This window comes from Halichoeres trimaculatus, unplaced genomic scaffold, assembly GCF_033239565.1.
Source record: "Halichoeres trimaculatus isolate MK-OKI-2021-1 unplaced genomic scaffold, fHalTri1.1 fHalTri1_scaffold_14, whole genome shotgun sequence".
In the NCBI taxonomy this organism is placed as follows: Eukaryota; Metazoa; Chordata; class Actinopteri; order Labriformes; family Labridae; genus Halichoeres; species Halichoeres trimaculatus.
The window spans coordinates 4,776,616-4,912,708 of NW_027437192.1; the positions used below are offsets into that span (position 1 = coordinate 4,776,616).

At 39.7% G+C, this 136,093-nt stretch overlaps 7 protein-coding genes across 15 annotated transcripts; 5 read left to right on the forward strand and 2 right to left on the reverse strand.

Annotated features, from left to right (window-relative positions):
- Positions 1–15,478: 15,478 nt before the first annotated feature.
- On the reverse strand, positions 15,479–26,223 carry slc39a7 (solute carrier family 39 member 7). The gene is made up of 8 exons (XM_074687638.1): positions 26,058–26,223; positions 24,261–24,766; positions 22,258–22,426; positions 20,611–20,688; positions 20,377–20,523; positions 20,163–20,270; positions 17,332–17,528; positions 15,479–17,241 (listed from the first exon to the last, which is right to left on the reverse strand). The coding sequence occupies exons 2-8, from the start codon at positions 24,756–24,758 to the stop codon at positions 16,987–16,989; spliced, it is 1,452 nt and encodes a 483-aa protein (XP_074543739.1). The 5' UTR covers positions 24,759–24,766; positions 26,058–26,223; the 3' UTR covers positions 15,479–16,986.
- Positions 26,224–28,222: 1,999 nt separating this feature from the next.
- On the forward strand, positions 28,223–33,468 carry LOC141803296 (major histocompatibility complex class I-related gene protein-like). The gene is made up of 7 exons (XM_074687257.1): positions 28,223–28,256; positions 28,456–28,722; positions 31,699–31,977; positions 32,132–32,434; positions 33,022–33,123; positions 33,318–33,335; positions 33,431–33,468. Exons 1-7 carry the CDS (start codon positions 28,223–28,225, stop codon positions 33,466–33,468), a joined length of 1,041 nt encoding a protein of 346 aa, XP_074543358.1.
- A 1,923-nt stretch (positions 33,469–35,391) lies between these two features.
- Positions 35,392–41,715, forward strand: LOC141802712 (major histocompatibility complex class I-related protein 1-like). The gene is made up of 7 exons (XM_074686351.1): positions 35,392–35,516; positions 35,968–36,234; positions 38,522–38,800; positions 38,902–39,198; positions 40,537–40,644; positions 40,830–40,847; positions 40,943–41,715. The coding sequence occupies exons 1-7, from the start codon at positions 35,468–35,470 to the stop codon at positions 40,981–40,983; spliced, it is 1,059 nt and encodes a 352-aa protein (XP_074542452.1). The 5' UTR covers positions 35,392–35,467; the 3' UTR covers positions 40,984–41,715.
- Positions 41,716–44,365: 2,650 nt separating this feature from the next.
- LOC141803297 (major histocompatibility complex class I-related protein 1-like) lies at positions 44,366–51,473 on the forward strand. Its single transcript, XM_074687258.1, has 6 exons — positions 44,366–44,414; positions 45,048–45,314; positions 45,424–45,696; positions 45,792–46,088; positions 47,847–47,954; positions 51,427–51,473. The coding sequence occupies exons 1-6, from the start codon at positions 44,366–44,368 to the stop codon at positions 51,471–51,473; spliced, it is 1,041 nt and encodes a 346-aa protein (XP_074543359.1).
- iffo1a (intermediate filament family orphan 1a) lies at positions 51,164–73,052 on the forward strand. Of its 5 annotated transcripts, none has more exons than XM_074687556.1 (9): positions 51,164–52,660; positions 64,155–64,215; positions 65,390–65,485; positions 66,070–66,210; positions 66,277–66,455; positions 66,562–66,679; positions 69,329–69,430; positions 69,534–69,664; positions 71,315–73,052. In XM_074687556.1, the coding sequence occupies exons 1-9, from the start codon at positions 51,708–51,710 to the stop codon at positions 71,466–71,468; spliced, it is 1,935 nt and encodes a 644-aa protein (XP_074543657.1). In that variant the 5' UTR covers positions 51,164–51,707; the 3' UTR covers positions 71,469–73,052. The 5 variants fall into 5 exon arrangements, with proteins under 5 accessions (XP_074543657.1, XP_074543655.1, XP_074543653.1 ...); XM_074687554.1 differs by having other exon boundaries at positions 51,164–51,301; positions 51,539–52,660; positions 66,070–66,455; XM_074687552.1 differs by having other exon boundaries at positions 51,165–51,301; positions 51,427–52,660; positions 66,070–66,455.
- A 5,598-nt stretch (positions 73,053–78,650) lies between these two features.
- LOC141803030 (vesicle-associated membrane protein 1-like) lies at positions 78,651–86,889 on the forward strand. Its single transcript, XM_074686893.1, has 5 exons — positions 78,651–78,798; positions 81,662–81,782; positions 81,941–82,099; positions 84,766–84,817; positions 84,961–86,889. Coding segments are annotated over exons 1-5 (351 nt in total). The 5' UTR covers positions 78,651–78,796; the 3' UTR covers positions 84,978–86,889.
- Positions 86,890–87,128: 239 nt separating this feature from the next.
- chd4a (chromodomain helicase DNA binding protein 4a) lies at positions 87,129–121,152 on the reverse strand. 5 transcript variants are annotated; one of them, XM_074686257.1, is made up of 40 exons: positions 120,853–121,152; positions 120,245–120,452; positions 117,927–118,036; positions 116,397–116,636; positions 112,885–113,003; positions 112,184–112,446; positions 111,874–112,004; positions 111,612–111,750; positions 110,750–110,919; positions 108,001–108,234; positions 107,716–107,919; positions 107,418–107,626; positions 107,169–107,300; positions 105,003–105,102; positions 104,689–104,880; positions 102,188–102,388; positions 101,963–102,100; positions 99,324–99,445; positions 99,012–99,185; positions 98,782–98,923; positions 98,500–98,631; positions 98,259–98,376; positions 98,050–98,174; positions 96,173–96,265; positions 95,950–96,088; positions 95,695–95,864; positions 95,409–95,598; positions 94,975–95,064; positions 93,045–93,136; positions 92,830–92,963; positions 92,486–92,630; positions 91,228–91,491; positions 90,747–91,011; positions 90,600–90,665; positions 90,324–90,509; positions 90,133–90,241; positions 89,890–90,022; positions 89,289–89,484; positions 87,513–87,688; positions 87,129–87,418 (listed from the first exon to the last, which is right to left on the reverse strand). In XM_074686257.1, the coding sequence occupies exons 2-40, from the start codon at positions 120,303–120,305 to the stop codon at positions 87,404–87,406; spliced, it is 5,919 nt and encodes a 1,972-aa protein (XP_074542358.1). In that variant the 5' UTR covers positions 120,306–120,452; positions 120,853–121,152; the 3' UTR covers positions 87,129–87,403. The 5 variants fall into 5 exon arrangements, with proteins under 5 accessions (XP_074542358.1, XP_074542357.1, XP_074542360.1 ...); XM_074686256.1 differs by having other exon boundaries at positions 87,130–87,418; positions 90,324–90,512; positions 120,245–120,401; XM_074686259.1 differs by having other exon boundaries at positions 87,130–87,418; positions 95,421–95,598.
- Between the last annotated feature and the right edge of the window lie 14,941 nt (positions 121,153–136,093).

Consider the following 136,093-nt stretch of genomic DNA (forward strand, 5'->3'; position numbering starts at 1 on the left):
CACCAGGCATCCAACCAATCACCCACACTCTATGCAACTGACCCACTGTGACAAGTTGGATCACACAACAAAGTAACTAACAACTCAGTGAATGAACTGAGACGGCAACCCCGAGTGTTTAGTAAAAATGACTTTACAAAACCTTACAAAACCTAAAAGGATGGGAAGTCAACTCAAAAGCTCAATTTAACTTAGAGAGCCAAGGGAAAAACGTGTGTTAATGTGTAAGAAAGCAATAGATAAAATAGTTTTTAAAGGGGCTGTGATGTCTCCTTTCTGACCATAATTCACACTTTAAAATGAGATTATCAGCACCGATATTACTGGTTACAGGTTATTTTAAAATGCTACTTCTTAGCTTCCTGAACCGGTTGTCCAGGACCAGATTTATTTAGGTCTCTATGACAACACCACGCCGGCTGATTTAGTTGTGTTGTGAGAAGAGATAAAACATAGAGATCTGTCTTTTGCTCTGCTGAAAACTATTTCTGTGATTAATTTTGTAGTGATGGTGGACACAGGAGCCTAACTTGACGTCATGTTTCAAACCGTAGCGCTATGTAACTGTACTGATAAATACCTTACCTCCATGTGTTGTATCCAGTAAAAAGTTGTCTTGAACAAAGAAAATTTGTTTAGATTCGATCTCCATTTAATTCCAAAACAAACACATGCCTCACTAAAAGCAATTTATGACAGTGGGCGAAGACTCCGGGCCACAAGGTGGCAAGGGAGTGCAGTCAAAGCAGGTCCTCCTCATAGCATCTTTAAATATCTAAATATTGTGGTGAGCTGCGAGACGTTAACTAGCTTTGCATGGGCTTTCTCTAACTTGACACACTACTGTGTGCCATAGCCATGAGCTCACACACAGCCTAAAGCACCCACTGCATATGCATAAGAAGCAGCAACCTCCAGTCTAAGAATATGAGGCAATATCTTCGTAATGAATTTCTAAGATACTCAAGCGGCAACCTCCGGTCTCAGAATGAGCCAATGCTGAAGTGCTAAAATCTGCTGTTCATTGAGTGTCAGCTTGAGGCTGGCTCCAGAAGTACCGGAGGTCACATTCACACCAAGCCAAAAAAAGACATTTTCAAAGCAGAAATTAAACTATTTACAGCCTGGTTCAAAAAATGTCTCCTGTCTGAGTCTCTAATTTCACTAATGGCACACACTGTACAGGGGGTGAATTCACCTGTGTAGGACTCCTAATGCTAACTTTTCAAACAAGCCTGCTCAATAACACAATGCATTAGGTTAGTTGCTAGGTTAAGATAGGTGTTGCAGTCAATGTTTGAAATAATGGTGGAATTTTTGTCAGAACTTAACAGTTTTAGCAAAAAATGTTTTTCACATCAGACCCAAATCTCAACCACTTGGCAGCTGTTTTCAGGCCACATGTGGCCCACAGGCTGCTAATTGAATAGAGCTGCACTAAGGTGTACTCTCTGTATGCATGACATACCTTTATTACTTTCTTCTTCCTGCATCTTATTAGCAAGGATGTGGATGTTGTTTCTTTTTCACATCATAAACTGCAAAAATGTCTAAATCTGACATGAATTGTTCCATGATGGCTTATTCCAACATACAGTTACATTTTAAGCAACTGGAAGGGAGAGCATCAGCAAATATTGAACATGCCTTCAACTCTGACTGCTGTCAGTCTGTCACTGTCATCACCCCAGGACAAAGGAGTAAAGGGTGAGGCCATTTCTCCAGAAGTCAGGTAGGCTTGTAGCAGAGTTGAGTGTTGCCTCACCTTGAAAAAGCTGCACCTGTGCAATTAGTCGTCAGAAATCAGACTTAGGTGTAGAGGTTATTTTCATTGAACAAACACAGCCTAAACTTCTCTAGCATCATCTTTATTTGAAAACTCTCTTCTGGCTTTAACATCCTGGCATTTCAGGAACGTGCAGTAGCCCTTTGCTGCTGCCTTTGAGAGATAGTTTTCCTTTTTGTTGCAGCATTATCAGAAAAAGTCATCTGTTAGATTTCCATCTCAGAGCGGAGCATTTGATTACTTTGTTACTTTATTTTTGGAGCAAGGCGAGTCAAAGTGCTTTGAAAGACTTTAAAACAAAAAATTGCGCTGTCAGGGGATTAAACAATAACCTAATTAATCACAGGATTTGTAATTAATTAATCTAATTAATCACATTTTAATCTCATATCTGCTTAAGGTCCCCAAAAAAAGAATCTGAATTCTAGAACACAATTTAAATAATACATGGAGAAGGGAACATTTTTAAGTCCACATTTTTTTCAACTGACCGATTATAAAAAGTCTGTGTTCGCTGACATCGACGTCTATAAACGTCAGTTCAGTTGCAACTAATAACTGTGTCTATAGAGGTAAATGATGTTTTTTTAGCATGGGGAGGCGGGATCTAGTAGAGCTTGTCCATCAAAATCCTGCTCGTAAACTACTGTGGGTGAGAGCGTTTCACTCTTTGGATGAGAGCTCAGCATGGATATGAGGAGAAGATGTGAGATGACAGAGACATAGAGAGACGCTGCAAGTCAGAAAAGTTCAGGCAGCTCATGCTCCAAGTAAGGATGCTCTGAAATTGGCAGCCAATAAGTTAATTTTTATAACATGTTTGTTTGCAATGTAATTAATTAATCTAATTAATGCATTGAATCGACAGCCCTGTCAAAGATTCGAGCCTACCTAACTATCCTACCGACTTCTTCATGTCCATTTGTGAGGCCTTTTCCCACTGTTTATCCACTCACACAACTTCCTGCCTACCTTACCTCCTTGTCTTTATTCCTCGTTACCTTTCCCATCTACCTACTGATTTTCTACCTTCTGATCTAACAGTGACAAATAAGGGTTGGTTTCAAAAATGCTAAATAAAAGTGGAAGAGCTCAACAGATGGGCATAAAAAAAGCCAGATCAACTACCTTAACTTCAGACACAAAGAAAAACAATAATAAGTGTTACTCATTGTTGACTTTTTGCGGAAAAATAGGCCAATTAAACCTCACGAAGGACTTCACAAAAGAACACAATTCACAGATATTACACATCATGTATGTACGCATTGCTCACATTCCTCGGGGAAGGTAAAACACCTGCAGGACAAAAGCTCAGGCCCCAGAGGATGTGCTTAAACAGAACATTTAATTATGCTTGTTAAATGAAGGGAGGCCTAAAGGATATAGTGTATGTATGAACTGATTTAATGAACATTTGTTTGGGCTGTAAACACTGTCCACTCCCTCTCTGTTTGTCGGCGCGTCATCAGGCTCTGAAAAGAAAAGGTGGACCCAGTTTCTCTGACTGGCGTCTGAGAGAGATCAGACGTAATGATCCAACAGAGGGAGTGACTCACTGTTTCAGACGTGTTTCTGCTGTAACATGTTTTCTTAAAGAGTAAATAAACACTTTTTAAAGCAGAAATAGAGGTTTAAAAAAAAAACATCTCCTGCAGTGTGGACCTGGTTTCTGTGGTGGTAAGGATCTGGGGGTTCAGTTGTTTCTCATGCATCAGGTTTTGTTCTGCAACAGCAGTCAAATTACTCATGATGGGGTTTCTATTTTAGGTTATAATGTATTTAAGCCTGTTGTAATTATCAAATTGTAAAAGGCCAACATGTCCTCACACCCTTAAGTATTGTGTATAAACCCAAACATTAAATACGGTATGGCAATGGTTCAAAAGATAATATTCAAACACTGATGTGTTGTAAATTTCCTGAATAAACCAAGTTTATACACAAAAAAAATACAATTTTAACTTTGTTTTCCTTAAGTATCTTTACTATAGAATTTGAAGCAGCTTTTTGTAGCGTGGCAGAGGCTCTGAGGTAGGGTGGTGGAGAAGATTAACTGGATCTGCAACAGCTTGAATGATCTTCATTCAGAAAAAGGTACTCTAGCTCTGTGGACACATGCAAAGCTCTAAAACAAATGAGACACACTGCGAATGAGAACTAATGCTGCAAGAAATCAAAATCCCCATTTCAGGCAAGAAGTTAAAGGGCGCTGAATGTAAAATTTCAGTGACTTAAAGGTCCCATATCATGCCAAAATCACTTTATTAAGTCTTTTAGTGAAATTTGTGGGTCTTTGTATTTCCTCCCAGCCCACAAAATGTGATATTTAATGACAAAACCTGTACTTAGTAGTGCTTGTGAATGTAAAATCCTGACCTAAAACGAGCTGTTTGGATTTTAGGGGATTTGCGGACGTCAGCGATTCCCTTTTTTAACCAATCAGGTGCAAGTCTGATCTGATTGGTCCACCGGAGCAGATACCCCTGAACCCTCCCCGCTGCTGGAGAGATTTCCAGCAGCGGGGAGGAGAATGCCGAAGTTGAAGAGCCATCACTGCTCTGTTTTTGGCTGTAAACAGCCACATAGTTCCATGCTGTGCTGTGGAGCAGATGTTAGAGCTCTTCCTCTGTGTCCCCCCTGTCTCTTTGTTAGCTTCGGGATGCTAACTTTAGCTGCGGTTAGCCCGTTGTTTAAGCTTGTAAAACCGCAGTCGGTGGTGTGGGCGGGGCTGCATGATTCGAGGCAACACTAGAGGGTGTTGAAGACAGGCACTGACCTGACAACTTTTTATAATTTCTGAACATTAACCCTTACACTTAGTGAGTGATTTAAATTTACATTTACATTTAGATTAAACTAGACTTGCACGATCGATCAATGCCAATGTCCTTATTTTTTGGGGAATCGGTGATCAGTGATGGGCTCATCCTTACATATGAAACTGATCTTATATACCTTGGGAAGGTCTGACAACCAGCCATTGTTGCTTTTTGCTCTGAGACCTAAAACTCAGGACACTTTATCAGTTTACGTTAAAACATAAAGATTTTATTGTTTGACAGGTATTATTCAAAGATTTTCAATAAAGTAAGATCAGAACAATGAAGGTATATGCTGTCAGTTATAAAAAATAAAAATTTGTATCCTCCCAAATCAGTATCAGCCGGCCAGATTTTTTAAAGATCGGTGATCAGCCAGAAAATTGTGATGGGTGCACCCCTATATTAAACATTCAGATTTAGTATTTAAATTTGGATTTAACGTTGCAATTTAGATTTAAATTTATTTTTCATGTGTACATTTTAAACAAGTATATGGAACTTTCTGTTATGCATGAATTTCAGTCTCAGATGAAAGAAAAACAAGCTAAATGTGAGAAAAGTGAACTTGATCTTCACAAAATGCTACCTATTTAACAGTGACGGAAATTTTATATTTGGCGCCTCGAGAAAAGGATGCCAATAAATTTGAGGCAAATCAAGAAAATGTACTGAAACGACTGTGAATTAAGCTTTGGCAGCTGATGCTCCAGGTTTATAGGAGGCACTCTGTTGATTCGTAGCCAACTTTAGCCCCACTATCTGTCGTTGCATGTTTCCGTACATGCAATCAAATTGTGAAGTCTACTTTCTATGTTTATGCTTTTGTTTCTGTATTTGCAGAGCATCTGTCTGTCACTTGCAGCTGTGTTTGTTTCTGACCGACACATGTTTCTGAATAAGTGTTTGCTGCCAGAACATCTGAATGTTTCCGCTGACTCAGGCCACACATCTTGGCACAAGTTGCAAAGCTGTCACACGTAGCACTGAGATGTTTTTAAGGTCGCGGTCTCAAAGCTACAGGAGAATGCTGAAGAACCATTTTGTGCCAGTTGAGGACAATCGGTTTACCAGAATAAGAGGAGGAAGAGCACATCTGGCACTGACTTGGGGAGGATTTTTGTTTTTTTTTCAGGAGATTAAAATTTTCTGTGAGGGTGTGGCGGAGCTGGGGGAACTTTAACTCATCACTGTCCCAGATTTTCCAGACGTGCAGCTCTGTGAACGTCTGTGGAGGACAGTTTAATTTAGAGTACAAAGACATCTGATAATTATCAACAACAAGCAGCGAAAGAGATTTAACAGGAATGAGAACTTGTTGTTTACTAGATAAAGAACAAAGAGACAACAGAGATGCCGACAGCAGCGCTAAGATTAACTGTAAATGATCACATTAAGCTATCAAGACATCAACGCAGCAGCCAAACAGTTTACTCTGCATCACGTTTACAAGATGGAGAAGAAATGACCTGTGAGAGCTGAAACACAATCATGTGCTCTCTCAGTATGTCTGTTACTAATCTGACATAATCTGCTACAGTTTGATGAGGTTTGATCATCTGGTAAATTCAGAGTTATTTTCATTTCATATCTGCTTTAAACCTGACTTATAAAAGCAACAAAGTCAAGTTGGGTCGACAGAATCAGCACTCAGAAGGGGATCTCCTCCTCATGGCCTGGATTCTTTACTGCTGAATGAAGACTGTAGAATCTGTTGGTCTCAGTTCAACCGTTTATTGGAAACGTGCAAAAATCTGCACTGGTCTCTGACTGAAACTCACCTCCCTGCCTTCAGATCTGCCTTAATCCTTGGTGGCGTAGATTCAACAAGGTCCTGTTGAAACATTCCTCAGAGAGTTTGGTCCATATTGACATGATAGCATCACACAGTTGCTGCAGATTTGTCGTCTGAACATCCATGATGAGAATCTCCCGTCCCACCACATCCCAAAGGTGCTCTATTGGATTGAGATCTGGGGACTGTGGAGGACATTTGAGTACAGGGAACTCATTGTCATGTTGAAGAAAGCAGTCTGAGATGATTCCAGCTTTATGACATGGAGCGTTATCCTGCTGGAAGTAGCCATCAGAAGATGGGTACACTGTGCTCATAAAGGGATGGACATGGTCAGCAACAATACTCAGGTAGGCTGTGGACTTTAAACCATGCTCAGTTGGTACTAAGGGGTCCAAAGTGAGCCAAGAAAATATCCCCCACACCATTACACCAGCAGCAGCAGCCTGAACCGTTGATACAAGGCAGGATGGATCCATGCTTTCATGTTGTTGAGGCCAAATTCTGACCCTACCATCTGAATGTGGAGCAGAAATCCAGACTCATCAGACCAGGCAACGTTTTTCCAATCTTCTATTGTCCAGTTTTGGTGTTGCTGTGTGAATTGTAGCCTCAGTTTCCTGTTCTTAGCTGACAGGAGGGTCACCCGGTGTGGTCTTCTGCTGCTGTAGCCCATCTGCCTCAAGGTTGGACGTGTTGTGTGTTCAGAGATGCTCTTCTGCAGACCTCGGTTGTAACCAGTGGTTATTTGAGTTACTGTTGCCTTTCTATCAGCTCCAACCAGTCTGTCCATTCTCCTCTGACCTCTGGCATCAACAAGGCATTTTGTCCCACAGAACTGCTGCTCACTGGATATTTTCTCTTTTTGGGACCATTCTCTGTAAACCCTAGAGATGGTTGTGGGTTAAAATCCCAGTAGATCAGCAGTTTCTGAAATACTCAGACCAACAACCATACCACATTCAAAGTCCCTTAAATCACCTTTCTTCTCCATTCTGATGCTCTGATGAACCAGGCTGTCGTTCTCTTGATCAGTAGAGTGACCTTGCCGCGGCGCAGTGGAAAAATCTACGCTCAAACTTGTGAAACAAACTATGTAAATATAAACATGACACAAAAACATACTGTATACAAAAATTATAATACAACAGAACTGACCCAGGATTTTGTGGTTTGGTGCCAGAGGAACCGGCTCCTCCTTCTATACTGTCACTGGCTACGTTTACATACAGTCAAAATTTGGGTTAAGGTCATGATCCAGTTTTTGAAACATTCAGAATAACCCATTTACATGCGTGAGCTAACAGGGTTATTCCTTTTTACGTGGTATCCTGATCAAAACAGCAACGCACGGAGAACATCACGGTCCAACGTGTGTTATTTCCGCTTCTCCTTACTGTAACCATAGTAACAGCAGCACGGCGGACTTCCGTGATTATTATGTGAAATTCTTGAAACAAAAAAAAAACCCATCACGCCGAGCTCACATTGGCTCCAGAACGGTTGCAGTCCAGATACCGTGCAGATTTTCCACAGGCTGCCACTCACATCAGCTTCAAATAGAGGCTGCGGCTGGCTCTGGTGCGGGGTACGGAAAGGGCACTCACGAGAGAAGAAGCTCACATGGGTTCACATTCTTGTCTGGACTTGCCCGAGAGCTCTATTCCTCTAATTTTTATTATTTTTAATAATGTAACTTTTTTCTTTTCTTGAATTATCCTTGTGATAGTACGGGATGTGTCATATAAAATGGGATGACTTTCCACTTCAAGGATGAGTCTCTCGTCGTCACTTGTTGTCAAAATCGACCTCGTGTCACAGGGTGTGATGTAATGTTTATATTTACTACTAGCGCGACTGTGCTGTCAAAGAAAAATCAAGTTACATTTGTTTGTACACTGATTTTATTTTAAAAAACAACGGATCTTCATGCCACCCGGGAATTCACTTCCTGTATAGCTCGTCATATTTCATTCAGCTTGACGCAGACCCTCTCCGGCGTCCGGAAAAGATAGACTTCTTGCAGATTCCGTAGTGCCATACGGCTCCTGCAACCAGACTCGCACCGTGCGGGGCTAATGTGAGCCTACAACACTGATTTTAATGATACGGATTACATGTGGAAGCCGCACTGGACCCGCACCGGATTCAGTGTGAGCCTGGGGTCACGTTCTTCGTTCTCTCTAGTTATCGTCCTCTATCATCTTCTCTCAGTTCAAAGCTCCTGATCTTATGACTCTGCATGTTGTCTGGAAACAGTCACTAAATTTAGTCCATCACTCTGTCACACACCCTTATCACAAGTCAGCGCTCGCCATCCACCCTCATTTCAAAGAATCAGATATTTTAATGAGGGTGCTTTCCACCTCAAACATGTTTTCATTTTTATTAAAGCTAAAGCCTTTATTGTTTACCGCTGTCAGATTAAACCAGATTCTTTAAAGGTCACCAAAGTAGCCAGCAGTGCCGGAGCCGCCTTGATTGAATACCTTTAAAGGTCTTTTGATGTACCTGATCTTCTTTATGTAATACTTGACCTGCCTGAAAACTACGTAACAACTTTATTTTCTCTTTATTGATATTTTTATTACACAAAATGTCTTAAATGTTACTGCTTTGTACAAATCAAAACATTCAAAATTCGCTTAATAATGGATTCAAATTGCACAATAGGGATAGGAGTCACATCTTTGCGACAATGGGTAATGGGGCCCATCTTAGAGAAACACAGTAAACTCTGTTCACAAGTGTCACTGCAATCATCACCAAACGGACAGGAAAATCTACACATGGAGAAAAGTGAGGATCATTCTGGGCACATGGAGACAGGAGCCCTAAAACAATCACACCATTGGTGCAAACTGATGACTGCATTCAAACAGGCACCTTCATATCAGGCAAGAGGCCACAGGTTGAGTTCAGAGTGAAGTTATTTTTAGAAACCAAAGAGAGCAAAACGTTTATATAATCATGTGAATGAGGTAACAGTCAGATAACATAAACTCAGGTCAAGAAGAGGCACCTGAGCAGGTTTTATGCATACTGTACATACAGGTGGTATTTAAACATTGCTCTTTCCCGGCAGAGGCAGCACCTTAAAATACCCTAAAGACAAAAACATCCTCTTCATCCTTTTTTAACCTTCTGGTTTAGTGCTCCTTACTACAAACATATGATATACGAGCAGACAGACGCTCTGTCTGCGTGCTGTACCTCACTGAACGACATTTAAGAGATGGTTTGAATCCACTGTTTGCTTCCTGTAAAAACTGATGACAGCAGAGACGGCTTTAAAAAAAAGAAGAACGGAGGTGAAGTCAGCAGGTTTAAAGTGAAATGATGATGATAATGTCTACAGACTTTATCAGGAGCCATATTTTCCCATAAAATGCACATAACGAGTCAGAGAGAAACATTTCACCCTCTGCTGGAGACAGAGCCGGACCTAACCAATTTGGTGCCCTGGGCAAGATTTCATCTGGTGCCCCTTGTATTTCAGCACCCGTAACAATTTTTACATACTTGAATAAAACTAACATGCTGCGCCACATTTTAATGACTTTATTTTTATAAAAGAAAAACCTGCAAATAAACACTTAAATCAAATTTTAATAAATAAAAAAAAGCAATAAAATATGTGGAACTGAAATACAAAGATCTATAAATACAAATTGAGGATTTGAAAATATGTAGTTCTCAAGAGCCCAAAACAAAAATACAATAAATAAGAAATTAAGTTAGTCACATATATCAGTCAAGTTAGAAGTAGTGAATATCTATCGATAAAAAAGCAAATGTATTTTTTGTCTACATCAGAGCAGCAGGGCAAGTGTGCTTCAAACTATTTTTTACAATATTTGTATTTGAAATTAGCCGAATGTTAGCTTATTAAGTGTACAACGATGTTAATAAGAAGCAGGACTCTAACGATACCTGCCTCACAAAAGAAAAACTGTAATTCTATACCCACTCGTATAAAAAAATGTTTGTTTACCTGATTAAAAAGCAGTAAAAATCACTGACGTTGACTTTATTAAAAGTTAGGACTTACACAGTCAAACGTGACTACCAACCGATAACAAGCTAGCATAACTGCAAGTAAAACTTCTAAATAACATAACGCACATACCTCTGTACTTTTAACGTTTCTCCTCCTCCGCTCTTCTTCTCTTTCGCCCCTGGTCTCCTGAAGGCTTTAGCTTTTTTGACGTGATACCTGTTATTTACTGTACTGTCTGTCCATCTCCTCAAATGACCAGGTGAGGAGGAGCGGTGTTGATGTTGTGATCATGCGCCCTTCAGGGTCAAGCCGAGTGCAGGAAAAAAAGAGCCTTTTTTAGGTTATTTACATGTTTTGCAGGATTCTTTTGTAACATTACTGAATTTAAGTCTGGAAATTCTTTTACACAAAAAAGATGGCCGGGCTGGCGCCCCAATGATTGACAGCACCCCTAGCATTTGCCTATATAGCCTATGCCACAGGCCGGCCCTGGCTGGAGGTTAGTGATAACTATTTTCCAATCCAGTTTATGAACAAAGACTGAAATGAAAAATTTGTCTTTGACAAAGAATCCCGATTTTGATTTTGCCAAAACCCCAATGTATTGATTTTTGATTTTTTTCTCCTACCCCTACCAAACACTTTTAGACAAAAGCTTGAAGATATGTGGATGAAATATTTAAAGATGCTATGAAGAGAATCTGTTTTAATTAGGCTGCCTTGCCACCTTCAGGCCCAGAGTCTCATGCACCCTGTCGGAAGTTACTTTTAGCAAGCTTGCTAAAAGCCATGTGTTTGTTGTGGAATCAAATGGAGATCGGGTCAAAACAATTTATTTTTCCAAGACAATTTTTTACTGGATACAATGTGTTGGGTCAAGGTATTAAGGAATTTTTCCGCCTTCTTTGGCTCCTTCACAGTTCAGCTACAGAGGGTTGAAGCGCGTGTGCCTGAGTAAGGCTGAGGGTGCGCCCCTCGACATTTGTGCAAGTCTTTAAGTTTTTGTCTGTTGTTATCATGTGTTTATAAGCTGAGGTGTTTTTTCTTTTCCTCAAACTACGCCCTCTTTTGGATAATAGTCTGGAATTGACTTTTGTTTTCCCCTCTCTTCTCCCAATGTTGTTGTTTCATAACTATTGCAAAGGGGCACTGGGTAGCTGGCTGCTCCTAGGTTCATCTCAAATCCTGTTTGTTTTCCCATGTCTGAGTTTGTCTTCTTATATGTCTTGGAAGGGATGTAACTGAAATGAAATTTCCCCTCAGGGATCAATAAAGTATTCTGATTCTGATTATCAGTACAGTCACATAGCGCTACGTTTTGAAATGTGACATAAGAAAACGTTGTATTAGCCGGCTATATGTAGCGCTATCGGCAGCCCGGTGCTCTGGCATATCTGTGGGCTGACGCAACAACAAGTAAACACTGTCAGTTTGTAAGTAGTTTAGTAGCTGTTTATATTTAGCGCTACTGTCACCCCGACACTCTAAGCTGAGCAGTAAGCTTATGGTTATGTCTTAGCTAAGACATGTCCGTTAGCACTTTCATTATCACAAACAGCTTGGCTCCTGCGTTAGCCTTTAGCTTGGGCTGTATAACTCTCCTGTTTGTCTTTCTTCTGCTCCTCTGTTACTTTTTCTGTCTGACAGTTAGGCTCCAGTGTCCACCATCACTACAAAATTAATCACAGAAATTGTTTTCGGCAGAGAAAAACACAAATCTCTGTGTTTTATCTCTTCCCTCTACTAAACTTCATCACCCGATGTTGTCATGGAGACCTAGACGTGCCGTAAAGCAAAGCTAGACTGATCAGGACACTAGGAAGTAGCAGTTTAAAATAACCTGTAATATTGTCTCTGATAATCTCATTTTAAAGTGTGGATTACGGTCAGGAAGGAAAACTTTTTAAAAATCGCTCAGAAACTCCTCACAGCCACTTTTAAGAAGCTGATGAGATCAACTTGACATGTAAGAGTCACAGTCAACAACCTTTAACAGAATCAAGTGGGTAAATCTTTTTATCAAACGTTTCTGTGGAGTGTTCGGGTGCTTTTTTTAATGATGGTTACACACAGAAACTTTCAGCTATCTCTGTCCCCTCATCTCTGATCTCAACGAGCAGCCATCAGGCAAAAGATTAAATGAGTCTTTCCACGTGTCATCTTTGGGTGGACAAGGAAGTCAACCATATTAAAGAGAACTCAACACACACACACACACACACACACAGAGTGCAGCATTTTATCACCTGTTCCATCTGTACCTGAACATACCTCACCTGTCAGGAGTGACTGATGGTCTGGCAGTGAAGACTTCATCAATAAAACAGTTATGGGGGAAAAAACAAGCAAGGAAAAACTTCAGCCCATCATTTGTTTGATTACTCTTTAGTATGGTTAAATAAGTAAAGGGTTCGTCATGTTCTGTAGGGTTGAAAAGGGATTATTAAACTTTCTTAAATTTTGCTTTACCTTGTAATTTGGCTCCTCCCAGATCTTTATAGCTTTGATCAAATTTAAAAAATGAAAAGCTCTATAGAAAGATGTAATTATGTTTTATTATCTTGCAGATGGGAGTGTTTCTTAATTTGCACGTACCGATGATGCTGCTTTAAAGTTTTATGACCCCCCACGAACGAGCTCCCGGTTTTGGATAATTAACAGTTTTGTTTGAACGTTCAGCACATTTAGTCCAGAGATTTTCATTCCTCTAAGTCCATCCTCCTTTAGAGAAAACAAACACATGAACACAGCAGTTTTATGGGAACGTCGAGAGTCTCTCTGGGTCCGGCTCAAAGTTATGTAAGAGAAAAGGAGGTGTTAAAATAACAGTTTGGGTTTTCTTAGGAAGAGCCAGTAGTTATTTTTTTATTTCTATTTTTTATTCATTTTTATTGTTGGTCAAGAGGTTTCAAAATTATTTTACATCAAAATGTTTTTGTGATCTGTGTTTTTTCCTGTTTCAAATGTTTGAAAAAGCATTTTGATTCTGCTATAAAATGTGGTTGTTAATGAGTCTTTGGGGTTAAATCCAAAGTAAGAGAACTTTTAAAGTGGCTCCAACTGAGCCAATCAGCAGCTCATGTCTCTCAGATGAGTTTGATAACATAAAGGTTCAAAGGTGAAAACTTAAAACAGTCATGTCTTAAGTTTGCTCCTATTTATATTTGTGTAACTGCTTGTTTTGTTACGTCACACACATTTTTTTATGGTTTTAAAGTGGGTTGAAGACATTTTTTTTAAATATGTTTGAATATTTTGAGTAAAACTCTGCTTTATATATTATTTTAATTTAATTTACTTTTTCTCTATTTTGCTTTGTTGCTAAAAATATCCTCATTTTACTCTGTTAGTGATAAAAATTTTAGTCTTTGTTTTTTATGTTCTTTCTGATCACATTTATAAAAGCGCCTCTGAGTCTGGACTTAAGTTCCGTAACCGTGGCAACACAGGAGCCAATCAGCAGCTTGGGTTTTCTGAGGTGTACTCACTTATGAAGAACTCATTAACAATCAGTCAAATATTTTAACCTTTTTTCTTTTTCTTATTCTTTATATTTTTGTTTTTTATCATTTAGAATGTACAGTTCACAGGCAAAGTTTGCAGCCTTTTTTTGTTAAGATTTAAAAAAAATAATAAAATAAAAGTTTCCTCTGGATCACATTTTAAGCTTTTTTGATTGTGGCCAAAAGTTACACAACAGAGAGGATGATCTGCTGCGTTGATGGCCTCCTGTTTAGTTCACAAGCTGCAAACACCTGAAATCAACCCTCATTTCTTAAAACTTTAAAATCAATGTTGAAGATGGTTTTCGTTAAATAAGCATCTTTTTAAAGACTGTTTTTAGTTTCTTTTTTTTTTCCACTTGTCCTCATCTCTGGTTTGCCTTTCAAGCTTTTTGTTTCTTAAAATCAGTCTTCTGGTTTTAATGAGTGGTTTCACAGCTTTTATGTTTACTGTACTACACTTTGTAACTTGAAAAACATCTTTCACTTGATTTTTCTGCTTTTCTTTTTCCGCTCATCCTGCTGACTTCGGTCCAAGTTAAACAAACATTAATTTGTTTATTCTATTTTTTTAAGTTCTGATTTCTGCTGTAAAGATCCATCAATGAAACCACTTTGTAAAATCTGCTCTAAAAGTTTCCAACGATCCCGTCTTATCATAGCACTTCTGTGCCTGACCAAAAGTTACATAACAGAGGAATCACAGGAGCCAATCAGGTTTTCACTCTTTTATATTTTTGTTTGTTTGTTTTTTCGTTTTTTGGATTTTTTTTGTTTTTTTTTATCACCCCTCCATTCTTTAACTGAACATCCTCTGAACTCATTTATCCTACTTTGTTTTTAATTTGAATTTTGTGTTTTATTTTGAAATGTTTTAAGTTTCTATGGCCCCACTATATTGTGTTGATATTTTGATGCTTTTTTAAAATATGTGGAGGAAATAAATTCATATTTTAATCATTAATGTTTTGTCTTCTCTTGACTTCTTGCCTCCTGAGTCTTTCATTTTTTATTTTTTATTAAACTGAATTTCTTTTTGTTTTAGTTTTGTCACGACTTTCTGTTGAGATGCTCTCCAAACATCTTCCCGATACTTTGAGTGTAAACCCTGATGATAAACTTCCAATAAACTGACAACACATTTCCCCTCCTCATACCGTTTCTCATTCCTCTCCTCTGATTGGTTCAGAAAGTATTTAGATGCCTGCGGTGAGAGTGGACAGTAGCATTAATAAAACCATGGGTGTGTTTTTTTTTGTCGTCAGAGCAGGTATCAGGTGTCATTCTTCTGCCATGTTGATGCAATCCACCTGTAATGTAATTCAGCAGGAACAGTTGAAGACTGTGTTCTCTAGCTCCCTCGTGTGGCCAGGTGTGGTAACAGCAGCTTAAATCATGCTTTTTTTTAATATGTTAACCGGACATTTACAGAAAGCTTTATCTCAGCTGTACTTTTTCACCCGTTCGTCTGTAAATAAATTCATGGAGTGTGCCTTTTTTTTTTGTTTGTTTGTTTTTTTAGGAAAAATAAGAAAATTAATTGTAAATGAAAATAAAGACAAAGCAGGAAAGTATTTTTTATTCCTTTTTTATTAGAATTTTTTCAATACTCTGAGATTAAAGTCAGATTCTGAGAAAAAGTTTAAAGTCTGACTTTAATCTCAAATTTCTATTTTCTCTGAATACAGCTTTACAGAATCTAAGTTTTGATGTTTTCCTCTTTCCTAACCTCAAAGATATATTTTTATTGGTCTTCTCCTCTTCTGCTTCGTACAGATTCACTATATGACAGGAAACATCATGCCATTCTCGACACGCTTGAAGAGACTATGTTTATTTTGTAGATGGGAAAAAAAAGTCTGACATTCATAAGATCTCCAAAAGAAACAGACATTAAAGAAGAAACCTGGTCCTGTTTGTTATTTTTACTGGCGTCTAAATGTGGTTAAAGTCAAAAACTTGTTGCTGCAGCTCAGGAATCATGGCTCATGATGTTTGATAAATTTTCTTTCCTTGCTAACTTGCTCAGTTTGTGTTTGAAAGCGTCACAGAGGAGATTCCCTTTCTTTGAGACAGAAAAGCTGCAACTCCAGACTTCGTCCACAAAAACAATCACTTCAGAGGGTTAAGTTGTCAGTTGCTGCCTCGATCAGATGATGTGTCGCTGTGTTTTGGTCCAGCTCAATATTTGAATAACAGAAAATCACACAAACACAACACAACTCGATCGAGGAAGAAGTGGAACAGCAGCTGTCCTGCTCGGTTAACTTCCTGTTTCATGGACGAAGTCTGGAGCCAGTTTTTGGATTTCTCGACAAGGATTCTTTATGAAAAATTACTGTCAGTTAAAAAATATCAAGACCGGAAGAAATAAAGTCATGCACTTTGATCCTGCACAAGTTGCTGCAGCCAGCGCCTGATTCGCTGCTGCAGGCTGAAGCTTTGCATCAAACTTAAAAACGAAACACGAGGTTTGAACTATCCAAGTTTCACTTGAAACAGCTCGAGCTGAGCGAGGAGGAGAGGAGAGGAGGAGAAAACCTGAAGCGTTTCCTCTGCTCCTCACACGACTCCACTCTGAAATGTATCCTTAAACAGCCAGCAGCAGAAAAGCGACTGAAACTATGATGTGATGGTGAAATGAATCAACCTTAAGCCACTTTTTGGAGCGGACAGGCTCTGGAGTTGAAGCTGTAGTGAAACCAGTTGAATGATATAAGAAAAAGTGAATTTCAGGAGCAGAAGAGTCAAAGATTTCTTCTCCCCTCCTGGAGCCGTCATTAAAAACGTTTCCCACAGGTTGTTTCTTTTCAGTCTCTCCTGCAGTCGTTTTTTGGAGCCGATAAAGAAACAAAAACAAACAAAGGGTGTGAACTGCTAAAAAAACACAAGACAACAAAAACATCCATTTGGCCTCTCGTAGTTGGTGCTTTTCCCAAAACACAATCAATAAAAAAATAACAACCCTGAACATTTCCAGCTGAACTCAACTCCTAACCGCCATTCTTCCAACCGTTTGACCTTTAACCTTCTCCCTTCTGTCTGGTTTTATGAGCAGCTTCTTCACGCTCGGCTGCGTCTCACTCATACTCGGCGATCAGCACCATCATACCGACACCGAACAGCAGAGCCAGGATCTCCAGGAGAGACTGGCCGAAACTGGAGCGGCCTGCCAGCAGTTCTGGGAGCACGGTAACCGTGGCGATGTAAACGAACCCACCAGCTGTGAATGGCAGGATCCAGGCGGTCGCTGCAGCGCCAACGCCCTCAGCCAATAAGGAGCAAGCTGTGCCGGCGAGAGCCCCTATGGCTGTCAGCAGCTGCAGACACATGGCCTGATGGGAAAGAGGATGAGATCAGGATCAAAGAGGATATTCCATCTGATCATGCCTCTGATTGGTTAAAGTAGGAGAGGTCTCAGCTACCTTCTTTTTGGTGCAGCCAGACTGAACCAGGATGGCAAAGTCCCCGATCTCGTGCGGGACCTCGTGCAGCAGGATGGTAAGAGTGGTGATGGTGCCAACAGCTGGACTAACCAGGAACGACGCTCCGATGGCGAGGCCGTCGGTAAAGTTGTGTGTGAAGTCAGCTGCCAGGTTCAGGTAACCCGACACCTTGATGTCTGAGTCAGAGGAGAAACAGAGGAAACATGAGGCTTTAAACCCTACACTGCTACATCTCCTCCATAGACATTTGTTTGATTATGACCATTTACTGCGTCTATAGAAGTAAATGATGTTTGTCAGCTGGGGGAGGCGGGGTCTGGTGGAGCTTATCGATCAAAATCCTGCTCGTCAACTACTGTGGGTGAGAGCGGTGCGCTCTTTGGATGAGAGCTCAGCATGGATATGAGGAGAAGATGTGAGATGACAGAGACACAAAGAGACGCTGCAAGTCAGAAAAGTTCAGGCAGCTCATGCTTCAACTGAGGATGTGTCGCGGTAGTTCGGAGAGAAAGAGCGGCGCCATTGTGAGAAAAGACGACGGAGATCATGGAGAGGATCGAAGGATGGAGCGCCTGATCAGAAAAAGTACGTCTGCTCTGTTTTTTGGATCAAAACCAGAACGAGAGAGGCAGTTTTGGTGTTTACATAGTCAAAGAAAACTATATTGTTTTGGTCTTGAAAGATCGTTAGCCTATCAGTTAATCACGTTTATTTTTATAATGCATTAATTTTCTGTGTAATTAATTAATCTAATTAACACATTTAAGTGACAGCCCTAAATGGATCAAAATTACATTTTTAAAGTTTCAGATGCCCTTTCCTTGATTAAATAACCCCATAAAGAGCTACAGGTACTGGTTTCCTGCTCCATTCACAGTCCAACCCCTCTGAATAAAGGCTTGAAAATAAATAAATAAAACAATTAAAGAATAATAATAATGATGATATTGAAATTTTTTTCACTGTATAATCTGTAAACCAACTCTCATGCAGATCGGATGTGATTCTCTGATGAAAACCTGCAGAGAGCTGGGAGGACTGTGGGTTTAGAGCTCCCTCTACTGGACTAACTATGCTATGACACCATTTTCAAATTGCTTCCTTCATAAAATTTCCATAAAAAAAGCTTAAATATAGACACAATATATTAATTGTTTCATACAGAAGGAAGAAAAAAAAAACTTTTTTACTATAAATGATAATAATGGTTAACAATAAGTGGAAAATTAAAAAATTAAAACTAGGGCTGAACGATTTTGGAAAATAATCTAATTGCGTTTTTTATTTTTTTACCAATATTGCGATTGCAATTGAGCATGCGATTTTTGGGGGGTTATGTTTATCTTCTACAATATTCACTAGACACAAGCAATAAACCGTTCTATAGTATGACCAAAACAACAAAGGAGAGTGTAACATACAACTATTTCCTGTTTGCCAGGCCTACATGTCATGTTTACACATAACATATACCTTTAATCAACTATTACTGTCACAGTAGAATATTGACTGATTGATTTAACTTTAGGCCTTATAGACCTGTAATAAAATTATCATTAATTATCTTAAATACAATCAGAGAAAGGAACAAAGCACTGCAGAACAACAGGTCTATTATGAACAACAAAATAAAAAATAACTATAAATCCTCTTGTCAATGGATCTCACATAAGACACAGAGCAGAATTGTAAATAAGACCAAATTTACGGCTCAACCACTGAAATATGTCAACATGTGGAATGCACTTTTTTATAAAATGAAAAAGAAATACTGTGTGAACATGAATTTAAATACTAATTGTATAGAAATCATACTGATCTTTCATCAGTAATAAAACACAAACTTAAATAAATGCACTTTAATTTATTTTTTTGTTTTGTTTTTTAAAATGCAACCTTTGCGATTTGAAAATTGCATTCTATTACATTGCGATGTCGGTTTAAATTCGATTAATTGTTCAGCCCTAATTAAAACCAGAGCAGAAAGATTAAAAAAGGAAAACTGAAGTCGGAAAGCAGCCAGAGGAGCATGATATGTGAAAAAAAAAGTCCAGAAACAAACTAAAAAATCAAACTGTTCCTCCAATCTTTATTTAGGATGCTGGGTTAGGCAGCAGGCTGCTCTCTTAAAGGATTAGAGGTTTCTGTTTGAGGACACATACGTCACCCTGATCCTTAAGACTTCAGCAGCACATACCTGAGCTGACACGAGCGACTGAAGCGAAGCCAAAAAAACAACAGCTGCTACAACTCTCTCTCTGATGCAGCTGACGTGTTCACAAAGAATGAGATCAGAAGGCCGGCCCTCCATTAGCTGCAGAGCTACTGACAGATCTGTGTCATCCATCAGCAGCACTGACGGCTCACTTAGTTCTGACTTTAGGTGATCTGATGACAAGTAGCTGGAACTCAGAGGGATGAAGCCAATGTTGGCGTAATTTTGCCACAGAAAATGAAATAATTTAAGTATCAACTTCCTTTTTAAATCAAAAAGCCATAACCTCATCCGTATCCAAACACTGGATCCACTGTGTTTGATGCACTAACACTCCAAGCACCAGGCTTTTCTATTTCCACAATGCAAAAATGAAATTTTATCAAGTGTTTTTGTCTTATTTTAAGTAAAAATTGTCTTGTTATACTTAATATGAGCCACATTTGCTAGAAATAAAACCATTTTCTGGACTGTTCAGGTGAAGTGGCTTATATTAAATCTAAAAAGACATTTTCTATTGAAAAGTCAAATTTAGCACTGCAATTCAGTAACCAACCAGCAGAGGGAGCTGTGAGTCCATGATGAAAAAACTCACCTGTGCTCTGCTTCTCCTCCTTCTTTGGCTCCTTCTCATCTTTGCTTTCTTTCTTCACCTCCTCCTTCTCCTCCTCCTCTGCATCGCTGTCCTTCGCTTTGGGAGCATCTGAGTTTGAAATTCGGGTTTTTATGAATCAGAGACAAAATAATAGATTCAGCAAAAGTGCGATTTCTCGTTGTACTGGCTGAGGATAATATTTCCACCTGCTTACCATGCGAGTGGCCATGCGAGTGTCCATGTGAGTGCCCGTGTCCGTGTCCTCCCTTCAGCAGACGCACAAATTTCTCAACCACCAGGAAGGCGATGATCCCACCGAGCACCCACAGACCCACTGACATCATGTGATCGTGGGCGGCACCTGTGGAGGTGACAGGGCGAACCTGATTAACAGATTAAACATGTAAACTCGTGACATGTTCAGAGAGAAAAGGCAGTCATTGTGTACCATGGGAGTGTCCGTGGTCATGTGACTCTTCACGAGCGTGTGAGTGTCCATGGTCCCCTTCGTGGTGAGAGTGTGGCTCTATGGACAACAAACACAGGAGGACTCTCAAACACAGACTGAACATCCTGCTGTATCAGCTTAAAGTGAGGGGGGATTCTGTGGGTGCTGATGCTCAGGTATCAAAACAAGCATTGGCAGGTCTGTGAGCAAGGGCTCTTTGACTCCTTTGCATTGGCTCCGTTTAGCTAAAAAAACCTTAACCCTACAAAATAAAGAATTTGTATTTTTCTTACAGAGGATATTGCTGATTTAAGACATTGATACTGAATAAAATCATGCATTAACATTTTGATGAACTAAATCTTCATCCCATCTGTCAATAAATCCTGCCACCGCTCTACTTCACCTCCTACAACATCAGCAGCCCACCAACTTTCCACGGACCTGTGGCTAACCTCAAGTTTTACAGCCCTGGGAAGATAACTACATCTAGAAAAAGACTAATCTGGAAGAAAATACAGATTTTAACTCTGTGTGGATGGATTTTGCCAACTTTATATGATATGTAGCAGGAAATAAGCAAACAATAAAAGGTTAAGCAAAATAACCATTAACTGTTACCTGATTTAGGTAATCTTAGAAAATGTCTTCTTTTTTTTTGCAAACGTTACATTATTTATTTATTTATTTATTTATTTTAATTTTATTTTTTTGAAATTTTAAAATTTTAGAAAATTTTCAAAAATAAAAAAAAAATACATTTTTGCAAAGTTTTAAAATTTCTAAAACATTTTTGTCAATTTTGAGATTTCAAAGTTTTGTGAAATTTTTGCAATTTTTTTATGTTTAAAAAAATTGATTTGGACAAAATTTTGAAATTTAATGTTTTTCTGCAAATTTACATTTTTTTTTAAATTTCTGCAAATGTTTGAAATATATATTGCATTTTTGTAAAATTTTGCAATTAGTTCAATTTTTTGATTTTTTTTTTAGCAAATTTACTTAAAAGAAAAAACTACGACATCTCATGTAAAATTTTATGAATTTGAACAACTTCTCTTCTGGAAAATTATGCATTAGATTTTCCCTATGTAAAGAATTTTACACACTTTATTGGCTTATTGTGAAGATAAAGTTGATTTGTGGCTCTTGAGTGACTTTAATCCAGCCTTAGAGCTCTGGACATGAGGAACAATGAACAGGTTCATCTTGTTGCTCCATTAAAGCTGAATTCAGACTTAAACTCTTACAGTTAATGTGAATGTTTTTCTGTATTTGCTCTTTGAGATGTTGGTTAAAGGTCAAACTACCTGATTGCTTATACTGGATGGGAAGTATCAGACTCACAGATTCCTGTTTTCTGTTTGTTTTCACGGACAGAAGCAGTTGTGTTTTCGTGATCAGGCGTCAGTTTGGCGTCACGACCAGGTCACATTCAGTTCAGCAGAAAAAAAACACGCTCAGATGGTTCTGATTTGACTGAGATACTCGTGTGCTGGGGGAATTCCCACAAGTCTGTTTGCTTCATATCTAATGAGGGGGGAGTTTCCAACCTCTGTGTTTGTAGTGGCGGCTGTAGTGTAGTGACCACACAAGGTCCCTCTGGGAGAACACAAAAACATGGATCTTTATGGATCGACCACCTACCCAGAGCGTGAGGTATGAGGTGCAGGAAGGCGTCGCCCAGCAGTCCACCTGAGGCGAAGCTGAGCAGCACCTTGAGCAGGTTCTGGTGCTGGTCGCTGTTGGACTGAACGGGGATCAGAAACAAGATGAGGAAAGGAGCCGCGCTGATGAGCAGGGTGGCTCCGATTGCCTGCAGACAGGATGGAGAGAATTTCACAGATGAAACAACAAATCAGACGATCATCCAGCAGGAATCTGGCATGTTTATCCTCAAAAGAGTCCAAAATAGAAAGGAGAAAAAGATATATCTTACACTCCCTCCCACATTTCATTGAAACAATTTGTCTCTCCCCTGTGGAACTTGAATAAATCTCCTTAAACTGAGTGAAAATACATTGTTGCACAACAGCTTTTAAGAAATTTCAATATTTTTATCCCAAACCAAGCAGCAACCTCCAGGCTCAAAATAAGAAGCCAGTGCACAAGTGTTAGAAACTGCAGTTCCTTGAGTGTCCACTAGAGGCTGGCTGCAGAAGCGCCACAAACCACATAAATGCCATGTTTAAAAAAAAAAGCAAGAAGCTCTTTTTCTAACTGCACACAATGTAAAAGAGTTAGATTTATTTTCCTTTCTCAACTCTTGAGTGTTTCAAGTTATTACAATTATCAGTTTTGCCAAATTCAAGCCATGGCTGACCTAGCAAGGAAGCAAAAGATATGCCTCAGCTTCAGCTCCATCTTCTTGTCTCTTGTGAGGTTGACTGAAGTTAGGATGAGTCAGCATTTCCAACATGGTCAAAACAGAATTCAAAACCCAAAGCATGACATCTTTAAAATATGTCTATGTATTGTCCAGTCAAAATTTGATACGTTCAATCATTTCCACATTAAATAAAATACAACAGATTTTAAAGATGCTATGAGAAGGATCTGTTTTAATTGGACAGTCTCGCCACCTTCTGGCCCGGAGTCTCACGCACACTGTCATAACGACTTTAAGCTAGGTATGTGTGTGTTTGTTTTGGACTTAAATGGAGATCAGACCGAGACAAATTTTCTTTGTTGCCGAGGTAAGGTATTTATCAGTACAGTTACTTAGCTCTATTGTTGGAAATGTGACATCAAGCAAACGTTGTAGTAGTTGGCTATATGTAGTGCTATCGGCAGCCCTGTGCTTCGATGTATCTGCAGGCTAACGTGACAAGATGCAAACATTGTCAGTTTGTATGTAGTTTAGTAGCTGTCTATATTTAGCACAACTGACAGCCTGGTGCTCTGAGACATGTCTGTAATGTGTAACGTTAGTAAATCCTGGTTATGTCCTGCCAGTCATCTACCAATCAGAGCTAATGTAACCTCACTCCTCATTTTATTGATAGACTCTCAAGTTTGAACAGACGACTTCAGAATAACTGCTGACTGTGGGCTGGAATAAACATTAGCACAGGCAGTTTAGCCCCTGTGTTAGCCTTTAGCTCGTGCTCTATCACTCTCCTGTTTAGCTTTCTTCTGCTCTTCTGTCCTTTTTCTGTCTGACAGTTAGTGTCCAGTGTCCACCATCACTACAAAATCAATCACAGAAATGGACCAGGATCCGGACAGTATCTACTCTGTATTTCTATTTCCGTCTTCTCATGTTGTTAATGACGGGATCCAGAGATGTTGATCAGAGTTTGCAATAATGCATCACGAGATGACAATCTGTGAGATAAACAATCAGATTCTTTTGCTTTCTGAATGTAAACAAAGACTCAACAAAGAGTACTTCCTTATTTCACTGATAGAGCTGAAAGGAACTTCAGGCTTGAAAAACATTTCTCTGCCCCCTGGTATGTTGTTAGTCTGCATAACTGTCATCATCATCTTTTAGTGTTGTTTTAAGCTCTGATGAAAGTGAATGGAGCTCTGTGCTCATTTGCATAAAAAGCAGCGAGGTGAGTGTATCACAAGAGGTCACTTGAGATGCATTTGGAGATGTAAGATGATGCAAAGAATAAAACACGTGTTACCAACAGTGACCTCACCTGCATCCACAGCTCCATCATGTCCTTCTTCTCCCCGACTCTCTTCACCTTCTCTTCTCCATGCGAGTGTCCGTGCCCACTGTCCTCTTTGTGCACGCGGACTACATCTTCATGATGAGCATGTCCATGATCGTGAGAGTGTGCGTGTCCATGATCATGAGAGTGTGCGTGCCCATGATCGTGTGAGTGTGCGTGTCCATGATCATGGGAGTGTGCATGCCCATGATCGTGAGAGTGTGCGTGTCCATGATGCAGCTCTTCCTCCTCCTCTGGTGGTAGGTTAGCCTGGGCGCTCCACTTGCTCGCACCGTGAAACATCCTCACGTTATCCTCCTCGCCGTGGGAGTGACCGTGATGATGATGGCCTTGGTGGTGGCCGTGGGAATGGGCGTGTCCGTGGTCACCATGGGAATGACTGTGACCACTTGTTAGATGGGAGGCTGACAGGAGCAGTGCAGATGTGACCACAGTCAGTGCCAGCAGACGTAAACAGCCCATGTTATCCCCTGTGATTAAGAAGAGTAGAAACACTGATTCAGGACAACTTTAAGATAGAAATGTTTGTTTATTTTGGTGCAAAACACAGAAAAGAAGTGATAGTGTATTATTTTCTCACATTTAAAACTGATACTTCCTCTTTTACCCCATGTTTTATCAACCCTGTCATGTGTCCAACTTATTTTACTTAAGGGAAGAAATCTGCAATAGTTCAAAGTAAAAAATCCCAGTTGTTTGTCTCGGCACATGCTGCCTACATCAGGAACTTGAAGTTTCCAGAAGTCTGGTGCATGTGTATGAGAACAGCTTTGGGCGCTCTATTCTGATCAAACATCTGAATGAATAACTTGAGGACTGTGTAAATAAGCAGTGGAGTGAGTTTGCTGTTTGTGAGACAAAGTGAGATGAGGATTTTATGACGTTTAGAGAGATTGAGAGGATCTCCTTTAAAGTGCAAATCTGTGGTGCAATTCACTATTTTAAAGCTGCAGCCCTTTCACAGCAAGCCAACATCTGAGCTCCATCTGAGGTTGTTTAACTCAAGGATGACTCAGCAGCAATCCCAAACATGTTAGTCATAAGATCTGCAGAAAATGGTCTGTTACATCATTTGTATAACATGCAAATCCATTCACTTTTCATTTGTTCGTCTCATCAAAAAGAAACTAGCTTTATAAAGGTTTGCAATAAGGAACAGATAAGAAACAGAATCATTATAAGAACCAATATCCATCCCTGGTATTATTTAAATGTTTTGCATGACAGGAGCTGGGTTTGCTTTAGAGTTGTGACAGCTTTAGGCTATCCAGATCAAATATTAAAACAGGATGTGTTGCTTTAAAGCACATTTAAGCTGCATTAAAATCATGCTAATCAAGCGGTGTTTGCTTACTTAACTATCTAGCTTTGAAGACTAAATGTTTACATGAGCACATTTTGTACAGTACACCCAGTTAGTCAAGTCTTTATCCAGTTTAACGTTTAAAATACATGTAAACTTTCCTTATTGGCTAACTACATTCACACCAGTTTAACCTAGCTTCGTCTTCTGTTTGTGTTTATTCCTGCAGTTTCACACATCGGGAATTAAAACCCGAAGTAGATAATCTCCTAACATCTGAAAGTGTCGTCTTTAATCTCCGAGCACACAGTTTAGGACCCTCTCATCAAACAAAAACAGAGATCACAATGAAACCTTCCAGCCTGCTAGTTAGCATACACAGCATGCTAACGTGTTGCTGCAGCAGGAGATCATCATTAACACAGTTTTTAAATGAAAAACTAAATAAAGACTCTTACCGGAATGTGTCAGGTATCTCTGCCTGTCTGCACGCCAAATAACTCCTCGTCCTGTAAATGATGTGTCAGTTAAACTGGTGATATTTCAGTCTTCGTAGCTGCTGCTGGTAAGACGTGGCATTTACTCAAGTTAACTCATCGAAATCTCGCGAGATCGCATTTCGCTCACAGCGAGTGTCTCCTTATTCGCTCCCTTTTCTTTACTTAAAGAAATGAAACTACATCTTAATATGTGAAAAATGAGAAATAATGGAGTGGATAATCCTTATAGGATGTATAGGAAAGTTTGAAAGCACGTACACGCTACAATCAAATTTTGTGATTGTGTAAAGTGGACGAAAAAGGAATGATCAGCAGTTTGAAGAAATATCGCGAGAATAACTTTGACTAAACACTTCAGGCAGTTTGGAAGAGAAGCATCCTGGAGGAGAGCAGGATATTGGTCTGTCTTTGTCAGCAAAAAAAAGGAGAACAATTGGGTGTTGATTGTTTAACTGTTAGAAGGAGGAACCGAGGCTTCTAATTTTTATAGCAGTACATAAGGAAAAAAGAAAGTTCTCAAAAATTTTGAACAAAAGAAATGTAATGCTTATTAGATGTAACATATACAAACAATAATGTTTTTTTTTGTTTGTTTTTGTTATTATAAAAGTATAAGTATATTAATATTGTCATGGCCCATTTAATAATTCTACACAGAAAGCTAAAGCAGCAGGCCAAGCCCCCCTTAGTTAAGACAGAGGATATAATTCATTTGAGGTAAAACCAAGTATGTGTTTGGAACAGTCAGGGGCGTATTTAGTGGTTTGGGGGCTCAAGGCAAACCTAGTCAATGGGGCCCTTCATGTCCTTGTAACTCATCTTCCTCAGAGCTAGACTGGCCTTCCCTGGGTCCACTGTCTCTTTCTGAGAATCAAGGCATGAGACAGTGCTAATCTTGTACATGGTAACTTAACGCAACTAAATGCATTTCCTCGAGTTCTGTACTTTAGTTTGATTTTGAAAAAAGTTAATACATAATTTAGTCCACTTTGTCCTGGATTTGAAATCTTTTACGGTTAATTGACAGCTTATTTGTTCCACAGTGAGGAATTTACAGAGTAACAGTAACAGTAACAAACAAGAAAGTATGAAGTGAAAAACATTTCAATAGGTGAATATTGAAAAAAAATAATTTACTTAAGAAAAAATGTGTAAATATCAAGCACAACATAAAACTGGGAAAAAAAATCTACTGAAAGAGGTGATATTTAAAGTTACCATACTTTTTGGTACTATTATTTTAAAGTTAATGTATTTTTATTTGACCACCTGTCCAGTGAGTTATGAATCCAAAAAAGAGATTTTGTACAAAAATGTTTGTCACCAACTCAAAAAGTTTGATTTTGAGAAAATTATCCTGTTTCCTGGGCTAGATAAAGTCCTTAAAATCCTAAAAGTCTTATATGTTTATCTCAGATCTCAGAGCAACATTGTTTTTATTTCCGACTTGGTTGAAAATAAGAAAAAAAAAATGGGGGAAAAAAGTGTTTTTTACCACTTTCTTCCTGAATCAAATTTTCAGATGTGTTGTAACATGGAATTGCCCATTGAATAAGAAGGGAGGGGGAGTACCCAAAACCATCATGAAAAATTAAGTCTTTTGATGTATTTTGAAGCATGTGAAGTAAGATTTAGAAAAAAGAAATGTTTTCAATTGAAGAGAACTTCATAAATCCGTTTTTACGAGATGCTTTGGGGGCCCCTGGGAATCTTGGGGCCCCAGGCAACTGCCTGTGTTTGCCTAATTGTAGGTACGCCCCTGGGATCAGTCTATCATGAGGATATTTTATGGAGTAAAAGCAGATACAAACGAAAAAGGTGTATAAATTTTCATCAGTGAAAAGCAATTAGAAAACAAATCTAATCCACTGTGTACCAAATAAATTGCACTTTTAATACAAGTCCTGCCTCTGATGAGGCAAATAGCCAATCAAAGTTCAGGATTTTGGGACAGTGTCTCATTGGTGGAGAGAATATAGCATTTGGCAGGATTTTGTTTTGTTCAGTATTTGCATTTTGAGTTGTGGACACACCTCAGAGAAGAAAGGAACAATCAAATAACAGTTTTTACATTACACTTCATACCAGTTTTTACTATTCAGAACAGTATGGTGATTGTATTCATGTTGCTCTTGTTCTGTCATGCTGTAGTAGCAGGTAAGATCACAATGATTTTTATCCAACACTTCCTGTTAATCTTGTTTGTCGTTTTGCTTTTTTGAGCTGTCACTTTTAGACAAACCAGCTCTATAATCATAATGATTTTCCTGATGATCCTGGATAAATAAATCAGTGTTATGTGTTTCTCAGCAAATTTCTCCTGTTTCAACTGAATGCATCTCTTTTTTTCTCACAGTGAAACACACTATGACATTACTCATAACTGAGTCGTCAGGACTTCGAGACTTCCCAGAGTTTGTTTCAACAACAATGATTGATAAAATACAGCTTGGATACTATGATAGTAACACCGAGGAAGCAAAACCCACGCACGACTTGGCAAAATTGTTCATTGAGAACAATCCAGGAGAACTGGAGTTGTATACTCTAAACTGCTTAGCTTCTTCACATGTCTTCAAAGTCAAAATTGGCAAACTAAAGAAAGTCTTTAAGCAAAGTGAAGGTAAAGTATGTTTATGTTCTTATTCAGCTTTTTGAGCTTATATTTGGATCTGTGTAGTGAGCTCAGTAACAACTTTAGCTGCATTGTTTGTCGACATACAGTACAGTTACTGTTACCTACATTCATACTGATTTGACTTGTGACATCAGTATATGTTTTGTTGTTGATTTGTTTAGTTTAGTTTTGTTTTGTAAAATTGAATATATTTTTCTCTGTTAAATTCCAAGTAACTGCATTGACATAAAAACACAATATCAGACTACAGTCATTTGATCTGAGAAAAATGCTATAAAAGAATGAAAGTGCATCTCAAAAAATGGAAGTGAAGTTGTTCGTGCTCGTCTGTGTCAAATCAACATTGAGCTCACTCACTTTTTTGAGTGATATTGAACAACACTGCTGTCAACGGGCCTCCATAACTGAGGACTCCTCCCCTTTCTGCTAGCTCTGCTGCTCAGATCTGGTCATACAGGCTGAAGGATTGTTTGTTGAAATGGAGTTCCTCCTCAGAGGAAAATTTACGGTCAACATGGGGATCATAGTGTCTGTAATATCATCTTTCCATAGAGTTTCTTTTTTTTTCTTTTGTCAGTTTTCTTAGAAGGGAACCTAACACACATATATATATATATATATATATATATATATATATATATATATATATATATATATATATATATATATGTGTGTGTGTGTGTGTGTGTGTGTGTGTGTGTGTTTGTGTATATATATATATATATATATATATATGTGTGTGTGTGTGTGTGTGTGTGTTTGTGTATATATATATATATATATATATATATATATATATATATATATATATATATATATATATATATATATATATATATAGTGACACAAACAGAGGGGAGAGAGCAGGAAGCAGGAAACAGTCACTGTTTTGAGTTTGTGTCAGCTGACATTATCAAGGTTCATTGAACACTTTGTGCAGCCAGTTTTGCTGAAACATTTAGGAATTAATCAGAAACAGATCAGCTCAATGTGGACATATATGCTTGAGAAGTTGTTTGACTTTTACCCTGGGGAAAGGTGAATCCCGTCCTTCACTGTAACTTGCTCTATTCCATTAGCTGAACCCTCAGTTTAGCACAAATCCATTATTGATGAGCAGAGCAACATAACATAGGCTACAACGAGGCACCAGGTGGCAAGCAGGGGTGTTGTTTTAAAGGTCCCATATTAGGCAAAATCACGTATTAAGTCTTTTAGTGAGATTTGTGGGTCTTTGTCTTTCCTCCCAGCCCACAGAATGTGATATTTAATGACAAAACCTGTACTTAGTAGTGCTTGTGAATGTAAAATCCTGACCTAAAACGGGATGTTTGGAATTTGGGGATTTGCCGACGTCAGCAATTCCCTTTTTGACCAATCAGGAGCAAGTCTGACCTTATTGGTCCACCGGAGAAAAAAAAACACCCAAATCCCCTCCCCCTCCCTCCTCGGGGCTCGGAAGTCATGGGCTGTGTCCGAAATGGCATACTAACATACTACATACTACATGGTCGTTGTGTATATACTGTATACTACATACTATAAGTATGATTAGAGTGCCAACCGTTTACACCGTAGTATACTACTCGGTTTCCCATGATGCATTTCAAAACCTCCGACGACAAAAATTGGAAGCACACATAAGTCTATGGAAGCACACCAGGCTATCAAATATCTCAGTTGATTCGCCATATTTGAAAGTTTTAAGAACATTTTAGGCGAGAAAGTCATCACGTAGAAAACCAAAATGTGGTCATTTGGGCCACAAAACGCACGGATACAAATTTAATTTCGACATTTCGGACATTCTGTTAAGAGCGCCAATATGCTATCGAAGAAACTTCCGGTCCGCTCCAAAACAAGAGCCCAATTTACAAAAGGGTTAAAGAACTTAAAGGAGATAAACAGGTGCTTTTATTTTGAAAACAGGAAGTTCGCTAGTGGATGATTTTTAGCTAACACCGGTCTCAAAACGAATTCATCTCTCTTCAAAAAATTAAAAAATGTTTACTGCTCGCAGACACCGAAGACGATCCATCCGTCGCCTCAGGCACTTTATTTCTTTGTACTTACGTTTATGTTTCCCTGTAGAGCTAAGTCCATTTTAGTTGCTTCTCATCTTGTCATCTCATTCTGTATTTACGTTTATAAATACGGGGCTCGCAATGCATTATGGGGCGTGTCAGTACGACTAGTATGCCCACCTCCCATACTTAAAAATTTTACCTATACAGTATACATCCGGGTATTTCTCGCGCACACAATCTTTTCATACTATTTAATGTGAACGCACTACATACTATTTTTGACGTCACACTTAGTATGAGTAGTACGTTAGTATGCCATTTCGGACACAGCCATGGTTACATGGTACAGCTCTCAGTGACGCGGAAGCGCGGGGTGGTATCAGTGGTGGCTCATTTACATATGAAGGCCACGCCCACTAAATCGGAGCGTTCTGAACAGAGGGGCTATGAGAGCCTGGAATCAATGCTGCTGTGCTTGATTTATTGGCTTTTTGGACCAAAACAAGTTACTACCATTTCATGAAGGCATCAATGATCCATATTAAACTTCAGAAAAGGAGCACAATATAGGACCTTTAAAATTTTTAGATCCATGTTCCCTGACCAGGGCACTGGGGATTATGGGAGCCCACAGTCACAGTAACATTTACTTTTGCTTATTTGTATTACAGATATGGTATCCACAGGCTACAGCTTCAACATTTTAATCGCAATCGCACAATTTTGCCAAATCATGCAGCTGCAGGTGTTGCTGGCAGTTGCTGAATGTAACTAATGAAATAACTTGTAATCTTACTTAGCTACTATTAAAATTGAGTAATTAGTTAAGTAACTAAGTTACTTTTTAAAGGAGTTATCAGTAATGTGATTACTTTTTCAAGGTTACTGTGGCAACACTGCCTGTCCATGTTTAGCTTCCCTCTCTGTCTCTCAGGTGTCCACATCCTTCAGCGCTCCTATGGCTGTGGGTGGGACGACGAGTCTGAAGAGACTGATGGCTTTGACCGATACGGTTATGATGGAGAGGACTTAGTAACACTGGACCTGAAGACAATGACATGGACTGTTCCAAAGCTCCATATGACCCCCAGTGCACTTGGATGGAAAACTGATAAAGCTGAAATAAGTCAAAGGATGTATTACACCAATTCCATCTGCTTAGGTCTCCTAAAACAGTGTCTGAATCTTGTGAGGTTCTATTTGCAAAGAACAGGTACAATTACATGAGCACATGAACTGTATGGATACATTTTGGTCTGTCGTACAAAATCTTGAAGGGAAATCTTAACGTGAAAATTAAGCAGAATATATATATATATATATATATATAATTTGGGGCTCTGTGATTTTTCTCTACCTCCTTCCAGACCTCCCCTCAGTGTCTCTCCTCCAGAAGTCTCCCTCCTCTCCAGTCTCCTGCTTTGCCACAGGTTTCTTTCCAGACAGAGCCGTGATATTCTGGAGGAAAGATGGAGAGGAGCTTTTTGAGGACGTGGACCATGGAGACCTCCTCCCAAACCATGATGGATCCTTCCAGATGAGTGTGGACCTTAACATTTCTTTGGTAAAAACTGAGGACTGGAGGAGGTATGAATGTGTGTTTCAGCTCTCTGGTGTGAAGGAGGATATCGTCACCAAACTGGAGAAAACAGCGATCAGAAGCAACCACGGTAAGAGTGGGAGCAGAATTTGTCACGATAGAGAAAATACTGACAGAGGACACATGTAGACTTGTTAAAACATTAAATGATCATCTGATCAGTGAGGATGATAGTTAACAAATCACAGTCCAACAAACCAACCTTCAGCCTGTATGACCAGATCTGAGCAACAGAGCAGCAGACAGAGGAGAAGTCCTCAGTTATGGAGGCCGACGACAGCCGTGTTGTTCAAGTTCACTCATGTTCATGTTTCTGTTTCTTTTTTATTTCTTTTTTGATAAAACTTAAATCAAAGTCCAGGTAATGAACCACGTCACTCTCCTTTCTGTTTTAGCTGCAGCTTCACTTCAAAGACCTGACTATTCTGCTACAGAAACACACTTTCATGAAGTGCCAAGCAGCACTGTGCAAAAACAGAAATACCAAAAACAAGAACGAGAAATTGTTTCACATATCTACAGGCTAATTTTGAATTATCAAATACTAAGTCAGAGCTGGATTCTGGGATTACTTTTAAAGAAGTAGAGAGCAGACATCTGAAGTGTTTGACTGAACAAGTACAGACAAAGTTATGAGGTTATTTTCTTTAGTTCCAGGGTCTGAATTTCCTGCTGGTCGTGTCACTGGAGTTATTGTAGGACTGCTGCTCCTGTCAGTCTGCATCGCTGGACTCTTTATCTGGAGAAAAAACAACAATGGTGAGACATTTTTTCTTTATCTCTTGATTTAGGGATCAATACTTCTTATATCTTGTTTTTTTTTGTTTTTGTTTTGGTACCATATCTCTTTTGGTATTTTAGTCCAGACTATGAAAGTGAAGTCTGCATTGATGCCACTTTTTTATCTCCTGTTGTTTAATTTCTAACTTTTGTGTTTCTCACTTTAATTTTAGGGTTCCAGCTTGCTCACAGTAAGTCATATCCTGCTCACCTCAGAGATCAAACTTCCTGTTTAATCCTCACTATTTAATGGAGATGTCTCTTTATTTACTGTTTGTCCTCATAGGAGACCAAGGAGCATTAGAAGTGGACGCTGAGCTCTAATGAGTGAGGAACTACAGGAAGTGATTTTCTCCAAATGGAAAGAGCTGAGAATAACTGTCGATATAAATTCTTTGGTGTATGGAGTGAGCACATTTGATCTATGTTATGAATAATTAATCACTGTTTCATTTCACATGTTTGCATAATATTACTTAATGTATTACATCATATTTATATATGATGATCATCATATATTTTTCCTACTTTTTCTCCTGTGTTTGTCTGGAGATCCTTCATGTAACGATGGCTGCATTGTTTACATGTGAAATCAGCTGTTAGCAGCCTGTAGCATGGCAATGTTAACTGGTGCAAGGCCAGATGTTTCCCACAAGGTGAGGAGAAGGAGGTGAGGACAACGTGCTGGTTCTAAGGTGTGAGCTAAGAAGTGATGAAATCGACCTGTCCTTCCATCCATTGTTATTGGGAACGTAAGATCTATCTCCAATAAGATGGACAAGCTAGCTATGCTTACCCAGGAACAGAGGGGATACCAGAAGGCAGAGTAGCATCATGCTATTCTATTCTATTCTATTCTATTCTATTCTATTCTATTCTATATCTTTTCTTCTGGGGTAATTTATTGTTTCAGATATTGTGTTGATTCATAATATCAGGTATTATGTAGTGTTTCCTGTTGAATCATCTCATATCAGAGATCACATCAGGTACTGTATTGGGTATCACATCACATCACATATCCTCTTGTATTCTGGTTGTTTTGAATGTAACTTCCAAATTTACATTCTGTCAAATCATGTTTTGTATTAAATTGGACGGCCCACAATTCATAGGCCAACATCCAATCACTGGTCTGCTGTCTGGTCTGTTATAAAAACCAACATCAAACCCAACCCGCATTCCAGCATGAATAAATATAGCTTATTGAGTAAACACTGAAGTAGTCAGTGATCACAGCGATGGCTGTGCGCTGTGCTGCGACCAAACGTAGTGGAGCAATGAATCAGAGCATCTGTAATAGCTTGATTTCATGTGAGTCTGACTTTATTGTTACAGAGTCCAAGTTTCTAATTATTAAAACTCATATTATATTGTTTTATATAATTTATGTTTTTATTATTTTTATATAATTCATGTTAACATTATTTTTATATAACTTGTGTTTATATTTTTATATTTAGTTTATATTATTTTCTTGTGTTTAAGGCAGCCAATAGTGCAGTATCAGCATTGACTGAGCAGTGAGCACTATGTTGAACTGGAAAATAAACAGTATTACAAAATATTTACTATGACCTTTTTGAATCCTGCACCTGGTTAATAAGGTATGAAAGACTAAAACCAAACTAAAACTAAGCCTTGTTGCAAAAATTAAAACTAAATAAAAACTAGAATGCCCGCTCCAAAACTTATTATAACTAAACTATAATGGGAAAAAAATGTCAAAGGTAACTAAAACTAAACTATAATGACAACGACAAAACTATTTCAACCTTGGTAGTAATCGTCATGTTTGCCCTGGAGCAGTGTGAGAAGAGCAATATTTCAGTTCCACTTTTGGATGACACGACTTCACCACCAATCAAATCCCCACTGGTTCCCAGCCCCCACCTTTGGAGCCATGCCATCAAACATGGACGTGGTCTTAGCAACATCAGCAGTGATTCCTGAAGAGGTGAACTGAGGCCAAACAACGGTGGGCATCATATTGGAAAGATCAAAAGTGTAAAAATAACAACTAATATGCTTCTTAAGAAAATACAGTGCATAAAACATACAAAAGCTAGAAATTAAGCTTCCTGCAGCCTGAGGCAACACAGACCACACAGGAGATTTTATCACAAGTCCCGCCTCTGATGAGGCAAATAAGTAACCGTAGGTGAGGATTGTGGGATGGTCCTTTATTCGAGCAGGATGTTGTACAATTTACCCTTTGTTGAGAGTTTTCCATTTTGAGTAATAGACACACCTCATGGATCGCAGGAAATATTTAATTATCCATGTGTAAGACTTCAGCTCTGGGCTTAGTTTCCAGAACAGAATGAAGATTTTGTTTGTGTTGCCCTTGTTGTTTCATGCTGGATCAACCGGTAAGTCATATTTTCATTCTCCCTGTTACTTCCTGATACTAGAGTTGGTTTTGTTCCTTTATCACCATCACTTTTAGGCCAACTAGTACTCCACAAAGCCACACTGTTATACTTGTGTTGGAGTTTAACAATTTTAAAAGATAGCGGAGTTATCTAAGACTGAGACCTGGTTATACCTGCCAGTGACACTTTAATGAATTAAAACAAGGACAATCAAAAAAAGCAAGATGAATGTGTTATTGAATACAACAAAGTACAAAAAAGTGAAACAGAAATGTTGTCAAAACAGAAACATAAACACTAGCTTAATGAGTTCATGAGTGCTTGATGTTACAACAAAAGTTCAGGGACTGAAATTGCTCTGTTAATGTTAAAAAGTTTAAGCATAAGGAGTTGGTCAGAGACAGTTTTATTAAATTGTATTCTTTGAAATGTATCTGTTTTCTCACAGTGAGATACACTTTAAAATTTCTTATTGCTGGGACGTCAGGACTCCACGACTTTCCAGAGTTTATGGGCGTTGTGATGATTAATGAAGTACAGTTTGGATACTGTGACAGCAACACCAAGACAGCAAAACCCTCACAGGACTGGTCGAGACAATTCGTAAAGGATCATCCAGATCAGCTGCTGTTGTATACTCAAGAATGTTTATCTTGGCCTCGGTCCTTCAGAGGTCACATTCACCACCTGAAGGAAGTCTTAAACCAAAGTGAAGGTTGGAATTTAATTTCTCAGGGCTCTGCTGTGTTTACTGTCATCCTTGTTATGGTTTAGTTTTTTGTTTTGTGTTTGTGTATTCCAGGGTTTTGGGTTGTCTTTTTTATCTGTGTTTGTGTAGATCTTAAGTTTCTTTGTGTTTATTCTTTGTGTTTCTTATCTGGTGTTTCTTTGTTTCCTGTGTAAATCTTAATTATTCCCTTAGTGTGTTCCTTGTGTTGTATAGTCAATGTGTTGTTTCCCATGTTTGGTTTAGTTCTCCTTGTGTTTCGCTCTTGTCTGTTTACCCCGAAGTGTTTCACCTGTGTCTTGTTTCACACCTGTGTCTAGATAGGCAATGTCTACATGTGGACATGGTGGCCCCCTTGCTTCACCTCTCCTGTAGGATAGCCAGCAACACAGAGCCAACCCCATTATCAACAAGGCTCAAACCATCCCCTGTTTCCCACTTTGAGGACTTGCAGAGCACAGCTCTTTGCTCTGAGATCCTGCCCAGCCCCTGCTGTTACCACAGAGGACCTGCTGAGCACTGCTAGCCAATTTTTTCCGGCTACTACCGGAAACCGCTGATAAAAGGACACGTAACAGCTGTCAGGATGACAGCTTCTATAGAAGACGGCAGAGTACGTCGAAACATGTCAAAGTAACCATACCTTTTTGTCTTTAAAAAGAACACTAAGGCTGTATTCAGACCAGAAAAGTCCTTTGGTCCACTTGTTTGGTCCGGACCAAAAGCGGACTTTATTTTTTTTGTGTGGTGCGGTTCGTATTCAGATTGTACTTTTTGCAAGTGGACTATATTCTGTAAACACATCCAGGTGTGTGATGATCAGTGCTCTCATTGGACAGCACTGACAAAGGCTGCACACAGAATACAGACCTGGAAATGGAGGTAAACATGTGTGTTTGTGCTCTTATTAGAGCTGCTAAATCATTTTCAGTTTCAAGAGCAGCTCCTTCAAAGAAGGCTTAACAACACTGTTTACAATTTTGGAACAGCGAAGACGAATTCATGCAGCAAGGAGACGCTATGCTCTGCGTGTCCTAGCAACAGCGTGGCTAAACAGAAGACGGAGGATCAGGTACGAACCAAAAACGGTTAGGTTACGGTGGCTTTATAGGCCCAAAAGGCGCATGTATCCCGTAGTTAGTTCAGGATGGACCTTGGTTTGTATTCAGACCTGCACTAGAGAACCACAAACCGTACCAGAGTTCGTTTGGAAGCGGACCGAGACCACCTCAAAAAGTGGGTCTCGGTCCGGTTGTTTGGTCCACACCAGGGTTCGTTTGTGTCTATTCACACCTGCATGGAAAGTCCGCACCAGTGTGAGAAACGAACCCTGGTCCGTTTAAAGTGGACCAAACAGTCCAGGTCTGAATACGCCCTAAAACACAGCTAGCCAATGCTTGGCTACACAACACCAGTGACTCTCTGGGCCCCCAGGCCGATCCTTGTGCCTCACTCAACTGTGACCAGGCCGATACTGCTTCCTGCTCGCATCTCAGGCCGACATCAGCTCCTTGTTCGGCTCCCAGGCCGTCACCAGCTCTGCGCTCGGCCCGCAGGCTGAAACCAGCACCTTTTTAAATGTGGGGCCTGACCCCTGGGGGGCTCCCACAGCTGTTTCCCTCGAGTGGCCTACCAGCAGGCGGACTTTCAGAACTGTCTACCTCATGTGGCCTTCCACCTGACTGGCCCTCCTGATGAACATTCTACCACACAGGGCCCGGCTCCCAGCCGAAGTCCAGGACTGTCTCCTTTGTGTGGCCTGACATCCAATCAGGCCCCTGAGGTGAGTTTTTAGTGTTGCCCACCACTAACTGCCTGTTTCGGTTCTTTGAGGTCCCTCCTTCACCCCTTCACCTGTCGAGTCAGGTTTCCAGAGACTTTTTGTTATGGATGTTCAGGACCTCTGGAATTGGTCCCTTGAGATGGGGGTACTTTCATGGTTTGTTTTTTTTTTGGTTTGTGTTTGTGTATTTCAGGGTTTTGGGTTGTCTTTTCTCATTTTTGTTCACGTGTATCTTGGGTTCTTTTGTGTTTGTTCTTTGTGTTTCTTGTCTGGTGTTTCCGGTGTTAATCTTTCCTTAGTGTGTTCCTTGTGTTCATTGCTTCCTGTGATATGTTTAGTTCTCCTGGTGTTTCCCTCCTGTCTGATTGAATGTGTCTCACCTGTGTCTTGTTTCACACCTGTATTTGATTTCTCCCCTGTCTGTAAAGTCTCTGTGTGTCTTGATTTCTGTGTCAGTTCAGTGTCCTACCTTTCTGTCTGTCCCCCTCTCAGGTGTCCACATCCTTCAACACTTATTTGGCTGTGAGTGGGACGACGAGTCTGAAGAGACTGATGGCTTTGACCGATACGGTTACGATGGAGAGGACTTACTAACACTGGACATGAAGACAATGACATGGACTGTTCCAAAGCTCCATATGACCCCCAGTGCACTTGGATGGAAAACTGATGAAACTGTCGTAAAATGGAAAAAAAAATCGTCCATCTCCATGTGCTTGGTTTTTCTAGAAAAGTATGTTCAGTACGCAGGAAGCTTTCTCCAGAGAACAGGTACAATAACAGGAGCAGATGGACTAATGCATCGTCTTAACATTCAGATATAAAAATATTTAATCATGGCACTGTGTATTTCTTTCCCCACCTCCTTCCAGACCTCCCCACGGTGTCTCTCCTCCAGAAGTCTCCCTCCTCTCCAGTCTCCTGCTTTGCTACAGGTTTCTTTCCAGACAGAGCTGTGATGTTCTGGAGGAAAGATGGAGAGGAGCTTTTTAAGAACCAGAGAGACCTCCTCCCAAACCATGATGGATCCTTCCAGATGAGTGTTGATCTAAACATTTCTTTGGTAAAAACTGAGGACTGGAGGAGGTATGAATGTGTGTTTCAGCTCTCTGGTGTGAAGGAGGATATCGTCACCAAACTGGAGAAAACAGCGATCAGAAGCAACCACGGTAAGAGTGGGACCAGTATTTGTCACGATAGAGAAAATACTGACAGAAGACACATCTTGACTTCTTGACACCTTAAATTCTCCTCTGATTGGTGAGGATGACAGTAAACAAAGCAAAACTCTGGGGGAGTCCTCAGTCATGGAGGCCGTTGACATTAGTGTTGTTTAAGTTCACTCAATAAATGAACAAGCTCAGAGATCATTTCACACAAACCAACATAAACAAGCTCACGTTCATGTTTCTGTTTCAATTTTTAATTCTTTTTTAATCAAACTTAAATCAAAGTCCAGGTAATGAACCACGTCACTCTCCTTTTTGTTTTAGCTGCAGCTTCACTGCTAAGACCTGACTGTATTCTGCTACAGAAACACAGTTTCATGTTGTGCCAAGCAGCACTGTGTAAAAACAGACATACCAAAAACAATAACAAGAAATTCTTTCAGATATCCACAGGGTAATTTTGAAATTTCAAACACTAAGGGCGTATTTAGACCTGGACTGTTTGGTCCACCTTAAACGGACCAGGGTTCGTTTCTCACGCTGATGCGGACTTTCCATGCAGGTGTGAATAGACACAAACGAACCCTGATGCGGACCAAACAACCGGACCGAGACCCACTTTTTGAGGTGGTCTCGGTCCGCTTCCAAATGAACTCTGGTGCGGTTCGTGGTTCTCCGGTGCAGGTCTGAATACAAACCAAGGTCCATCCGAACTAACTACAGGATACATGCACCTTTTTGGCCTGTAAAGCCACCGTAACTTAACCGTCTTTGGTTCATACCTGATCCTCCGTCTTCTGTTTAGCCACGCTGTTGCTAGCATGTTGTGGGTCAGGACACGCAGAGCATAGCGTCTCCTTGCTGCGCGCATTCGTCTTCGCTGTTCCAAAATTTGAAACTAAGCGTTGTTAAGCTGCTTTGAAGGAGCTGCTCTTGAAACTGAAAATGATTTAGCAGCTCTAATAAGAGCACAAACACACGTTTCCCTCCATTTCCGGGTCTGTATTCTGTGTGCCTCCCTTTGTCAGTGCTGTCCAATGAGAGCACTGATCGTCACACACGTGGATGTGTTTACAGAATATAGTCCATTTGCAAAAAGTACAATCTGAATATGAACCGCACCAAACGAAAAAAATAAAGTCCGCTTTTGGTCCGGACCAAACAAATGGACCAAAGGACTTTTCTGGTCTGAATACAGCCTAAGTCACAGCTGGATTCTGAGCTTATTTTTTTACAGAAGTAGCGAGCAAACATCTGAAGTGTCTAATCGCCTAATACACATGAACGACAAAAGTATCATCATCAAGTACAGACATAGCAATGAGGTTATCTTTTTAGTTTCAGGGTCTGGATTTCCTACTGGTCGTGTCACTGGAGTTATTGTAGGACTGCTGCTCCTGTCAGTCTGCATCGCTGGACTCTTTATCTGGAGAAAAAACAACAATGGTGAGAGACTTCTTCTTAATCTCTTGATTAAGTTATCAAAAACTCTCATATGCTGCTTTTTTGTCTGCTACTGTATCTCTTTTGGTATTTAAGTCCAGACTTTAAAAGTGAAGTTTGTGTTGATGCCACTTTTTAATCTCCTGTTGTTTAATTTGTAACTTTGATTTTTCTCATTTGAATCTCAGGGTTCCAGCTTGTTCACAGTAAGTCATATCCTGCTCACCTCAAAGATTAAACTTCCTGTTTAATCCTCACTATGTAATGGAGATTTCTCTTTTTTTACTGTTTGTCCTCATAGGAGACCAAGGAGCATTAGAAGTGGACGCTGAGCTCCAATGAGTGAGGAACGACAAGAGAGTGATTTTCTTCAAACGTAAAGAACTGAGGAAAATTGTTTATATCAATACTTTGGTGTCAGACTTAACAAGGTTTACACAAGAGATATAAAGGAGAAAGGAGTCTGCAAACATAAATTTCAAAACCATACCGTCCGTGCCATGAACTGTTGATTAGCCGTTTCATTTCACATTTTTGTGTCATATTACTGTATCACATCATACCTTTTTATGGGGTTATTCATTATTTCAAATGTTGTGTTGATTTATAATATTTCTATTTGTATTATTATTTCAAGTTTTAGTAGTAGTATTGTTGTTGCTTTAATTTTGTTATTTTTCTATTATTATGTTAATTCGTTACAATAGCATAAGCGGGGCAAGCGGATGGCATGCCATAGCTTTTTTTTTTCTTTATCATGTTTTTGCCTATATTATGAATTGTATTTTATGAAAATATAGGGTTCTTAAAACAACCAAATGTATTAAAATAAGCAAGTGAGATGTAAAGCAAGTGAAGATTAACGCCACTTCCCCATAGCAAATCCGTTAGATTAATCGTTGGATAAATGAAACTGAACACCAATTTGTCATTCCTATTTAGCAAGACCCAACTCCTGCAGAAACTGTGTGATGTGTCTAGCTCTGCTGATAGAGATAAAACATTGTGAAATGTTTTTTCACTTTCTCTTTTTCACACCAAACTCCCACAACAATAGCTGCTAATAAAAGATACATTGGAAAGATGTTGGATTGGATGAGATGTTTTAAAGCTTTGTGAGCAATCCACAGATAATCAGTAAAATATGAGACAAACTAGTCCCCAAACTTTATAATAGGATAAGATAAGATAGAAATACTTTATTCATCCCCGAAGGGAAATTCATGAAGCGCAATATATATATTTAGAACAGTTATTTTTATATATATATATATATATATATATATATATATATATATATATATATATATATATATATATATATATATATATATATATATATATATATATATATATTATAACAATAGTAATAATAATAATTATTATTATTATAACAACAACAATAATAATAGTGATAATAAAAATAATAATAATAGAAATTATCATCATCATCATTATTATCACCATAATCATAATCAGAATTATAATAATAATAATAATAATAATAATAATAATAATAATCATCATAATTATAATAACTTTATCTATATAGCACATTTTTGAAACAAAAGTTTACAAAGTGCTTTTACAGGAACACAAACAACAACAAAGCACGGAAACACAAATCAAAACACACAGTTCTAGACACCATGCATGAAGACATCAGGAAGCAGAGTCAGGGACCTGGACAATACAAGAACCATACAACATAAAATGAGACTATGAGGAAAGAAATAAAAGCTAAAAACATAAAACTTAGTAAGAGAAAGAAAAGGCAATGGAAAGGGCAATAAAAGGCAGTTAAAAACAAAATCAGAACATCAAATATAAATGTATAAAATGTTAAAATAAATATGAACAGAATAATGAAAGAATAATTATAATCAAGCAAAGATATGAGCAAAAGATGAAACAATTTAAGGCCTAAAGGGTATAAGTGAAAAAAATAAAAGTGAAATAAGCATGAATCATAAGTTAGGTGAAGTCAGGATTAGAAGAAGGTGTTTACAATAATTTAAAAATAAGATAGACTAGATAAAGAAAAACATATAAATGAATAGGGTTGGCTTAAAAGGGTAAGAACAATAAGATAGAGAAAAGCTAATAAAAACAAAAAAGAAAAAAAAAGAAAACAGAGCTGAGAGCTTTAAAAGTGATCAATATCATCTTTAAATCAATTCTAAAACTGACAGGAAGCCAGTGGGAGGGCTAAAACTGGGGTGATGTGAAGCCGTCTATTAAACCCAGTTAAAAGCCGAGCTGCTGCATTCTGTACCAGTTGGAGACAGGAAAGGTGTTTCTTGCCTAAACCGGGGAGGAGAGAGTTACAACAGTACAGTCCTGAGAATATGAATGCATGAATTATTTTTTTCAAGATGTGGAGGGGTGAGTATTTGTTTGGTTTTTGAAATGGAGCGCAGATGGAAGAAACAGGACGGGGTGATTTTATTGATGTGGGTGAGATGACTCCTAGATCTGTGTGTCGTCTGCGTAGCAGTGAAAGGAGACCTGGTGACACTGAATTAATCGGCCAAGGGGCTTATGATAGAGTGTGAATTTTTGCCTTTGATTTATGTGCTTTTGCAGGACAGGGAGAATTGCTACAAGTGGCAGAATTTACCAGAAAGCTATGCACTTATTTATGTTTAATATTTTACAGAAGTTTTGAACAGGGCTGTTTTGCTTTTTATAAAAGGTTTACTTCATGGGCTATCTTCAATTTTGAAGATTTCTCCTACTGTTTTTTTAATCCTTGACCCCTTCTGCCAGTCTCCTGTTTTTGTCTCCGTCCTGAGCAAAAATAGTTGAGAAGGAACAGACCATTGCCATAAAATGTTATGTGCCGTTCAGGAAAGTTTATTTAAACAGTAGGAAGAACGGGGCAATGTAAGACACCCCCTGTATCCTGGCAACAGATCATATTTGTGGTCATCTGACCATTATGTTTTTAAGCCCCTCCCATTTCCCCATGGTCATGAAGGAGAGGACCTCATGGTGCAGTGTTAAGCATGTTTTTTTAAAGAAATGGGAGTTTTATTGCATTTAAAATTACATTTTCTCACTGTGAATTTCATCGACTGTTGTGCCAAAGCAAATTGATTTGGATTTTTCAAAAACTGTGGCAGTGGGGTTTAAATGAGACAGTGATCAGATAATTCTTTAGGTTAACTAAGGCCAACTGATGTTACCACTTTTTTTGAAACAATCATATTTTCACTGAATACGTTCTGATTACTTTCATTGCTGGGAAACATCCTGAATTAATGTGAAATGTGTAAATTTTACTGATACATCATTTCAGCTCGCTTAGAGAGGAGCAAATGTAAAAACTGTCTCACATTACCCCGTTCTCCCCTACATTTTAGCAACAATGCAGTCATAGCTACTCCTAACACTAGGTTAAGTATACTCTAAATATTTAAAACATTTATATTTTCAAAAAAGAGCTTGTGGGTGTCCTCCACCCAGACGTCTCTCTTCCAGAAGTCTCCCTCCTCTCCTGCCACACCTCATCAGAGGTGGGACTTGTAATAAATTCATCTATGTGGGATTATGTTGATGCAGGCTGCTGGACACGTTTTCTATACCAATGAAGTGTAGACTGATCTTTAAGAAGCATTTTAGTTAGTTTATACTTTGACTTCAGACACACACCTCAGAGCACAGGAAATATTTAATTATCCATGTGAAAGACTTTAGCTCTGGGCTTAGTTTTCAGAAGAGAATGAAGATTTTATTTGTGTTGCTCCTGTTGTGTCAAGCCGGGTCCACAGGTAAGTCACATTTTACATCTTCCTGTTTCTTCCTTATACCTATGTTGGTTTTGTTCAGCACTCTACCAAGTCAGACTGTTATATATATATATATATATATATATATATATATATATATATATATATATATATATATATATATATATATATATATATATATATATATATATATATATATATATATATATATATATATATATATATATATATATATATATATATGTGTGTGTGTGTGTGTGTTTGTAGAGTTAATTTAAACCCAGAGATTGAAACCAAACACATTTTGGTTAAGGTACAAAAAACCAGCAAAGCTATCTCAGATTGAGATCAAGTTAAGTCTGCTGAAACAGTTTGAGGAACTGAAACTAAGAAATTAAAAAAACAACAAGCCAAAGTTTAAAAAAAAAAAAAAAAAAAGTGAAACAGAAAAGTTTTCAAAACAGAAACAGAAACACTAGCTTAATGAGGTCATAGGTGCTTGATACTTCAAAAAATAGTGAAGGGACTAAAATTGTTTTGGTCATGTTGAAGAAGTTTAAACATAAGGAGTTGGTCACATAGTTTTATCAAATTAAAAAGTCATGTCATTGCTTTTTTCAGCTGTTCAACCTAATGTATCTGTTTTCCTCACAGTAAAATACACTTTGAAATATCTCACTGCTGGGACGTCAGGACTCCATGACTTTCCAGATTTTATGGGTGTTGCGATGATCAATGAAGTTCAGTTTGGATACTGTGACAGCAACACCAAGACAGCAAAACCCACACAGGACTGGTCGAGACAATTTGTGAAGGATTATCCAGAATACCTGGAGTCGTATACTCAAAGTTGTTTAACTTCGCCGCAAATCATCAGAAGTCAAACCGACCAGCTGAGGAAGGCCTTAAACCAAAGTGACGGTAAAGTCTGTGTTCAGGTGTAATTTCTCAAAGCTCTGCTTTGTTAACTGTCATCCTCCCTAGATGTGAAATCACTTCTTCATGTCTAACTGTCCTCTCTGTCTCTCAGCTGTCCACATCCTTCAGCGCTCCTATGGCTGTGAGTGGGACGACGAGTCTGGAGAGACTGATGGTTTTGACCGATACAGTTACGATGGAGAGGACTTATTAACACTGGACCTGAAGAAAAAGACGTGGATTGTGTCAAAGTTCTATGTGTCTAAATTCAGATTTAAAAGTGATGATACTAAAACAGAAATGATTATACATTCCCTCACCAATGTGTGCTCAAGTTTTCTTGAACATTATGTTCAGTATGCTCGAAGCTTTCTGCAGAGAACAGGTACAACAACAGGAGCAGATGGACTGATGATTTTTATTCAGATATAAAAATATATAATCATGGCACTGTGTATTTCTTTTCCCACCTCCTTCCAGACCTCCCCTCAGTGTCTCTCCTCCAGAAGTCTCCCTCCTCTCCAGTCTCCTGCTTTGCTACAGGTTTCTTTCCAGACAGAGCTGTGATATTCTGGAGGAAAGATGGAGAGGAGCTTTTTAAGAACCAGAGAGACCTCCTCCCAAACCATGACGGCTCCTTCCAGATGAGTGTTGACCTGGACATTTCTTTGGTAAAAACTGAGGACTGGAGGAGGTATGAATGTGTGTTTCAGCTCTCTGGTGTGAAGGAGGATATCGTCACCAAACTGGAGAAAACAGCGATCAGAAGCAACCACGGTAAGATTGGGAGCAGAGTTTGTCACGATAGAGAAAATACTGACAGAGGACACATGTAGACTTGTTGACACCTTGAATTCTCCTCTGAACAGTGAGGATGACAGTAAACAAAGCAGAACTCTGGGGAATCAAATTCCAAGAAACCAACTTTCAGCCTGTATGACCAGATCTGTGCAACAGAGCGAGCAAAATGTGGAGCCCTCAGTCATAGAGACCGTTGCCAGCAGTGTTGTGCAAACTCACTTTAAAAATGAAAGAGCTTCAAGTTCATTTCACATAGACCAGGGGTCTTTAACCTGCGGCTCTGGAGTCTCATGCACCTCTGTGACTCCTTTGCAGTGGCTCCCTATAGCTTAAAAAAAAAATTAAATATTTTTCTTGTATTGATGAATAGCCTGTGGCTAACCTCAAGTTTTACAGCCTTGGTAAGATAACTAAAGCCGCTTTTCCACCAAGCAGACAGGTTCGGTTCGTCTCAGTTCGGCACGCAATTTGTGGCGTTTCCACTGACTTATCCCGGGACAGATCCCCAAATACCGAGACGAGCCGTCCCACTTTTTGGGACCCTTTTGTATGGGTGCCAGGCTGAACCCATCCGCTCTTGGAAGGTGGAGCAACAACACTACAGACCGTTGATTCGTCGAAAGAATTGTCACCCTGCAACAGCGGCTGCATTTCTCCTGGCGGCACAGTTCTCTCTGAAACAAAGCTTGATTGTTTTTTGTATCAAAGAGCGACATGCCAATCACAGAGGATGAAATGTCTTCCATATGTGCTCTTTGTTTACTGTGTCGTGTTTTTCTTCTTCCTTTAAGTACATCATCAAGTACAGACAAACTGGGGAAAATAAGTATTGAATGAGTCCAAAGCTGCAGTTCAAGCGAAATTTCAACCAGACATTGGTATTAGCTCAAATAATCCACACATGAAAAGAAATCACAACGTTCAGGTCCATAAATAATGATTATGGTGAATTTGTACAATAACACAGGAAAAAAGTATTGAACACACCATGGAAAGGCTGTATACTTTGGCAAGGAAATGCACCAAACTACCTGAAATCTGTCAGTAATTATTACTTGAACTTCCAATTAGTGCAAACCAACATCAGCTGGGCTACAGCAAATTGATGGTCCTATAAAAAAGGTCGTTTTTTTCACCAAGCAGTTAAATACCACACACCTCATGATGGGTAAAGGCAAAGAGCTCTCTGAAGACATTCACAACCTGATTGTTGCTCAGCATCAGAATGGGACTGGTTACAGACTTATATCAAAGCACCTGAATATTCCAGTCAGCACCGTTGGGGCCATTATTCACAAGTGGAAGAAGCACCACCTTACCATCAACAGGCCACGCACAGGAGCTCCTTGAAGATTTCTGACCAGGGAGTCAGAAAGATAGTCAGAGGAGTACTCAACCAGCCAAGCACCACCCTGAAAGTGCTCCAGAAAGACTTGGAGGCAGCAGGTACAATTGTTACAGAGAAAACAATAGGCAATGCACTCCAGTATTAAATGAGTCTAAGTTAGCGTGTTCAATACTTTTTTCCTGTGTTATCATACTTAATTCCACATAATCATTATTTATGGACCTGAACCTTGTGATTTCTTTTCATGTGTGGATTATTTGAGTTAATACCAATGTCTGGTAGAAATTTTGTTTGAATTGCAGCTTTGTAAATAAATGTGATGAGAAAAAAGTTGACACATTCAATACTTATTTCCCCCACTGTAGTTATGAGGTTATTTTCTTTAGTTTCAGGGTCTGGATTTCCTACTGGTCGTGTCACTGGAGTTATTGTAGGACTGCTGCTCCTGTCAGTCTGCATGGCTGGACTCTTTATCTGGAGAAAAAACAACAATGGTAGGAGACTTTTTCAATGCCTTGATTTAGTGTTTAAAAGCTCTCATTTCCTGCTTATTTTGTCTGGTATACTGTATCTCTCTTGGTGTTTCAGTCCAGTCTTTGAAGTCTATGAACGTGAATTCTGCATTACTGCCTTTATAATCTTCTGTTGTTTAATTTGTTTCTCTGGTATTTCTCACTTGAATCACAGGATTCCAGCTCGCACACAGTAAGTTATATCCTCACCTCAAAGACTGAATTTTCTGTTAAATCCTCACTGTTTAATGGAGATTTCTCTTTATCTACTGTTTGTCCTCATAGGAGACCAAGGAATATTAGAAGAGGAATATGAGCTCTAATGAATGAGGACTGATGGCAGCTTCACAGGAAGGGATTTTCTCCTGATGCAAAGAGCTGAAAAAAATTGGTGCTAAACTTAACAACATTTACACTAAAGATCTAGAGGAGTAAGGGGTTGGCAAATGAAAACAAAAATCATACAGTTTGTACCATGAACCATTGATTAGCTGTTTTATTTCACATTTTGTGTCACATTACTTATTGTATCAAATCAAATTTCTCCTCATGGGCAATTTAAACTAATTTAAATTGTGTTGATTCATAATATATCAAGTATTATTTTGTGTATCCTCTTAAATCATCTCATATCAGAGACCACATGAGTTGTGTCAGGTACTGTATTGGGTATCACATCACATCTTGTATTGCTGTTGTATTAAGTGATGTTTCCAAATCTACATTGTGTCAAATCATTTACTGTATTGAATTGAAGGCGTTAGCCCACAATTCATAAGCCAACGTCCAATCACTAATCTGCCATCTAGTCTATTATAAAACCAAAAAAACACAAATCACATTCAAAAGCCAGCATAAATAGATATAGCTAGTTAAGAAAACACTGAAGTAGTGAATAAGCTATGTATGGTGACTCCAACACAGTATTCTGCCAAACTGGTTTAAAGGTCCCATATTCTGCTCCTTTTCTGCAGTTTAATATGGATCATTGGTGTATTCATGAAATGGTAGTCGCATGTTTTGGTCCAAAAAGCCAATAAATCAAGCACAGCAGCATTGTTTCCAGGCTCTCATAGCCCCTCTGTTCAGAACGCTCGGATTTAGTGGGCGTGACCTTCATATGTAAATGAGCCACCACTGATACCGCCCTGCTCTTCCACGTCACTGAGAGCGGCGCCACAAGCTCCGAGTGCACAATGTTTAGAAAAGAGTGAAGTTCGTTTACCGTAACGTTACAGGCTAAAACAACAGGCTAACCGCAGCTAAAGTTAGCATCCTGAAGCTAAAACAGAGACAGGGGGGACACTGAGGAAAAGCTCTTCCATCTGCTCCACAGCACACAGCATTTAAAATACTCACATTTCCAGGGTCCCAGGTTTGTTGGTGGATGGTTGGTAATGCGCCTGGATTCAGGACCAGTCTATTCACTAGCCCTCTGTTGTACTGTCCAAAGTTGGAAAAGCAGTCGGCCGTGAAGTGACTAGCACACACATGCACAGTTTTACTGAGTGTAGCTGGAACATTTCCTTGATAAATGAACTCTAGCCACTTAGTCTTTTCTTCTGAGATGGGAAGCTTGTGCATGGAACTATGTGGCTGTTTACAGCCAAAAACAGAGCAGTGACGGCTCTTCAACTTTGGCATTCTCTCTCCAGCAGCGGGGAGGGGAGCAGAACCAATCAGGTCAGACTTGCTCCTGATTGGTCAAAAAAGGGAATCGCTGACATCAGCAAATCCCCAAAATCCAAACACCTTGTTTTTTAGGTCAGGATTTTACATTCACAAGCACTACTAAATACAGATTTTGTCATTAAATATCACATTTTGTGGGCTGGGAGGAAAGACAAAGACCCACAAATTTCACTAAAAGACTTAATAAAGTGATTTTTGCATAATATGGGACCTTTAAAACCATGAGGCTTGGATGGTCTTTATACAAACATAGAACATCATTATTTTTTCCAGTACCTGCAGAACAGACCCTGAAAAGGAAACGACACTATGCATACGACTAAAGAAATTAATTCAGAGCATTAGCTGAGATGAAACCTAGGAGAAAACTAGCAGCACCCTGATCACGTACCAGGAGACCTGGACTCTAAATATATTTAAGTTTAAGGCTTAGTGTAATTCCCTTACCCTTCCTCACACTGAAGGTGAGTTTTTAAAATTGAAAAAGGTTGTGCTTTAGTAAGTGTCCACTAGAGGGCAACAGCAGCTGTGGATAAAAGTGTCACATCTTCAGGTGTTTATTTCATCTCACATAAAGCCGGTTGTCACTGAAAAAGGTAATTGATCCTACTCTGCGCTTAAAAAAATGTGAGGATATGAATAAAATATTGTTCAATTCAACATTAAGAGGAAGTGTCGAGTACATATTGAGCCTCTTAGGGATAAAATAGGCTCTTTGAATCTTAAACTATTTCTATTATAACATGATGTCATTAATCTTATTAATTTATCCAAAAAAATGAAAATTATTCTATTTCAAGTTTCTGGGAGATAAATGAAATTGTTTTTTCTTGCTACTGTTTCTGTGAAAGCTGTGTTCATGGTACATGTAATAAACTGTTTCCTGATTAATTTTTTCATTTGTTTTTTTTATATATGTACAATAAAAGATAGATTGATTGATTACTGTGTGCAACTGTATGCTTCAGAGATCTATTGATCTACAGAGATCTATTCCCATTGCTCAGTGTTTTCAGGCACATTTATTTCAAAGTCTGTTTTATGTCAATTTATGAAGAGGTGTTCTATGTATGTAGTTGATTGCTTTTGAAAGCAAAGATCTGTGGAAACACGTTAAACTATGTTATGGAAGAGGATAAGGGCCACTGGAAAACAAGGCCAATTTTGTTATTATTATTATTATTATTATTATTATTATTATTATTATTATTATTATTATTATTATTAATTGTTTATTTATTTATTTATTTATTTATTTCCATTATTCCTGAAATTAAAGTCAGAATAAAAAACCGTGCATTTTTTTCTGTATCTATTTTATATAAAAATACATACTACCTCTTCCGTACTTTGCACCTGTACAAGTTTTACATGGGAAAATCAGCGTTAATGCTCGACTGCGCCGCTACTCAAATCATTACGGTAGCTTTGACTATCCGTTGCACTCGTACTACCTTCTTTACGGTAAGTAACAGCCGCAGTTAGTCACTTGTGTTTATTCCTCAGTTCTGCAGCAGCTCTGCTCGACACACCGCTCGGACTCATCTCACCTGATAATCTGGTGCCAAAGACTCTTTTTACCGCTCTGACTGCTCTGACTGCTAGGTACGACTCTTCTACGTCATCTCAGCCACCAGGTAAACTGATAGCAGTTTATTCTGAGGCTTAAAATAAATATTTAAATCACGCTTCGCTGCTGTGATCTCCGGACTGGTAATTTGTGTTGCGTAAAAGTAAACTCTCTGATTTAATTTTGCTGCAGGGATCATCTGTGTGAAAGAGTTTAACGGGCATCTCATAGAGAACTGAACGTATTTTTACCTCTTCGCTACCGTGCCGTGATATATTGGTGGGATTTTGTATTTTTGCTGCAGTTTTAGGCCCAGCATCCCTCAAACTGCGCTATCTCTGCAAAAAGTCAGTCACCTGGTGAAGTCAGGAGGAAGACCGCAGATCGTCAGGGCTGCTGTGCCTGATCCTGGTCCAGTTATCAGATCTTTAACGGAATTACCTTTCGAGCTGAACACACAGACGTCTGGGTTCATGCCGGATTTCGAGCATTTCAGATTTTCCTACTCGAGCATGAATCCGGTCCTGGGGGAGAGCGGTTTTCTGGCCCCGTCGCAGCACCACCAGATGACAGGCCAGACCGACTCTGCCATCCCGGAACCCGGCTACTTCCTGGGGGATCACGGCGGGTTCGGGCCGGATGGGTTGTCCGGGTTGGACCTGGGCTCACTCCCTCCTTCAGGCCTCGCCTACCTGCACCTGAACGCCCCGCTGCACCGCGTGCCCCCTGCGGCTACGGCGCTGCGTAATGACCTGGGATCCAACATCAGCGTCCTGAAGACCCTGAACCTGCGCTTCCGGTGCTTTTTAGCCAAAGTGCATGAGCTGGAGCGCAGGAACAAGGTGCTGGAGAAGCAGCTGCAGCAGGCCCTGGAGGAGAACTGTGGAGGGGAGGGACACCAGAAGCCACAGACCAAAGAGATGGGGGTCCAGACTGGATTTATTGGGCCTATCCCTCCTAGACCAGGCCTCATCCCACTCCACAATGCCAACAACTCGGCCTACCTCCCTGGAGGCCTCCTCTCCCCCACCCTCAACCCTCCTCCTCTCTTTGACAACAAATACCTGAACCCCATGACAGACTCCAACTCCAACCTCACCTCTTTGGGGTTCCCCATCAGTCCGGCCCTGAGTCCCACAGACCCGAGCAAAAGCATCTCCAACATCAACGAGAAACTCTCCTCCAACACTGGGACCAACACCAACACCCCTCCTCCGCCTCCACGCTTCCTACCCGGGACGATCTGGTCCTTCAACCACACCCGGAGGTTTGGCACGGGGAGGGAGTCGTGTGTCACAGGTCCTGGGGTGTCCTGGACGCACCCGGATGGGGTTGGGGTCCAGATTGACACCATCACACCTGAGATCCGGGCTCTGTACAACGTGCTGGCCAAGGTGAAGAGAGAAAGGGACGAATACAAGAGAAGGTAAGAGTTAATGTAGGTTCTCTGTCATCACATCTTTTCATGCAGGCGGTTTAAAACACTGGTGGCTTTTTTCTGACCCCATCTCAGAGCACAAATACTGGAATATTAATCTTTTAATGTTTAAGGTGGTAGGGTGGATCAGTCTGGTATAAAAAGATGGAGAAACAGACTTCCTGAAACCGTCGAATCAGGCTGAGAAGACTTTTTGATAAAACTTTAAAAAGATCCCAGTGAAAAATCTCCTGAGACAGAATGAGATGTATCATCACTAAAGCTGACAGCCGCTTCAACGTTCTCCTCCTCCTCCTCCTCCTCCTCCTCCTCCTCCAGGTTTTGGCTCTGAAGGTTTTATCATCGATCTTTGTTAAAAGCTGAAACCTGAGATTCAGCTGTGCTGATTGATTTGAACATATAACCTGACAAGGACTTAACCTGAATGCCTCTGCTTGTGCTCGGTCATTGAGGTTAAAGGAGCACATCCTTCAGCTGGACACATTTCTGGCGAGATTAACCTTGTAAGAGTCTGATTTAACAAGTCGGAAATGAAAAACTTTTTAAAACTACTTTTAATTATATTTTAACATTCAATACAAATCTTTTGGACTCAACGTAAGAATGATAATATTTTACATTTTTTGTAAGTGATATGGTGTCAAAAAATATGTCCCCCAACTGTGTGATGGTAAATAAATGAATACATAAATAATTAAAAAGAAAAAAAATACAAACAAATAATAAAATATTCAATGATACATGTATTACAACTATTCAAAATAACAAGAAGTAAAATTAAAGTAATATGGATCTGTGTTACAAAATTCCATCAATTAGCTTTAAAAAATATAAAATTTAAATAACAAAAAAATATTTTTCTTACAGAGGGTATTGATGATTAGAGACATTGACTCCAAATCAAATCCTGCGTTAACATTTGGTTGAATTAAATCTTCATCCCATCTGTCAATAAAGCCTGCCACCGCTCTACTTCTCCTCCTACAACATCAACAGCCCACCAACTTTTCATGCACCTGTGGCTAACCTCAAGTTTTACAGACCTGGGAAGATAACTACATCTACAAAAAGACTAATCTGGAAGAAAATACAGATTTTAATTCTGTGTGGATGGATTCATTTAACTGCAAACATGCCGGCTTTATATACAAACTTGATATGTGGAAATACATTCACAAATGGAAGAAAGTGATCAGTTGAGCATTAATATCAGTATATGTTATAAAATTGAAGTATTCCTTAAAAAATAAATAAATAAATAAAATTGTTTTAAAATTCTTTTGAAATTAAAATTTCAAGTTTTTTGATTTTTTAAAACTTTAAAAATAAGAAAAACATATTACATTTCGTTTTAAATTAAAATGTCAATTTGTTTTATTATTTTTACTTTAAAAATAAAAAAAATATTACATTTCCTTTTTAATTAAAATTTCAATTTTTTTTATTTTTTCTAACTTGAAGAATTAAAAAAATTTACATTTCTTTACAAATTTAAATTTCTTTTTTCTATTTTATAACTTTAAAAATAAAAAAAAAACATATTAAATTTCTTTTTTAATTAAGATATCATTTTTTTATTTGTTTAAACTTTAAAAATAAAAAAAACATATTACATTTCTTTTTAAATTAAAATTTAAATCTTTTTGATTTTTTTAAACTTTAACAATAAAAGAAAAAATAATAATACTGAAACAATTCAAATTTTTGAAATTTCAAAAACAATTGAATTTTTTTGCAAACGAAATTTGCAAAATTGTGATTTTTTTTAGCAGAATTTTTTGATTTGTTTTTAAGCTATTAAGACAAATTTTTAATCTTTAAAAAAATGAAATTTATGCAATATTTAATTAATTTAATTTAAAAAATGCAAATTTTTAAATTCCAAATTAACTTTATGTATAAATAGTTATTCACTAGATTTTTTATATGTTTAGAGTTTTATTCATTTTTGTCTTTATTGTGAAGATAAAGTTGATTTTGTGGCTCCTAAATGACTTCAATCTAGATGAGCTGAGGAAAAATGTCTCCTATGAAAGTAAAGGTTGCAGGCTCCTGACTTTGACCATCTTTTTTTCTGATAATTTAAAGTTCCCCTTTATTTTATAAGTTAAGCTTTCCATCTGATATATTTGATGCACTGTTCATCTCCATATGCTCATCAAAGGACATGTTTTATTAACTTGCACTTGGCTATGCACAGAACTGTTAAATACTGATCATCTTCATGACAGATTTTCTCCATATTTTTTCTTACAAAATGAAGTCTGTACTCAAGTGGATGGTGTAATTCAATATGACCTCCCTCTGAATATTATTCCATTACTTTTAATAGCAGACAAAACCAAAAAAAAAATGTGACTCAAGTCAGCATAAGACTCACCAATCCAGTCTGATTGTTTGCCAGTTGCACTTTATGATAATTCACTATTTCCTTCAATGACCTAACTGTCTCTTAAGTGATCGCATAATCTTCCTGAATACATTTCAGATGCATCATTTTGTGTCTATAAAGCAGCTGTGTCTGCTTCAGTGAGCCTGGAGAACGGCTGCAGCAGCCAGTGGATCCAAATAAAAATGCTTTCAGTCCTGATGTGTCTGCACAGAATCGACAAACTCACAGGAAGACGATCTGCGTGACTTAAAGACACGAGTATCCAGAATAAAACCTGCATCCAGCTTTAAACCTCTGCACAAACAGAGCACAAACAGAGGAAAGTGTGCACATTCATTCACGTGTCGTAAAGCTCGAGCCTGAATCTCGTCAGCGTGCATTTTCTACACCGACGCTCATTATCACACATCACCCTGTGCTGCTTTAAAACCCCTGAGCTCACACTTTCTGCTTCGGCCTGCTGAGCGAGGCGGGACGCTCATCCCGAGAGACAGACAGGCTGTCAGTCACGCTGGTCGATTTCAGAGGCAGCAGGATGTCTCAGTGAACAGCAACGACTCACTCTTGCAGGGCTTAAATGTCTGCATTTCATTAAAGTGAGGCTGAGATAGAGAAGTGTTGAGATGTTTCGTGCTCAGTCAGAGGTCGAGGTGGTTTTGAAATGATGATGTTGGTGACTCACAGTTTGAGCTTCCTGCTGCTTCACTAGCAACGAACTGGTTCTTTGATTGGATGAAAAACTAACACTGCAGGGCTGTGAGAGCAAAATCTTGACACAGGAAGTCATGGAGGAGGAAGTATCCAATCAGAGAGCTTGATTCTGAGGTTAAACAGCTCATTTCCTCTGCTTGAAAAACTGATGTAACTTGTTTGGCACCAATCTTTATGGTTTTCTGAATGCAGGGATGAGCGCACCACACCGCACTGGTTTTGGGATCGATTCCCACTCCCAGCATGATTTGTCACCACACTTTTTCCTGTCCTTTCAAAATAAAAGCCTGAAAGTAACACATCATGTACAAGATGATGAGGCTGGGACAAAATGCTTTTCTCCCAATTTGATTCTTTTGCAATTTTTGGTGTGCCGATTTGATTCAAGTTGCGATTCCTCAATATTCACCATCTTTACGATTTTTAGACAGTGTGAAAAAGGTGAATCATATTTCCCCAAAAATGCACATCAGGTGAGTCAGTTTTTAGGTTTTGTTTAGGGGATCTGACATCTCAACTTTTTTCCTACCCAGCTTTCCAAAGACTAAAATGAAGGATTAAAATTAAAAAAAAAAAATTTTGGACAAAAATCATGATTTAATCCGTTTAACAAAAAGTTCAGATACTATGATACATCATTTTTTTTCTCCCACCCCTACAAGATATCGAGCTGACCCTGTTGGTGAGCATCTGCTGAGGTTACTATGTCACTGTGGTGCAGCGTTGACCTCACAACAAGAAGGTTCCTGGTTTTAAAATGATACAGTACCAATGCCCAGTTCCTGGAAATCGGTACCAGTACTCAACGGAACCAACTTTTGGTACTTTTGTGTGTTTAGGTGGTAATGATTCAAAGAAATTCGAAGCTGTTTTTCTAGCTTACAAAGCCTTGACAAGAACAGCTCCTGCCTATCTGGGGTCCCTCATACAGGTCTACACTCCTTCTCGCTCACTACGCTCTGTTTGTGAAAGACCCCTGGTGCTCCCAGCCCAGCGCGGCTCCAAATCTCTAGCCAGACTCTTCTCCTCTGTTGTTCCCAAATGGTGAATGAATTACCTAACTCTATATGATCCACAGAGTCCCTTTCTACTTTAAGAGATGTGACTCATCTGTTCAGGGAACACTTAGGACCTTAATCTGAGCCTTCACCTTTTTGTCCTCAGGGATAGAATGAGTCAGAAGGTCTCAGATCCAGCTCCTAGTGAATATTTAGCTCTGTTCAATGAATGTTTTTTGTTGAAGATTGAAGTATACTGTTGCAGCAATTAATTGTGGTTTGTTGGCTAAATTATTCTACACAATATGTTTAATAATAAAATTTCAAAACGTTTTAATTTAGTATATTTATTCTCCAGTATATAAACTTGCAATGCTGTGTTCATGTCCAGCATGGAAAATCCTCTACTCTTCCACTCCCTCACAGTCACAATGATGCGAATAGAAACCTTAACATGGAACCTTTTGATTTTACGTGAATCGGTACTCGGTAAAACTGACAGAATTTGGCTGGTACCTGTCCAGCTGGTCACCAGTGTTTGGAATAATGGCATCAGAACTAACAGCTTTACTTTTTCCAGTAACGGGTAACCCAAATAATTACTGTTTCAAATGTTGTACACAGTTACAGACAGTGAGATGAGGAGCGTTACTCTGTATCCGACCTGGCTCACTCAGTCAGGAACAAAAAGAGGAGCTGTAAATAAAATGTGGAAAAAGTGTCAGAAACACAAGTAATGATGAGAACAATCATGTTGACATGTCTTTAACAAAGAGCGTATGCTAAAGTAAACTTTTCAGCAACAAATATCACACAGCGACTTGTGAGCGTCAAGTAGACGACTTGTTTTGACTTGAGGAAACATTAGAGATGACAGAACCAGACTTGAAAATAAGGGGTTAATCTGGAGTAAAAGCTGACTTCTTTAGCAAAATTTAAGGTTTTTCAAAAAAGTAACATAAGGCTTACTTGGCCTGAAACCTCCAGAGGAAAACAAAGTAGAGGACGACACATTTCGCTCTGGGAGAAAAATGATCTTTGCTCCAAAGTAGAAAGAGTCATAACTTAAACATGTTTTCATTTTGCACGCTCCTTTATTCCTCCTCTGATCCTCTTTGTTTTGTATTTCTCCCTCCTCCTCCTCCTCCTCCTCCTCCTCCTCCTCCTGCTCCTCCCAGCTGGGTCTTGTTCTGGTACCTGCAATGCAGCACAGGCCTGTGACCGCCAGCAGTGATGTCACCCAGTCTGCCAGCTCTCTGTCTCCTGCCTCCTCATAAAGCCCCTGTTTCCTCTTTCCTTCCCTCTCTCTCTCCCTCTCTGCCCTTCTGCCTGCTCCGTCTCACCCTCCATCCATCACACGTGTCGCCTCTGCAGCGTCACAGAGCTGCTGACTTCATCATCACCATCATCACCATCCTTCAACCTCTGATTCCTCTCTCCCGCTGTTTTTAGCAAAGCTCGTTGTTGTAATCAGAAAACGTACAGCCACACGCTTTAATCAGCAGACAGAGCAGCGTCTTTCTCTGGGGAGGATCCTCCAACAGATGATAAACCTGCCTGCAGGTATTTGCTCCAGTTCAGCCTCAGGAGAGTTTGTGAAGTGAAGTGATGATTCAGGATGAGAAGTCTCGACAGGGATGAACTATTTGAAGTCAGATTTATCACCTTTTCATACCAATTAATATTCCTGATGGAGCTGTTTCAGTGCACAGGAGAGGTGTTGATCAGCTCAGAGTCGGGTTGTTCCCCTCTAGGTGCCAGATGTTGGGGATGATTTTGTAAAACGGACATGCAGAGTACAGATATGTCACCAGAGTCAGGTGAGAGCCACAACAACCCTGATCTGATGAGACACAGACTCCGCCAGACCCCTGAAGGTGTGCTGTGGCTACAAGATGTTTGAGCAGATCTTTTAAGTCCTAGAGGCGTGAAGGTGAGGCCTTCGTGGATCAGATAGCAAATATCAGAGGTGAACAGGGTCTGGCGTGGCATCGCCCTGATTGGTCTGCAGCTTTTACAGTCTCATACACAGCAGACGATGAGGCGCCGTGTTCTGAAACCTTTACTCTCCAGACGTTACTGAGGCTTTGCTCTTGTGATCCTGATGCTGGATCATTATTGTATCTCTGACAACTTGTGGTGTTGATGCCTGGGGCAGGGAGCAGAAAAAAATTAAAAAGAAGAAAACTCCAACCATAAACTTCGTAAGGATCACAATGAAAGAGAAGCTTCAAAAAAAAATTTTTTATTTTATATATTTTTTTAGTTTATTTTAATTTATTTCATTTTATTTACAGAGCTTTTTTATTTTTTTATTTTTATTCTATTTTATTTAATTAAGAAGCTTTTTTGATTTTATTTTTATTTATTTAATTTTTGTTCTACTTACAGAGCTTTTAATTTTTTTTATTATTATTTCATTTAATTTACAGAGCATTTTTATTTTTTTATTTTTATTCCATTTTATTTAATTAACAAAGCTTTTTTAATTTTATTTTTATTTATTTAATTTTTGTTCTACTTACAGAGCTTTTAATTTTTTTTATTATTATTTCATTTTATTTACAGAGCTTCTTTATTTTGTTTAAATTTTCAATTTTATTTTAGTTAAGTTTATTTACAGAGTTTTCTATATAAATTTAATTCATTTTATGTTATTTTATTAACATTGTTTTTTATTTTTTTATTTCATTTTATTTTATTTTATTAACAGAGCTTTTTATTTTATTTTATTTTAATTTTTTTTATTTTATTTTGTCTTATATTATTTACAGAAGGTTTTAATTTTATTTTTACTTTTTTTTATTTAAAGAGCTTTTCATTTTATTTTAATTTTAATTTTATTTTATTTTATTTACAGAGCTTTTGTATTTAATTTTAATTTATTTTATTACATTTTATTTTATTTTTTCCCAGATATTTTTCAGGCTTTTCAAGCCTTTGATTAGAGAGGGTAGTACAGGAAACAGGCCAAGCCACCATCAAAGTTTGGTCTTTATCAAAGTCGTTGATGGTACCTTTCATATTTGAAACGATACAGTGCCAATGCTTGGTATCTGGCTATCATTATGAATACTCAACGGTGCAAATTTTCAGCACTTATGTTTGTGTATATAGGGTAATAAATATTAATTTGTTGAATAATAAAATCTCAAAGTTTTTTAATTTAATGTATCTATTACCTCAACCAAGGAGGTTATATTTTGTGGAGAGTTTGTTTTTTTAAAGGATTCTTTATCACTGTGAGATAGGGCTGTTTTCACCATATGTGTATATAACTCCACCATAAATGGTCGGATTGCTTTGCAAAACAAAACAAGACAAGGTCACCATAATTTCTGACAGATGTAAAAGTACGATCCAGATCCTGGAAATATTCTGGATACTAGGATCTGGAATATGAAATATGTACTGGGTCATCATAATTTTCAACACTGTCAGGAAACAACTTATTGTACAAACCTGCAACTGACACCAAATTGTAGCAGACAGTCTGCTGAAAGGGAGTATAACATTAAAGTCGGAACAAAGTGTTGGTGACAATCACAATATGTGTGTGTGTGTGTGTGTGTGTGAGAGGGATAAAAGTAGAAACCGACTTCATCACCTTGTATTAAGATCCAAAGAGGCCACCGTGGCTGTGTGATGTAGGCGCTTTAAGTCTGCTGACACTGCAAACACAGATCGATGTAGTTTTAAAAAGGACACACTCTCACTCTCTGGGTTGTTGCTTATTTCCTGTAGGTGATAAAACTCGTCATAGCTGCTGGTGATTTTCCAGAATACAGATTGATTTCCTCTGTTCCAGGCAGCCACAGGCTCCTGTTTATTACAGCTCACTTTTAAAATCAATATTTAAATCCTGGTTTCTGACATTAGAGTGATTTTAGTTTGAATCAGCTGTTCAATCTGATAGAAATGGGTGAAGCGTTGTGACTGACTCAGAAGAAGGACATCAGCTCCTCTCTGCCGTCTCTCCTCAAACAGATCAGAAATCAAACCCATTTTCTCCTCCATACGTGAAACTCATTCAATATGTTTCAGAGTAGATGCTGAGGCCGCTCACATGGAGGTGATCTGATCCCACGCCGTCCTCCAGAGACGTGATGTCATTACCAGAGCTGAGCCGAGCAGCCGCTGCTGCCGCCGTGAAGGGCAGAGAGGAGACAGAAATGGAGAGGCTCCATGACAGCTGGGATGATTTGGTGATGGTGTTGAAGAAAATGGATTAATTTGGTTCAAAGCCACATGGGGGGCTGTTAGCAGAGTGCCGAGGCGAGGAGGGAGAGGCAGAGGGAAATTTAATAACCTCAGATCGTCAGGAGGGAAAGCTGTCTGGCACGAGTCGAAGACATCCTGTAACCTAATCAAAGGGGATTTCCTCGTACGGTGTTCAAGTGAGGACATTTCAGAGCCCGTTTAAAGGGTTTAGCTCTATGTTTGCACAGCTTCAATCAGCCCGTGCTGCAGTTTGCCAGCTTTAGCTGAACTCAGATCAGATCAGAAGCCTCTTCAAATCAACATAACCATTATCACCAGAAGGAAATTTTAGTCATTTTTTAAAAAGTCTCATCATGAACTGAAAAGTTGAGCTACAAACCTCAGCTACAGGATTGTTTGACCCAAACTGAAACCTGATCAAGTGTTTTTGTCTTGTTTTCATTTAAAAAAATCTTTTCATACTTTATACGAGCCACATTCACTTGACCAGTCCAGAAAAATGTCTTGTTTTAAGTTACTTAAAGAGTAAAATTAGCTCTCGATTGCTTTTTTTTTTCTTTTTTTTTTTTCTTTTTTTTTTTTTTTCGTAATTGTCCTTGGCTCATGTTAAGTGTAATAAGAAATTTTTTAGTTAAATAAGACAAAAAAAACTTGATAAGATTTCAGTTTTTGGCAGTGAAGATCTTGTTTTTATGTTAATATATTTATTTAAATGTGTTATTGAAAAATTTACAAAACATGCAGGAAAGAAAAAAAATGGTAAAAATGTTAAAAGAATCCCGCTGTGTTGTTAAATGCTGCTGTAAAGATAGACATTTAGTGTGGAGCTTAACTGGGGTTGACTCATGTTTGGGACCAGCCTCAAGTGGCAGCTCCAGGAACTGCAGTTTTTGCTGCCTGCTTCAGTTAGTGACTCGTGGCAGTGGCTTAAAATAACAGGTTTACCTTCTGACATGGTACCTCTGCATTTTTTTTTCTGCTTTGAGACAGTGAAGCTTGATCTGGGTCGATAAATTATTTTTATTGACAATCAACAATATTAAAATAATATATCATAATAATGCAATACACCTTTTTTAAATGCAATAAACATTTATTTCTTTTGTTGTTGTTTTTTACTATAGGTATTGGAATGTCAATAACTTTTAAATATCCCAAAAAATAATTAAATAAAAAAAAAAAAAAAAATGAGCTCTTAGTCAAAAATTGCACTTGAATAACAAAAAAAACTGTATTAAATGGCAGCATGTCTTTTGTGATGTAGTAAACTACACTTTCTGTGTGTTCATGTAAATTCTCATCATCCAGGTCAGAGCATAGACTGTATAAAGAGTGGACAGCGTGGCTCCGCCATTTCCCATTGTACGGTTTTGAAGCCAAAATTCCCCTGTCACAGGCGCAGCTATTGTAGCAGTTGTGCAGCCAGAGTCTGAGCAGTAGAGACTGTGAGGGAATTCTGGGAGAAAAAATATATATATTTTTTTTTCTTTCGAGAGTCTAATCACTTCTTAACTCAAACCCCCGACATATTTTACAATCCCCGGAAAAAATACACAAGAACGGCAGCTGTCAATCATCGTTAAACGTCACGTAAAACCTTGTTTTTAACCTCTTATAACTAATGAAAACGAAACTTTTCAGAAAAATAGGACTTGAATACAAGACAGCCAAATGATATCTTCAGATCACCACAACAATCGGACGTGAGAAACATTTCTACGAGGTGTATTCATTTTTTAAAGTTTGACCACAGCCCATCTGGAATGACTGGGGAGACAGATTTTTTAACCTATACTGCAGCCAGCCACCAGGGGGAGCAGTTTTTGTGGCGACCTCACTTCGAGCTGAGCAAGATGACGTCTATTTTTTTTTACAGTCTATGGGTCAGAGTTAATCTGAGTGCTCCAAACTGAGGCAACTGGACTGTTCAGAGTTTGTGTTACATAACTATTAACTTTGTCGATCAAACATTGAGTGTTGACTGTCAGGACGAGGGCTCTGCATCTGCAGGAGCAGTTTCCTCCCCAGCGAGCAAATTGAGTCAGGTGGTTGTGTTGTAGGTGGGCGTGTGAGCTTGTTGCGTTTCCTTTTTTTGTTGCTGCACACTGGCTCGTCTGTGTCAATGGGCTCGCCTTGCTCATTCGGTTTGAAGCTGAAATATTTCTATATTGGGGCTTCTGCCTGTTTCACTTTACAATCATCTTTTTTCCTCCTAATTTCTACTACGTTGATCTGCGTGCCCCCTGGCGAAGTCATCACGCGCTGCGCTCTGTGTGTTCACGCTAGCATGATGCTAGTACCCATGCCTCCCCCACAGACAAAGATTTTGGATGACTAACAAGCGTGTTCACTCTGTTCATTCCTCTAAGAAACAAACGCCCAGGTGCTGACAGCGATGCTCAGGGTGACCCATCTTGATATCCAGCCTGTTTGGAGGCAAGAGATGGGGAAAACAAGCATGCATGCACATGGTAATACATTGAGGCCAGCAAAATTATCAAGTTTATTTCATTTATCGAACTGTTAATTGATTCATTGACTGTCGTCCCAGGCCTAAATGAAGTATTACAAAGAAACTAGAGGTGTCTCAGAAAGCTCCTCGTCCTGCAGAGTGAGCTCAGCCTCCCTCCTCTCCTCCCTTCAGCCTCCCTCCTCTCCTCCCTGCTATGCGTGTTTATTTCTGTCTCAGTGAAGGGAAGCAGCATGCTCCTCGTCCTCTTCATGCCTGGTTTCTTCTTATGTAACACCTGCTGAGTGATGTGAGCAGCAGCAGGAGGAGCTTCGATGCTGCTCACACGGTGGAGGTCAGGCAGGTGAATACGTCGAGCTGCGTCTTAAAGCTGCAGAGAGGAAGGTCAGGAAGCAGGTTTAACACAGGCTGGAAATCCTTAACACATCCCTTACACGTTTGATCTGACCTGAAAACCAGACCAGGTTCATCCACAGACCGCTTTAGCTTTACAGTCTCTGATTTAAAATGTTCAACAAAACTCTAAGTCACCTCAAACAAACGAGCTTTTTCATCAGCCTGTGATTCAGGGTGTTAATAATTTACAGTGTGATCATCTCTGTTTGTTCTCATGCTGCAAAGTGCTGATCCATCTGCATCAGTCTGCATAATAACACCCCTGCTGTGTGTGTGTGTTTGTGTGTTTTGCAGATGGGAGGAGGAGTACACGGCCAGAATGGATCTGCAGGAGAAAGTGGCCGAGCTGGAGGAGGTAAAGTCTGAAAGTGCTGAATGAACCAAGTGTGTGATTAAAAAACTCCAATAAGAGGAACGATCACGCTCATCATCGTGTTTCTGAGCTCTTTAGGCTGCATCTCAGTGCTTCAGTTTAACACGGTGATCTGTGATGATAAAGACACGAGATCTTCTCTTTGTAAAGTTTATCTGATGATGGCAAACTCTGGTTCAAATCTCAAGTTTGTGTTTGGGATCTGTAGATTAATCAGTTTTTTAAGGGGTTGGAAAAAGAAACTGCTTAAGTCTGAAGGTTAAAACAGGTTAGAACAGTAAAACGGTAAAAGTAAAGTCTACGTTGAAGGGCTAAAAGTTGCTGTTCATTAAGAATCCACTTGAGGCTGGCTGCAGAAAGACCAAAAACCACGTTCACACCCAGTCATCAAAACAGACTTTTACAGCATTAAAAACATATTTACAGCCTGGTTCAAAAAAACAGCTTAGGTCTGAAATGCTGATTTCTCTATCCGCACACACTGTACGGTGAGTGAATTTTTTTCTAACTTTGCAGTTTAGAAGTTATTAGGATTGTTTGATTGTCCAATCGGAGGCACAGCTCAGGTCACCTGACTGACGGGCGCCCTGTAGCTGTTTAAAAAGAGGCTGACAACCGGCATCACATCCAATGGATTGGCCTCATTTCACAGTATTTGGAACAGACAGGTGACATCATGGAGGCTACATCCATGTTTGATATGGTCTATGGTTACATTACGTTACTGTTGCAACATGTTACGACATGTTACACTATCTTGTCGTGCTATATCCTGCTAAAAGTTTTTTTCAAGCAAAGAAAAGTGGGATTACAGAAATCTTTTTTTTCATTAATTTGCGTCATCAACAAATGAGCTCTCATCTTTAACACAGTTAAAGCTTTGTGCTCATGGGAAATGAAGTCTTAAATCCAGAAAAACACTGGATATAATCATATAATCCAAAGGTTGCCAAAATCAACACAACATAGAAACTTCTTTGAGTAATATTTTGATGCAACTTAAATCTGACTTTATTTGAGTGTGTTTATATGTGTGTGTATTTCTATTTGCATGTGTGTGTGTGTGTGTGTGTGTGTGTGTGTGTGTGTGTGTGTGTGTGTGTGTGTGTGTGTGTGTGTGTGTGTGTGTGTGTGTGTGTGTGTGTGTGTGTTGTAGGACCTGCAGGAGAGTGAGGTGTGTCAGGATGAGCTAGCTCTGAGAGTGAAGCAGCTGAAGGCTGAGCTCGTACTCTTTAAAGGACTCGTCAGCAACGTGAGTGAAACTTTAAAAAAAACTTTTTTGTTTGTTTGTTTTGTTTTTAAGTTCTTACAACTGTTACACTTTCTGTCCCCAGTTTGTCAAGATTATTAAACATTTCCAGGTTTTTTTTGTTTGTTTGTTTTTTGAGATTTTCAAGATGCATAATAATAACAGAATATAATAATAAAAACATTAACTGGGTTGTGAGTTTTCATATAGGAAACATGATGTATGCTGAGAGTAAAAAAAAAAGAAACTAAAGAAAAAAAAATGGAAAAAAAATTATACAAATAACTATAAATACTATAAATAAGTTATACACACAACCAACAACAGGTCAACCCGACTCAAAAGAAAAAAAAGAAAACTGATGTATTCATAACAAAGTCTAACACACAAGTTTGTATAAAAGGTCAGAACTTTACAGGAGTCATCTGCTCCCTGAAGTTCTCATAGAAATCTTTTTGTGTTTCTTTCGTGTTTTAAATGTTTAACCAGAACTTTCAGATGTTCAGAAACGTTTGGACCCAACTCTGGTTTTGTGTCACTCTCTGTAGTTTAGTGTAGTTAGTGCGCAGTGTCTCTGTGTCCATCAGAACCTGTCAGATCTGGACACTAAGATCCAGGAGAAGGCCATGAAGGTGGACATGGACATCTGCCGCCGCATCGACATCACGGCGCGCCTCTGCGACGTGGCCCAGCAGAGGAACTGCGAGGACATGATCCACATGTTTCAGGTACGACTCGGTTCGTCAGTAACACCCATCCACCTGCACTTTGATAACCACGCTTCCTCCCTGCAGGTGGCCACGCCCCCTTCCACTCTGAGGACCAGGAAGCAGAGTGGGCAGTCGGCGAAGGGGGACGGGGATGAACTGAGCATGTCTGAGGGTGAAGGAGGCGGGGCTAAAGAGGAGGAGTCAGACCAATCAGTTACGGCCAATCAGATCAACGAGCAGATGCAGAGGATGCTGAATCATCTGTGAGTGATCGACCAAAGAGCGGTGTTTGAAGATTCAAAGCAGTGTGTGTGACAGTGTGTAACTGTGTCTGTTTGTGTGTAACTGTGTGTGTGTGTGTGTGTCCAGGAGGGAGTGTGAGTTCGAGGACGACTGCGACAGTCTGGCCTGGGAGGAAACAGAAGAAACTCTTCTGCTGTGGGAAGATTTTCCAGGATACCCACTGGGAGTGGAGACTCAGGGAGAGGTGTGAACACACACACTTGTAACCACACACACCTACACACACCATAGCTCTGAGCAAATAATGCAGAATTACTCTGACGTAGATTCAACACACCGTTTTGATAACAACATCCACTCCCAATAATCTCTAATGATGCAGGAAAAACACATTTTTGGGATTATGTGCATTTTTTGATTAAAAACTAGTGCTGTCAGGCACTTTAAAAAAATATGATAAATTACAGGATTTGTAATTATTCAATCAAATTAATCACATTTTAATCTCATATCTGATTGAAGTCCCCAAATGGAGGTGGAGCTTGTCAGTCGAAATCCTGCTCGTAAACTACTGTGGGTGAGAGCAGTGCGCTCTTTGGATGAGAGCTCAGCATGGATATGAGGAGAAGATGTGAGATGACAGAGGCATAGGGAGACGCTGCAAGTCAGAAAATACTTCAAAAACTGAAATCTAATCAAATGAATTTGTCTTATTATGGGTAGAAAATGTCTTTTTGGACTAGTTAAAGGTCCCATATTCTGCTCCTTTTCTGCAGTTTAATATGGATCATTGATGTCTTCATGAAATGGTAGTAACACGTTTTGGTCCAAAAAGCTAATAAATCAAGCACAGCAGCATTGTTTCCAGGCTCTCATAGCCCCTCTGTTCAGAACGCTCTGATTTAGTGGGCGTGGCCTTCATATGTAAATGAGCCACCGCTGATACCGCCCCGCTCTTCCACGTCACTGAGAGCAGTGCTACGAGCTCCGAGTGCACAATGTTTAAAAAACAGCGAAGCTCATTTACCGTAACATTACAGTCTGAAACAACAGGCTAACCGCAGCTAAAGTTAGCATCCTGAAGCTAACACAGAGACAGGGGGGACACTGAGGAAAAGCTCTTCCATCTGCTCCACAGCACACAGCATTTAAAATACTCACATTTCCAGGCTCCCAGCTTTGTTGGTGGATGGTTGGTAATGCGCCTGGATTCAGGACCAGTCTATTGGCTAGCCCTCTGTTGGACTGTCCAAAGTTACAAAAGCAGTTGGCCATGAAGTGACTAGCACACACATGCACAGTTTTACTGAGTGTAGCTGGCACATTTCCCTGATAAATGAACTCTAGGCACTTAGTCTTGTCTTCTTCTGAGATGGGAAGCTTGTGCATGGATCTATGTGGCTGTTTACAGCCAAAAACAGAGCAGTGATGGCTCTCCAACTTCAGTTTTCTCCTCCCTGCTGCTGGAGAGATTTGGTGTGGGCAGGGAGGGGGCTCGGTGGTATCTGCTCTGGTGGACCAATCAGGTCAGACTTGCTCCTGATTGGTCAAAAAAGGGAATCGCTGACGTCGGCAAATCCCCAAAATCCAAACAGCTCATTTTCGGTCAAGCTCTATTAAATACAGGTTTTGTCATTAAATGTCCAATTTTGTGGACTGGGAGAAAAGCCAAAGACCCACAAATTTAACTAAAAGACTTAATAAAGTGATTTTTGCATGTGGGACCTTTAAATGTGACTCGGATCAAGTGTAACAAGACAATTACATAGTCATAGAAAAGAAGATTATTTGGGTCTTGAAAGATCATTCAAGATGTTCTGAAAATGGCCGGCAGCTAATGAGTAAATCTAATGAATGCGTTACAGTGACAGCCCTATTAAAACATAAAAAATCACGATGATTGAAAATCTTTGGGTTTAATTGTCAGTTTAGTAAAACCCAGCTAGAAAAAAGCTAGTAGCAGCGTTAGCTTTCATCCAGCTCCGCTCAGCTCTGCCTCCCGAGCGTCACGAGGCCTGAAAGTGTTTCCTGCTCACATATTTCTGTCCCACTGACCGACCTGAGGAACAGGCTGTAACTCCTGCAGGTTGATGATTTTCACGTTCTGGTTCAGTCTGGTTGTTACCGACATGTGGAGTCTACCTGCTGACCTGTAATCTGACTTTAAATAATCCAGGGAGGTTAACAGGCCGCTTAGATAAGAGCTGAAGGAGACGCCTGAACAGATTATAGACGTTCACACACACACGGGAACAGCAGATGTTCTTATTTTAGACGCTCAGACCTCAATCTATCAGGACTGAGGGAACAAACTGTGCCTGATCAACACGTCATTGACTTCTTTAGGTCGGCTGCAGGCTGGGGTCAGAAATCAACAGATTTTCTTCAGACTGCAATAAACCTGATATCTTATTGAGTGATTTTGTCTTATATTAAGTAGAAATTGTCTTATTACATGTGATACGAGCCCAGAAAACCTGACTAGTCAAGAAAAATCAACAATCAATCTGTCTCTATTTGTATAGCGCCAAATCATAACCAACATTATCTCAAGACACTTAACAAAAACATTCACAGGTCTAGACCCGTAAATGTTAATTAAATTTTATTAGCAGAAACCCAACATCTTGACAAGATAAGGAGTCTTATCTTATCTTAATCCACCATGAGTACAGGACTTTGCAGCATTTAGCAAGTTACAATGGCAAGGAAAAACTTACCTTTAACAGGCAGAAACCTCGGACAGAACCAGACTCATGTTTGACAGACATCTGCCTTGAAAAGGGTTAAATTTGGAGACATTTTTGCTCACAGAAGCTTTGTCCTGAAAATGAAATTTAGCCATGCAGATGTCTTGTTTTCTAATGTTTTCTGTTGGTTTGTTTGTTGTCAGCTGCAGCAGCAGGAGGAGTCCATCGAGGAGGTGATTAAAGACACAGAGTCTCTGTTCAAATCCAGAGAGAAGGAGTACCAGGAGACCATCGACCAGATCGAGGTGAGGATAACGTCAGACCCAGATGACATCTTTCTTTACCGAGAGCTCGACTGAGTTTGAAGTGTTTATTTCTTCGTGTTTTTGTGTTTTTGTGTTTCGTCAGCTGGAACTGGCCACAGCAAAGAGCGACATGAACCGTCACCTGCACGAATACATGGAGATGTGCTCCATGAAGAGAGGGCTGGACGTGCAGATGGAGACCTGCAGGAGACTCATCACACAGAGCGGAGACAGGTGAAGAACTCACCGGCTGATCAACTGCTTCGCTAAAACACACACACACTCTGAAATACTGCTGAGGGCGACGGCAAAAGAATCCAAATGAAGAAATTATCCCTAAAGCCTTTTTGTGCTGAGAGCAGCTCTTCTGTTAAAGACGAGTTCAGTTTAGTTCAGTGTCCTCAGAGCAAACGTCAGCTGTTTCAGCATCAGCTCTGGATAAATTTAACTTTTCGGACAGAAGCACGTTTGAATCATTAATACATGGAAATAAAATAGACCCACTGAATTTTTTTTTTTTTTTTGCAAGTTAGGTCTGTTAAAAAAAAGTTACTTTTTTAAAGGGGCTGTGAGGAGTTTAAAGTGATCTTGAAAAAGTCTCTCTTCTAGATACATGCCTGATTGTAATCCACTCTACAGGTTAGTTTAAAATGCTACTTCTTAGCTTCCAGTGAGGGTCAACCTGGACCGGGTTGATTTACAGCATGTTTAGATTTCTGTGATTAATTTTGTAGTGATGGTGGACACTGGAGCCTAAGTGTCAGACAGAAAAAGGACAGAAGAGCAGAAGAAAGATAAACAGGAGAGAGGTAGAGCACGAGCTAAATGCTAATTAGCCAGCTGAGCTAAATATAGACAGGTACTAAACTACATACAAACTGACAGTGTTTACTTGTTGCCATATTAGCCTATAGATAGGTTGGAACACTGGGCTGCCGATAGCGCTACATATAGCCGATTGCTACAATATTAGCTCGATGTCACGTTTCAACGTACTGATAAATACCTTACCTTAGCATGTTGTATCCAGTAAAAAGTTGACTTGAGCAAAGAAAATTTGCTTCGATCTGATCTCTATTCAATTCCAAAACAAACACACGCCTTGTCAAAAGTAATTTTAGGACAGTGTGCGGAGACTCCGGGCCGCAAGGTGGCGAGGGGGTGCAAGTAAAACAGATCCTCCTCACAGCATCTTTAAATAGTTTTTTTTCTTCACTCTTTAAAGTCAAAATTTTTTAAAAAAAGAGTAGGAATTCTGATTTTATTCTGAGAATACTGGTTTATTTGAGGGGGTTCTCAGATTTCTGAGGCTGAATTCAGAACTTTTCTCTTTAATCCTTGAATTGGACCTTAAAGCCAGAGTTTTAAAAATCTTTTTTTTTTTTTTTTCAAAAACTGTTTCCCTTTTTCCTTGTCAGTATCACTTCTTAATCATCAATCAATCAAAATTCAAAATAGAGTGGGACCTTTTACCTTTATTGACAACAGTTGAAGGTCCGTATCAGGGGGCAGTTGTCTAACTTTGTTTTTTTTAGGGTACAGTTTTCAGGTCTAGAACTTTTGCTTATTTTAAGCCACAATTTCTACCAACTACTTTTATTTCTGTTTTTGTTTGTAAATGCCAGTGGAATGTAAAAATATTCAGCACACCACATTTTAAACAGCTGAAAACTTGCAAAAGCAGTAGCCTGTCAGCAGCACTTTGACTACCACCAAGGCTTAAAAACGGGGTTAAAGACACAGGCCTTAAAGAAAACTTACGTATGAGTTAAACTAAAGCATCCTGACACAGAAGGAGGCTGGTGAACAGAGGGAGGAGTCAGATCTTTGTGTCCACAGTGGAAAAATGAGGTGAATCTAAAACTCCTGCTCCTCCCTCCACAGGAAGTCCACCTCCCTCATCACTCTGACCGTGGACGACTCCGACGGCGAAGAGAAGGAGAGGAGGAAACCAGCGCTCCCCGCTGACTCTGAGAGCAGAGAGACGTACTGCGACACCAACGCCGCCATCCCGCCACTCACCTGGAGGAAACCTTAGCACACACTTCAACACACACCGCTGGTACTTTACCCACAATCCCCTCCTCCTGTGAGCAGAAAGAAAACAAAGCAGTGATTAACGTTAGAATTCTTGATATTAAATCTCATCTGACACATTTCCTCTGGCCTTAAACTCAGCAAACAGTCAGAGTCAAAGTAAAGGCAATAAATCCTCCTCTGCTGTGCCACTGCTGCCCTCTGGTGGTCACAAACTGCAACTGCACCCCTGAAGGTCAACCAGAACAAAATGGCCCTTCATAATAAACTCCTTTCCTGATTTTATTTTGCTCTGATCTTGCTGTTAGATGCACAATTTGATAGTTTGCACATTTTCTGCCTCTCAGCTGCAGACGCACAAAGAAAGAGTTTGCACGTTTAATATATTAATTCTGTAGTTTAATCTTATTTTATGCAAACTTTTGTTGTCCTGCCATTTCCAGCAGCTTTAAATTTATTAAATTGTATCTATGTTAGCTTTCTTTAAAGAAAAGGTTGACCATCAATGCCCAGCTTGCCTTAAAAAGATAAATACTTAGTGTTTCCATTTGGAGTTAACCTTTTAAAGTATCTGCAAAAGAAGCAACCACCATTCAACCCAACGATATTTTAAAAGTGGGAGATGGGATTTTTCTGTTAGATTCTTTAATCTCAAGCTCCAAAGATTTGTTTCGTCCCGCGATGGTGAGAATAGTTTAGCATGTGTGATTTAAAATCAAATATGTGTAAAGATCATTTAATATTTTTCCAGAGCCCAAGTCATCTCTATATTTTCTAGAAGAAATAATAACTAAAGACGCCAAAGATGCAACGTTTACCACCACAGAAGACGAACGCAGGTGTCTTTTTGAAGCATTATGGCTCAAAAACAGAAAAATCATCCTCAAAAGTACTGTAGAGGAAGTTTCAGGTTTTTAATTTCCTCATGGTTTCAATGAGTGGGGGAATAATCTGATTTAGTGTCGATGGTTTTAAGAATTTAAAGCTGTAGTGTTATTACTGCAAAAAATGGAATCTTATAGAGTGATATTATCTTTTTTTCAGTAGAAAATGTCTTTTTAGACGTAATATGAGCCACAGTCCGAGCCACAGTCCGAGCTAAATGCTAATTAGCCTTTAGCTCGGGCTGTATCACTCCATAACACAGGAGCTAAACTGTGCTAATGTTCATTCCAACCCACAGTCAGCAGTTATTCTGCAGTGGTCTGTTCAAACTTGAGAGTCTATCAATAAAATGAAGAGTGGAAGGACATGACCAGGATTTACTAACGTTACACATTACAGACATGTCTTATGCTGCGGCCACACCAAACGCAAACTCGTGAATTTATTCCCGCGAATCGCCTGTAACGCACCATGTGAACGCCCGAGTCTTGCTGCTGAACTATTTTGACAAGCTGAGGGGCGAACACGCATTAGCGCGTCACTGCGCATGTGGAGTAGAGAGCCCGTTCATTTAAAGACGGAAAGCCCAAAAGAGCATCTGAAAAACAATGAGCTGTGGTTTCAAAAGCATGACAGGAGAGTGTGTGAAAGCTTTGGAGATCACAATCAATGCCTGCTGCCTCTCCCTGGTAATCCACCAGCCCTGCTTGGCTGTTCCCTGAGACCTCATCCTCAAACCCTCGACCCATGTTCCTGGAGGTCTCCCTGGGGATAATGAAGGGGTTGAGGAAAGAGAGGACCGCAGAGAACTTCCATCTTTTCCCTGGCTCTGCCCCTGCCCCGCTCTTTCCTCCTCTCTATCAGGCTCAAAACTCCACTAAGGGAAACACAGTCGGACTCAGTGATGACCCGTGCAGGTAAATCCAGCTGGAAACAAATATTTACAGAACTTACCTTCAAAACCTGTCTCCTCAGAGACTTTCACCCAAGCCTGCTCCTTTTTTCTCTGTAGAGTACACACGTCGTATCGTGTAACTCTGGATGATGACACACCACACAGATTATTTTCTCCTCCATCTTCCGGCGGGGTTGGAGTTGGAGCAGGTGGCGCCTACCCCCCATCGTCATCAAATCAATGACGTTGTGGGTGAATGTCATCGCTGATTGGCTGCCGCGGCGAGCCTTCACGTGAATTTGCGTCAAAAGTTCAATATTTTCAACTCGAGCGAATTTGCGTCTGCCGCCCAAACGCACAAACACTCCAAACACACAAACGCACAAATGCCTCAAACGTGCCGCGCCAAACACCCCAAACACGCCGCCCATGGTGAATCGGCGTCTTTGCATTGACTTTGTATTTAATCGCGCCGCAAATTTGCGTTTGGTGTAGCCGGAGCACTGGGCTGCCAGCTGCGTTAAATATAAACAGCTACTAAACTACATACAAACTGACAGCGTTAGCTTGTTGTCACGTTAGCCTACAGATACGTCGGAGCACTGTGCTAACATATAGCCGACTGCTTGATGTCACGTTTCAAACTGTATCACTACGTAACTGTACTGATAAATACCTTGGCACTAAAAGTATTTTAGGACAGTGTGCGGAGACTCCGGGCTACAAGGTGGCGAGGGAGTGCAATCAAAACAGATCCCCCTCATAGCATCTTTAAAATAAGAGAAAAACACTTGATAAGATTTTATTTTTTTGCAGTGTTACTCTCAAAAATCACCAAGATGTGAAGTTGAACCTCCTCTCATCAAAGCATGTAGATAGTTAAGACGCAAGGAAACGTCAAAAAAAAAATCAGCAGGCGCAAGTTAGACCTGATCCTGATCTTTATTTGATGCATAGAGTTTAGTTTGCTACAGAGTTTATATTCTGTGATAATCCAAGTGGAAAAAAATAATCTCCTAGTTGTTTCCTGCAGAATTTTGCAGACATTTCTATCTCTCCATCCCTCCTGTAGATCTTCAGCACGGCTCTGAAAAGAGGACAACAGAGACGTAGGGCTATTTTTATTTTCAGAGAGAACTATCCTGAAAACTGTACAGTTTGTATTTATGTACATACCACAGCTTAACGTGACGCTGTATGATTCATGCTCCTGATGTAAATGAAGCTGAGAATAACGCTACGTGACTTTTATTTCATGCTTTTGTTCAGTTTTAGTGTTGTTGATGCTTCGTGTGGTTGTTTCAGGGTGGAAACGCCTGCAGCAGAGCTTGAAAGTGTAGATACAAAGGAGAAAAGTCTAAAGATGTTTTTTTATTATTATTATTTATTTAGCGTGTGCCAGTTCTGCAGTGGTTGTTTCTCACGGTTCATCTCTTCAAACACATCTTTATATAAATGAATGTCTGCTTCTCCAATAACCTGTCATATTCATCACACAAACAGCTTCTTTACTGGAGCACTTAAAGGTCTGCGGTTTACGTCTCTGAGCAGATTTCACCAAAACAACACCCTGAGAAATGATCAACGTTCATTTTATCCTTTTTAACAAACAGTTTGATCTGCTCAGAGAGGAAACTAACTTTAACTGCTCCTTTAGTGTCATAAACAAAACAAATGTACAATATCTGACAGTTATAGGCTCACCTCATCAAACTGTATGCTCTACTGGAACTGTCCAGATCTATATTATCAGAATGTAAATAAAACCTGTGGAAATGATTAAAACTGAGGGAAAGGCCTCGTGAAGGAGACGTCAGAGGGAGAATCAGTGATTTAAAGTCTTTGTGAGGTCTGTATGGTGTGCAGAGATCAGTGTTAGATCTGTTTACTGAATGTGCACAGAATAAAAGACAATGATGAATGAGTTTCTGTTGTTCTGAGTTTGTTGTTTTGTTTATGGATCAGCTGTAACGACGTGTCCACAGACAGGAGGAGAAATTAACACCGACTCTGAGATCCTCCTGAGACACAACAATGCATCGCTTTCAAAGCTTTATTTAAAAGACAAAATAGTCTGCAAGCATCAAACCTATTGCACTCTGTAGAGGACATCCTGTTCTTTCAAGTGAAATCTGATTTGTCAGAGTTTATCCAATAAAACAAAATATCTGTCTTTCCAAAATGGCCATCAAACCAACCACTGTGTTTTATGAGAGTAAGAAAAGAAATTTATTAGATTTATGCAGCTACTAGGATTGTAAAGATAAATACTGGATGTTTCTTAAATCACAAATGTTCAAGCTGTGTTTCCAGAAGCTTTGATGTCATACTTTGTTTTTTTTTTTACGAACTTAAAGCAAAAATTTTTCCCTCCACAGTGGACTTTGGGACAGCTAGATCTGTATTTTCATGTGAAATGCAGGGAACTCATATATGAAGGACCAAAACTGCCAAAATTAGAAATATTAATTAAAACAAATAAACACAAGTAGATAAATAAATAAAAGTAAAAAATATAACAGAAAAAAAAAACAAACAAAAAATTTAAAAAAAAAAAAAATAGACTTAAGAAAATAAATAAATAAAAGTAAAAATAATTACAGAAATAAAAACAAAAAATAAATAAACATAAGTAAATAAATAAATAAAAGTAAAAAATATAACAGAAATAAAACCAAAAAAAAAAAAAAAATTAAAAAAATACATAAGTAAATAAATAAATAAAAGTGAAAAAATATAACAGAAATAAAAAATAAACATAAGTAAATAAATAAATAAAAGTACAAATAATTACAGAAATAAAAACAAAAACACAAATATAAAAGAATATATACATAAGTCATAAATAAATAAAAGTAAAAAAAAATACAGAAATAAAATAAAAAAATAAAACAATAAATACATAAGTTAATAAATGAGTAAAAGTTAAAAAAAATACAGAAATAAAAATAAATAATAATAAAAGTAAAAGGATATATACATAACTTAATGAATAAATAAATCAATAAAAGTAAAAAAAAATTGGCATTAAAAACAAAATCAAAGAAAATATACAATAGTAAATAAATAAAAGTAAAAATAATTACAGAACTAAAAACAAAAATAAATGTGGAAATAGAATTAAATAACAATAAATAAGGAAATAAAAGAGCTGTGCTCTTATAGTTCTTTATATTTATATTCATATTTTTATTTTTTGGCAGACACTGCCAGCATGAAATACACAAGGAAATGTTATTCAAATGAGGGGGCGGTCCTGGTCCTGGTAGCATGACTTATAAACACACAGGGCAAAAAACAAAGATATAAGGGGTATCATGTTGTCCACAGGGGGTGCCAAAGCCACACAAACACAGAGTTCCTTACAGGAGCTTTAAGTCACTTTGCAAACTCTAAAGAAAGGTCAGGTTTTGTTTTTTATTTTTTTAGGTGACACTTTTTTGTCACAAATAATTCTGTCTTTGCTGCTTTTACTGAAGCACTGTCATGATCATTTGTGGTCATCTTTCAAAACCTACAGAAGTCTGCTCTAACTCAAAGATTTCACAGACCAAATACTCGTCCCCTGGTCGTTTTATCCCGTCAAAGATCCAAATAACAGACTGCAGAGTGTTTGTGTTGTGTTTATTGATCTCACACACACTAATTACAACATGCATTTCGATTAGTCTCACTTCACTACTTCCTGCTCCTCAGTAGAGATCAGACATTAGTTTTGTCTCGTTCAGACGCTTTTATCGGCTCAGCAGGATGCACAGAGGGAGGTCCAGAGCAGAAAAACAAACAGCTTCACGGCAAGTTGATGAAGAGGAACAAACACAGAAACAGCAGAAGAAGAAAAAGCTGTGGAGGGAAAACAGCTGCTGCTTCAGCACTTTACAGAAGGAGTGTTTACATGGAGAGCAGTCTGCTGCAGGGGGGTTAAAAACACACCAACATGAGGGAAACCAGGGTCTCAAATGATTAAAGATGCAAATTAAAGCCATTGTTTTGTTTGTTTGTTTGCTTATTTATTTATTTGAAAATTGCATAAAGAAGAAGAAAAAATTTCAGGGTTCCCATGTAATCTTTGAAAATATATTCAAAGCAGCTTAACTATTGAATCTCGAAGTACTCCTAAACGTGTGTTTTTTGAATATTTTCTGTCCTTTTAAGATCATAGAAAGACCAAACCTTTCATACTTTATTTTGAAACTGAGATATGCAGATTTGGCAGCAGAGACAGAACGGTGAAGCTGGAAAGTGAAGGTTTTGTCCTGTAAAAGAAGGACAAGTTTGTGGCATGCTAATTCTTGCTTATTAGAAAAAAGTTCTGCTTGAAAAATAATAATAATAATAATAATAATAATAATAATAATAATAATAATAATAATAATAATAATAATAATAATAATAATAATAATAAATTCTTAAATTTTTTTTTTGTTTATTTTTTTTTTAGGGATGACCTTGACGAGGTAAAAAAAAAAAATTAGGAAAATTTAGTTTAGTTGGTCTTTATTTCATTTATGTTGACATAAAAAATACAAGTACAATATAAAAATAAAATAAATATTAAATGGAGGAAAAGGAGCAGAAAGAAGAAACACCTAAATTATCTGCTCCTTTTATTCAAATGTTTCTGCTTAAAAAAACAATCCTTAATTTTCTTTTTAAAGGGATGACCTTGACGAGGTAAAAACTTCAAGAAATTTTAGTTTAGTTGGTCTTAATTTCATTTTATCACACAAAAAATATAAGTACAATATTGAAATAAGATAAATATCAAATGGATGGAAAAAGAGCAGGAGGAAGAAACACTTATATTATCTGCTCCTTCTTTCATATGTGAAATAAACACATGAACATAAAAACGACAAAATACTACGGCAAGCATTTTAGCTTTGCATTATTTCTTTTCTGCAGAAAGATGTCTAGCAAAGCAATTCACAAAGTAATTACAAATTTACATCAAACTATAGAAAAACAGAAATGAGCAAAACAATTTTGTATTGTAACTTTTATTTATATTTTTTGTTTTTATTTTTCTTTATTTGTTTTTCTTTTTTTCTCTTCAGTTGCTTGATTAATGGTTAAGAATATCTTTCATCTCTGTATTTGATACCGAATAGATACAGTTTTGCCAAACAGCTTGAAACATGATTTCCTGCTAACCTGAGCAGGTGAACTGTGTTTAATGGATAATACTGCAAGTGCGCATGCGTGATATCCTGTAACGGCTGAAGGAACGTTAATCACAGCCCCAGGCAGGGACAGCGTGTACAGCTATTTGCGCGCGCGCGTTTTGGGGGCGGAGTCAGTGTGACGCAGATATTATTTCTTTTTTATATTTTTCTGTTTTTTATTTTTAAATTCATCATTGTAGCTGGTTTTATCGTAGTTTTGGGGTTTAACAAGTTTTTTAAACAAGAGAAAAAGGGAAATCGTGCAGTCATCCTTCATTTATATGCAGCTGGGCTCCCTCCCTCTCCCTCTCTGTCTCCCTCCCTCCCTCTTTCCCTCCTCCTTTCTCGGACTCAGATTATCTCCATCATCCTGCTGCCGCCGAGATGTGAGTACTACAATTTTTTTCACCATTTTCTGTCGATATGAACTACTTTTATAAAGAAAACGTCTCTTTAATATCAATTCAAACACTAATTGATGAACTGCGTGCGCAGTTTTAAATAAAAACGGGACTTTCTGTAGTTTCAGTTGACTGGAATCAACGTCTTTTTTCCAATACAGCTGCATTTCCCACTATCAACACTTATTTCACTGTTTTAATTCATTATTTAATTAAACTTGAGGACAGAGTCTGGAATATTCTGAGCTGCAGCTGCAGGAATATTACAATGAGTCACAGGCTGACTCACCTAAAACTATCCATCAATCCTGTGATCTGCTCCTGAGCCTTTAAACACTTTATTCTGGGATAAAAACAGTTTTTTTTTATCAATAAGCCTGAAGTTAGACAACACAACTACAAAAAGCTGAGATGAGTCTAAAATCTGAAGAAAAAAAACATCTGAAGGAAGTTTTCCAGAGATTTTTCACATTTTAGAAAGATGATTTATTTGATCTGATGGGGGAGGGGGGTGAGGTATAATCGCGTGTATGTTTATCTCCCTCCATCATGTCCAGCTTCCCTGTCTGCTGCTGCTGCTGCTGCTGCACTAATCTCTCTCCATTTTGGAAAAGCAGCCTGTCAGTGAGCGCAGAGTCAAGTGTGTGTGTGTGTATATGTGTGTGTCATGAAACCACCTGATGTTTCTGTTAAAGTGCATCAAAAACAACAGGAGTTAGAGCTAATTTTAATATTTGATTTAATGTGTGTGAGTGTGAGTGTGTGTGTGTGAGAGTTAAACTGCTGAGCTGTTACAGTCTGGGATACTTTGATTCATGGAAGGAGGCCAAAGTTTGATGAGTCATGTTTCTATTATTGAATTTTGGTTTTAATATTCACGGTGTGGGAGCAGTTCATGCATTACAGCCTCAGACAAACGACAGAGATTTACTTTCCTGCAGAGGTTGAAAAACATCTTTACTTCAAGTCTGCAAACATTATAATAATTAATTTAAATATAGACCTGTATTAGCAGCAGCAAAACTTCTGTGAGGTAGTTTTTATTTGGTTGAGAATTTGATGTAAGTAATATAACGGCGAACAAAATAGTTGAGTTCAAAATTGTAAATTTGAAGGACTTAACTTTGAAGGACTTTTGAAACAGCATGAGAGGTTTAAGGTGTTTTCTTGAAGTGATGTGATGCACTGCTTTGTCCACACGAGGTGCCAAAATCGACACAAACCGCACACTCTTTACAGCAGCTTTAATCTGTAATGCAGACTCATTGATTAGCTGCTTATTTACTCATCTAAAAAAGCTGCAAAGTTGAGTCGCAAAATGAGTTAAGTGTCCTCTTAAGTCAGCTTCAGAGTCTAAAGTTGCAGGAGTGTTAAAGCTGAAAGATTAGATGCAAAAGTATGAAAATGTTTTCATTTTGCAGAAAAAAATGTACACAGTAGTCAAAGGAGCAAGTTAAAAACAGCAAATGTGCTGCTCACACACAGTTTAGTGGTTGGTAAACGTTAAAACGGTGGGCTCATGTAAGTTTTTAGGAGCACTAACAAGTCCCTAAGCCCCCAGGTATGAGATGACTAAGATGATGTCTTATAAGGAATCAGCCAAAGTTTAAAACATGAGTGTCATTAGTTTGACTTGTTTGCTGGAAGTTTTGCACCTTTTGAAGAGTTGTATCTGGATTTTGTTTTGTCTTTTTTTGTCTTGTTTTTTAATCTTTTTTAAATTATTTTTTCTATAAACAGGGAAAGATATGTACATGTGCATTACAAAAATGCGGGATATAGAAATTCATTTATCCATACTAATTTGTGCACAAATATGAATCTACAAATAGAATTAAATTAAATTAAATTAAATTAAATTAAATTAAATTAAATTAAAGAAATAAAAGAAAAGAAAAGAAATGAAAAAGAAATAAAATAAAAATAAAAATATAAAAAATTGTAAAACAATGATATAAAATAAAATAAATGAAAAAATAATGACAGTAAAACAGAAAAATAAATACATAACTAAAGTAAACAAATCAATTTATCAAGGTTAGAGCATTTTTAATTTTTATATATATATATTTTTTTTTAAAGAACTATTATCCAAAATAAAACCCACCCAATTCCTGGATCCAGTACTTAATAACTCCTGTAACATGTTAGACATGTAGTCCACAGAGGGTGGTTAGAAGTGAGTACAAACCCTTTCTAGCAGAGTCTTTGGCTACATGGATTCTAGGTATTGATAACTCCAAATACAGAATTCCCAAATACACCAAAACCCCATGCTCTGAAGGAAAGTGAGTGTGGAGGTTTCCATCGTGTGGCCCAGCTGCATGTCCGGCCAACGATGCTCTTCTTGTGTCCAGATACAAGCTCAGTTTCAGCAAGTTATTCAAATTGAAATCAGCAGGTCAACAGGGCAACAGCTGGGGCACACTCCCAGAAAACATTTGAAAAACATCCAGATAATGTTCAGTCAGGATTGTTGCATTTGAGCATTTCTTTTCTGTTCTTATGTAACGTGTTTCCTCTCATACTCAGTCGTCTGTTTTAGCTGTTGGCAGACGAGATGAACAGCCTGCATGAACATATTGTGAAAATCTCTCGTTTGTAGCTTCTTTTAGCTGCTCTGTATCCCTTAATCTCAACCAAAACTCAGCCAAAAAAAGCTGATGTGAAATCAATCAGACGCCTGAAAACAGAAAACTTTCCAGACTCTGGAAAACTTAAGTCATCTCTGTGATGTGTGCAACGTTCTTGCTGACTGATTCTGTAAGATGCTTCAGAGCCAGTTTGACACCATCTTTCTTCTTCCTCACTTTTCCCTGTGTTTATTTCATACTTTCGACTTTTACAGGTCGACTCCAGACGCACAAGGAGCTCCAGGGGCTGCAGAGGGTGAGGGGGGCCCTGCAGCTCCAGCCCCTAATCTGACCAGTAACAGACGACTGCAGCAGACACAGGCACAGGTGGACGAGGTGAGGAGACATTAGCTTCTGAAGATGTGAAGATCAGAAAAAGTCAAAGTCTGGTTTGAAGATCTCTCTGAAGAAGAATGAATAATGAAGAAGAGCTTTGTAAACATATGTTTCCTTCCTGCTCTGGATAAACTGAGGGACATGTTTCTGTGCTTCAGGTCGTGGACATCATGCGCGTGAACGTGGACAAAGTCCTGGAGAGGGATCAGAAGCTGTCAGAGCTGGATGATCGGGCTGACGCGCTGCAGGCCGGAGCCTCGCAGTTTGAGAGCAGCGCCGCCAAACTCAAGAACAAGTACTGGTGGAAAAACTGCAAGGTGGGCGTGCAGCTTATTTTTGTTTGTACTGGATTTTTGAGGCTGAATTTAAACCTTAATACAATATTAACAGTTGAGTTAAATCAAAGTTTTTCATACCTTTCCTTGCTTTGAACATATAAATAACCCATAGAGACTAAAAATGAGAGTAAGACTTAGACTCTCTTTTTGGGCCAGCCTCTAGTGGGCATTTGAGGAACTGCAGCTTTTTGTCTGTTTACACTTGTAAACATCTGCAAATCAAGGCCGCCACAATCTTTCATTCACCTTCTTCACCACATCATCTCGTCTCCTCTTCATCCATTTATCGCCCAGCTGACCTCGACCGCCACAATCCATTTTTATCCCTCTCTGAGCCCCGCCTTTGATTGACAGAACGTGTTATTTCACATCGTCCAATCAGAGGCAGGCGTGTCGAGAGGCGGGGAGGATTACATGAGAGGAGAGACAGAGACCAGGAAGTCAAAGACAGAGAGAGAAATCCCAATCTGGATTACAGGGATTATAGAGCCAGCTGTGATCTGTGATGTAACTCCGCCCACCTTTGTAAACACAAGTGTTGGTATTTATACACTTATGAGGACCCACAGTGACGTGTTTTCTAATCTTTTCCTTTAACCCTTAAACAACCAAAGTTAGATTGTTTGGATGTGAGAAAGATGTGGGATCCAGAGCCCGTAGTCGCTCTGCTCCCCGTCTCAGGAACTCCCTCCCACTGGACATCCATGACATTGACTCATGGACCCGCCTCAAAGCATCTATTCTGCCTGGCCTACTCAGCCTGACTGTCCTCCATCCATCTTATCTTTTAAATATATTTGTTTTTAAACTATTTTCCTTTTTTAATTTATTTATTGTTGAAATACTTTTAAACTATGTTTTGTACGGTGTCCTTGGATGTCTTGAAAGACACTTTGAAATAATATTTGTTATTATTTCACTATTGTTATTAATAAGAATCATGTATAAACAGACTCTTTCCTAAACCTGATATTGTGTCAGGATATTTTTGACAAGACGTAAAATGTGAGTCTGAAATTTTCATTTGTTGTCAGAAACGATCTCACAATCAAACATCACATCTGGTTCCTGTTTTAGCATCTCATCCTCTCCCTTTCCTTCCTTTATCCTACTCTCTTTCCTTTCCTCCTTGCTTCATCTGCCCCTTTTTTCTCCTCTCTCACCTCCTATTTTTATTCTCTCTCTATTCTGTCTTTTATCCTCCTTTTTCTCTCCCCTCTTCTACCGCTCTGTCACTTACCTTTTTGCTTTCTCTGTTCCTTTTCTTTCTTTCATTCTTTTCTCCCTCTTTACCTCCTTCCTATCCTCATTCCTTTCTTTTTTCTTTCTTTCTTTCTTTCTCCCTTTCTTTCTTACCTTCGTCCTTTCTTTTTCTTTCCCCCTTCCTTCTTTCTTTCTTCATTCCTTCTTTCTTTCCTCCATCTTTTCGTCCGTCTTTTCCTTCTTCCTTTCCTCAATCCTTCCTCCCTTTCTTTCTTTCTTTTTTTTGTTTCTTTCTTTCTTTCTTTCTTTCTTTCTTTTTCCTCCCTCCTTTCTTCCTTTCTTTCCTCCTTACTTTCTTTCTTTTTTCCTTCCTTCCTTGCTCCTTTCCTCCTTCCTTTCCTCATCCCTTCCTTCCTTTTTTCTTTCTTTTTTTTTTTGCTTTTTTCCTTTCTTTCTTTCCTCCTTATTTTCTTTCTTTTTTCCTTCCTTCCTTGCTCCTTTCCTCCTTCCTTTCCTCATCCCTTCCTTCCTTTTTTCTTTCTTTTTTTTTGTTTTTTTCCTTTATTCTTTCCTTTCTTTCTTTCCTTCCTTCCTTCCTTCTTTCTTTCTTTCTTTTTTGCTTTTCTCCTTTCCTCCTTCCTTTGGTTCTTTCTTTCCTCCTTCCTTTCCAACTTTCTTTCCTCTCTCCTTTCTTACCTTCTTTTTCTCCTACCTTCCATCCCTCCTTTCGCCCCTCCTATCCTCCTTCCTTTCTTCCTTTCTTCCTTTCTCTCTCTTTCTTTCTTCTCTCTGTTCCTCCTTCTCTCTTCTATTCCTCTCTTGCTTGCTTGCCTCCTCTCACCTTGCTGTCTTGCTTGTTCTCTCCTTCTGTATTTTTGATTGTCTTTCTATCCTTCCTATCTTCTTTACTTTATCTCTCTCTTCCTTCTTCTCCCCTTGCCCTCTTTTATCTCTTTCTCTGTGTTTGTATTAATCTCTTTAATGTACCCTCCCCTCCATCAGAGGTGATGTGATTTCCGCTCTCTGAGCAGCTCACGCTCATTTCATCATGTGGATTTTTTATTTATGGAGCGTTTAGTCTGAACACGAGGGGGAGCCAGAGAGATTAGAGTTAAATTAAAAATATACATTTATTTTGTTTTACTCATTTATTTCATATTCACTGACATATTTCAGAGACCGTGTTTAAATGTAAGCGTCTCTGTTGTTTTCCTCAGCCTGTTAACATGAGGCTGCTATAACATCTCTGCAGTGAGCAGTCACCCCCTGCTGGTCATTTAACATGAAAGCATCTCTCCTTTGGTATTTACAACAGGGATGTTTCATACCACCACATGCAAAGTCTACAGTTTTCGTCATCTTACTTTTTATTTAACTTTTCTCAAGTTTCCTGACCTGAGAGAAGTTTCCATCCTGACGTTTTATTTTGTGTTTTTCTCCAGATGATGATCATGATGGCTGTTATAGGAGTTATATGTGTTGGAGTTGTTTTCTGTAAGTAATCAAACACTGCACACACACTTTCTACACACATATCAGAAAATCTGTGGAAAATGTTTGGAGGAGAAACCAAACTTCTGCTCTGCATGTTTTAAAAACACACTCACCTCTCTCATCCCTCTGCTCTCCGTCCTCAGTGTATTTCTTCTACTGAGCTGCTCTTCAGGGACGGGTGGATACACGAGTCGCAGGGCCAGTCTGCACCAACACCACCAAGCCAAATCCAGCCTCTCCTTCTCCTCCTCTTCCTCTCTGCATGGTCTGTGAAGAGCTCCAGTCAGTGCCTCCTCTTCTCCTATGCTCCTCGTTTTGTCTTCAGTTTGGGAATATTTGCTTTCTAGATGTTTTACGTTTTATCATTTTATTTTCTGTGGCAGCTTTTTTCTGTCATGCTAACATGCTAATACTCAAAAATTAACTGGCTTTAGCCAAGCATTTGAAGTCAAAGTGTTTTTGCTGCAGGTGTTAAGATTTGTCATGAAGTTCAGTGACTATTTCTGACATCAACTGATTTTTTCTTCTTCTTCTTTCTGTTTTTTTTTTTCTTATAAAATGTTTTGGCATGAAATATAAATAATTTTGTTGAAGGATAAGAAGCTTGTGAAATCAGGGGACAATAGTTGAGGTGAGCATAAATAAGTAAAGCCATAAATCCACTGGAGCTCAGTTTTTTTTAGGGTGTGTGTAGAAATTTAGTCAAACAAAGACAAAGACGAGAAATTAATGTTTTCATCACCAGAAATTTAAAGGTTGATAAAAAAAAATATCTTGATTTGAAGAGGAGCTTAAGTTATGTAAAGTTAAATCACAGACTTTGCACCCAGATAGCATGAGTATAGAGGTAGATAAAGTAGAAGAGACTAAGGCCCGTTTACACGACGTTTCATCTGAAAACACTAAAACGCTGTGAAAAAAAAAATCTGCGTTTACACAGAAACGCTGATGGACTGAAAACGCTATAGTAAGCATGCCAGGCCTGTAGGTGGTGCTATAAGTGTCTTGTCCAGAAGCCGCTTTTGGGAGATCTCCACCGAAGTAGAGTTGAGCCGATCATCTGGTGTATTGGGGAATACCAAGTTAAAAAGTGGAGGAAAAGATGCACATTTTGTATAAAGACAGTCAGCAGATTGAGCAGCACAAGCTCAACACGGTAGTTCGAGACGATCGTATCAACGGTTCTGTTGTCCTGTTGTATGCGCACGCGCGAGGCAGAGTGTGACGTCAGCGTTCCGCGCCGGCTTACTGTTTACATGGCAACGGTGTCGGGGGCGTTTCAGGAAAAATCCCACTCTGGAGGCCGTTTTCAAAAGTTTGTGTTTAAGGTCGGCTGAAACCTAGTTTCCGTGTAAACTCGAGGCTGAAACGCGACAAAACTTCTGCTAAAACTTCTAAAACCGTTGTCGTGTTCACCGTTTTCTATCAATATCGGTTTTCTCGCATATGTTTTGCTGAAAACGTATAGGTTCTAGACATGTAAAAACAGTGCTGCAAACCAGAAAAATTAAGCACCAAGAACATTATTTTACTGATTGAAGACTTCAAGATTATTTCCGATAAATATGAGAAGGATTGTGTGCTTCTTAAAACATTATCATCACATTTTTCCTTCATCTGTTTTCTCCTCTTGCTGTATGTAAAGCTTTATTCAGAAACTCTGCCCCCTGGCTGTCAGTGTTGGTACCGCTTTGGATGTGCATCTCCATTTTAGGAAAAAAAACTCCTTATGTATAAAAAAATCTGTTTGTGTCCAGCCTCAGTCTGAGTTATAGTGAATCTGTCCTCTTCATGTTTTTAACGTCACGTGATCCGACCTCTCGTCTCGTGTTTCTTTCCAACGCTCGAGTGTGACTCATCTGTATAAAGAGATTAATGTGTGTGAGTGTATGTGTGAATTTGTGTGTGATACTGTATATATCAAAGGTTTCATTATTTAAAGTGTCTGTAAAAATTATTAAAGTCAAATTCTGAGAGGTGACATGGAGCGTGGATCGAGATGAGAGGATGGAAATGAGAAAATTTATGTTTGACGTTCTGATCATGGCCTGATATCTTAAATAAATTCATGTTTGCAAAGGAAATGTTTTTTCTTCCTAATTTAATTAATTTTATTTTACTTTCAAGCTTCTTTTTTTAAGCTTCTCTTAACAAACAAAATTAATTGGGCTTAGTCTGACTTTTTGAAGCTTTTTGTATCATATTTTTTCAAAATTAGGTTAAAAAAAATCTGTTTTTTAAAGCAGGTTAAGTTAATCTCATGTGATCATTCACAAGCCGAATTTCTTTATTACATTTTTTTATTTAGGTCCCAAAAAACCATCATAATAACATTATATCAATAATATTAATACAGAAATTGAAAAAAGGAGGAAAAAAATAAAATAGCTTTTCTGTCCACCGCCTCAAACGTGGGGAAGGGATTCGATCCTCCAGAAAAACTCTGTAAAGTCTGTTTTAGGGGGAAAAAAGTGAACTGGGCGTGGCTTCAAGCTGGAGCACGCCGTCCGTCATTCTGCTGTGCACCAATCAGGAATGTCGAGGTGAGGCGAGGGGGGGGTTCGAGGTAAAGAGCAGAGTTTGTGTCTACTGCTGCGACATCTGGAGGAAGAGGAGGAAAACGAAGGGAGTTAGCGTTAGCTTAGCATTAAATCTGCCCAATGAAATGATTGTCCTCGTGGAGGTTTCTCTGTACCTGTTGTGTCTGTGCCTGTGTCTGTGTCTCGGGGCCTCGGCTCGCCAGCCGGCTCAGGATGTTCCTCTCGGACATCTGGAGCCGCACGGCTACGGGCGGTATCCGGGCGATGGTGGCCGGGAGGCGAGTCACGTCAGCCTTCATGTCGCTCAGCAGCTCCTCCAACTGCTTCAGCACTGCGAGAGGTACAGAGGATTAAAAAATGTGAAGCTACTTCTACTTAAGTTTTCATTTAATGTCTGAGTCCTTTTCAGACATTTTTCTACTTAACAGAAAATAAAAATAGTCCAGGAAAATTGTCTTTAAACTTAGAGCTAGGGATTTGATTTAAATTGTGATTCTTCAATATTTATGATATTTGCTATTTTCGTTTGCTTCTTAACGCCAGACCACATGAAAAAGTTAAAATGATGATGATGGTGTCTACAGGCTTTATCAGGAGCCATATTTTCCCATAAAATGCACAGAGTCAGAGAGAAACATTTCGCCCTCTGCTGGAGAAAAGTGGTAACTTCTTTCTAATCCAGTTTATGAAGAAAGACTGAAATGAAGAATTTAATTTTGAAAAAATAAATGTATTTCTTGACAATGAATCACAATTCTGGTATTGTCAAGCAAAAAATCCTGATATATTATTTTTTTCTCCCAGCCCTAAGCAATACAGGAACTTAAAAGCTGGGAGGAGGAGCAGCCAGTCAGTGTTGACCAGGGACGTCCCAATATAGATTTTTTACTTCAGATCTGATTTTTCCATGATATGTTTTGCCGATCCCTTTCTCTGATAAATCTCGAACTCCGTTGGGTGATTCTGCTGTAAATGATGAATCATATCTGTTGTATTAAAGTGAGTCCTGTTGGTCCCTCCTCAAGGAACACTCAATTTACAAATGTTGCAAGACACTGTTTTACTATCACTGCTTTCCAAAGGGAAGTAGTCTCACACAGCAGACATGTTTGCAACATGGTTTGGTTTACAGCAGCCATAAAACGTGTCGGTGCTGAAAACATATTAAAACTGCCCAATCACGTCATGAAATACAGTGCGATCAGATACTCCAAAAACAGCCATATCAGGCGCTGATATGGATCAGTGCATCGGATCAGGACATCCCAAGTGTTGACTGCATTATTTTCATGATGACACTAAATCTTCTCTAAAATACTTAAAAAACAATCTTTTATTTTTATCTTTATCTTATTTTGGCTTTACTGAGCCAAACATGGAGAGGCAGCATTCAGCTTCTATGCTCCAAATATCTGGAACAAACCGACAGAAAATATCAGGTCTGCTGAAACTCTGAGCACCTTTAAATCCAAATTGAAGACTTACTTTTTACAGCTGCCTTTTATCAGAGCATTTTAACAATTTATTTTAATAACTAAAAAAAAACAACACACAATTTGGCAACTCTGCACTGTGACTCTTATCTAAAAATCTGTTTTACCTTTTTTTTCTTTTAATCTTTTTTTTGTTATTATTATATCTTATTACTTTTAATCTGCTTTTAAATGTTTTCTTTTAATATGTTCTGTCTGTACAGCACTGAAATGTGCTATATGAACAAACTTGCCTTACTGTCTCTTTAGCATTTCTCTTATTTTTACCTCCCACTACTTTAAGTCCATCCTCTTTTATTTACTTAAAAAGTGTTATATCAATAAAGTTATTATTAATATTATTAAAACTAAATAAAAATAAGAAAAGTGAAGAGGCAGCTTAGAAATAAACTCTTAAAATTTTAAAAAAGTTATGCAGGGTTTTTTTTTCCACCTCACCTTTGTGCAGGACGGCGTTGGCCGGTTTGTTCCCCGACATGGACTCCTTGCTGAGGTGCTGGTGGGACTCGGCCAGACACTCCACCTCGCTGAAGCGGGTGTTCAGGGCCATGGAGGGGTGGGAGGGGTCCTCGGACATGTTGAGGTAGGCGGCGCGGCGCAGCTGCTCCTCGATCACCAGAGCCTGCTCCAACAGCTGGAGGACAGAGGGAAGGAAAGTTAACTCGCTGAGTTGTCACCTCATCACGCGTTTGACATCTTTTATCAATGTTCACACCTTATGCTTCACAGTCTGGGTTAATGCAGTAAAATGCAACTACATGAGATATTTACAGATGATTTTCCCGCACAGCTTGAAAAAAAAATCAAACTTCTGAACAACAACTGCTATTGCACAAAATCAAGTTTCATTAAATTGCTTTATGCCCAAAACAGCGTTTTAAAATGATCTATAATAAAATAATAAAACTAAATAATGTAAAAAAAAAAGCCTCATTAAATGTCCACGTCATTAAGTGTGAGACAGAAGATCTGGATCTGTGGAAAAGGAAACTAGGAAAGCTTGTGTTTCTCGATGGCTGAGTCCCATTTTTCTTCTTACCTTGAACCTCCGGGCGAGGAACTTGTTTTTGATTTCCAGGAAGTTCCCTCGGTTCATCTCTCCCTTGAAGGGCTCGTTGAGGATGGCGAACTTCACGTCGTTCTGGATGTCCTGCCAGCGAGCGTAACCGTGTCTGAGGAGGAGCGCGGTTAGGGAGAACCAACAACCTGAGCCGACACAGACATCAAACAACTCCACCAAGCAGAGAGACGTGTGAGCCAATCACAGCTGAGGAAAGGATACTGTATGATGCCCGCCAGCAGCCAGTAGTCATGGCGGCGGTGCCAGATCTCGTTGGTTTTCTTGGTGACGGTGGCGGCGCGCTCCTCGTTCTGCCACAGGGAGTGAAGTTCTGCCAAAAGGAGGAGAAAGATGTTGACTTCGTTCCTCTCCTTTTACCACGCGTCACCATTTGCGTTCGTGTGTTTCCAAACCTGTGAAGCCTCCGTCTGCGATGTTGAACATGAAGCGTGTCTTGGCTTTCTTCTTCTCCTCGCTGATGGCGGCGGACGCAGTGGCGGCAGCAGCAGCAGGAGTGGCTCCGCCCTCTTTGCTGCTGTCTCCGTTCTGCAGTTTGACCGCCTCCTCCGGCTTCTGAGCCTCCTTCTCCTCCTTCAGATCTGCTGCAGGAGCGTAATAAGAGAGACTTTAAAAACCAGACAACGTGGGATGAAAGACGGGGAAAGAAATGAAACTGAAGTTTTTTTTACCTTTCTTCTCATCTGCAGGAGGCGAGGTGTCCATCTTTTCTGTCTTCTCTTCCTTCTTTTCTTCAGCTGGAAGAAAAAAGAAACAAAATCAGAAAACTGACGGAAAACTTTTCACCAAACGAACGAACTGAGGGGAAGAGGACTCACCTTTGACCTCGGACTCCTCAGCTTTGACCTCTGACGCCTCCGTCTTCGCCTCTGGAGGTGACTTGGTTTCCTCTCCTCCCTCCGGACTCTTCTTCTCGCCCTCTCCCTCCTTCTTCTCCTCCTTCTCTCCCTCCTTCTCTTTAGCGCTCTCTGCCTCTCCGTTGCTGGGTTTGTCCGTCTCCATCGGCTCCTCTCCGTTCTTCTTGCTCTCGGTCTCTGCGGGCGGACTCTTCTCGTCGTCATCATCGTCAGGGATGGCGATCACCTGGAGAGCGGAGAGGTTGTTTTTAAACAACAAGTGGGCGGCATGTGAACGCCAAACAGACGCCATTTCTATCCTGACTCCTCTCCAGCTGACTCCTGAAATAACTTCTCAGTGACGACGTTTTTACCTTCACACTTCAAGGGACGTGTGAACAACAACTCTGAAACCTGCGTCAGAGAAAATCTAAAAAGCCTCTCAACCACTCTGTGTTGTTACCTCATTGCTGGACTTGACAGGATCTTTGCCGTTTTTCTCCACCTCGCCCTCCTTCTTCACCTCCTTCTCTCCGTCCTTCACGGCCTCGTCGCTCTTCATGGACTCGTCAACCGGAGCGGGAGTGTTGGGCTGTGTGTCAGCGGGGGTGCCGGTGGACGGGGTCTTCCCGGGGGATTCGGGCTGAGCTGCAGCCTTCTTGCTCTCCTCCAGCTCGGCCATCCACGGCATCGACCACTGACCGTTCACGTGCTCGAACTCCTGAACCTGGAAACACGAGGGCGGCACGGTCAGGGAGGAAAACAGCACGAACTAGAGACTTTATGAGGACGTCGACAGTAGGGACTACAGCTACAGGGTAGCCCTCTGCTCAATCCTTATCTTTAACCCTCTATGGTACCTCGTCACCTAGGCAACAAACCTTCAACACATTTTTTTAGATGTGCTTTTATTGTTATGATTTGGCGGTATACAAATAAAGACTGATTGATTGATTGATTGATTTTAGCCGAGCATGTTTTAGTCATCAAATCGCTGCTTTTATTTAATTCTTATTTCATTTTTAACTTTGTTTGTTGACAGTTTCATGGGCAGTATTTTAAATCCTTTATCGTTTCCTTTTTTTAATTGTTTTAACCTTTTACTGTTTTTATTTTCACAGATGTTTTCCTTTTCTTTATTTGGTGATGGTTCTTAGCCTTTTATATATAGTTTTATATTTTTCCTTACATTTCTCTTTTGTTTGTAAAAGCGTTGTCGTCATCCGTTCCCTTCACAAACCAATGTTGTGTTGTATTGTGCAGGTTTGACATAAAAACGTTACTGACTGACTGACTTCTTCTCTTTTATTTCTTTTTACTGGTTGTTTTTATGATATAAAGCACTTTGTAACTCTGTTTTGAAAAGTGCCGTATAAATAAAGTTTATTATTAGTAATTTTAAATTCTATTGAAGACCAAAAAGCGCTCAAACATTTTTTGGAGGCATCACTGAGCGTACCATAGAGGGTCAAAATGGGAAAAAGCACCAATAGTGAACTTCCTTTTTAAGTTGGACCATTATTTCTTCCCCAAATTCTTGATAAATCACCAAACTGCAGCTATTAGAGGCCAAAATTGGTGGAAAAAAAGAAGTTTAAATTTTAGTTTAAAAGGTTTCGCTTTAAAACTGCTGCTTTAAAACATCACTGATTTTTTTCTTTCGGTGTGAAACCTCCTGAAGTTTTAGTCGGACGCTTAAAAGGCTGAGTTCTGTTCGTTACCTTCTTACGAATGAGCGACATGACGCCAATGCGGGTGAGGACGTGTTGTCGTGATAATCCTTCTCTGGGGACGCCATCAGCAAAAGTCTCAGCCCCGTCGGCTCCGGGCTCACAGAGGTGACGCATGAACAAAGAGACGTAAGCCCTGAGAGAGAGAAAGATAGAGGGTTAAAGATGACTACAGACACAGCACCACAGGTTTTGATTAAACAAGGAGCTGCAGGCTGCAACGATAAGATCTATTTTTTTACATTTTGTTAAATTATTTTTTTATTTTTATTAGTCAGTTATTTTTCTGGCAACAAAGGTTTGTATCTTTTTGTGACTCAGCTTTTTTTTCTTACTTGAACTCTTTCTCAGATTTCCCTCGCAGGTCTCGGACGAGCCACTGAGTGGTGAAGGCGTCCTGTGGAGGCATCCCGTAACGCATCACGGCGTTCAGGAAGGCCTTCCTCTGCCGGGAGTTGAAACCCAACACCTGAAAAAACAAAGGCAAGTCCGTTTAGAGTTGAAGGAACAAAATAAAACCATTACAGCTGTTAGGGGAATGGGATCTCACCTCGATGTTGCCTCCCACCCTGGCCAGCAGGGGGGGCAGTGGTTTGTCTTTGTCATTCCTCAGGCCCCTCCTGCTCGGCCTGCGAGAGTTTGCTGCAGAAACAGAACACAGGTCAAGATTATGAAGAGGTCTCACAAACTTTTCTGTTTATAATCATAAAAACTAAACATTTATGTCTCAAACTTAAGCAGTCGTTGATTTCAAATTTGCAGGAGTGATTCTATAATGAGGGGAACATCTCAGGTATAAAAAAAAGTGTAAAAAAAGTTTTCCTTTTTTGTTTTATATTCTATTTGATTACAAATAATATACCTGGCATGTACTTAATTCATTAATTGGCAAGCTAAAGCTCTTATAAATTTTTAAATATTTAAGTTACATAGTTTTGTTAACTGTGTTATGGGCAAAAGTTGTGACTGTTAGTAGACACAGTTGACGAACAACAAAAGCACACCATTAGGGATGGGAATTGATATGATTTTGTGAATACTGATGCCCTTATCGATTCTACTTATCGATCTAATTCTTTGTTGATTCCCTTATCAATTCCTGTTGTGAATTTTCTTGGTACAAAAAGAAGCTTTACAGGTTTTCTGTGTCAACAACATGTAATGAGTTCATACTGTGAGTGAATAAAATGTAGTTGGTCCCCGAGTCTGGATATTTCTGGGCATAATTAAACAGAAACAGGTAAAAATTGCACAAAATGTGACGTTGATGTAATGTGTTGTAATATATTGATAATTCAAGTAGGCCATCTAGTGTCTCAAAGTGGTTATAGCAATGGTTTAAGTTGTTTGGAAGCTTTCTGTAGTTATGAAGTCAGCCATGAGCCTTTCATTAGCCTGTTAGCTTTTGACATTTGAAATTCTCAGTATTTTTTACAAAGAGTTGATGTGCTGATTGAAGCTGAAGTTAAACTGATGTATGCTAACTGCTAGCATATCAATGCAGTTTCCCATGTACGTTGCCTTCAAGCTTGTGCTATTTTGTTATTTTGGTTAATAAGGTGATTTATACCATTTTGAATGAACTGAATATGAATCTCCTGAGAGAGAGTGATGTACATTTCTTTATGAAGTCAGTTCTTCAGTAAAACTTCAAGCTGAAAATCCTGAATCAGAGTTTTCTTGGGAAACATTATCTAACTGCTAAGCTAAGCTAGCTGCAGCAGACTAGTCGACGTAAGGCTCGGCAGCTCCGGCACAATGTAAAGAATTGACAAGGGGATCGTTAAGCACAAAGGCTAACGATTATCAATTCGCAACAGGAACCAGTTTTCGATTCCCATCCCATGCACCACGTACAAACAAACATTCTAATGAAATATTGACGAGGAAGAGTTAAAACATGCCACACTTTCTTCAAGGCTCCCACCAAAAAGGATGTGACTTCAATTAATTTAAGTCACTTGACTTTGGAGCAAACCATTGCTGATTTATAGGGATATTTTTCAATGGGTAACACAGTTGATGCTGATTTCTCAGACACCCAAAAAATAAATGATTGTATCCTTATAAATCATTAAAATAATTAACACCTTTGTCATGTTTTCATGATTATTTAAACAAGTAATACTGAAAGTAATATTCACAAACATTTATTCTAGTGTTAATTTTGAAGAGCAAACTTGACATTTGAGAAATCAGACAGCGCAAAAACTGCTAATTCCAATATATGATTTACATTTTTAGCTAAATAAATAAACTTGTTAACTTTCTGTATTAAATAGAAGGGAAATATCAGCCAAATGACCCACTGTAAAATTAGTCATTGCTTAAAATTAATATGTACTAAAATTGATAAGTATATCCCATATATCCCTAATTATAGAATCACCTACAAGCTGCTCGTTTCTCATTTTTCTACACATTTAACTGCAGAATGTTTGTGAATAAAAAAAGAAGAAAGAAGAAAAAATGTTTCTTACCTTCTGATCGCTCATCGAAGTCTTCATCTCCCTCCTCAGATGCCACGGAGTAATCTGATTGGCCGTCAGACTGGTCGTCCTGCCAGTCAGCTTTAAGAGAAAAACAGAGGAAGAATTATAATCCAGACCTGATAGGTAAAAAAAGCTTCTCTAAATGTTAAAAATGATGGGTATTTTTAATCATTTTTATGTCTGAGAAGTGGAGGAATTCACTGTGATGTGACTGTTTGTTACTCATGTTAACCACAGTAAATTCATCCACTTCTCAGACATTCATTTCACCACAAATCCAACTTTTATTTCCAACCATAAGGATCATAAAGTTATTCATATCTGATATAAGAAGTGAAACTTTTTTTTTTCCAGTTTCACTGTGCTTACAAACATCCAAACACACACTGTGCATGCTCAAGCTGATAAAAGTCCCAGGTCACCTCTTCTCTCACCTCTGTCCTCCTGGGAGCCGTCGTTGTAGTTGACCTGCTTGCGGATACGTTTGCCTTTGCCCAGGTTTCGAGCCAGATCCTCCTGCTGCTGCTCGTAGTGATGACGCAGAAGCTTCTCCCAGTAGTCCGGATCCACGCTCTCCTCCTGCTTGATGATCTCTCGCTGCACCTCCTCCTCCTGGGAGAGGAAATACCAAAGATGCTCATGGTCAAAATGAATCCACATGACTACACTCACAGTGATAATACAGAACTAGTGGATTTCATGGCTCACCTCCTCCTCCTCGTCTTTGACCACGTACTGAGCCACCTTAAAGGAGCTCAGGTACTCGTTCATGCTCTGCAGCTCCGTGTCGTCAGTGGCGTCCTGGTTCCTGTCCAGCAGACGGTCGATGGCTTTGTCGTCGTAGTGAATGATGCTGCTGTCCTCCTCTTTGTTCTCACCTGAACACAGACATCAGTTAAAAACCTCAAACCATCTCAGGAGCCTCCCCTTCTACTCTCAGATCTCCTTCTCTCCTTCTCGAACCTTGTGCCTCGTCTTGGAAGAGCGCCTCCGTTCCAAACTTGAGGATGTCGTCCAGTTCCTGTTTGGACATGGAGCCCGTCTTGGATCCCAGGCCGGGTCGGACCACCAGGTGAGTCAGCATCATCTTTTTCTTGGCAACCTGGACATAAAAAGGAAGTTGAAAGTTGCTTCCAAATTAAGAGAAGCTGGAGTCGAGTATCTGTAGAGGAAAGAGATGATTTACCTGAGTAATCCTCTCCTCCACGGAGGCCTTGGTGACGAAGCGGTAGATCATCACCTTCTTGTTCTGACCGATACGATGAGCTCTGCTGAAGGCCTGAAAACAGAGGAGGAAGAGTTCAATTTTTTTTTTTTTTTAACTGTTTAGTTTGAGTTTTTTTTATACAGAAAGGTAAGATGTTTACAATACTCATCAATGATAATGTGGAGTAAACATAAACACACAAACAAACAAATAAACAACATTGGAACGAGGTGGTCGCTCCAGTCATTCTGGGATTCCTGGCTGTTAGACAGCATATCAATTTCAGTCCTTGAAGTACAAAGAAGGGGGAAGTTACAGCAAAAAAAATAAAATAAATAAAAGTAATAAATAAATATATCAATAAAGAAATTACAGTTACAATCACATGGAATAACCTGCAAACAGAAGCCAGCAGTAAGACAAAGCAGGATGTTATTCGGGAACAAGTGGAAAAATGATCATTTCAGCAAAAATAATAAAGGGGCCCCACACCTCCCTGAATTTAAGTGAGGATCCTTTTAATTTATGCTGAAATTTTTCAAGTTTTAAATTATTGAAACCCTCTTTTACCCAAAGAGCATAGGAAGGGGGTGACGTTGACTTCCACCTCATTAAAATTAAAAACAGCAACTATATCTGATTGTGGTTTAGGTAAGGGTACCAGAGAGATGCCAAACAAGGCAGTCAGAGTGTTAGGTTGTAGGACAGTTCCTGCTACCTCTAAAAAAAGATTCAAAAATTGCAGTCCAACAATTATGCAAAGATATGCAAGACCAGAACAAATGGACATGGTTTGCAGGCATCTGGTGACATTTGCCACAAGACGGGTCGACTTATCGTGAGTCTTACATTAGTCTAGGCAATGCGCTGGACCACCTTACATTGGTTTAAGCCATGTGGAGGTGTTTAAGCGTGTATTCACACCTGTGGCACGTTTGCTTTGATTCAGAGGCAAAAATTATACAGTTGCCACTTGGTTCATTTGTGTTCACATGGCTAAAGTCTGTTGCGGTCCAAAGTTGTAAATAAATGTCATGTGTGATCGATTTTTTCTCTCATTGGTCAGAAATCAAATCCGGAAGGCGGGGAGTTTGTACCAGTGTGTGCTATATGAACATGTTTTTCAGTGAGGCATTTTATTTCCTCGCTGTTCCACTTGAGCCCACGATTCATTTTCCTCAGTTCTTCAGGCTTCTCTTCTTCTTCTGCTGTGTTGTTGATTCTTCTACTTCCTCTTCTTCTTCTACTGTTTTGACTGTACAGTTGTCAACCAAGCTCATTACTGCCCCCATCACTACAGTGTGAGCTACAGTTATGAGTCAGTTGTGTCGGTTGCTGGGGCGTTTGTGTTCTCACTGCACAGGAACCACTACAGGTCTCGAATGGAAGCGAGCCGAGACCACCAATTTTTGGCGATCTTGACCCGCTTGTCTTGTCTTGCATCTGAGGGCAATTGCTGTGTTCACATGTGCCCAATTGTGCACAATTTAACAATTTAACAAAGCTAACTAATCGTTTATGATCGAAATGGAAAATAACAGAAAATAACTCGTGCCTAAAAGTTTCAAATAAAAACATGGTGAGTTTCTTGTGCATACCAGGCTCAAAAAACTTTAAGGGTGTAAAAAGATGTATAGAGAACAGACACCCAGAGGCATGGAGTCGTTTCAGGAGCATCTTGAAGCAAACAAGAAGAGCGTCTGAACTCTTGTGATTATAAAATGTGCTATATAAATAAAACTGACATTGACATTGACATTTGATCCCGATGTGACATAATTTCCCACCTCCCACCAACGTTTTGTGGAAGGCAAGAGTTAAGCTACAGTTTGACATCATTTAAAACGCAGCGGTACCTGGATGTCGTTGTGAGGGTTCCAGTCAGAGTCGTAGATGATGACGGTGTCGGCGGTGGCCAAGTTGATACCCAGACCTCCAGCTCGAGTTGACAGCAGGAAAGCAAACTGCTGAGCGCCCGGAGCTGAGGGATGAAAATCATGTCAAAGATTTAATTTTTGGTAAAGTAGGAGGGAGAATTAAAACAGGAAGATGCTGCGAGTCTCACCGTTGAAACGATCGATGGCCTCCTGCCTCATCCCTCCAGTGATTCCTCCGTCGATCCTCTCGTACTTGTAGCCTTCATTCTCCAAAAAGTCCTCCAGCAAATCCAACATTTTGGTCATCTGCAGACAAAACAGAGGAGATGATGAGACGTGAAGCTTTTAAATATTTCAGACCTGCTTGGATAAACTAAAAGCTCATTCGTCCCTTATTGAGACAAAGAAATAAACTGAAATCTTGCTCACCTGAGAGAAGATGAGCACTCTGTGTCCTCCATCCTTCAGCTTCCTCATCATCTTCTGAAGTAACAGCAGTTTCCCAGCAGCCTTTGTGAGAGCGCTGCCGTCATACATCCCGTTAGGCATCTTTGGAGCTTCCTGTGAGCAAAAAGACAAGCAAACATTTAGATTTGTGAGATAAAATGTCTGCAGAGGAATTTTGGCTGATAGAAATCCTTATTTTAGCAAAAGAAGTTTGAATAAAACACATTCAAGAGGATTATTTTGTTGTTGGCGTGTTGGTCTTACGATAGCAGCCGCGGGGAAGAGGTAGGGGTGGTTGCAGCATTTCTTGAGGTCCATGACGACGTTGAGCAGAGAAACCTGGTTTCCTCCTCCTTTGGTGTTCAGAGCCTCAAAGTTTTTCGTCAGGATGAATTTGTAGTACTTCCTGCCAAAAGAGAGAAACAAACGTTAACCTTCTTCTTTGAAATCTGCTGCATGTTCGTGACCTTTTCTTCCTCCTCATCGTGACTCACTTCTGCATGGGGCTAAGCTCCACTCTGACGATCAGCTCCGTCTTGGAGGGCATGTGTTTGAAGACGTCGGCCTTCAGCCTCCTGAGCATGTGCGGACCCAGCATGTCGTGCAGCTTCTTGATCTGGTCTTCTTTAGCGATGTCGGCGAACTCCTCTAGGAAGATCTCCAGTTTACTGCAGACAGAGGAGAACAGTTCAACTCAACGGCAGTCAAGATGTGACTTTTTCTACAAAGATTATCTTTATATTACTCAAACGCTGCATTCTGTTAAATTTCTGTTCAGTCTGCGTGTTATCAGAGTCAGCACTCACCTGAACCTCTCAGGTGTGAGGAAGTTGAGCAGGTGGAAAAGCTCCTCCAGGTTGTTCTGCAGAGGAGTTCCAGTCAGCAGCAGTTTGTGCTGCAGAGGGTAGTTGTTCAACACCCGGAAAAACTAAAACAGGAGGAAGAAACAAGACAAAAGCTTTGGTTAAACTACAGAATCAGCTGTTTCCTTCATGTTTTACCCCACAGTCTTCAAAGTAATGAACTCACTTCTACAAAAGTTTGAGTAAACTTAATTTAAGTTTGATCATACCAAAGTTTTAGCAGACAAAAAAATTGGTATCTCTTCATTTACAAGTGTATGCTTGGTCTGCTTCCACCCTATCTCCTTACCTATAGAGGGATTATTTGCTTATCAACAACTTTTTCATGAAATAAGCAAAGTCAAATCTGTATTTTGACTAATAGCAGTTAATACGGCTGGTTTATGGTCAAACCTGGTTAACTGAGGTTGGATAAAAACGGCACATTTAATTACACACCTGCAGACGTCGCTGGTGTTTCAGTGTAAAGTGTGACCCTGTTAACTGGTGACTCTCTGCTGTTAATCACTGATACTGTCGGCTGAAAGTCACCAGTTAGCATGGTCGCTATTAACTCCAAAACACTGATTGTTCTCTAATGGTCAAAACTTAATAGAAGTTGCCTCTGTTGTATTGTATCGTTTCTGACAACTGACCACAGAATAATAATAATAACTTTATTTATATAGCACCTTTTAAAAACACAAGTTTACAAAGTGCTTTAACATAAACATAAACGTAAGCACACACACACAAAAAATTAATAAATAAATAAAATAAAATAAAAATAAATAAATAAAACCAAGCACAAAAACAAAACACACAGTTCAAGACGCACTTGTGGAGAAAGACATCATGTATGAGGGCAACAGGAAGCATAGTCAGGGACCCAGACTATACAGGAACCATACAACGTAAAATATGACCATGAGGACTGGGATAAAGCTAAAACATAAACTCAGTGAGATAAAGGAGGAAAAGGCAATGGAAAGTGCAATAAAAGACAGTTACAAACATCAAATATAAATATAAAAAAAAATGAAAGATAAATGTAAACAGAATAATGATGTTAGATAAACGAAAAATAAGAATAAATAAATAAATAAATAAGAGAGCAAAAAATGAAAGAATGAAAGAATGAAAGACGAAAGACGGCATCACATAAAAGCCAGCCTATAAAAGTGGGTTTTTAAAAGTGATTTAAAAGAACCAACAGACTCTGCATGCCTTATCTCCTCTGGCAGGTCGTTCCAAAGTCGAGGAGCTCTGACAGAGAAAGCTCTGTCACCTTTAGTTTTGAGCCTCGACTTTGGAACGACCAGGAGACCTTCGCCAGAGGATCTGAGGCTGCGAGCTGGCTCAGAACAACCGAACATTTTTATGATGATAACAGATTGAATTTAGTGTTTACTAACTAACTGGTCTGAATAAATGGAGCTAAACGCTGCTTTTGAGGTACGTCTTTATCTTCACAGTAAAGACAAAAAGTGTAGAAAATTCTATACATAGTAAAATCTAGTAAATGATTATTTTAACATGGTTTAATAATTTTTTGTGTTCATAAAATTGTAAATGTGCAACTTTTTTATTTTTAATAAATTTTTTGAAGTCTTTGAAAATTGAAAAATTTGTAATTGATTTCTCAAAAAGCTGCAAATTTTTTCAAAAATTTTGTAATTCCAAAAATATGCCAAAATTTCATAAATTTGCAAAAAAAAATAAAAAAATTAATTTCAAAAATTAATTTTTTGAGAAATAAAAAGTTTCCCAAATTTGCATTTTATTTAAAAAATAATAATCTAAATAATTTGCAAAAAATTGCAGTAACTCAAAAAATGCAAAAGTTTAATAATTTGTCATATCTTAAAAAAATTGTGATTTTTTTGGTAAATTTGACAAAATGTACGATAATTTAAATTCATAAAATTTGAAAAAAAGAAATTCAAAAGAATTTGCAAAAATCTCTAAAAATTTGAAAGCTTTATTGCAAGAATTGATGTGTATTTATTTTGACAGTGTTACAATATGATATTAATTACTGTCAATGTCTGAAATCATCAATACCCTTGTGTGAAAAAGGAAATTTCAAGAGAGTAAGAATTGTTATGACACATTATTCATCAAAGCCCATTAATTATATACATATATTTCCCGGCTTTTTGATGACGTAGACTGATAATCTCTCTATACTTTGCAGAAAACTTTAGGAACTCATGCCCTTCCATCACAGGATCTTATTTTACTTTCTGTTGCCAGGGTCAAGTTTGCAGCGCCCTCTAGCTGGAAAAATCTACAGAAAGACTTGAAACTTTGTAAACTATGCACTCTGGATACTTTTAAACAGATCCTCAATGATCTGGAGGCAGATTCAACTGCCTGCAAGTGTCTTGTCTGACGAAAGAAGCTTTTAATTCCCCGTGATGAGTTGTATATAGTGTATATTTGTGTCTCTGATGGAAATGTAAATTTGCTGCTGCCCTCTTGGCCAGGACACTCTTGGAAAGAGATTTTTAATCTCAATGAGTCTTTTTTCCTGATTAAATAAAGGTTTAAAAAAATAATTTTGGAGGAAATGTGTTTGTTTGTGTCTTTTTGTGTCTTACCTTGGACTGGTTGTTTTTGAGTCTGTGAGCCTCGTCCACCACCAGACAAGCCCAGTCTATGGAGCCCAGGATGGCCATGTCGATGGTGATCAGCTCGTAGGAGGTCAGCAGGACGTGGAACTTGATGGACGAGTCTTTCTGTTGGGGGAAATCCACGTAAAAGAAGTTAAACCACTGCGTTTAATCTGCAGTTTGTACATTCGATTCCTCTCTTCCTCCTCTCACCTTCATCCTGGACGCCTTCTTCCCTCCTCGGATGGCGTTGTCCTCGAAGGAAAACTCGTTCTCTCGTATGACGGCTCTGCTGTCTTTGTCTCCCACGTACGTCACCACGTACATGTCGGGGGCCCACATCTCAAACTCTCTTTCCCAGTTGATGATGGTGGAGAGGGGAGCGCTGACCAGGAACGGACCCTTGGAGTGGCCCTGGATGGAGAGGAGGAGTCAGCTTGGTGAGTCCCAGAAACCAACAGAGATTTATGACTATACTCTCAAAACACCTGATGTAACGCCTCAAACAGTGGGGTAACTAACAACCACACGGCATGTTTCAGGTGATGAGTCCTCCAAAGAAGAAATATCCTGATCCAAGGACTCTCAGCTTATCTTTTTTTGTTGGGATGATGCCAAGAAATCACATTTTACTAAACATGCACTAATCGATCTGTGCTGATTTCCTTAATTTTGGGAAATCTGTGATCAGTGATCGGCCCATCCTTGCATCTGAAACTGATCCAATAAACCTCCAGGAAGGTCTGACAGCCAGCCTTTGTTGCTTTTTGCTCTGAGACCTAAAACTCGGGACACTTAATTGGTTGTTTAAGTTAAAACATAAAGAGTTTATTGTTTCAAAGGTATTGTTCAATGTTTTTCAATAAAGTAAGATTGGAACATTGAAGCTATAAGCTGTCAGTAGGGCTGGACGATATGGCCTAAAAATAAAATCCCAGATTCTTTCACTAAAGATTTGATTTACAATCTTTTCATGTTTTTTTTTTCTATCTTTTAAGGAAAACAGTTAGTACAAATGACAGGAATAAGTCAAAACGAATTTTGTTTTAATTTTACCAAAATATGATCTATCAAAATAAAATTAATTTCTATTTGACTCCTGGAATTCAAGTTTCAGCTGTTCATGTTTCAGTAACTTCACTTTGTAGTTTTAAAGGAGGCAGACTTATTAACATTTAAATTGCAAGCTGCATCATTTATACATTTTAAATTTAAAAATACAGCTAGGAAAAGTGTGTAAAATTCAGATTCTAATTGATTAAAAAACGCTTTGTCTCAGTCTAGTTTTATGTTTTGCTAAAGCTGTAGCCTGTTAATATGTAATTTTAATACAAACAAAGAGCAAAAATAAATGCTATTTATTTCATTGTGGGCTCACAATATCCATGCCTCCCTGCCTAAGTCAGTGCCCTGGTCGGGGCACCCCAGTCTAAAAAGTCTGGTCCGCCCCTGCTTGACAGAGCGCACCTCGATGCTGGTTCGTTATGTTGCTCTGTTCGTCAGCGGATGGATTTTTGCTGAATGGAGGATTTAGTTGGTGGAACAGAGGGAGTTGCAGGGAAACACAGGACTCAGCTTCCCCCAGGTAAAAGTCAAACAACTTCCCAGACATGTCTGTCCGAGCAGCGCGTCGTCCCGTCTCCCTCCCCACAGTCTATTTTCACAAATCATGCTCCGTCCATATCACCAAAAAGAGGGCATTTTCTTTGGTAGAGTGGGGATGTTCTGAGAAAAACTAAAGTATATTTCTTCACTATCTAAATCTCAAAATGAGCAGAGTATTAATTTCAAAGAGCAGCAGGTTTTACGCGTCAACACACCATCAATAATCTGCAGGTGAACCTAAAAGGGTCCCGGCTTCATAAATGTATCAAAGATCTTAATCAAACTCCTGAAAACTGACCGATAGAAAATAGAGTATTTAAGGAAAGGGGTTGTAACACTTACTGATAAGAAGTTAAGTTTATATTAAACTCTTTGGGCTGTTGATACAGACTTTCAGGTACATGTGTCAGTCAGGGTGCTCGGTGTCAAAGACGCACAAGAACACTTTTATGACATTCAAGTTTCTGATGTTTAGTTTGTGAACTGTTAAATCACACTACACACGTGGAGTCAGCGTAATTGCGGGAAGAAAAATGAGAATTTTTCATTTTTTAAAACATCCACAAAAAAATTGAATGAATCATTATAATCATTTTACTCCAAAAATGAGAACACTGCACTTCTGTTCAGCTCATCTCCACTTAAAAGTTCACATACAACAGCTAGAGTTGGGAAAAGCGGTCTCAAATACCTCAGAGAGGTATTAAGGGCTCCTGCTGCTTTCACAGGAAGTGCATTCTGGCCTCCCGCCTGTAGGTGGCAGCAGCCACACATGTCACAGTCTGAATGTTTACTATTAGAGATTGAACTTAATGTCGTCAGATTTCACCTGACTTAAACAAAATGGCTGGATGGCTGCTGGCCAATGGGACGACTGTAAGCAGCAGCAGGAGGGAGACTGAGCTGCTTCTGCTCAGACAAACACACTCGACAAAAAAGGGTGATTTCTTTTTGTTATGAAAATATTTTGAGTCATAATAGAGTAGAAGTCATAACTCATTAAGAGTTTCTGTGTTGAGTTAATGCAGAATTTCATGCTTTCATTAAACTGATGGAAAGAGGTTTAAAGTTTCAGTTTCTCTAAGGGGGGACGTAACAGACCCTCTTACCTCTTTGTACAGCGAGTAGAGGAACACAGCAGTCTGCACCGTTTTCCCCAAACCCATCTCATCAGCCAGGATGGTGTCGGTGCCCTGAGCCCAGGAGAAGCGCAGCCAGTTCAGACCCTCCAGCTGGTAGGGGTGCAGCGTCCCCCCGGTGCTGTCCAGGTACTCCGGCTGACGCTCGAACTTTATGGTCGGCTGGAGACAAAAACAGAGAGAAGTTTGTCTATTTTTATTCCTCAGAAATCAAGATGTACTTGTAAAAATTTACCTTCTTAAATGACATGTTTTGGCTTAAAACTTTCCAAACTTAAACTCACATCCACTACGGGATTCTCTGGAGGTCTGTCCGGTCGCTTCACTCGTCCTTTGACCTTCAACTTCTTCCCGGGTTTGCCTTCGTCTCCCATCATCAGCTCTCTGAAACAAACACACACAGAGTTTAAACAGTTAGTGTTTCATGTTTTTGTGCTTTTTTAGCACTTTTATTTTGTATTATAAGCTTTTATCTGCTGTAGAAGCTAAATAAGTTTAGCCAATTTCTTTTACTTTGCAGTATAGAGGGATTATCAATCTACATCATTATAAAGATATAACAGAAGCAGCGTTTAGCTCCATTCGTTCAGACAAGTTGGCACTTTTTAAGCACTAAATTCAACTTGTTATCAGCATAAAAATGTACGCTTGTTCTGCGGTCAGTTTTTCTAAATGATGCGATACAACAGAGGCAACGTTTATCAAGTTTTGACCGTCACAGAGCAACCGGTGTTTTGGAGTAAATAGCGACCATGCAAACTGGTGACTCTCAGCCGACAGCACCAGTGATTAACGGCCGAGAGTCACCAGTTAACAAGGTCACAAACCTGGAAGCCATTTACCATCTGTATAAGTGCTGGTACAGACCTGATCAAAATCTTAAGACCAGTTGGAAAATTGCTAGAATTGACCTTTTGCACATTTGGATCTTAATGAGGTTTTAAGTAGAGCTACAATATGCAAAAGCAAGAAGGGGGAGTGTGACAAAAAACTCTTAAAAAAAAAGCAAATTATTGAAAACAAACTGAAATATGCTGTTCATCAGCTGATCAAAAGTTTAAGACCATAGCTCAAAAAATGACAAAAAACTCTCCAAACCAGAAGAAAAGTTTTTCTGAGTAGGACACTGTAATGAGCAGCTCCACCGTTCTTCTTCATTACTTCAAAAACTGGTTTGATGCTTGATGCCAGTGTTTCCAGGAAGCTTTTGGGAACATTGCTCCAAGTGGTGAAGATGGCTTCACGAAGGGCATCAACTGTCTGGAACTGACGGCCATTTTTATAAACTTCCCTCTCCATCCATCCCCAAATGTTCTCTATCTGATTTAAATCAGGGGAACATGTGGGATGATCCAAAGAGTGATGTTATTCTCCCTGAAGAAGTCCTCCATCAAGACCTGCAGCGTTGTCCTGTTGAAAAACCAGCTGTTCCCACACAGACCAGGGCCCTCAGTCATGAAGGACGCCCGCTGCAACATCTGCACGTAACCAGCCGCCGTTTGACCACCCTGCACCACCTGAAGCTCCAGAGTTCACTGAATGAAAAAGCCCCAGATCATGATGGACCCCCCTCCACTGTGCCGGGTAGAAAACATCTCAGGTGGGATCTCCTCGTCATGACAGTAACGTTGAAGCCATCTGGACCGTCAAGGTGACATTTTTCCTCATCAGAGAATCAAACTTTTTTCCACCTTTCAATGTCCCATGATGCTCCCTAGCAAAGTCTTAACGAGCAGTTTTGTGGCGTTGAAGGAGACGAGGTCTTTGAATTGTTTTTTGTTTTTGAAACCCTTTTCCTGCAGATGCCGTCTGATGGTTATTGCGCTGCAGTCGGCTCCAGTAAGGGCCTTAATTTTTGGGTCTACCACTTGACTTTTTTGTCCCATAATGCTCAGGATCTTTCAGAAAATGTAGAATGACTGTCTGACTGCGTCCAACCTCAGCAGCAATGGTACACTGAGAGAGGCCTTGCTCATGCAGCTCGACGATCCGACCACATTGAAGAAGAGACAGCTTCTTAGCTTTAGCATCAGGACGGACTGACCGTGTGAATGCCTGACAGGAAATGAACATTCGGAGCAGATTTTGGCTTTCATAGCCTGTGGTCCTGAACTTTTAATCAGCTGATAAACAAACTATTTCAGTTTTATTTTTAAATTACAAGTTCCACACATTTTTTGTCGCACTCTCCCTTCTTGCTTTTGCATATCATCACCTATTTAGTTTTCATCCTGTATTATTTTAAAATTTTTGCCTGAATTACTCATTTTAAACTCATCACTGGACTTTGATGAACTTTTTTGAGCACGTCACAAAAGGAAGAGCTTCACTCAGTAGCTGAATCTGTTTTTAATTGTTTTCTTTTCACATGTTTTTCTGTCTCTCTGTAAAGCACTAAATTTCCTTTGTCTGTTTAGTGTAAAAGCCTCATCGCTGCGTCTGCGTCTCACCTGTGGTTCCAGTACTGCAGCTTGAAGACGTCAAACTCTTGTACGTCCATGTCCTCAGCCTCCCAGGTGGCCTGATCGTACGGCAGCTCTCTCCACTTGATCAGGTAGTGGACGTTGTTCTTCCTGTCCACGCTGGAAACGCAGGACAGAAAAAGAGATGTTCACTTTCAATGTCTAAAGATCTCAACATCAAACTTCTACTTTTATCCTCCGACACAAACGTTTTCCTGTCAGTTGATCTGCGCCGACCTGTGGTTCAGGATGCGGTGAATCATCAGCCACTCCATCTTGATCCCAAAGCGGAGGTATTTCTCCTCCAGCTGGGCGTACATGGGGTCCTTGTTCTTCCTCTTCACGCTCTTGTCCTCCTCACCCTCGCCGAAATCAATGGGCGGCGGCTCGTCCATGTCGTTCTTCCTCTGGTAGTTCCTGAACATGACCTGGCAGTGCAGCTCCAGCTGGACCAGGAGAGAGGAAAGATGAAGGTTAGAGCGGAGACTTCAGGACGTAAAGAGTGTGTGTCAGTGTGTGTGTTGATGGCGCCCACCTGGAGCTCTGTGACCCAGGAGCAGTGCCAGTACGACATGTTGGACCACTTGGCGAAGAACTCCCTCTCCGGCCGGCCAGCCAGCGGGGCGGGATCGGGCTGATCTTCTGGGAGGTCTGGAGGGCGGGGGACGGGTGTGGGAGCAGGAGGGTCTCCCCATCGCCACGTCAGGATCTTCTGGACTTTCCCCTTCATGGGCGGACACTGCAGCAGACGGAAGAAGATTAGATCATGGAGATTCTTCAGGTCGTCTTAAAAACACTTAGTCCAGCCCTGAGGACTCACCGTGCAGCGGGGGCAGATCCACTCTCCGTTGGGGATCTCCGGCAGCGGTGGATTCAGACAGTGGATGTGATAAGACGAGGGGCAGGAGTCGCAGCAGAGCAGCTCTCCTCCGTCCTTACACACTCGGCAGAACTCCATGTGGTGGTCGTCCTCCTCCATCTCTCCAGTCTCCCCGTTGTCTTCGTCGGCATCTGAAGCCTCCTCTCGGGCCTCCCACTGGATGCCCTCCTTCTCCTGGACAGAAAGAAAAATCAGGTGAGGGTTAATTCTCTGTTTCATGCAAAAAATAAGCTTTGAAGTTCTTTTGTCAACTGCTTCAAAGCATTTCTGGTTTTCTTGGTGACGCAGTAAATATAATAGCTGGATTGTACATGAAGTCAAGAGGCAGAGAGTTTGAAGCCTCCTCTCTGGGGTTTGCACCGCTGAAGGGAAGCAGTGTAATAGTTGTTAAAGTCAAAGAGCTGCAGGGCCACAGACATCAGAAAGGTGTTCCTGAATCTACAAACTCATCTGACGAGCTGCTTCAGCCGCCTGAGGTGAGTGAGATCTGTGAAGAGTCTCTCTGACTCCAGTGGTTTGCTGCGGTCAGCTCAGAGGAGTAAATCTCAGGTTATGTGCTCTGCCTCGACAGCCAGCTAAAGGTTAGGTGACAGGGAATCATGAGGAGGACACTTTAGAGCTTTCATAATGGGCATGTGTTTCTCCTCTCAGCAGCTGCTGCTTGAATTGTTTCTAAACCTCTACACGGATGAAAAAGAGTCACAGAGTCGCTGCATTCTTTCTAAAATCAGGTTTAAGACTTTGAGAGACTTTCTGGGACCCAAACAAAAAGAGATCACAGGATATGTGGTTAAACTTCCAATGCCAAAGCCTTTCTTACATGTCTTACAAGTAGCCTTAGTCATTGTTTACCTCGGCCAACCACTAAGTTATTCCCTGTACTTTTCCTCTTGAGCCAAACTTTTCTCCATCTTCTTCTCTTTTCTTTCTGCAGTTAGTCAGAAAGTCTGAATGTCCATGACACAACAAGAAAAGTTTTGGTTTGAGAATTTGGTCAATTTTAAAAGATTTTCTTTGTGCTATTCTTTCTTTGTCGTCACGTCAGTCACGTTGTATCAGCAGTCTAGGGCTGCAGGAAATGGCCAGAAACCAATATATTGGTACAAATTATATATGATCTACTGATTTCTGCTCTAAATCACTTCATAATTTTAAACTCAACACTTTTCTGCATGAAAAGGCACCAGTCTAACGAGTCAAGCTGACCCTCGAGTTGGATTTTTAAATGAGATGACAAGATGTGGGAGCAACTTTTTGCCCTCCTTTCCTAATACAAAAACACATGCACAGGAGAGTTTTCCAGATGGGCGGGGGAGTGTGCTGTTTTCTGTGACAGGAGCATCAGAAGGAACTGAAGCTTAAAAGAGAACTATATACCGACGTCTCAAAACATTTACATGACAATTTGTACGTGATAGTCGCGATTTAGTCATTTCATACATCTCACGTGCAACAACTTGCGATATAACGCGTAGTGATGGGCACCTTTCACATTTGAAACAACACGGTACGGATGCCCGGTACCTGGCAATCGGTATCGGTACTCAATGATACCAATTTTCAGTCTTTTTGGTGTTCATGAGGTAAAAAATAGAAATTTGTTCAATAATTAAATATATATTTTATCTCAAAGTTTTTCAATTTAACATATTTATTCTTAACTATATAACTTTGCAATGCTGTGTTCATGTTCAGCATGGAAAATCACCTACTCTTCCACTCCCTCACAGTCACAAGGATGCATTTAGGTAGCTTAACATGGTACCTTCTGATTTTACATGAATCAGTACCTGGAACTTTTGACTGAATGCGGTGGGTACCTATAAAAGTACCTAATTAGGTACCCATCCCTAATAACGAGTATATCCCATATATCCCCACTTCTATGGCAGTCCCATTTTTTTTTCTGAAGGGGTTTGCACACAGAGTCTGTTTTTCAAGCAATATTGATGCACATTACAAAAGTAATTCGATCATATGTTTTCATCTGTCATTATTTTTTTTTGGAACAGGTTTGTTTTTTTGCATTTTTCTCGCATTTCCCAGCTCTTTCTTGGCAGTTTGACTTGTCAGAGACGCTGTAAGCTACTCTCAAAATCACATTTTCCAACATATTTTCTCCACACATTTCAGGCAATGTGAAGATGATGAATGCTGACGTGTGAATACGTGTGTGATGGTGAGTGTGCATGCGCACTCATACATCAAACAAACCGGCAGCAGCTACTCAATTGCTCAAAAGTTCAATTTTTCTCAATTGCAAATTTTCACAATCAATACAGAAATAAACGCATTGGATTCAGTGTGCAAGGTGTTCGTGCAGGACAGGTTTTTTTTTTGCGTTTTTTGGATTACGAATCAAAAAACGCATCCGAACAAAATAAACTTAGCGTGCAAAGACCTTTATTCTAACACAATTCACATAATTCCAATTTTTTTAAAAACTGACTTTAAACTGAAATTCTAAAGAGTTTGACGAAGATTTTCGAGTCAAAATTATTAGTCTTAAGTTAAATTTTGAGGAAATGAGGCAGAATTCTTGCTTTTAAAATTGGAATGAAAAAGAAAAATTTAGATATTAATCTTTTAAAAAATTGTGTTGACCTGGTCTTCTTAATTTTCTTTTATCAGTGGCTCTAATCCTCTCCTGAACAGCTGAAATCTAACAGTGTCTGAGTGTTTTTCTTACACAGTGTGGGCAGCTCCACGTGCCCTCAGGTGCCTTCTCCATGTCTGGATCCAGGCAGACCATGTGGTACGCTCTGGGACAGGTGTCACACAGGATGATCTCCCCGCCCTGCTGGCACACCTCACAGTAGTCCTGGTGGTCGGTCTCATAGCCGTCACCGTCTTCAGCTTCTGAAATGAAGAGAAAACAAAACATTGAAGAAACAGGAAACGCTGAGTCTGTCTTTTTCTTTTTTTTTCAGGTTTTCACAGCAGACATGCCAGGTGAGATTTGTTGTGTTCAGCATATCCATGCAGGAATTTAACGCATGGAGGAAAAACTCACTGAACAGCTTTAAAGAAAAGTTGCTTTCTCTGCAACCACGAGTGTGTGTGTGTGTGTGTGTTTGGTTGGTTTCTGAGCCTTAATGTTCTTTCACATCAGAGACTCTCAGAGATGTTTATCTGAAAGGATTTCCACCCTGATGACCTGTTAACCTCTTTCAGATCTGAACTCATCCATGACTCTGTCTTGTGACAGCAGATAAAGACGCATCAGTAGGAGACAGCTCGAGCTGAGATGTTCGTTTAAATATCCTTAACTCTGCTGACTCAGGCACAGTGACTAATGTGTGTGTGTTTGCGAACGCCCCCTCATGTTGTTGGGCATTCAAGACTTTAAACGCTTCACCCTGCATCCATCTATTATTATTATTATTCACAGCTCTGCGTTTGATCGGCTCTCTGCAGCCACAAACGATTGAAACTTATCAGCAAACATTAAACAGCTCACATCCGTGTCATTCTCAATCTAATTTATCAATGGCAGGAAGTCATTCAGAAAAAAAAACAGATGAAAAGTCGAGATGCATGTGCAGACGTACCCTTCTTCTTCTTGGGTTTGCTCTTGGACGCCTTCTTTTTGCTGCGGCTGCTGCGGCTGTTGGAGCCCTCGGAGACGGAGACGCTGTTCATGCTGCCGTCATCGAAATCGCTGTCCACGTCGGGCTCGTCCTCCTCGCTCTGTGGGACACAAACACATTGTTATTGTATGAAAACACTTTGACGTAGGAGTCTCTTTATGTTTGCAAACAAGAGTCATCAAATAAAATAAAAAAAATGGGGGAGGCAGGGGACGGATCGTACCGACGAGCGCTTCCGTTTGCTGTTGAAGCCTCCCAGTTTGATTTTGAGAGGAGCTACTTTCTTGGTCTTGGCATTGTTCTTCTTCTCTTGTGGTTTAGGCGCAGGTTTCGATTTCTTGCGGGCGTTTGGACCTGCCAACACAAAACAGAGAGGAGGAGGTCAGTCATGCACGGAGGAGAAGGAGAGTAAAGAGAGATCCACAAACTGTTTTGACTGTTGATGATGAAAAGTTAAGAAACCACGGCTCTGAAAGAAATTCCCTCTGACATCTGCTCCTCTAGCTTTAACCTTTGCACCGCAGCGTCTGTACCTTTGCCTTCCTTTGTCTTGGCCTTGCGTAGCGGTGGCGGAGGAGGTTGCTGGGCTTCAGATGCCACTGGAGCTGCAGCAGCTGGGGCAACCTCAGCCACCATGTTGTCCACAGCTGCTGGGACGTTGGCGGTGGCCAGGGCAGCGTTTGCAGCAGCGGCTCCTCTCAGAGGGTTGTTGGTGCTGAACTCTCGCCACTTTGCTCCCAGCACCATCATCATCTTGGACACAGCAATCTTGGGGTTCTTTGCTGCGATGAGAGGCCTGAAAAGAAAATTCATCAGCACATTAGATTCAGATTTTTCAACATCTCAAACTAGAATAAAATTTGAGGCACTATACAGAATTGTACACACATAAACAGCTGGGAGAAAAAATTGAAGTATTGTAGTATCAGGATTTTTTCAAATTTAAGTCCTTCATGTTGGTCTTTGTTTAAAAGCCGGGTTGGAAAAAAGTTAAGATGTTAGATCCCCTGAATAAATCTGAAAAAACTGACTCACATGTGATGTTCAGTTTTTTGGGAGAATATGACTCCTAACACAGTCTGTAGACATCATTCTTCAACTTTTTCATATAGTCCTGTGTTCAAAAAGTGAACTAAATATTGCAAAAAATTGGAAATATCCAAGAATCACACCCATATATCGTCCCAGCCCTGATAAAACAGTTTTGTGCAAGTGAAAATACGTCATCACCGACCTGACAAACTGGCTGAAGGCCTTGTAGTTGGTCAGAGAGCGGTAGTCTTCCTCGGTGAAGACGTGGTCGATGTCCTCCATGCCCCAGTCAACAAGCAGCTGGGATGAAGACTTTGGCTCCTGCAGAAATCAAAAGACAACAACAAACATCTTTAATATCAGAAAGAAAGAGTAAAAAGTGGAAGAAAAAAAATAAAAACAGAGAAAAAAATGTATCCACAGGCATGTCAGCCAATGTGGACACAACAAAGGTGGGTTAAGCATTTGGTCATGAAGCTTCAGGCCAATTATTGTCCCAGACCTGAAACTTCTAACAGGTAATGTTTAAACCATAAGCGATTCTCATTGATGTGATTTAGATTTGCTTAGAAAAGAGTTTGACACTTAAAACTTTCAGTAAAAAAGTAACAGGATGCATTCAGAAAACAAAAGAAATCCTGAATAATTCATCGTGAAAACACACAAGTGAGACCGCTCTTTGAACCACAAAGGTTGCTGGACTTTTGAACCTTCAAACTTCTCTTCTAACTGAAATTTTCCCATAATTCTCCACTCTGAATAATCTTCTGAAAGTCAAAATTTCCACTCCAATACATCAGCTACAAAAACCTGCATTACATATTTTACTTTGTAGATCTGTTGCACTGGATTACATTTTAAATAAACTTATCATTTGATGGTGCACTTCACACTTACACAGCTCAGACCTGGTGAGTAAAGATCGACTAAAGCTTGTTTTCCTCTTGACCACCTTCACTGAGTCAGTGAGGGGTTATCAATACTAATCTGATCAATCGATCAGAGCGTGGAGTGTGGAGGAGAAGAATCCAGTTTAACAAACAAGCTCAGACATGTGCAAACCTGCTCTGCACGAAATCAATATGTACTAAAGAGACAACACCACCTGTGACAAGGTGGAGAGTTTTTAACAACAATAAAGGGTCCAGCTGATGATCACTCAGCGACTGAGTGATCGACCTGTGGGAATAAACTCACCTGCACAGCTTCATGCAGGTTTCCAACAGTGTGGACCATTTGTTCCCTTCCTGTGTGCTGACAATTGATAAGTTCATCTCATTATATTGAACTATAGGGCTGGAGACTCTTTTGTTTGGTGTTGCACAACAATCTTTTTTAACCACGAATTTATGCCATATTAGATGACGTAAGACCACATGGATGGTAACAGTTAATACAGTATTCAGGGATCGATGGCTACGAGTTTAACCTAAAACTCATTTTTGTTTCACTTTTTCAGCAAAACAGACCTGCCGACAACGCCAAAAAACACAAAAATTATTAACTTTCCCAGTTCTGGAAAAAAAGCTACAGACGGGACTGATGTTACTGTCATATTTGACACAGCAACATCTGTGTTGTCGGACGTTTATCTCCTGCCTTTGACCCAGTTGCTCCCCTGACTGACACTCAACCGTGAGCAAATGCTTATTTATCATGAGATTCAGCATGTTTAACATTTTGTATGCCTTCGTAGGATCCATAGCTGTCCAGTAAGATCAGTTACATGCATTGTGTTGAATCTTTTCACAGTTTGTTACTAGATAAAAGATCATCCATTATCGTTTAAGTGTTACATTTTCTGCAAGAACTGATCTCTGAGCAAGTATTTTTTTCTTATTTTAGTAAAAAGACACTTAAATTAGCCACAATGACACCTGAATTGCTTTAAGAATCAACAAACCTGCCAAAGTAACTTGTGTAGCTTGATGTATTGGAACACTATTCTGATTTTAAGACTTTTTTTGACTCGTAAGGTGAATGTGGCTTATATTAAGTTTACATATCAAGCTTAGATTTCAGTATTTGTAGTGCTCCTTATTCTTTTGTGATGTTTTTTTTAAATATATATATTAAAAACAATCACAAGTCTTTTTTGTCCAGAATCAACATTTATACAAAGTAATCTTTCATTTTAAGGCTGCTGGAAACAAAAAATCTTGACTTTCGTAACTTTAAACACAGGATCTAAAAAGGCGGTAAATTAAAACTCACTTTAAAGTGGTGATGTGTCTCTTAAGAGTCATTCTTCAAAGATATCAAAGCTTTTTTTACCCTTGAGAGCTTATTTTATGTTTTTAAGGCCCAGAGCAGGTAAGCAGTCATTTTTTAAACTACTACTACCAGTGTAAAGTAAACTGGGCCAGCCTGCACCTTCCTCCTCCTCCTCCTCAAAAAGCTGCTTCCCGTTTCGTTGTCTTACAGACCGAGCTGCAGGCAGGATTGAGGGCGGCTCTGCCGATGAATTAAAATGTGTTTATCTAACCAAAAAGAAAAAAGGGTCAAGAGCGCAGTGCGGAGAGGCGCTAGGCGGGGTTACCATGGCAACAGCATATATGCCTTACAAACCCAGCCCTTACACATAGACACACACACACATGCATACGCGCGCACACACAGAGGCTTAGACACCCCACTCCACCCCTTGTATAAGTGTCATTAAGCACACGGCCCCCTATTGGCCGCCCGGCTGCGAGTCCAGCAGACGCAGCTCTTTGTTTAAGCATCTCTCATATCACATCTCTGTTTGTCTACAGGTACACGGTGTACAGGAACACAGGCAGAAGATGCTCATCACAGAGCAAGAAGAGGCGCAATCAGAAAGTTGTAATCAATGAACAGAAAATGTTTTAACGGGGCCCAGATGATCAACACTCAGACATTTTTAACACAGACAGGAGCTCAGCTGCTTCACAGCCACTGTGCATACAGCACGTCTGCAGGGACGTGACTGCAGATGATCTCATTATCGATTCAGTCCAATACAGAGTCAATGGACGTGCAAATAAAACTAAAAAGATAGACCTAGCCTGGCATTTCTCAACATCTGTAGAGTGACATTTCATCTGATTAACTTCTCAAAACATCGACTCATCTTTAACCTACTTAGCTATCAGACAAAGAAGAGCTTGATAAAGCTAAATTAGCAAATATTTGATACTTTTGGCTTTTTGAAAAATGAGTGATCTCATTTAACAAAACACAAACTGGGAAAGAAAGTTCAAATTCATGACCAACAGCCCAATGACTGAACTTGATTTGTTCTGGAGTCCCACAGGGCACTCAACCAAGACCACCTCTATTGTTTGCAGCCAATTTTGCTTAAGTCTGAAATAGATTCTGTTACAGCTCATAACTTTGAATATCATTCTGCTGCATTTTACAAATATTTGGGAGATTTAACGTTGGTTTTAAAAATTAATTTGAGGATGGAAAATAGCTTCAATGAACAAAAACCACAATCAGAAGACCAGAGACTGCAATATGCGTTTGTTTGACAAAGAAGTTGTTGTGTGTGCTAAAAATGTTGCATGACTTTTGACGACCACACATTTTTCAGAAGTCTGAAGTTGGCGAAGTTTGGGGGGAAATTTAAAATACCTCTCTACAGTTTTATGATCTTTATGATCAAATATAAAGCTTTCAAGTATTTTAAAACGTTGTGGAGAAATTAATTTGTTTTGCCCCTGTAAATGAGTGCTTGTTTGTCCTCACCATGCCATCGTCATCATCATCTTCATCCTCTTCCTCAGGCTCTGGCTCTTTCTTCTTGGAGGCGCTCCTCTCAGCTACAGCACTCACTCTCTTCTTCTCTTTGCCACTGCTGGCTCTCTTCTTCTTTTTGCGCCCCGGAGTGTAGTCGCTGCCCTCGCTGTCAGAGCGCTGGCCGGCACCTTCCTCTGCCTCCTCTGCCCCGCCCACATCCATGGGCTCCGGGGAGCTGATGGGAAGCTCCTGGAAATGAGGAGAGAAAACAGAGATCAGCAAGCTGAGGGCGTGTTGTTGGTGATGATTAAAACGGGACAAAGAGACAGATTTACCAATGTGTCGAAGATGGAACTCTCATTAAATCATAAATTTGTGAAAACTAAGCCATACTGCCTAGTGATTTTAATAAATTCAACCATGTATCAACAGAAGTGATGGCTGATTTGGACAGGTTTACAAAGTTATGTAAAAAAAAGCAGATGAGCAAGAATCTGGCAAGGAGTACACACTACGTTTCAGGGGCTTTGGAAGAAACACTGGCTTAGTTTAAGTACAAATAACCAGCTGAACGTATATATTCTGGTCAATTAGAAGCTTTAATTACCAAAGGAGCAGATCAACTGGATCCGGCTTTGTATATATAACAAACCTTGTCCTATTAACAGAATAGTTGCATAAAAACTATTAGTTTGATTAAGAATCAATACAGATTTATGACACAAAAAGGACTCAAAATTTAATCACACTCTGAATTAAAGGTCTAAATATAAGAGATGAATTGCTGTTTTGCCTACAAGAGACGATAATCAGGTGACTGTGCCTTTAATGGCCTGAAATGTTTAACCAATAAAGTTGTTTTAATGTTAATTTATCTTCTTGTCTGGTTTGAAGTTTTGGAGTTTCAGGACTCACAGAAACTAGGGATGCACAATATTAGATTTTTGATGATATCCGATATGCCGATATATTGAAACCCCTTTTGGCCGATACCGATAATCACAAGTTTGTTTGTTTTTTTCACTGTAAAGAAAGCTAAGTCTATCCTGTACTGGCATTTTTATGTTACTCTTATTGTGACAATGTTATTTGTTTAAGACACACACATAAAACAAGACAAAAAACATTTCATTTTACCATAAATAAGAAATGTATTATTTTTTCAAACTCAAGACATTCAGTATTGAAATACAGAAAAATAATTTCTTTAGATCACATGATCTTTAAATGTACAATGCATTTTTAAACATAACCAAGTTGCATTTGATTATTTTAGAGCTACTGTAAGAACCTGGTGACAGACACAGAGCTCTGCAGTGTAAATAAATGAAGTGCTACATTTTATTTAAGGAGCTTATTTTTCAGATGGAAAATAATAGTAATCCTAACTGAATAGCTCCTTATCGGCTGTGCATATCGGCAGAAATTTTCATATCTGCCGATACCGATAAACGTGTTTTTAAGCTTTTATCGGCCGATACCGATATTGTGCCGATAATATTGTGCATCCCTAACAGACACCAAACACATCAACCTCACCTCTCTGCGTGACCGCCTCTTGCTGCTTTTGCTCTCTTTGCTCTTCTTGGCCTTCTTCTTCTTCTTCACCTTCGGAGTCTCATTTTCTGAGATCTCCTCTTCCTCATCATCTGCAGATCAGGGAGAACAGAGCATTTTATAGTTCAGATACACCTCAGATTAGGCTGTGTGTTTTAGGGAAGTGTGATGAATGAGATTTTCTAAAGACTGAGTTGTGAAGATAGGATGCGGGCACTTCCTATGTCCTGCTGAGAACAAAACAGGAGCAACAGACTGGTGAATTCTGACTGTTGTTATTTCTAACTAATGACTTTTTTTTAGCTCTGGTTAAGTTTTGTTTCCACCTGTAGTGTATAGACAAGTTTGGAAAATTTGGAAAACTATGAAAAGACCGGGATAAACTTAAATCTTAAATTTGCCTTAAGACTGATCAGTTTGAGAAAATCTTTTACCCCTTAGAAACTCTTGAGCACAAGTCTTTCTTGTGGTTCTAACACAAGATGGCTTCTTTTCACCTTTCAAGGCCGCAACTACCTTAAACAATACTGACGTGGACTGTGATTAGATGACTAAAATAAGTGGTCAAAAGTGTAATTTAGTCATTATGACTAAATGCCAACTCTTGCAAGCCTCTGGTCCAACTTTTGGCAGAATGAGCACATTAATTGAATTCACTTCTGTAAAAAAGTAAATGGCCAGCTGCCATGGAGATGCACCTGTGAGGAAGAAATCTTAATGTAATGAGCTTTTTAGGTCACATAGAGGAGAGCAGGCTTTGTAGGTGGCTGTTCAGCTGTAAATTTGAATAAATGGATGATGTGATAGGAGACCATAAACTTGCAGGAGATGTGAGCTCTTTATAGCATCTAGTCTTTGTGGGATGCAGATGTGAATGTGAGAATAAGTTTGGGAGCCACTTTGAAGACTTGTTCTCCTTGCTTTGAGTTCACATAAATTTGATGTTACAAAATATCATGTCCCAAGTTCAACCAAATAACCACAAAAAAGCAAAAAACTACAAATTAAATGGTACACCAGACTTCTTTTTTGACAGAAAACAAATCTGGTAAAACTGCACAAAAAAACTACAAAACTTTAAAAGAAAATAAAAAACTGTTAACTATGTTGGTGACGTGTAAGAAAATATAGAAAATACTTCCAAGAAAATTACAATTAACTTCTGAAATCTGAAAATTGATCCTGTACTTTTGATAATATCTTTATGTTATTAAAATTGACAGTTCATTTAAAGATACGTGGTAACGAAGCTAAAAACCACTTATTTTCCAGCTCATGTTCATATAGCATTAAGATTGGCTGCTTTTCTTTGTGTTGTGTCACAGTAAAGTGAAAACTTTGGCTTTGCTTTGCAGATAAAGAAAACACAATTCACATCTACATGTAATATTGGCAACTACGATAAAAGAAATGGTATCTGTTTTGCTTTTTACTTATTTAATTAGTCATTTTGTGTTTCCAAATTTGGTGTCTAACACCCTAAAATGTTGAACAAATCACCGCTTCGTTTAATTGCATCGTGAGTCAAAGGAATTGCCCAGTTCTGATGCTAAATAACGTGCATTTGTGCGTAGGTGTAAACAATTTTCCACATCTATATCTGCTTCTAAACGACCCAATAAACGACACATACGATGACATGTAAACAAAATTGTTTCTTTTTAACAGAATTTGTACGTTTTGGGTCGAATGTAGCACTCAGAGCTAACTTGTAGGACTATTTGTTCTCAGCGGTTTCACTGTTTAACGTACGGAGCGCGTGCTCGTCGGAGTGGTATAAACCGTAACAGTGCGATGTTCGGCCACTCCACAAGAACCAGACATCTAGAGATTATAGCGCAGTATTTCAAATTATAATGTATTTGTACGTTTAGTGTTATTATTTTCACTTTCAGTCAAACTGAAGGAGCCGGCCATGAGGAGGGGAATGATTCAGAACGTCATCCGCCAGCTTCCAAGCTAACTGGCTGCCTCCATCTTGTCATCGACACGTAAAAAATACCGGTAGCTGGCTAACGTTAGGCCCCGGGAACATGCCGGTGAGTCGGCGTGACTTCACTTCAATGCATCCACCAGCCCAACCACCTCTCACTTTAAATTAGGTAAAATAAAGTGATTGATTTAATGTGTTTAACAGCAGTGCACACGGATAAATTGCAACTTTATCGACAGAGCTGCTAACATTAGCTACCCGGCAGTTAGCCACCTTAACTCGCTTTGCTAGTGATTGATATGAATGTCAGAAAACATCTGCTCATGAACATTAGCATTTTTCAGCTAACAAATGAGCCTTGTCTTACCGTGCATTAACCGGTCATCGGGGGCTCCATAATCATCCCTGTCATCCTCGCTTCCAGACATAGCAAACAGCAGAAAACTTTCTATTTAGTTAGCTAACACTTTAGCTAACTAAATAAAGTTATTTATCCGCAGGGTAATCCAGAGTTCTGACCCAGTCTTGAGTCGGTCCAAGTCGTGGTCGTATGTTAGGTAGTTATGAGAGGGCAGCTGGCCAGGTTTCAACAGGGGAAATGAGAACAAAAAGAGAAAACGGAAGTGATTTTTTAGCACAAAGACCATCCAAGACACATCACCTGGCAAAGCAGCACAAACACACTGTAAATAGGCTTGTTCTCAGACAAACAATGTAACTTTATTATCTGCTAAGATTAGCTCCCTCAATCACTCCATCTCTGCTGACATGCCATCTTGCCACTATCGTTTGTTCTGTGCTATTAGCATGCGTGCTAGCCGAGCTTGACCGGGTTCAGATTTTAGACTTAAGAACCGAGCATCACACAAATCACAAAATAAATCACTCAAACAACCCGGCATCCCACACCACCTCTCTTCTACCATCTTACCCTGACTCTTTACAAACAATAAAACAAAAAATTGAGATACTCACAACTTGATTCCACACAGCTTCCAAAAACAGCAACTCCAGCTTCACTTTACCTATCAATCAATACTTGGAGGCTCCCTTTGTTAAGGTAACGGTATACATACAATTTAAATATATTTCCGTGTTTTTGTGGCAGCGTGTGCGCACGACGCCGTCTCCTCTTTCTCTCCCTCGCACACAACTCACACCCCGCGCGCGCGCACACACACACAAAGAGATCAGGGGGCAGGCATCCCATAATATCCCCCCTCCATACACACACACGCATACACACACTTCTCAGTCACCCCTCCCCCACTCTGCATAGTTACCTTGCAACGTACAGACCATAATAGTCAACTCACCCCTCCCTCTCCTACAGTCTCTTCCCCATTCCTCCATGCACACCACCCCCTCGCACCTCCACCCCCTCCCTTAGCAACCAAGGTTACCATGGAGACACTCACTCCCGCCCATACCCGTGACATCCCATAATAGTAATGAGCGCAGTCACTGACATCCCTCAATGAGCATAACTCCAAAAAGAGAGAGATAGGAGAAAGGAGGGGGGGGGAGTCGTCACATGGCAACTCTGTGTGCCACATGACTGCTTAACTTGAGTGTGCATGTTTGCATGTTTGCATGTATGCGCAGGCACTGTACTGTATATGAGTCTGGCTGCTGCAGAACGCACATGTTGAAGTGGAAGTGCCAGGCCTGTGGCGCCCAAAGGGCACAAAAAGTGGGATGGCACCTGGTGACCCAGGTGAAACCCCCCCATGATGCAGTCTGACTTCAAATTCAAGGTTCCTTTATTCACATGACTCACCAAAAATGATCATTGTCTCATCATTACACGCACGCTAAGACGTTTGACCAAACTTGAAGAGAGAAAAGTTTTTGAAGCAAGTTCATGAGGTTAAAAAGTCAGGTTACATGCGTAGCACTCCAGGGAATGGGTCAAAGGGGTCAAACTGTAGTCAAAACCTTCATGTCTGCAGCCACAAGCCCCCCCTCAAAACAGGAGAAACAGGGAGCCCAGAAGTACAAGAGCCAAGCCAACAGCTGAGTTAAGCTGTCTGCACACACACTCTAGCACACACACACATGGGCTTGCTCCACAGGCTGCTTGGAAATGCATTGCAGTCAATGGTGGGAAAAACGTCTGGGTCCTAGACAGTATTTTCCCACCATTGACTGTCAGTAGTACATTCAGACTGTGGAGAGAAATACAGAACTGTTAGTGCCTAGCATGGCAGGAAGGCTTGTGAATGACGTTTAACCACGTGGGAAATCAACACAGTACATGTCAGCTCATGGGCGACAGTATTTGGGGCCTGTGAGGCATCAGAAGGAGTTATTTATTGTTAGTGTTGCTCTGCAAAATCAATCTGCTCTCCTGATGCTGCTGCTCAAGTTAAAAAGAAAAAGTTCAACAGCTGTTTTACCAGCTAGAGTTCACATGGTAGCCAAAAGTATGTGGACAGCAACACCTGCACACCAACTCCAAACCAGATACGTAAATATCTGGTGATATCTTTACCCTTAAGGAAGTTGAGTGGTGTTTGTAATGGTAGAAAATTAGCCGCCAGACTACAGGTTGAAGTTTGTTTTCTTTTATTTTTTTATTTTATTAAAAAAAACTGCCACAAAGTACAGGTAGGACAAAAAAGGATGAGGCAGGTATGGCTGATCAGGTAATTGATCATGTAAACAGCTACATAGTCATACATTTTCAAACTACTTAAACTGAATACTCTGACACACTAGTTATCAGATTCTGAAAAAAAGTTAAGGTATTGGATAATGTAAATTTCACAATCAGGTTTACACAAATATAAGTGCTTGGCCAACTTACAGGTATATTTCTGTTTTTCTGTATTTCTGTTCTGATCTGCAAATAGTTCCAAGTCCAGGGAACAAAGAAAGAAGAGGCCCACTCCACGAACCAAGCTGAAGTCCACAGGAGTACTGCAACAGATGATGGCAAAGGTATGAGGGCAGTTTCGCATTGTCTGTTGCAAAAAAATGTACAATCATTGTAGTTTATTTACAGTTATGGCATAATTTATAAAGTAATTTATTTTTCCATACCCAAGTGGTCTCATTTACAAATGAAAGAAGCAGATCTACAGGAAGCAGGATCTGTACCAAGTCTTGTCAAAGAAAACGGACACTGGTATTAGATGAAACTCTTTGCTTGTAGTTGAATTCCAGGTTACCCTGACTTGGTTCAAGGTCAAGTTCTTAAGGAGGACATATGCTTGTTTCTCCTTTTCACTATGCCAGACTAGGATGCCTGTAAAGCATTTCTGCCCTCAGTACAAGTCATTTAGTTCCTTCATTGCTCCACAATAGCGTTCTCAATATCCTAATTTTAGGCCATTCTGCAGATCTTGTTGAAACACTCCGTTTCCAGAATGACCTCCAGTAACCTTGCAACGTCACAGCTCTTTGTGCTCTGATTGGTCAGTTCTATCAGAGGGGCAGAGGGGGTAGAGCCAGGGGGCGGTTTTTGCAGCATGGCAGTATTTACAAAATCGCCATATTGAATGGAGCAGACTGAGCGAGTTTGCTGTTTGCCAAAACAGGAAGAAGGAAGAAAATCCACCTCGACACAGATCATCTCAGGATGCTTCAGTGTGGTGAGTCAAACCGGCACTGTAACATGTATAGTTTATACGTTTGTACTCAGCTCTTGGTGGGTGTATCCTTCGGTGGGGGTTGTGTGACTAACTGACATCACAGAGGAGGAGCTGCTTTATCAGACTACACCAATAAAAAGAAAGGATCCTCATGTCGTCACGTTTGAAATCTCGCGGCCAACTGGCAATGACCTATTTTCAGAGGCATCAAATCTCGTTCTAGGATATCAGAAAAAATACCATATCTCATTTTTTGAAAATTCAGGGGGTGAAAGGTCTTGTTTTCAAATTTATTATATTATATGTTAGTATTAAATCAGGGATCAGCATGATATGTCCCCTTTAACACCAATATGGTGGAAACTAACAAGCTGTTTTTTGAGTGGCCGTCATTTTTAAGACAGAACTCTAAATGGCCAATAGGAAACACACAGATATCTTAATCATACACGTATGCTGTAGTACTGTGTGTACTCTGTATGCCATGGCATAGAGTACACAAAGGGCTGTACTGGCCGTGGATATAAAAGAGTAACTCCGGTTTGAGAGGAGCAAGCAAAGGCAACAGCTGCTTGTAATTTCCCGAAGTGAGCGTGCTTTATTCGTCCATCTTGAAGGAGAGATTAATCATTACATTGCAATGCACACAAACATCATTGCATCACTTTCCTGTGAAATTGGTGAGTTAATTTCCAGTGAGTGATTGTGTATTCATTAGAGGGGTTTCATGAATCAACGAACAAATTATTCATGTCAGCATATTGTTTATCGCCCCGACTCTTTGGCTTTTAACCCGCTTCAAGCTGTTCCCCCTCTCCTCTCTCCTGGATTCAGCCGTGGCCTCTCTGCCTTTTGGCCTCTTCTCTTTCAGTCCACTCTGACTCAGCGCCACCTCATATTTGGATATTTTTCTTTCTCCACTGGTTTTTTCTTTGTCCCACTGTTGGGAGCAGCTTCCTTCTTTCTGTCCCGTGCACGAGACGCGCCTAAAAAACAACTTCTATCTGTCACTGCTCTCTATTTTTTGCCTTTTCTGTTTCTCCCTGTGCTTACATCTCCCCCCTCCCCCACACTTCTCCTTTCCTTGACTATGGACACAGTGTTCATGTGTGCATTTGGGGAGGAGGAGGAAGGGGGGGGGGGGGTAAGGATGAAGGGGGGACATCCCATAATCACCAATCAGAAGGATACTGGGGGCAGTTGTCATAGAAACCTCGTGCACGGCTCTTGACGCCCCTCCCACCCCCACCAGACTTGCAGAATTGCATATCACATAATGATAATAATATCATTTCTGAGGCAAAAAGGAAAAAAGGAGGAGGAGGAGGAGGAGGGTGAAGAGGGGCGGTGGAGGGAGACTACAGACCATAATAGTGTTTCTGTACTGCTGGTTGCTATGGATAAAAAGAGGGGGATGGCAGTCTTAGTGGGGGTGGGGGGGTCTGGGGTCGGGGGGGTTACAGACAGGGTCAGATTATCATGTAAGTCAAAATGCATACCATAATACTTCTGGACCTCCCCCCTCCCTCCAGCTCAGACACCATCTCTGCTCCACCTATCCTGCCCCGCAGCACACGCTGTGACACTGCACCAGATAACAAAAGTGCAAATGGATTTGATCAGACCCAACATGTCTGCCACATGAGATAACACAAAGCAGCGTTTGACAGATGGAGGAAACAAAAAAAGAAAGAAATTGATTCCTTTGAGGCTGTCCGGATGTCCCAGACGGCTTGAATGTGCTGTTGATGTTGAGTTCACATCTTCCTCGTGTCCATTTCATCCCCTGTTACCTCTCCCAAGCAGTGTCATCTTTTAAGTTTTGGTTCATTGAGGACAAGTGTTAAATTAATTAGTGCTCATTAATTAAACCATGCTCTGGGCTTTCGTATTAGTGTTGTTTGGTTTGTTAAATCATACCACGTGTTTAAATTGCTCCTCTCCTGTCCCTTAAGCTCACAGTACGGACCAGTAGTCTGGAAACGATGTGGCTCACACTGAATATGAGCACGGAAACTGCGCAGGTTTGTCAAGAATCTTGACAAAAAGGGACAAAGGCAGATTTCCATGTGACGCACTCAGATGATTGAGCTGTTTGAGTAAAATGAAGACGGTCTAAGTCCAGTCCAGGCGTTGGTAAACAAACAGGACATCTGACACTGATGTGCACTTTTCCAAACATGCCTTTGTGTCAGTATGTATAATTTCTGCAGCCATGCTTTGTACAGTTAATTTTATTTCCTTTTTCACTTTTTGTCTGTGTATCACGTTGAGTTAGCTACCTAGCCTAACAACTCACCACTCTGTCACATGATGTGTTGCTTTGATGGGTTGTAGCCTTCAGTGATGTTTCAGCTGTGAGCTGTGCCCATTAGTAAACTCAGTTCACAGGTTCCAGAGTAATTTGCAAAGACAGTCTGGTCTTGAAGAGTCAAGAAATGTATTTTTGAAGTTATGTTCAAACAAAAGATTTCAGTGTACTTCACTTTTTTTTTACACTGAGGGTGGATCATATTACTGATCTGCAAGACAGCTGTACAAAATTAATGACACACCAGAAATCTAAGCAGTTATCGGAGAACCAGATCATTTCAGTGTTTCACTGAGTAAACCACTAGATGAATCACACATCTTGTAAAAATGACGACTGTTTTTTAAATCCTATAGCATCATCATATTATGGCTTAATTCAGACAGGATTGCAGATGCTTCTTTATGTGAACAAAATGACAGTGTCAATTAGGAATGTCCTGAACAGAACACGTGATCAGAAATCAGGGTCTATCACATGGTTACACACTCACACTTGATCACATATTATATATATATATATATATATATATATATATATATATATATATATATATATATATATATATATATATATATATATATATATATATATATATATATATATATATATATATATATATATATATATATACAGGGGGGTATTTAGTGGTTTGGGGGCTCAAGGCAAACCCAGTCAGTGGGGTCCTCCGTGTCCTTGTAACTCATCTTCCTCAGAGCTAGACTGGCCTTCCCTGGGTCCACTGTCTCTTTCTGAGAATCAAGGCATGAGACAGTGCTAATCTTGTACATGGTAACGTAACGCAACTAAATGCATTTCCTCAAGTTCTGTACTTTAGTTTGATTTTGAAAAAAGTGAATACATAATTTAGTCCACTTTGTCCTGGATTTGAAATCTTTTATGGTCAATTGACAGCTTAATTGTCCCACAGTGGGGAATTTACAGAGTAACAGTAACAGTAACAAACAAGAAAGTATGAACTGAAAAACATTACAATAGGTAACTATTGAAAAAAATGATTTAGTAAAGAAAAAATATGTAGATATCAAGCGCAACATAAAACTGGAAAAAAAAATATACTGAAAGAGGTGATATTTACAGTTACCATACTTTTTGGTACTATCATTTTGAAGTTAATGTATTTTTATTTGACCCCCTGTCCAGTGACTTATGTATCCAAAAAAGAGATTTTGTACAATAATGTTTATCACCAACTCAAAGAGTTTGATTTTGAGAAAATTATCCTGTTTCCTGGGCTAGATAAAGTCCTTAAAATCCTAAAAGTCTTATATGTTTATCTCAGATCTCAGAGCAACATTGTTTTTCTTTGCGACTTGGTTGAAAATAAGAAAAAAAATGGGTAAAAAGTATTTTTACCACTTTCTTCCTGAATCACATTTTCAGATGTACCCAAAACAATCATTAAAGATTAAGCCTTTGATGTATTTTGAAGCATGTGGAGTAAAGTTTAGAAAAAAGAAATGCTTTCAATTGAAGAGAACTTCATAAATCAGTTTTTAAGAGATGCTTTGGGGGGCCCTGGGAATATATACATATATATATATACACACACATATATATATATATATATATATATATATATATATATATATATATATATATATATATATATATATATATATATATATATATATATATATATGAAACGATATGAGACCAATGCCCAGTACCTGACAATCGGTATTGGTAAAAATATCTTTTTGTATAAAATGTAGGTTTTTGTCAATTTAACATATATATAACATTTTAATGCTGTGTTCATGTCCTGTATGGAAAATCACCTACTCTTCCACTCCCTTACAGTCACAAGGATGCATTTAGGTACCTAAACATGGTACCTTTTGATTTTTCATGAATCAATACCCGGTAATTTTGACAGAATTCAGTTATTACAAAAATAATAGCTTATTTGTTATTTGGAGAAGAAGTATTGGATAGGGACTCAGTATTGGCAGATACTCAAAATCCAATGATTCAGACTTGGACTTTGGGGCAAAAAACCTGATGGGGACATCCCTAGTGTCAATGTTAAAATGTCAGACAGGTGTCATTTAAACTGTTTCAGCATCTATCTGTTTACGTAAGCTCCCCCCTTCTTGTGAGACTAGTCCTTTTCTTGGTGGTCATTGTTTTAAATCCTACATCTTTCTCTCGTGTTCTGCCTCTCCTCAGCTGTCTTATCAATAAAGACTAGACTTATCCAAATAATGATTAAGAAAAAGGGAAACGTCTGACTGGAGTTCCTGGGACTTCTCAGTTTGGGATCACTACAGTGCAGCCATCCATCCAAAACGCCAATCTACCTTTCATTTGGTCCTCCTCTGTGATGGACAGCTCACTGTTCATAAAGCCTTTCTGCTTTCTTCTTTATAGTTTTGTGAACACCCTTTTCTTTTTCTTCAGATCTTCAGGCATGAGTAGCTTGATTGCACAAAGACAGAATCTTTCCAATCCACCAGTCTCTTGTAATAATTTTCTGGCACAGTTTGAGCACCCCTGTCCTCTCAAGTCCCAGTCTGACTGGTCCCAGTGCGGACACTGTGGGAACGTCAGTCAGCTGGGCTGAAAGCCAAAATCCAGTCGTGAATTTCTTTTACACTCAGCTTTTTGTGCCTTTTCTAAATGAACCGAGATCAAGTGTCTATATCGTGTTACGTAAAAACTCCCCTCTGAATCGGATCAGCGGCTAACTGGAGTGAATGTAATGAATTTCAGATGATGTTTTAATTAGCCCAAAGGACATAGCTGAGGAGCTACAGTAGTTAAAGAGGGCAAACCGCTGCACAGACACACATCCATTGCTCCAGCGCCGCCTCAATAATTTACATTAGCGGGGACAGGGAGTGTATTGTGCTCGGTGTGCTGCTCAGATAGTTTGCCAGTGAAGTTTTTTGGTGAATTCCCAGCTGCCTCTCTGCCTCGGTGTCTTTGTGCTGCCTCCTCCCTTGGGCCTCGCTACTTTCTTGTATGTGACTCACTCTCCACCTGAAGATAGATACTATGTCCCTGATATACATCACGGTCTGCACGCCGGTGAGGCGTGATGTCAACGCACACGCACACGCAGCTCGTGTTGGGAGGGGGGTCCTACACACAAAAACAGACCTGGGCCAGACTACGGCACCCACCCGCCCCCCAACACACACACACACACACACACACACACACACACATTACTTCATTGCCCCTCCCCCACATGACAACACAGACATCCCATAATAAGCCCCCCCAGCGAACCACACCACCTCCTCTTTTCTTTGCGGCCTGGCCTGCCACTCTGTAATAATCACACTGCTAATTCGCCTCCTCTCTTTCTCTCTTTTGCTCACTCCCCTCAGCCCCCCTCCCCCCTTCGCCATCATCATTTCCTGTCTTATAGGTTCCTGAAGTGCAGAGTACAGTATGTCTCTCCAAACAGCAGCCACTTAAAGAGGCTCAAAATACCCAGCGTTTCCTATCTGTGACGTCTCATCGCACTCCATCAACCTGGGTTTCCTCTCTTTCTCCACCTCCTACACCCACACACACACACCATCAGACATACAGAAAGAAGAAACAGCCTGTTTAATCATGATCCATACGGGGAGACATCATCTATTTTCACCAATTTTTGATCACAAACCCAGCAGAAGCTAGTTTCTCATTCCGAGAAGTACGGTTTCACATATCCACTGAAGCATCCTGTGTCAGAGTCCCAAGATAAACTTATCAGATTTATGAGAAAATAATCAGAAAGACTTTCAAAACAATTAATCCAATAGTGCTTCCAGAAACACAAAGTTACATCTTTTTGTCTTTTGTCTTTTGTCTCGGCGACTCTGTTGAAAAGTATTTTGGAACACAGATGTCACCCTGTCGGCTTTTTTTTTTTTTTTTTGGTTTCATTTTTGGGTTTAGCACCCAAAAGCTGATTTCATAAGTTCAAACGAGTGTCACAAGTCACAAGAGTGTGCTGTGCAAGTACTTATTTTTTGTGGGAAAAAAAAAGTCCTGGCGTCTGACATTATATTTTTGAACACCACCATATTAGAAATAAATCCCTTAGAGGATGCTCTCCCAACAGCCAAGCACATTTAGCCTTATGATTCTGCTGATCCCGAGTTTGTTTGCAATATCAGTTTCTGCTTTAAAAGTACTTCAAGGATTCCTGGAAGTGTTGTTCCTGATTTCAGAAATGAGGCTCTTTTTAAAAAGTATTTGATAGGGATGGGCGAGTACTGGTATCAGTATCAGGTATCGGACCAATACCAAAGGGCACCATGAGGTAAGTAAAAATGAAGCCTAAGAAGAAAGACAGGAAGTCACGTACACCCAGCCATACAAAGAGACTTTTACGGCATTAAAAAGCATATTTTCTGCCTGGTTCAAAGAAAGGCTTGGGTCTAAAACGCTGAATTCACTATCGGCAAACACTGTACGGTGAGTGATTTTTTTTCTAACTCATGGTTTAGAGGACATTAAGATCATTTGATTGTCCAATCAGAGACACAGCTCACTTCACATGACTGACAGGCACCCTATGGCTGTTTGAAAGAAAACTTACAGTTGGTGTCATAAAAATGTGGCTGCATCCTAGGATTGGCTTCAGTTCACGGTATCAGGAACAGACGGATGACGTAGGGGAGACTGCGTCCAGGTTTTATACAATCTTTGGCCGATACCAGCTGTTTTTCAATGTATTGGTACTGATACCTCGAAAACTAAAGGCTGCCAATAACAGCAGCCAATGCTCAAGGCAAAAAAAAAATCTTAAGTCAAAGAAGTCCTCCTCACCAGTAGTTGCCACTTCTTGCTGTGGTTTAGTGGTGCGTTCCATTTGTACTCAGAATTGGGAAGTTGTTAAAGTTCCAGTTGCCAAGTTTGAAAACTTGAAATACAGCAATATTTTTTAAAAACCTTTAGAAAAAACTGTGTGTACGGCTGATTGATTGTGGCAAACACTAGCCAGGAATGCTAAAAAAACAAAATATATCAGGAGCTTAGGGGGCTGTTTACACGTCAACGGATTTAGAGTGAAACGCAAAAGTTTTGTTGCGTTCCAGCTGACCTGAAACGCAAACTTTTGAAAAAGGCCTCCAGAGTGGGATTTTTTCTGAAACGCAGAACTTAGTTTGAACTTTGTATTCCCCAATACACCAGATGATCTGCTGAGCTCTACTTCAGTGGAGATCTCACAAAAGCAGCTTCTGGACAAGACAGTTATAGCGCTGACTATAGGCCTGGCATGCTTACTACAGCGTTTTCAGTCCATCAGCGTTTCCATGTAAACGCAGATTTTTTTTACTGTGTTTTGGCGTTTTTGATGAAATGTTGTCATGTAAACAGGGCCTAATTACTGTTCACAGCCAGGGCAGCCATCTTTGATTGTAAACTCAGGGGTGGTGTGGATGCTCCGACTTCCCAGTTGGAAATTCGGACTTCGGGGGGGCTCAGAACTTGGAAATTCCTACTTCCTGGTACAAATGGAATGCAGCATAACGCCACGGCAAATATGTATCAGTTCTTTTTCAGACAACATGAATGAACCAGGGAGAGTTAACAGTTAAACTGTTTTATTTTGCAGTTTACTTATTTATTTAAAGTAAATCGTAAACTCAGAGAAAGTTGTTTGTGTTTTATTTTGGACTTAATGGCTGAGTGACTGTGATGTCTTTGATCAAAAAAGTGGTATCAAACATCCTTAGTATTTTAAATTAGACTGACGTCACCCATCACTTGAGTGAGGTTTTTGAGGCTAGTTTGTCCTCTTCAGAAAATGAAGTGCCCCATGAGTCATGATAAAAACACTCTTCACGATCTTTCCAGAAACAGATCAGTTCTTTTCCTATCTACAAAACTTGTGATCCACCCCCATATATAGCCCCAATCTCAAAAACAGCAGCATTCATCCTCCAGGTGCAGTCGATGTGACTGAATCATGTGTTTGCAGATGCATCAAAGTGTCAAAGTCGTGGTGCAAGGACGTACAGAGCTGTACATACTGATGGCTGAAGAAATCAATGGCACAAAGGCTGATGGGAAGTCTTTCTGGCACAGGGCAGTGACACCGAGTAGCATCTCCCAGCATGTGACAGCTGCCATGAGTCGATAGCGAATTAAGGTTATTGCTGTTTTTTCATCATTTTCCATCCTCATCCTCTTTTTTAAAGTGTGCTATGACGCTGGAGGAGATTTCTCAGAATCTTTGATGCAAAAACTTGCAAGAAAGAACATAACACTGATTTGATTTCTTAGTGCTTCATTTCATAAGTGTGGTTTGCTATTTCATGCTCCATACTTGACAAATTAGATTTGGTCCCTTGTTCTTTTCCATAACTGAACTCCAAGAACAAACATCTCCAACCACTTTTTCCTTCTGTCAGCAGGCAAACTCACTAATGAAGCCATGAATTTTGATCTTCTTTTCCTTTTTTCTTTTTGGCTGATGTGTACTTTTCCTCATATCAAGGCCTTGTGGTTCTGTTAGATCTATCATACAACAGAGAGTTGCTACAGGGAGCTGTGATGCAGAGAGGGGAGATGACCCAGCACTGTTTCCATCTCTAAAGAGACACTTCTTCTTCAGACACTTATCAAACGTCTGATTGAGAGAGGGCTGAACAGATGAGGTCATGAACATAAAGGGAAACACAGTCAATCAGGGGGACAGTGGCTTTCAGATATCAGAAACTCTGTTTGACCTCATTCTCTGCATTGATCAATAAATATGCAAATGGTCCCTAACTTCAAATCTGCAGTTGGTGCTCATCTTTAGCCTGCTCTGAGCTTCGTAGCACTAATGTTTTGTCCTGTTATGTACTACCAGTGCTCATCTACCAACCCCAACCTCATCAATCAGAGCTAACGTAACCTCACCCTTCATTTTATTGATAGACTCTCAAGTTTGAACAGCCCACTGCAGAGTAACTACTGCATGTGGGCTGGAATGGACATTAGCACGAACAGTTTAGCCCATGTTTTAGCTCGAGCTCTATCACTCTCCTGTTTAGCTTTCTTCTGCTCTGACCTCCTTTTAATTTTTGACAGTTCATCTCCAGAGTCGGACATTACTACAAAATCAATCCAAAATATCCTTAGCTTCCAGGAAAGGACAGATCTTACTTCTCACTGCGGAACTTTAGACCCATTTCCATGAAGCGGTTCAGCTCGGCACGGCATGCATTTTAAAGCGTTTCCACTGACTAGTCCTGGGATGGATCCCTAAATTACCAAGATGAGCCATCCCACTTTTTGGGAGGCCAGTAAACTCATCCAATCCTGAAAGGTGGAGCTACAACACTGCAGTCCGTTGATTGGTTCAAAGAATCGTCACAAGAAGGCTAATTGCTGGATGTTTCCCATCGTTGCTCTTTGTTTACTGTGTCATGTTTTTCTTCTTCGTTGGATTTATTAGCGGGGTACACTGTGTCCCGCTGCTATGGTATCATGCTATTATTCAATTGATGTAGCTATCGGAATCTGGCTTACACTCTGCTTACCACAAGGGGGCAAAGTTTGCTGTTGAAATGCAAACAGGACCAGGCTTAAGCGAGCCAACCTGTACCAAACCACACTGATCTAAACCTGGCTACTTGGTAGAAACAGGGCTTTTGACTCTGCGCTGGCCAGTAGATACTGAAAAGTAGCATTCGAAAAATAAAAAATTGTCAGCGTTAATAAGTTCATTTCAAAATGTGGGTCATGAACAGGCGAATACATAGAATTGAGACTTATTCAAGACCACTTGTAGGTTCTTCTCTAACTTGAGAGAACATAGTAGACTTGGTTGATATCTCCTTGAGGTTCATAGGGTGCAACTCAAAAGCTTTGTTGCGTTTCAGCCTTGCTTTAAGCCGACCTGAAATACAAACTTTTTAAAACGGCCTCTGGAGTGAAATTTTTCTGAAACGCTGCCGACACTGTTGCTGTGTAAACAGCAAGCTGGCATTTTCAGGAGACACAACGACGTCACGCTACGATCCGTGCAAGCCCAGACAACAGTAGAACAATAATGTTGTTACGATCATCTACCATGTTCTGCAGATGATAGGCCTAACTCTACTTTGGTGGAGATCTACCAAAAACCGCTTCTGGGCAAGACAGTTATAGCGCCACCTACAGGCCTGGCATGCTTACTACAGCATTTTCAGTCTCTGGCGTTTCAGTGTAACGCAGATTTTTTTTCACTGTGTTATAGCGTTTTTGATGAAACGTTGTGTAAACAGTGCCTAAGTCGGATGGCCTGCTTTGGCGACCAGGAGGCTCACACATTAATACACTTTTCATCTATAAGGCAGTTCTTGACCTGCTTCCCTGCATTTTGTGTGTTTTTATCATGCAGGGAAGTAATGGACAGTACTCTCTGCATTCTCATTACGCTTTCTGTTTCAAATTTTCAGACAGACATAGGGAAAGGGGCCTTTGGGTGCTCTGCACATTCATATTGGAAACAGTTGCAGAGTGACTTAAAGCTTAAGGACCTGGTTCCTTAAATGTTTTTGAATCTAAAATGAGACAAGGAGGCTGGTATTTTAAGATGTCAGTGTTTTAGCTCAGTTGTTTGAACAACTTGAAGAACATGATTAATGTAATCCATTATCTTGTGTTTTATTGACAGTACTTTGTCTCTTTTGTGCTTCCTGCCTCCCTTGAAAAAGAGGTTTTAAAATTCAGTCAGACCATCCTGGTTTTGCCAGTCTTCTCTGCTGGTCTCAAATAATCAAACCTTCCTTTGCTGTCCACTTTTTAAAAAATCTGGAGTAACAAGTCGACCAATCCTTTACATATGCTACATCGCCCCTTTTATATCACATGTTTAAGACCAGACTGCTATACTACAGACATCACGTAAGGCACAGCTGTGGGGTAAAGTTCTGCTGCTAAATTGTATGAAGATAGTAAAAGACACAAAACAGGATCACTGTACACCACACTGCCGGCTGGGCTGGAACTGCAGTGTGTGTGTGTGTGTGACTCTCTGTTAGTCCAGCCTTTGTACTTCAGTGTCAGCACACACTGATACACTCATGTTAAGCTTCTGTAGGATTCAGTGTTAAAGAATTAAAGTGAAGTGTTGAGAAAAAAAGTGAGAAGGGTGAGTGAGCGTCATCAGTAATGTGGAATATTAGTGTTTCAGGTGATGCTCGCCACCCGTCCATGTTCAGGCTGAGGTCAGAGCGGTGAATAAAGCAGTCGACCTAAACAATAATGTCTTAAATGTGACACTTTTAAAACATGAAGGTGGATTAAAGGCTTCACAGAGTGGTGATCATGTGAGCAGGAGGAGAAACAGGCCGCGTTGGAAAACTTCTGACTTCCACCTGAGAGGCCTGCACGCACGCACACACCCGCCGCCATTTTATCTTACCCTCTTACCTTCTCAAAAAACACATGCATGAACTCGCTCACTCCCTCTCATGCACACATTATATGCTCGCACGTCTGCGCAGACACGCACACCCAACCCCCACCCGATCCTCTGCTCGTCTCACACACACATGCAAACACGCACACACCCTTTCTTTTCCCCTTACACACACACACACACACACGCACACCAAAAACACACATACCTCCCCCTCACACGTAGCCTGCCCCCCCCAAGCACGCACACACACGCACACTCACACACACACTGTTCCCCTCCCCCCTCCCATTCCATACCAGGGCACATCGTGACAAAACAAAGAACACCCCATAATAGTCAGAGTCGCACAGTATGCATGGTAACCAGTTATGTCAGAGATGAAGGCACTGAGTGTGAGTGTGTGTTTGACTGTATATCTGAACACACTCTCTTACACATACACACTCGTATTCATAGAGCAGTGTGTCTGCAGATAATGCTCACTTCATGCATAAATAAACACACACACTGAGGATACACAAAATTACCCAGACATTCCACAAACCCACATATACACACCTCCCACACACACAAGAACATACACACACACACACACACACACACACACACACACACACACACACACACAAAATTACAGGCTAACATCCAGCCGCATGTTCACACACACACACACACACACACAAACACACACAAAAACACACACATATAAAGTCCATATATAATGACACACATGAACAAGGAGAGTGAGGCAGAAAAGAGCTCTCTAAACTACACACACCCAGGTTCAAACAAAGACTCAACACAACAGAACGACAAAAACGCAGCAACACACAAGGTCCAGAGACAGAAAGACAACACGCATCCAAAACATGAACATGGACATGGACACACAAGGTCAGATATATGAACAGGTCAGTTTATGTAACACTCTTGAAGTATAAA

What these genes read in the sequence shown, in the direction of transcription:
- slc39a7 (XM_074687638.1), bottom strand. Translation starts at nt 24,758, where the DNA reads ATGGGCTGTTTACGTCTGCTGGCACTGACTGTGGTCACATCTGCACTG. An exon ending in TGATGGAGCTGTGGATGCAG is followed by an intron (nt 22,427 to 24,260) that starts GTGAGGTCACTG and finishes TCCTGTCTGCAG; the next exon opens with GCAATCGGAGCCACCCTGCT. An exon ending in CTCGCATGGCCACTCGCATG is followed by an intron (nt 20,271 to 20,376) that starts GTAAGCAGGTGG and finishes TTTCAAACTCAG; the next exon opens with ATGCTCCCAAAGCGAAGGAC.
- LOC141803296 (XM_074687257.1), top strand. Translation starts at nt 28,223, where the DNA reads ATGTTGCTCTTGTTCTGTCATGCTGTAGTAGCAG. An exon ending in GTTCTATTTGCAAAGAACAG is followed by an intron (nt 31,978 to 32,131) that starts GTACAATTACAT and finishes ACCTCCTTCCAG; the next exon opens with ACCTCCCCTCAGTGTCTCTC. An exon ending in AGCGATCAGAAGCAACCACG is followed by an intron (nt 32,435 to 33,021) that starts GTAAGAGTGGGA and finishes CTTTAGTTCCAG; the next exon opens with GGTCTGAATTTCCTGCTGGT.
- LOC141802712 (XM_074686351.1), top strand. Translation starts at nt 35,468, where the DNA reads ATGAAGATTTTGTTTGTGTTGCCCTTGTTGTTTCATGCTGGATCAACC. An exon ending in GTTTCATGCTGGATCAACCG is followed by an intron (nt 35,517 to 35,967) that starts GTAAGTCATATT and finishes GTTTTCTCACAG; the next exon opens with TGAGATACACTTTAAAATTT. An exon ending in AAGCTTTCTCCAGAGAACAG is followed by an intron (nt 38,801 to 38,901) that starts GTACAATAACAG and finishes ACCTCCTTCCAG; the next exon opens with ACCTCCCCACGGTGTCTCTC.
- LOC141803297 (XM_074687258.1), top strand. Translation starts at nt 44,366, where the DNA reads ATGAAGATTTTATTTGTGTTGCTCCTGTTGTGTCAAGCCGGGTCCACA. An exon ending in GTGTCAAGCCGGGTCCACAG is followed by an intron (nt 44,415 to 45,047) that starts GTAAGTCACATT and finishes TTTTCCTCACAG; the next exon opens with TAAAATACACTTTGAAATAT. An exon ending in AAGCTTTCTGCAGAGAACAG is followed by an intron (nt 45,697 to 45,791) that starts GTACAACAACAG and finishes ACCTCCTTCCAG; the next exon opens with ACCTCCCCTCAGTGTCTCTC.
- iffo1a (XM_074687554.1), top strand. Translation starts at nt 51,708, where the DNA reads ATGCCGGATTTCGAGCATTTCAGATTTTCCTACTCGAGCATGAATCCG. An exon ending in AGGGACGAATACAAGAGAAG is followed by an intron (nt 52,661 to 64,154) that starts GTAAGAGTTAAT and finishes TGTGTTTTGCAG; the next exon opens with ATGGGAGGAGGAGTACACGG. An exon ending in AGACCATCGACCAGATCGAG is followed by an intron (nt 69,431 to 69,533) that starts GTGAGGATAACG and finishes GTGTTTCGTCAG; the next exon opens with CTGGAACTGGCCACAGCAAA.
- LOC141803030 (XM_074686893.1), top strand. An exon ending in CACAGGCACAGGTGGACGAG is followed by an intron (nt 81,783 to 81,940) that starts GTGAGGAGACAT and finishes TCTGTGCTTCAG; the next exon opens with GTCGTGGACATCATGCGCGT. An exon ending in ACTGGTGGAAAAACTGCAAG is followed by an intron (nt 82,100 to 84,765) that starts GTGGGCGTGCAG and finishes GTTTTTCTCCAG; the next exon opens with ATGATGATCATGATGGCTGT.
- chd4a (XM_074686256.1), bottom strand. Translation starts at nt 120,305, where the DNA reads ATGTCTGGAAGCGAGGATGACAGGGATGATTATGGAGCCCCCGATGAC. An exon ending in CTTCGATGAGCGATCAGAAG is followed by an intron (nt 93,137 to 94,974) that starts GTAAGAAACATT and finishes CTGTTTCTGCAG; the next exon opens with CAAACTCTCGCAGGCCGAGC. An exon ending in CGCAGACGGAGGCTTCACAG is followed by an intron (nt 90,242 to 90,323) that starts GTTTGGAAACAC and finishes TCCTTTTGGCAG; the next exon opens with AACTTCACTCCCTGTGGCAG.